The following is a 121,896-nucleotide window of genomic DNA, read 5'->3' as shown; positions in this document are numbered from 1 at the left end:
GACAAATATAATATTTTTGCGTGAAAACGTTAAGCAACCTCCTGTCTATGCCCAAACATTAATGATTTTTTTTTGCAAAAATTATGTACATAATATGGCAACATTGAGGAGTAATGGTTCTCTCTTTTATAACTTCACAATGTCGTGCATGTTATATTTTTGAGGCCTGTACGGCATTCAGTGGCGGCCCCGCATGAAGCTGAGAGTGGGTTACAAATAGATGCACCTCCCCCCACCCCGGATTGCATCTTCAACCATAACAGGCTATAGTTATAGTGTAACGTTATCCAGGAGTGAATAAAATATATATGGAATTATTATTTTAGTTGTGGCAAGAATATGAAACAGACATATGCTTTACTACTTTGCCACATTAATTTCCAAAAGCATTCACCAAAGATTCTCCTCTGTCATTTCTTTTTCTCAATCCACATTTTCCAACTGTTCTTCCATGTTGTCCCTCTCCTACTAACTGTGTTCCAGTCGTCCATTAGGATTACGCATGCTCCCTTCTCCTTCTCAACTATCTCTTGTCTTGTCTTGTCTTGTCTTAGCTTTCTTCCACTTGCTCGTCTGCTAATCCAGGCACATAAACTTGCACTAGCACTAAATCCATTTCCACGGTCAACTGGTCGTCTACATAACGCACTGATGTCACTTTATCTTTCACACGTGGTCCCAGTAATACACCAACACCATGACTTCCTTTGCACTCACCATTTGAATAAAACAACCTAAATTATTCACTAACCAACTCACCACTATTTTCCGACCTCACTTCTGATATTCCCCATCACATCCACTCTGTTTCTTCTCATTTCTTCCTTCAAGTTTTCCAACTAACAATTAATATATAATTGAGTAGATACAGTTCTAAAAAAATGTGAGAAATATACTCTTAGTATTAAAATATTCCACTTTTATAAACGCTTAAGAAATAAAATTATGAAAGAGTGATGGAACAGAGAAAAATTCTCTCCGGCGCCGGGACTTGAACCCGGGTTTTCAGCTCTACGTGCTGATGCTTTATCCACTAAGCCACACCGGATACCCACCCCGGTGTCGGACAGAATCGTCTCAGAGGGCGGCCACTAGAGGAAACCCAAGAGTTGGAACTTAAACTGAGACGATTCTGTCCGACGCCGGGGTGGGTATCCGGTGTGGCTTAGTGGATAAAGCATCAGCACGTAGAGCTGAAAACCCGGGTTCAAATCCCAGTGCCGGAGAGAATTTTTCTCCGTTCCATTACTCTTTCATCGTATGATGACGCAGAATATCTGCATGGAAATATCATATGTACTTCGGTACATTAAAATATATATATAAGAAATAAAAGACTTGGTCAAATCAAAACCAAGGCATTATCCTTTGCTACATTAGTGGTTGCTACCTATTGTAAATAAAAGTACAAAAAAATTAAATTTGAATTATGTTTTATTTAACGACGCTCGCAACTACATAGGTTATATCAGCATCGCCGGTGTGCTGGAATTTTATCCTGCAGGAGTTCTTTTACATGCCAGTAAAACTACTGACATGAGCCTGTCGCTTTTAAACACACTTAAATGCCATCGACCTGAGCTGGGATCGAAACCGCAACCTCGAGTATAGAAGGCCAGTGCTATACCAAGTACACAAGGCCGACTAAAAGTACAATGTATTTGTTGACTGAAACTAAAATATCTTTATCAGTAAAATTGTGTATTCATTTGTTCGCACCTACGTCATATTAACAGTAAGTGAATGTAAATTACATATTATATAGATAGGATAAAAAGTTAAAACTCAGTCTGTGTGTCGAAACTGGAAATGTACTGTAAAGTGGGGTAAGGCTGACCAGAAAAAAAAAAAACATTATATGTAGCAATTCTATTTGTGACTTGCAATAATAAAAAATACTTATAAATTGGGGGAAAAAATTAACTTTAAAAACATGTTCAGTGTATTGTATATTAAAAGTATTTATTTCAGTCACTGACTCTCCTGCAACTCTTCACATTCACAACATTTCTACCTTAGTTTTATATTTTATTATTTTATTTTTTATTCTTTTACATCAAGTTACTTCATTATTCCATGTGTGAAGACTTGCAAACATATATACTTTGCAACTTACACGTGTATTTTAAATAATTGACAATAAGGGCAGTCATACAAGAATGTCCATGCGTATCATAACCATGTTGGTTTTTAGTATGTTTTATCTTGCATGCCACTAAATATGTTTTGTATTTGTAGAGATTATTGATATTGCTGAAATGTACGTCGTATCTGATGATGTTGGCCCTGACCAACGAAAACGTTTATACATTTTTTTTTTCAGTGACTGAAATAAATACTTTTAATATACAATACAGACTTCTCTGAAAACTAAAAAATGAATTGCAAAGTATGTTCAGTGTATCTGATATCATGGTTAAAGTCTTTTTTTTTTTTTTGGAAAAAAAATAACTTTATCTTTCTTCTTTAAGTAAAGAATGAAAAAGCGAGCTAATGTAACCCCAGTTTATGGTACACACACAGACATACATATGACTAAGTTTGTCTATTCTTCATCTACAGGACAACAAAAATTGAAAGAAGTTAGATAAATAATATTGCATTACAAGATAGCCATTTAAAAAACTGAAATAAAATTAAGCTTTAACAATAATTTTAAACGTCCACCACTTTGGAGTAGTGGTCAGCGTACCTGATTGCGAATCTAGCAGGCCTGGGACAAGTTACCTGGTTGAGGTCTTCTTTCGGGGTAATTTCCGGCGCCAACCCTGGGATTATCACCTTTGTCTTCATCTTACCTACTTTTATACTATGTCATCCTATAATGTGGGGCTAACAGAATCCGACCTAATAGGTGTCCCAACCCCAGAGCAGGATTCATCATGATCGCCAGACAGTACGCACAAGTGCAAATCAATATGCGCTAAAAACTGTGTAAACACAAACTGCTTTGGGTTTGTTGTAAGACCTTTGTACTGATGACTAGATTTACTATCTCTCTTACTAAAAAAAAGACAAAGAACATGCATGTAAATCACCATACCCATAAATATTTCTCACTTACCTAGTCTAATGGGTCTGTGTGAGCTCCATCATTGTCTGTGCAGAGTTAGATACGTCTCCAGGTCCTTTGTGACATTTTACGTAACTGTTGTGGTGTTATGTCTGCAAAGGCAGCTGTCACAGTGTCTTTCAGGTCGTCGTTTGTTTGATATCGTCTAGCAGCCACTTTTTCTTTTATGTACTCCCACAGGCTGTTGTCAAGTCGGGACTTCGTGGAGGCCATGGTAATGGTGCTGGTAATCTTGCAGATCCACGGCCAATCAATCTTCCCAGGAAGTTGTTGTTAAGAAAATTACGAACTTCTATTGCGAAATGAGCTGGAGCAGCCACACTTGATCCGTAACATCTTCCAAATCTTCTTCCAAACTGTGTCACAATTTGTTGCATTGTCTGCCCCGTATGCTGCCTTTCATGGACCCAACCAGCCAAGCAAATAATTACTCGTATCTGCCATCTTGTCCACAATTCCACTATTGTTATTCAACTGTTACTGTCACTGTTGCCAAATGTTTTGGTCATTGCTATCAATTGTCTTTCAGTGTTGCCACTCTTTTGTCACCAGGTTTAGTAATATTAGTAAATCTACAGTACATTGCATTGTATACAGAGCATTCGCCTACGGGTGGGGCCAGGAAAGTGGCATGTGCTGATACGCTGCTTTGTGCGTGCAGTTGTTGAGACACGCTCGACAATCAAGGTCGACAAGTTATCAGTTGTGAGCCAGATGTTGCAGTATTTAACACGTACAGTGCAGTTTCCTGACACAGTTGCTTAAATATTCAGCGTTGTGTAAAATTTCTCTGGTCGGCGGGAAGAGGCACATAAGTAAAAAAAAATAATTTTTCAGCAGAGATTTTCTTTTTAATTTACTCTTAACTGAATCTATATATATAATTTGAACTGGTAATGGAAATTAAGGGAAAACGGCTGAACGGATTTTCATGCCTGGCATCCAAAGTTTTTCAGAAAAGTAGTAGTTTTCACTGAAATGTCAATTTTCCTACATAATTTTCCTATTTTCCAAAATCCATCTGTTGTCAGTTTTGAGAACTAATTTTATTCAATCACGGCCGACTTGATTGAATTTCAGAACAAAACACACACTACAATAAACAATAGGATATTACGCGAAGGCCATGACCTGTAGGATTGCCGACATATTTAGAGCTCAATTCAATTTGTTATTAAAAACTGATTCTGCAGTGTATAATTTTCTGAGTACAGCTGTGTATTGGACATTCAAATCTACGGAACTTGAGATGGTTTGATGACATTATTACCATTAGAAATTAAATATTATTATAGTTAATATCATGATGCATCTATTTTTTCATTAATTGTACATAATATTGATGCTATATTGATGACATGAAAGTGTAATGTTTTGAGGTTATGTAAGTAAATGTAGAGAATATCTTAATTTAGATCTTCATTTCTATAATTTACTGAGTGGCTGCTATATTATAAAACTACAAAACTTAAGTAAGATAATAATATTGTTATTAAAAATCAAATATTTTTATACTTATTAACCCAGTTGGGTTGGGTCTTTTTCATAAACTTAATGGCGGTGTAGTGTAGATATTGATATGTGTCATTGTCTTCAGTATTGGCTCGAGAGAGCGCAAAAATTACAGTTCCTAAGGAAAGATCAAAAGGTATTACTTACTGATCAAATAAGAGGCCTAGAAAATGTTGTAGTCTCCAGATCATTTCAGCAAGATCTCTTAGTAGGATAAAATGATTTTACGATCTACATTTCAAGTTCTACATGCAGCAGCTATACGAAAATGCTATTGTTCGAAAGCTTAGCAAACCTGACATTCTTTTTAACTTTTGCCTACAATCCACAATGACCTGAAATAGCTACTGCTATCGTCCTGACATTGATACTTGCGTTTTCGCGTTGAAACTCAAAAATTGAAGTTGGATAGGTTCAAGAAAAAGTATTTGGCCTAAAAAAATCCATTCAGAGGGAGTATGTTTCATTATTATGGAAGCAAATAACTATCAAAAAGACGAGTATTCTTCACTGAAAATAAATCTGAAAAATTTTTATTTGAACGTCTAACGAACTTAGTTTGCAGCAGCATTTGCTGCACAAGCCACTAGTATTAGTATAATAATGAAATTCATGTATGTTGGTTAAAGTAAGGCCCTTTTCAATTTAGAATAAAATAAATTTTATTATTTCAAAAATTAGAAAAAATACTAGACTTATGTGATTAGGTACAACAGAAAAATCGACTTTTTAATTTATGTGCCTTTTTCCGCCGACCAAAGATTTGTTAACAATGCAAAACGCAAAATTCACGCTTGAACAGAGAGTTTTTATGTATGATGCATATGTGAAAACAGAGTCATGTAGAGAGGTGCGTAGGCAATTTGAAGTGAAATATCCGGGTGCTCCAATTCAGGGTAGAGAAACTGTTAGACGTCTTGTTAACAAATTAAGGACAACAGGGTCGATAAATGCTACAATTCCTAAACGAAAACAAAGAGTATTGACGGAAGAAAAAATTGATGAAATCAGTACATCACTTACACGCTCTCCTAATAAATCTCTAAGACGTGTTTCACAGGAAGTTAGTGTTTCAAAAACATCAGTCTTTACTGCTGCTAAACTTTTAAAATTAAAACCCTACAGAGTATAGTATAGAAAGCGGAAGCTTATGGATAGACGCAAGCGACACCGCAGGCAGGCCGCTTTCCTGGCCCCACCCGTAGGCAAACGCTCTGTATATCTAAGGGTACGATGACTTATGGCCTGCACTGTACAGTAATAATACAGTAGATAAAGAATGCAATTTATAACATTGTGCACTGGTGTGTACTTCTGGGTATACTGGGTGTTCAGTTCAAAATGTGTCATGGCTCGCTGTGCGCCGTCATGTGGCTAGCCGATGAGCCTAGAGAATTCAATCTTCCTACACTTCCGCAGAGGTGTATAACCTAAGAGGCAGAGAAGTTGCCTAGCAAGTACGGCGTTCATTCTGAAGAGTACGTACCGATATGTACGGTATAACGCCGGTAGTAGCAGGATTGTGAACTGTTTGGAAATACGTACTGTCGGGATATGGGGAGAGGGTTAAGACGATTACTTACGTATTTGTTGACATTAACTTCAACAGTCAACATAGACACGGAGCATTTGATTTGTGTTGTGGAATGTTACCGTACGCAACCGATGATAACAAATACCCTGCGTACGACTTGCCGGTGCAAAACACAGTTCGAAAGAGGTTATGGTAGCACACAGACCGTACAGACCGCCATCTGTTGCTACGACGTTCAAGTTATACCGTACATGTTCTCAAGTTCAGATTGAAGAACGCCTTAAATAATAGGCAACTTCTCTAACATATAAGCTGAAACTCGCTTCAAATTGGTGACCCAACAACAGTGACGTCATGACACACTTTGAAATGAACACCCAGTACTTCTGACAAGTGTGTGGGTTGAGCAGAAGTACACATACGAGGCCCAGCATGTGGCTGTGTGACTTCAGCTCCATCACCGGCAACGTTGTGTCTGCGTAGCTGGACAACCAAATTAATGAATAAACCCATGAAGTGCTGCTCGAACAACGTGAATCACATGTTCTCAAATAATAGAAAATTAAATGTTGATCCAAGTAACTTACAAGTGTCATTACTTTTAATTTATTGCATTCCCAATAACTCAATTGTAAGGTTTTTTCACAATTCAAATTAATTATCCACAGAATAGGATTCGCTACAGACATTAAGAGAATAAATTCCTCCACACTTGTAACAATTTAAACACATTTAGAAGCACGCTTTCTACTTGCCAATTTTCATGTAGGCATGAGCAACACTGTGCCATTGGGGTAGGTGGCCTTCTGAGGGTAGGTGGTGTCCAGGGGGTGTATCAGCCCCAACTCGTTCAGAAAGATCCGGATGGTGAACAGAAAATAGACAAGCAGAAGGTGGCAGCCGACAGACGCCCGCGCCTCGTAGTTCAGTGTGGGCAGAATGACGAGTGCGGAGACCAGGCCTGACACCAGGTACAGGATGATGTTGGCGGCCAGCGAGCCCAGCTCCACCTGCGAGACACGCAGAGTCGCACGCTACCACAAAACTGATGACTAGGGCTAGGATTTTTATGCCCTAAAATCGCCAAAATATGCAGTAACCCTATAAAATATGCACTTATGACTAAAAATTCCAGAAATATGTTCTATAATATAAAAAATATGCTATAATAAATTAAATATTTTTATAGATTACTTTAGTCCGTATAGGCCAGTTTCTATCTGATGCTTTTCCAATTCACTGCAGGCTAAATCAGGGAGATGCACTGTCACTTTTACTTTTTAACTTCACTCCAGAATATGCCATTAGGAAAGTTCAGGATAACAGAGAGGGTTTGGAATTGAACGGGTTACATCAGCTTCTTGTCTATGCGGATGACGTGAATATGCTAGGGGAAAATCCACAAACGATTAGGGGAAACGCGGAAATTCTAGTTGAAGCAAGTAAAGCGATAGGGTTGGCAGTAAATCCCGAAAAGACTAAGTATATGATTATGTCTCGTGACCAGAATATAGTACGAAATGGAACTATAAAAATTGGAGATTTATCCTTCGAAGAGGTGGAAAAATTCAAATATCTTGAAGCAACAGTAACAAATATAAATGACACTCAGGAGGAAATTAAACGCAGAATAAATATGGGAAATGCCTGTTATTATTCGGTTGAGAAGCTTTTGTCATCGAGTCTTCTGTCAAAAAATCTGAAACTTAGAATTTATAAAACAGTTATATTACCGGTTGTTCTGTATGGTTGTGAAACTTGGACTCTCAATTTGAGAGAGGAACAGAGATTAAGGGTTTTTGAGAATAAGGTTCTTAGGAAAATATTTGGGACTAAGAGGGATGAAGTTACAGGAGAATGGAGAAAGTTACACAACACAGAACTGCACGCATTGTATACTTCACCTGACATAATTAGGAACATAAAATCCAGACGTTTGAAATGGGCAGGACATGTAGCACGTATGGGCGAATCAAGAAATGCATATTTATAGAGTGTTAGTTGCGAGGCCGGAGGGAAAAAGACCTTTGGGGAGGCCGAGACATAGATGGGAAGATAATATTAAAATGGATTTGAGGGAGGTGGGATATGATGGTAGAGACTGGATTAATCTTGCTCAGGATAGGGACCAATGGCGGGCTTATGTGAGGGCGGCAATGAACCTCCGGGTTCCTTAAAAGCCACTAAGTAAGTAAGTATAGCTTACTTTAGAGACATAAAATATACCTAGAATGGCAACCAGAAGAGAAAAAAAGTGAAATTAAAAGAATTTCTAGGCATTTACATTTTATTCAAAACAGAAAATGTCAACTTATTTTTCATAAACTTTCATTGTATCTACAGTATATTATAAGACCAGAGTTACAATGTACAATGAATACCTTGTATAAATTTTCAAATGAAAATAATTGTCTATTGTCAGCTAACAAAGCTTTGTACATAGAAAAGCTTCATTTCCTGGCTGTGGTAACAAAAGAAAACCACTCTTGTTCCTTTCTCATTGTCTCTTACACACACCGTCCTCTTTAAAAAATTTGGCAAGAAAATGGTTTTCCCTACTTCCACACCCAGTTACTTCAAGTAAGATGACTAGCCAACCCTTTCTCTACCTGAATGAGACAAGAGAGAAATATTTGTTGTGACTCGTGACCATTGAGGGTCAAGTCTATTTTGCACATTCCACACAATAGGAGAGGAAGGAAATATTGAAATTCTACCACAGAAGAATAATTAAAGAACATACTTCTTGGAAACCAATTTTGGATATAGACAAGGGTATAAAAAGCTTCAAAAGGTAAAAATATGCTGAATATGACCAATAGGCAGCTGGCTACGGACTAGAAGGTCCGGGGTTCGATCACAAGTGGTGACGGGATTTTTCTCGTTCCAAACTTCCAGAACGGCCTCGAGGTTCACTCAGCCTCCTATAAAATTGAGTACCGGGTCTTTCCCGGGGGTAAAAGGTAGTCAGAGCATGATGCTGACCACACCACCTCATTCTAGTGCCGAGGTCATGGAAAGCATGGGGCTCTACCTCCATGCCCCCCCCCCCAAGTGCCTTCATGGCATGTTACAGGGATACCTTTACCTTTATATGACCAATAGATCATTAAAATATGCCTTATCAGCATAAAACTGTTAAATATGCACAAATATGCTCTAACAAACCTTAATTTAATTAGCTTTTTCATAAGACAGATTTCTGTACATTTTAGCAATTCACTGACCTTATGAAAAAAATATGCTACACTACATCATGAAAATTCTAGCCCTACTGATGACCTACACTGATGAAACATTTGCCATCCATCAGAGATATTCGTGGATACGGTTCAATGGACTAAGAATAATAGCACCAATCAGAGATACGGTACTCGTGAATTTGGTACAAGAAACAGGGATAAATGACAACTATAATTCACCGGAGATACTGGTGCACTTTATAGAAAGAACTGGGTATAAAATTAACAATTGCCATACATCAGCGTTTCTCAAACTATGGTCCGCGGACCACCTGTGGTCCTCGAGGTCTGCCCTTGTGGTCCTTCAAAAAAGACAGAAGAAAAAATAAAATTCAAACAAACTGCGTATCACACTATAGCTGAAAATCTCAGAGCTTGGAAATGACACATGACAATCGAATTTCACTTTTCCTCCCAGTACTGACATTTTATGAAATTTATTATCCTACCCATCTATTGACTTCCCACTCTACTCTCAGCAACAAAAGAGGGATTTAAAGCACTATGAACGTGGTGTTTCTCGACATCTTTTCCCTGTACATCTGGCGCCGCACCTGTAACCCAGCCAGGGACCACCCGAATTCATAACAGAGGACCAAACTACCGAACCTTAATTCCATTTTAAAATATAGGTATATTGGTATTAAAATATGCTACGAAAATGATGCTTTCGAAGGGAACAAGAGTAAAGTGGTCCGCAGAACTGTTCTGACTTTAAAAAGTGGTCCCCACTTCAAAAAAGTTTGAGAAACGCTGCCATACATCAAAGATACTGACTGGTACTTGTATGCTTGAGTTTTCTTTTTAGACTCTCGAGTCATACGTTGATATCTTCGTGAAGAAGAAGAATGATCAGAGACAGTTTTAAAACAACAGCACTACCGTATCAACACCCTTATATGGCTCAGAGATATGGACATTCATCAACTGAGTTGACAAGAATTGAAGCAGCAAAGATGAGACTACTAAGACCTTTAGCAGAACATTCGCTACTAGATCACATACCAAAGGAAGAAATTCTCCAAAAATTCAACGTAGATAATGTCACCAGCAAAATTCACAAATATAGAACTGGAAGAATCATATAGAGAGAACTCGACCTGGTTGGCGAGTTGGTATAGCGCTGGCCTTCTATGCCCAAGGTTGCGGGTTGGAACCCGGGCCAGGTCGATGGCATTTAAGTGTGCTTAAATGTGACAGGCTCATGTCAGTAGATTTACTGGCATGTAAAAGAACTCCTGCGGGACAAAATTCCGGCACATCTGGCGACGCTGATATAACCTCTGCAGTTGCAAGCGTCGTTAAATAAAAGATAACTTTTAACTTTATAGAGAGAAAGACCCAGACAGAATCCCACATCAACTGCTACATTACACAGCACAGGGCAGAGGAGCAGGACGCCCTGAGAAACTTGGAATGATCAATTTTAACCTTGAGAATGGAACAAGCCGAGAGATCTGATCCATGAAGTTATTAATGATGGTAATTGTTCATTAACTTATTCAATAACAATATGGTGACTCAGGAGAAAGCGAGTGCGAGTTGAGAAGAAAAGGTGATTAATTGAACATTACCTATTAACCACCCTTTCTCCCCACTCTGGGCTCGTCATCTCCTGAGTCACTGACTATAGTTATTTATTTCCGATACTAGACTTCCAAATTTTCAACTTATGATGGGTTTATTGAAACATAACTTGATTGTAAGTCAAGTAATATCTGAACATTATTCACTCTGAATAATTTCAAGGAAAAATTGTTCCGGGGCCAGATATCGATCCCGGGATTCTTCGCTTAGCATGTGAACGCTCTTCCAACTGACCTACCCCAGGAACTATACACGACACCGTCACAATTTTTCCTTTGTATCCACACAACTCAAATGAGCTGACAAGACGCCAGAACTCAACTATGAGTGCACACAAATACTGTGTGACTTAAATTGTGGCTTTCTGTTAACGTACCTCCAGTAACGAATGTATCATACCCGGCCCCGGAACAATTTTTCCTTGAAATTATTCAAACCTGCTTTACAGGGAGCTGCTACTTGAAAGCCAGATTTGCATTATTCACTCTGGTTCGAAAGATGTTGTATGAGTGATGATTTCCTACGTAAATATAAAAAGTCAAATCAGAAAATTGTAAAGATTTTTGCTGTTACAGAACTAATAACACTATCTACCTTCCTACTTTCATATTTTTAAGTGCTTAGAGGTGTTTAGGCAGTTAAATCTAATTCTTTAGTGCTTAAACATCGGAAGTCTATGGGTGCTATTCATAGACATTTCGCAGCACGCACTACGAGCGTACTAAGCTAGCCCCGGCTATCCACTGGTTACTAGTACAGAATTCAAATCATATCCTATCGCTAACACTGGTTTATGAATACGAAAAACGCTGATAATCCACCGGAAACCCGCGCTAAAATGTCTATGAATATGGCCCTCTAAGTCTAACAAAAACAAAGAATGTGCAATTTACATTGAGATGTTTCCTTGGTGCTGGCTGCCTTACCTTCACGTGGTAGCCGTTGCCCACGATGCCATTCTGGACGATCTTCATGGTCAGTGCCAGGCCGAGTCCAAGCAGGAGGTCTGATCACATCATCAGGAAAATAAACGCACTACCAGAGTGACAAAGCACTGACAGCTACTTCAGCTCCTGGGAGATGTGCTTGACAGTCACATCTTAGCTGGCTAACTGAACCATTCTTGGAATTTTCTTTCTGATGGAGACACCAAAGGATGACGATTGGCAGAATTTCGAAATGACCCATAGTATAGCAGTCCCTGTGATTACTTCTTATGGGGTCTACTGAAGGTTACCGTATGCAGGGATAATGTATACAGTTGTGAAGAACTGAGGACTGCAATTTCGACAGCAGAGATTCGTACCAGAAGTGAAACTCTTGTTCAAGCTGCAGAGGGCTTTAGAAATTGATTGCAGATGACCTTGGACACCAATGGCGCACATGTGTGTTGAAAACGTTTTCACATAAATACAATTTTCCCAAGTTTATTATCACACATGATACAAACATAAAAATGTCAAACTAATCATGCAGATTTGCAATAAAATTCAATGAAAACTGAAGCGTCCTTTTTAAAGATTCTGTGTAAGTGTTTACAATACAGGAAGAACTCCATCATAAGAATTTGTGTAAGATTATGTGACAGCATACATCTGTTTGACACAATTTATAAATGAATTCAGATATCTTATTTATTTGGAATCATAAAAAGTACCTCTATGCAGTGATGAATTCATTAGTGACCTGGAATTTCCCCTGCAGATTCTAGGATGTCCAAAGAGGTTGGGTGCATTTAGAATCAAATGGGAGCATGAAAGATTGATCCCAAAGGTGGAACTAATGTTTTGTCGCAATTATGCTGTGGACAGGAGTCAGTTTGATTCCAATAGTCACTTTTAACGCAAGATTTTAGTGGTTTAGAGGGCGTTATGAAGTCAAATCATGACAGCTGTATGTAGAGTTATAATTGAAGAATGCATGGACACAGGAAGCTGATTTTCGTTATCACCTGGACAAGAGACGTCTTGAAAATGAGCTTCTCAATTATTGTTTCTTTTGCTAGTGAGTATAGATGCCCCTCCCCCAGAAGAAAAAGTCTGCTTTTATGTGCAATGTAAGAAGGAACGTTTACCTTCTTTTTTGAGTGCGCAATGCATAATTATGTAGCACAATAAAATAAATGGCAATATCAGTGCAAACATCACAAAGAACTGAACTGATACTAGTGTGTGTCATATTCCTGACACCGATTATTACTACATGTAACAGGAAAGGATACTGAACAGGGGTCCACCATAGCAACCGGCAAAGCCCATCCTGGGGTACCCTGCAGATGCCAGAGATAGTGTCGTGATGAAGTCTGCAAACAAAGACCAAACAAGTTCTGTACTTGAACGTGATTTATCCTAGTCCAGTGCTGCCACTCATCTGGTACAGAATTACATCGAAGTGGCAGTGTGGCTTTGCTTTAATGTCATGTTATGCGTGACCCTGAAGTGGATACGCACTTCGCGTCATGCAGCACACTTCATGCTTGGGCAGGTTTTGTCATTAGTTTTAAAGTTTACTGAGTACACATAGAAATATTAGGTTTTGAAAGGAATTGCTTGTGACATTCCAAGCTTCCTTGTTATTCCCCACTGATTATTTTTCTTCTATATCTATTACCATCTACATTCTAATGTTTTAACTATCAGCATTTTTTCACAATCACTGAGGTGCAATATATACATAACCAATCGAAATAGGTAGTGTAAATACTTAAGACATTATTAACATGTTAATGTTGTTAATAATGCTGGGTTCTTGGCAGCAAAGCCATCAACTCTCTTGCTCTCCAATATTTCTCACACACAGTGGGTTTAGAGGAAAGGCTGGACATCACTGAAGATGAGTCTGATCCATTTCTTCCTGAAGACTGCACAGTGGACAAAGTGGTGAAGAAATAATTCCAATTTCTTTCAACTCTTTTGACAAACAGTCATGCCTGTGAGTAATCAAAAGGATGCAACTGCACTTTTCCTTGGCTACTCAGGAATTATATTCTGTTTATAAATAATTGATTAAATGGCGATCTTACTCGTGTTAATTGTGTAAGCATGTGCGGCTTACAGCTGTTTCGGTGCTTCTTCACACCATCCTCAGAGCCTACTAGATCTCGGCGTCATCTCGAACTTCGCTGCCTATTGTGTGGGTGCGTTTGATTGTTGAAAAGTGTTGAAATGTGGTGTCAAATAGTGTGTGTGTACTGAAATTGATCTGTGTGTTGAGAATTTGATCAGGGTGTGTTTTATTGTGTTTGTATATTTCATATTGTTCAAGTGTGTTGAGTTTTTGGTTCTTGGGTTGTATGTGTAGGATTTCCATGTCTGTATTTATGTTATTGTATGTGTGGTTAGCATTAGTTATGTGTTCGGCATATGTAGATGTATTGTGTCCTCTGGTTATTGCTTTAATGTGTTCTTTGTATCGAGTTTGGAATGATCTGCCTGTCTGGCCAATGTAGAAACTGTTGCAAATATTGCATGTGAGTTTCTATACGCCTGTGTGGTTGCATTTTTTATTTCTTTGTGTTGTTTGTATGTTGAGATGTCTTTGTAGTGTGTTTTCTGTTCTGTATGCTATGTTGTATTTCTGTTTTCTGAATGAGGATGCGATCTTGTGTGGTGTTTTTGTTTTCGTATGTTAGTGTGATGTATTTCTTGTGTTCTTGTGTTTGTGTTGTGTTTTGTGTGTTTTTGTGTTTGTCGATACAAAGAACACATTAAAGCAATAACCGGAGGACACAATACATCTACATATACCGATCACATAACTAATGCTAACCATACATACAATAACATAAATACAGACATGGAAAGCCTACACATACAACCCAAAAACCAAAAACTCAACACTCTAGAACAATATGAAATATACAGACACACTAAAACACACACTAATCAAATTCTCAACACACAGATCAATTTCAGAACACACACACTATTTCACACAACTCTTCATCACACGAACGCACCCACACAACAGACAGCGAAGTTGAGATAGCGCTGAGATCTAGTAGGCTCTGAGGATGGTGTGAAGAAGCACCGAAACAGCTGTAAGCCGCACATGTTTACATAATTAACACGAGTAAAATTGCCATTTAATCAATTATTTATTACCACAAAGGCGCAAACTGTTGTGTTCCAGAGGTTGAACCACGTGATCCTGAAAGTGGCTCAGGGTCATCTTACTTTCTGAATACTGAGACTCGAATTCTGACCTACAATTATCAGGATTTTCTTGGTTCCCTGTCTTGGTTCTCAACTCCTGCAGCATTTCTACAACACACTTATCAAGTGATCTAATTTCTCCTTCGCGTTTGGTATCAGGAATTTTATCTAAGACCACTTATGGATTAAACGGAACAAACCTAGAAACACTGTCACTGAAGTTTCTCTGATGTATGCCAGTGTTATCCCTGCTTGCCGAAGTTTCTCCATTTTACGATATGCTACTGTGGACAATTGGGTTTCTCTGGGTTTAATATTTCTCGTGTTACAATCAACAATTTCATTGAGTACAAACATAAATGAAGTAGTAAAATATTAGTCAAACGCTTTTTTTTTTTTTGTATAATGAAAGAGACTTCAGAGGCAATTGAAGAAAAAGGCCAGGATTCCTCTAAAATCACTAAACGATTAGTTTTTTTCACAGAAAAAAGTATAGATTCATAATCTAATGGACGAAGTTTAATGCACTGCCAATGTTTTATGTTTCATCATGCCACATCCCGATATTTTTGCTTCAATATTATGATAAAAATCATCTAGTTCCTTCAGTTGGACACACTCTAGGCATTTTGTGGCCATGCACTGGCACTCACCTCCGACACTGTTCCCCCACGCCAGCACCGTGATGCCCAGAGTGGTGTCGCTGATGGAGAGCAGGACTCCAATGGTGTTCAACGCGCTGACCACTTCAGAAGCAACAAGGTACACGGTCACCACCGAGCTGAAGAACCCGATGAAAGCAAAGACCTGCGATGTCAACAAAACAATACACATCTTTACAAAAAATAATTAATTAAGTAAGTGCTCAGAACTTTCAATTTCTCCATTCGCTTTCTAATATGTCAGTGGACGTCTGTGATGTTATTAACCCTTGACACCTACCTGGGGTCTTTTCTGACCCCACACCATATTTTATTGTTAATATCTACATCCATATAATCCGAAATGTTCCAGTAACCTAGACATGCTATTTTTGGTTATTTTAGTTTTCTTTACAATTAAAATTATTATTTCATAATTATATATTGATTTTTTCATGTCTATTACTTGGCTTCGTGGATGGCCTCAGCTATAGAACACATCTTTATTCCTAGTTACAATTATTTTGCAGTGATAATGTTTTGTTGTACCTAAACGAAGTGAATATGTACTGTGAAAAGTGAATAAATGAAAAAAATACAGCATAAATCTAAACTGCCATGTAGGCTATGAGTAAAATGTTGCAGGTTCAAGAGTAATTATTTGTACTTGTAAAATTAGCTTCTTGTTCTTTCTACTGCAGCAGATGATGAGGCTAAATTAATGAATTATTATCTAAACATAATAATTAACACTTGATGCAGTAGCGATTTATTGTTTGTGCTTTATTTCAAGGAAAGTGAAAGTGTTCTCTGATAATTGAAAAAATAAAAACACAGGTAGAGAATAAATAGTCTGCCACTAAACTAATTTAATTAATCAATTCAATGTTTAAACACAGTCAGTAAATCTAGGTGCAATAAAAACTTTCAATTTGCTTCTACTGTATATAAAAATGGATTAAGCTATAAATTATCCTAACTATTAATAACAAATACTTTTGGGATCAAGAAAGACTCCAGATAAGTAGCGTGAAATTCTAAGTTGCGGGGGTTAACAGTTTTATCTGAAATGTGGATAGCTTTGCAGTTCAGTATCTGGTACAAGATACAAGCTCATAGTCGAATCTTCTTCTCTGCAGAGATCACATTTTGGTGATGTATAAATTCCAATTCTGAAGGGATGCGCTGCCAAACAGTCGTGTCCAGTTACTAGTCTGAAGGTTGCCAGTGCTGTTCTTCTTGGACAATTAGGAATCAAATTTTTATTTTTTAATATTTTGCAACAAGATCACTAATATTTTTACTATTGTTATTAATATCATTATAGCCACCACGGTAGTCTAGTGGCTAGGGTGCTAGGCGTATGATCCTGTGGACCCAGGTTCGATCCCCGGCATTCTCTCAATTTACAACTTGTGTTGGGCGGTCCAGGTAACAGGTTTTCTCTGGGAGCTCCACTTCCCTGCAGCATATCCCAACAAATCCTCATAATCATCTCATTGTGTGTGTAGTGTAGACAAGCCTCCTTTGGTGCACCCTAGGTAATAATTGGCTTCATATGGGTGAATGACGAAGTACTCGCCATTAGTAAAAAACAATTGTAACTTTGCTAAATGCTTGTTGTTTTCTAATGCCAGGCATTTGACAATAAAGTCTTTTGACCTTTTGCACTCCAATATTTTTCAAAGATATTATCATGGTCAGCCACTGAAGCACAGATTTTGAGGTGTTCCGAATCCATTTCTTGGTTTGAGTTGCACAATGGGCAGTTAGGGGACTGATATATTCCAATTCTATGCAGGTGTTTGGCCAAACAGTCATGGCCTGTTGCCAATCTAAATGCAGCTACAGACGATTTTCGTGGTAAATTGGGAATTAACTGTGGATTTTGATGCAGAGAGTTCCATTTTTTCCCTTGGGATTGTGTTATCAAATTTTGTTTGTTGAAGTCTAAGTATGTAGATTTAATAAATCTTTTCACAGAGTGATACGTAGATTTAGTAACAGGTCTGTAAGTAGCAGTGCTGCCCTTCTTTGCTAAAGCATCCGCATTCTCGTTTCCCAGGATTCCACAATGGGATGGTATCCATTGGAATACAATTCTTTTATTGAGTGATATTAACTGAGAGAGCATTTTAGTTATTTCTGCTGTTTGAGAGGAAGGTGTGTGTTTAGAGACGATTGATAGAATAGCTGCTTTGGAGTCTGACAATATACTTTGCTAAATGTAAAAGTAAATGTCTAAACTGCTGACAGAGAAATACAGATTCTGCGAAAGCATTAAATCAATGTATATTCTTACAGGGTGGTACACTGGAGGACGGCTCTTCTTGGAGGTCATCATAACCAGCACACCGAGACTCGAGCCAAACATGAAGGCCGGGATGACTAGTGGCACACCTGGTATGATCTCGATCATGGCAGCTGTCAACAAGATCATGAAAGTTAAGGCTGAAGCCTGGTTTGGTATGGAAAAACAAGACAGTACTGAAGTGTGCACAAAAACATCAATAAAATATTGGACTGTCTTTATTAATGTCTTATTAATGTGCATATAGCATATAGAGATTAGCACTAGAGAAGTAACATGAAGTACTGCATAACAACCACCAAGATGTTTTCTATATTAAGGTAAGCATTCACTACATCGTATCGCACTCATCAGACGATATTAGAACCTGTCAGATGGTATCGTCTTTCAAAATTAAAATGCACAATTATAGGTTTTCGTTATCTCATGAAACCAAATGCATGTGTGTGCCATAACATACAGTAAGAACCTTATGTTGGTTGTAAGTGAGCTCGCTTGCTACAAGTAGGAGCGTAGCAGAGGAGGGAAGCTTCTCAGTCCACTTTCTTCTTCCTCTGACACTCAGGTGGGCTTCAAGAGATACCGAATGGCCTGTACCTAATTCATCAGGCATAGTAAATTACATTCGCTCTTTTGTTTTGAGACTAGTTTACTGAATTATATTCTCTTAATATATTTTGAATAGAGATTATATTTAAATATCTAAATAACTGTATCTTATTTTATAAATAATGATAGTTCTAAGTAATTATCCTTACATTTCTAGTTTATTCAGGTTAGCTGATAACTAAGATAAGTTTCAATAACAGTATTTCACAACCTATTACTATTATTATTATTACTATTACTATTATTATTATTATTATTATTATTATTATTATTATTATTATTATATTACGAGAAGGAAAATAAAATTCAAGCATGTTCCCCATTAAATAGAACAGTAGAACCTCTATTATCCGTGGTAATGAAGGGGATGGAGTGAACGGTTGATCGAAAAATCGGATAATCCGTACCATGAAAGATTTTGTAATTTCCTCCGTGGTCTTGTATTTAACTCGCTAGGTAGTGAATCACAAGTTCATTAATTTAAGTCTGGTTGTCAACGATGGGTTTTTAAGGTGCAAGGAAGCCCTTTGTAATGACTGCCTCAGGAAAGATAGGAGTAAGGAGGTATAGTATTATAGATTTACATACTTCTTTACACTTTATCCTCTTTTTTTTTTTATTAAATCGCGCAGTTGTAACTCCAATCTCGTATCCAAAATGAGCCACAGTTTCTCTTTCTCAAACCATTCAATTATTTCCATTTTTTTCGATACTTAGCACAATACATTTTCTGTTAACACCCGTGGAAGACATTTTATATACAAGTTATATTATAGAACGGCAATTCGAACAGCAGACAATGCTGTGTAACGATAGAGGCTTGTAATGACATGTAGAACCTACTAATGAGATGTACAAAACAAATCTTCATATAAGTTATTTATTTCTGAAGGAAAAAAGAGCGAGGAATAGACAGTCGGATAATCTGCGAATCGGTTAATAGGGTGACGGATAATCGGGGTTCTACTGTACTGGAATCATCTTCAATTTGAAAGCGAAAGGAACTATTTTGCTAGCAGCCACAAGCTTGCCTGTACTTTCTGCAGTCAGCCTGGGCACAGCAGCGTTACTCAATACATTTTGATCAAATGAAAAATCGTTTGGTGCTTTTCTGTGTGCTCAGAAGTAAATCGTGTGGGACCACAGTGCTAGTGCACCGGGTGATGTCTCTGTATCTGCCCCCGGTACTCACTCCTGGTGGCAGCGACAGTGTACAGCGGCCAGATGACGCAGTTCAAGGTGTTGAGCAGCTTGCTCCACCCGTTCTTGACTAGCGTGTGGTTCACCACGGGGATCACCAGCTTCAGCACAACGATGAACGGGGCCTGCACAGTTCAGTCATCTACTGTTAGCTCACACAGCGTTTCTGGTTTAATGTCAACGAGTGAAAGGACATAACGAAGTCGACACTATCGCCAGCAGACGCTCAAGTGCTGATAGGGTTAGCAGATGAAAAAATGAAAAGCAAAACATGACAACGCGACTTTATTGCACAACTGTTAATAAAATAAACTATTGACTATACATCTTGATTACACAACTTTTAACACTTCGGAATATGTATGAAGAATACAACACAAATATGAAGAATACAACACAAACACAAAAAAAAAATACATCACACTAACATACGAAAACAAAAACACACACAAAATTGCAACCTCATTCAAGAAATTGAACTACAACATCGCATACAGAACAAATAACACTCTACAAAAACATCTCAACACACAAACAAACAAACAAACAAATACAAGCACATAGGCGAATACAAACTCAAATGTAACACCTGCAACAACTACATAGGACAGACAGGCAGATCATTTCAAACACGTTACAAAGAACACATCACAGCCATAACAAAATTATAAAACACCTCCACATATGCAGAACACATCACAAATGCCAACCACACCTACAGAGACATCAACACAGACATGGAAATACTGCACATCCAACCAAAAAGCCAGAAACTAAACACACTAGAACAATATGAAATATACAGACACACGAAAACACACTCCAACGATATTCTCAACACACAACTCAACTTCAAAACACATACACTCTTTGACTCTACACTACGAACGCACCCACACAGGAAACAAGAGGCGCCAAGACCAACAACGACCAGTTCCGAAGATGACCGAAAATAGGTCGAAACATGTTAACAAGGTACGTTAATAATATTTAACACAAGAAAGTTATTATCATACATATTCCGAAGTAAACTATTGAACTGTACAGATTATAAATAACTTAATGCCATGTTCAGTTTCCACTGACCATCACCATCATCATTAATGTGCAAAATACACTAATCCTATTTTACAAAATTATGAATACTGTAAGTTCAAACTCAAATGGACTCAAACAGTAGGCCAAATTGACACAGAAACTCACATTGAAATAGTAACAGGAAATCAAGCTCAAACTGTAACAGAAGTTAACCTGAAACAGAAACTCATACCAAAACTAAGACAGAAAGCCAAATTCAAACAGAAAATTAAACTCAGAAACAAACTGAAACAAAAAGTCAAGCTCAAACAGAAATCCAACCTCAAAAAAAAAAAAAACACAAAATCAAACACAACAGAAACCGAAACAGAAACAGATTCAAACTACAAATTAATGATACAGGTACAGAAAATATAACTTAAAAATTTTTTTTTTAATCTACCAATATGCTTTTATTTAACAACACTCGCAAGTGCCGAGGTTATATCAGCGTCGCTGGTGTGCCGGAATTTTGTCCTGCAGGAGTTCTTTTACATGCCAGTAAACCTCCTGACATCAGCTTGTTCCATTTAAGCACACTTAAATGCCATCGACCTGGGCCTGGATCGAACCCGTAACCTCAGGCACAGACGCCCAGCACTGTACCGACTGCGCTATCCAGGCCGACAATAATAAAACTGTAACTAAATGTAAATCATATTGAAGCGAAACTCAGCTAAACAGACGTTGCTGCAGATATGGCCCAGAGTGTTTAGTCATCGGTACCGGTACAGCTACAAATACTTCCAACAATTGTCTAGCAGACTACGAATTCTGAATGCTAGTGTGAGGCACTGATGGCCACAGGACTGGAAGCAGCTGTGAAAAGCAGAACAGTTCGGATTTGAAAGTAATGAAGACAGGAACCATGTATAGATTTACAACATAGTGAAAGTCTCAGAAATCTTCTATGCCACATCAATAAATTTAAGAATGCAGTTATATTGTCAGACTCCAAAGCAGCTATTCTATCAATCGTCTCTAAACACACACCTTCATCTCAAACAGCAGAAATAACTAAAATGCTCTCTCAATTAATATCACTCAATAAAAGAATTGTATTCCAATGGATACCATCCCATTGTGGAATCCTGGAAACGAGAATGCGGATGCTTTAGCAAAGAAGGGCAGCACTGCTACTTACAGACCTGTTACTAAATCTACGTATTACTCTGTGAAAAGATTTATTAAATCTACATACTTAGACTTCAACAAACAAAATTTGATAACACAATCTCAAGGGAAAAAATGGAACTCTCTGCATCATAATCCACAGTTAATTCCGGATTTACCACGCAAATCATCTGTAGCTGCATTTAGATTGGCAACAGGCCATGATTGTTTGGCCAAACACCTGCATAGAATTGGAATATATCAGTCCTCTAACTGCCCATTGTGCAACTCAAACCAAGAAATGGATTCGGAACACCTCAAAATCTGTGCTTCAGTGGCTGGCCATGATAATATCTTTGAAAAATATTGGAGTGCAAGAGGTCAAATGACTTTATTGTCAAACGCCTGGCATTACAAAACACAACAACAACATAGAATTACAACGATTGAAAGAGTCCGCTACGAGAATGACTAACCTTCAAGCAACTGGCAACCTTCTCGGCCAAGTTCATGCTGCTCCATTCCTCTATGTCAACAGGGATCATATCATAGAGGAACTCCTTCACTAGGCTTTTCTCCTCTGCTCCTTCTGCACAAACATTTATGGAGGGTCAAAATTATCAATTTTCCACTTCCATTCTTAAAAATACTATAAAATCTTTTCTTTCATAAAATATGATCAATTTTCGTCTGCGGCCATTTTTAAGGCCCATACAGGATACCATATTCTAAGATCAGTACATGGTGTTATGTTTGCAAGATATTTCTTTGCTTTCCTTTTGTTTTAAATCTTTCACGTATAAAATTATCCTTGCGTCACAAATTTCGCCACCACCTTGAAACTTTCAGGATTTGTTCATCCATATATGAATACTTTAATTTTGCTCTGGGTTTTGAAAGTGAATTTTATATGGTTAATTTTTCACATGTTAAAATTACAAAAATACAGTAAATAGAATGGCGAAATAAAAAATTCAAAAGTTTAAAAAAGATTTTACTATAAACATTAATCACACAATAAAATTGTCCAAGTTTGTAGTACCTACTGACCAAATTTCAGTTTAAAAAATATTGTAATGCAAGGAGCATTATGTATGTGACAATACAAAAAATGATAAAGTGATTAATAAATAAAAACCTGTTTGATCTATGAAGTTTAAATTTGGTATGATAGCATATGTTAAATGTGTGATAAAAATTTGAAAAAGATTGCTTAAAAAATATAGAAGTTGAAAATGTCAACCCTAACCCCCCATTTTAACTTATAATCATTGTCACATCTATACTATCGACAAAATAAATAAATAAAATAATACGAATTAAGAATCAAGCAAATAACTACTTACAAAGCACGAACAAACAGATATGCAAATATATAAGAAGACAAATACAATAAATATACAGGGTGTAACAAAAGGAGCTTTCATCATCATCTGTGGTCATACAGCCCTTTTAGTTTAGCCTTGACCTCCTTAAGAATTGCCGCCCAATCTTCCCTCTCTAGGGTTCTCCGTCTCCATCTCTTAATTCCTGCTTTAACTAGATCATCCTGAACATCATCCAACCATCGTAGTTTAGGTCTTCCTGCTCTTCTTTTACCACTTAGCGTGGCATCTAGTAATCTTTTAGGAATATTATTATTGTCCATTCTGATAATGTGGCCCAGCCACTCCAGCCGTCTAATTTTTATATCAGTGACAATACTTGGATCTTTATATAGTTTTTGTAGTTCAGAATTGGTCCTAATTCTCCACTCTCCCTTATCATAAATAGGGCCATAAATTTTTCTTAAAATTTTCCTTTCCCACGTATTTAAGATGGTTATTGCTCGTTCAGGTAGAGTCCAGGTTTCGCTTCCAAAAGTCACTGTAGGTTTAATAATTGTTTTATAAATCCTCACCTTCATTTTTTTTTTTAGATATATCTGGTTCTTATAATTTTATCTAATGCTCTGAGGCGTCGATTGCCAATGGCTATTTTATCCTTGATCTCAGTTAATATGTTGTTATCCTCGGTGACTATCGAGCCGAAATATCGGAACCTTGACACTTTCTCAAAAGTAGCCTCATTTAAGACAACAGTTTTTACAGTATTGTCTCTCGTGGTTATGTTATTCATATACTTTGTCTTTGTTCTGTTAATATTTAAATTTGAAGCATTTGTCTCATTATGTATCTGTTTCAGGATATCATCTAAGGATGACACATTCCGTGCAAATACAGCTACATCATCAGCAAAAGCAAAGTATTGAAACATTCTATTAAATATGGTTCCCCCTGGATTAATGGCAATCTTTCTAATGCAAAAGGAGCTTTACTATATTTATTTAGTGATAAAATTTACATAATATTCCAAGTCAAGAATAGTTAACCAAACACTTCCAAGTTTTTCCTCATACTGTTATATTGCAGGCCTATATCATTAATAATAAATGAAGATGTATTTAATCGTTTATTGTAAGTTACCATGAAATATATAACATATGGCATTTTCATTGTTAATCTGTTTAAAATAAGTAAAAATTAATATAGCATGTCATTTAAAAAAGTGCTTGTATCACAGCCTGTACACCTGGATAATTTGTTCTACACTCGCATAACATTACCTGACTGATTTGTATTTATGGTAAAAGTAAAACATTATGAAGTTACGAGTAATGCTGCATACCTTTTTTTACACACTGTATATGCACAACTAAGAAATTAATTGAAGGCACTTCAAGATCATTACCGTTTTCATTACGATTTTTTCTAATTACAGGGATCTTTCTAATGATACAGAAATTATTATAAGAATGGAAACATTTTTGCTGACCTGTTGTTTAACTGCTGATTATTGATAACAATGAGTCTGCGCATTATCACATTGCTGTCATACAACTGGTATCCTGATATAAAAATAAACATGGCAATAAACTCAGAATCATGAAGACCACCCCAGCAAAACTGACCTTCTGGTATCCATTCTTCTTCCATCTCTTCTCCCAGCATATCAAGCTGAGACATCAATGACTGTCGCTCAAGGTGAATTGCCAGATCTGGAGAAAAAAGCAAATTGTCAGTGGTTACTAGCAGGATGCAATGATTTAAATCACAGTGTTGTCATTTTTATCAGTTGATTTTTATAATCTAAATCACTGATTTAAATCAAATTATTTTTATGAAAAAACTCACAGGGCCCCTGGGTCACTGTCTGTCTTTCTTCCTGAATCTAATATTCACGTTCATTACAAAGCAACCGTTTTCTGTTTTATTCCTGGACTTCCTAGCATCTGTACTCACGCACCTCTGAGCGAAGTTCTGCTTGAAAGCCTGGATCTGCGGGGAACTGGTGGGGCCACTTCATCCACAGCCTTCCTCAAGGAACTGGGTCCTTCTGTTAAGCAGATTAACTAACTATAATGTACATACACACAGCAAGTCTGAAATTTCTTACAAATGTAAAGTTTAATGCAATAATTTAGTATACTATGTATAATGAAGAATGGAAAATTGCTTTAACAACTTAATGACAATCCCCTGATTGAGGTTCTAGCTGATATGTACATCTATTATTAGGCAGTACATCTCACTTGACGATATGTGTCAGAGGAAGAACAATTGTTTGTATACATCTGAAGTCTGATTAATGTAAATTGTAGCTAGTCAGCGATGTATGCAATGGAAGGGAAAAAGAAATGGCCACCATACTCTATTATCTCCTGGCTTAGTTGCCTTATAAGTGATGCCTTCTTGGTATCGCTTGTGAGGTTCAGACCTGTCTTCGGACAGATGATAAACAACAACAATCATGACTAGAACTCGGATTTTAGGTTTTATGCCTATTTTTTTGACAATAATAAAATTTTACTTTGTGGCCAGTAAATAGATTTACTATAGTTAATTAACTTTATTTCTTTTATTAATTTCATATTTTTACATCCATTTAGCTGTTAATGATAGTGATATTATGTGGTATTACAAATTTTTAAAAGCCTAAAATAGTATTCTTACAACTTATTTTACAGTTTTCAAAGTTTATTTTAGATGCCTAAATCTATATTTTTAGAGCCTAAAAATCCGAGGTCTAATCATGACAGTTCTAGTATCATTATATACTAGAGGCATGAAAATATCACAATTGCGATAAATGCTGTAAAAATATGTAACATGCTTTTCGTTCCTTCTTTTTCACTTATCTTCATATTTCATCATAATTACAACCCTTCGAAGCCAGTTTAATTAATGCTATAAATAGATATTAACGCGATAAATTGTATTTTCGGTAAAATACGAACGATTTCGAAGAATGTGTAACCTTTTTTAAATTTTTATTTGAGTAAGTTTCTTTTCATAATATAGCAAAAGATGTTTCAACTAATAAATGCTTTTAAACAACTTACAACTTTAAGTGTTAAAATTGTTAAAAAGATAATGTACCTCGTATGACAGACAGCACCATTTCAACACTGGTAACATGTTTTCATCAGCATCTATTGAAATACTTTTAACACTTGTAACACTTTTAAAGTTTTAAGTTTTTCAAAAAGTTGTATATTTATATATAGTTTGATAAAGTGAACACCAAGAGAAATAATAAATGCTGTTTCTTCAAGTGATTAATGCTATAAAATGCTATTTTTAATGGATAAATGAACGAGGAGGAGGAGAAACATTAAAAGGTACGGGAAAACACGTCCTTGTGAAGGGAGTTCGGCGTTGAAAAGAACTGAATATGTGAGCTCCAAGCCTGTTGGCCACTTGTCTGACTGTTCCCAAAATAATCTCTTTGAAGGGGAAGCCGAAAATGGACGTAACCTAATAGATACCACATAAAGCTATTGTTTTTAACGTTTTTTCTAGATGTGCAAAAATTAATGCTATAATGTCACACCTCTAATTATTACTATTTCGAATTCTATGAATAATGTACAGTTCATATTGATTGTGTTGTTGCCAAAGGCGCTCTGAAATTGAATTTGTAATTTAATAATGCACATAAAATGAACATCACAGTGATCTCTCTACGTTATTTCTAGAATTATCAGGTCTTCGTAACCCAGCAACAACACATAATTACCGTAATACAGATTACATAACAAGACTGACTTAGTGAAGACATCTTTACGATATATTTACTATTCGCTTACCTTCTGGATCCACATCATCTGACGCTCTTCCTCTGAAATGAACTTCTCGGGTTTTGTCTGAAAAATAACCACTTTGATTGTAACAACAGTAACCACTCAAGAGATGTGATGTAGTAGGCCTACAGTAAACTTGAATCAATGTCCACTATGTACGGTATGCTGGTCTCATTTTTATTAAGACAGTCATGTGTCAATAACAGACACTTGGAATAATATTCTGGAGAAATTCTACAGATAGTAACTGTCTCCGTATTCCTACTACAAAAAATAGTAATTAGAATAATAGTAGGTGTCAGATCTGGGAATCGTGTAGGACCATTTTCAAAAAACTACAAATTATGTCAGTATATTTTTTCATTAATAAACTTCCTCGTATGTAATCGTGAAAACTTCGTAACTAATGCAACAATTCATAGCATAAATATTAGTCAAAAAAATTACTTTCATACTCCATCGGCAAGTCTATTGTGCTATCAAAAAGGAGTGCGTTATATGGCAGTAAAAAGTTTTCAATAGCCTCCCTATGGATATAAAAATGAAACTCAAAACATAAGATTATTTAGGGCCAAATTAAAGAAGTACCTAATTTCTCACGCCTTCTATTCTGTAGGTGAATTCATGACATTCAATAACACTTCATGAATATTTCTGTCTTGTATTAAGTATCAATACTAACCCCTTGTGTTGCACTAGTATATTGTAAAACTCTTCTGTGTATATTTCTACTAGACTGTGACTATTAAGACTTTACAGTATGATTAAGATTTTTTTTTCTCCTTTGACATGTTCTATATTCTAGCTGTGAAGCGATGTATGAATACCATGGAATATAAATAAATACAACACAATACACATGAAATACAGAGTGATTTATATAGAACTGACATATTTCTTTCTTTCTTTATTTCAAAACGAATGATGCTAGCCACAATTTGTTATATCTCAAATGTAGAGTGTCTTTGGGAGATTACTAACCTCTATAGCAAATGTTGAAAATTCGTTATTTATTCGGCTGGAAATTCACTTAATTACCAGTTTTTAACGTTAAATTAAGCAGGAGTTTTGATTCCCTGTCACGAGATGCGCAGATGTTTATTATTTATTCTGTATATTTATTATCATCAAAATTATTATTATTTTAGAGTTCAAGTTGTTTTCAATTTGTTTACCAGTCCCAGTATTGTGTTTCTTTTGAGAGGATTACAAACACCAAATTCTCTCTGGTATGCTCTTTGAGTAACTGTAATTGAATTCGTAATCCAGTATTGCTTCACAAGAAAGAGCATTTAATGCGTACTGCATTTTCAGTGACTGAAACAAAATGTCGAAAACAGCTGCCAACAATAAGGAATCAAGAATAAACATCTGCGCATCTCGTGACAGGGAATCAAAACTCCTGCTTAATTTGACGTTAAAAACTGGTCATTAAGTGAATTTCCTGCCGAATAAATAAAGAATTTTCAACATTTGCTATAGAGGTTAGTAATCTCCCAAAGATACTCTACATTTGAGGTATAACAAATTGTGGCTAGCGTCATTCATTTTGAAATAAATAAAGAAAGAAATGTGTTAGTTCTATATAAATCACTCTGTAGTTGCCAATCACTTACCACTGACACTGAAATGTTGATGTTTTCACAAGAAGTTTAGGAGTCATTCTACATTGTACAACATGCACTGCTTGTAGAGCTCTTTAAAGTAACAAATATCATGAGTGAGGTGTGACTAGATTGAAAGCAGTTTTATGTTCATGTTCAGATTTTATATCTGCCTACAAAAAATCTGATAAAAGTAGAGTGTAAGGGTCAAGCAGTTGAATATGATTTGTTTTGTATCTTCCTTACATTTGTCTGATGTGAATTAAGACCTCACCTGTCAGTTCCTGTGGTTCAGAAGCCTTCTCTTTCATCTGAATTTCCAGAACCTTCTCTGCAACAAATTTTCAATTAAATGTACAAAAATCTTATACTTAAGTAAGATGATTTATGATTAATTATGAATTTATTTTTATACCTGTATTGCACATTTAGTTCTGGTTATGTTTCACAGATTTGTGTTACTGTGTTGAAGCTCTTTTGTGCACATTCCTACTGCAGAAGTATTTTAAGGATTTATTTTTATATTTTGTAATGTTAATGGATGTTTGTAATTTTTGTTATCATGCCTAAGCAGTCTTAATTCATTCTATTGGGTTACAGTTTAAATGACTGTTATAGGTATTTCAAGATGACAGCGATTTATTATTTACAAATTGTACAGAGGCTTTCTCGTGATACCCAGGTTAATTTTTTTTAGTTGATTATTTAACGATGCTGTATCAGCTACTAGATCATTTAGCATCGATGGGATTGGTGATAGCGAGATGGTATTAGGCCGAGGATTCGTCATAGATTACCTGACGTTCGCCTTACGGTTGGAGAAAATCTCGGAAAAAACCCAACCAGGTAATCTGCCCAAGCAGGAATCAAACCCGCGCCCAAGTGCAACTCCAGATCGGCAGGCAAGTGCCTTAGCTGACTGAGCTACACTAGTGGCTCCTAGCTTATTGTATCTTTTAATCACAAAATAAGAATTTTGATTTATCAGTTCATGTCTACAAAAACGATGACACATACTTTCCAATTCAAGAATGATACAGTAGGTCTACATGTATTGACGACGACGACGACGATGATGATGATGATGATGATGATGATGATGATGATGATGATAAAATAATGTCTAGTGCAAAGCAATACCTAACATAGAAATAATTTCTTATGGCTTATGTTATTACATATATCAGTGTCCTGCTGTTTCAATTTTCCTCTTGAGTAGCTATAGTTTGGGCCATCATAGTACATGAGTCGTCTAGCATCAAAGTCAGCTATATCTATATTTTGTAAAATTTTACAGGACAAACAAAAAACTATTTTTAACAACGGCTTTTCTATAAACAGTTTCGTTACTTTGACAGCATAAAGTTACGACATAGACAAACATATACTGGAAATTTGAATTTGCAAGCTTTCTGATTTTCGGCGGGAAACATATTTTTTATTTGGCTGTAGCTGGCTTTGAACCCACCATTGTGGATTTACCTGTTTTTGCAATGATACAATGTAATTATGCACAAAATGTCAAACTATTATCCTTTACTAACTGCTCAATTATTTCAAATGAAACAACATATGGATAATAAAAAGTTGTTCAATACAAGTAATTACATTTAAGAAAAGAAATTAATAATTTACTTCTTTAAAACTCACACACAAACGAAATTGAATTATTCACAATATTTTTCATAGCACTGGAATTAATCTGTTACCGGTAATTTGTTAACTTCAGAGAATGAAAAGCTACAATAATGGTTGCTAGTTAAAAAGAGCGAAGAGTTCAAATGGACAACAATGCAGGGCGAAAATCTGCATACATGGATGTATCTGACTGTACCTAACCGGGAACTTCAACCTTCAATTTAAATGGAATTATACCCATTTTGCAACTTAACTCTTCACAGATCTACAGAAAAACTTACAGAGATCGCAAATACAGCATGAACTCAATTTGAAAAAAAAAAAAAAAATGTGGATGTAGGTGACTTTGATACTAGACGACGCAATAATGGGTGACCCAACTGTCATTAGTTGAAATTTATTAACAAAACGTGTAAGTTACGACCAGTGGCGGCTCGTGGGTATTGAATTAAGGGGGGCTGCATACAAAAATAAACCAAGGAACTTACTTTTTTAAAGATCAGTTCCATGCACCTTATCTTGTAAGTTGTGTTTAAATGAGACAGGCTCATGTCAGTAGATTTACTGGCATTTAAAAGAATCCTGCTGACAAAATTCCGGCACACCGGCGACGCTGATATAACCCCTGCTGTTGCAAGTATCGTTAAATAAGCCATAATTTAATTTTTTTTATATGCAGATTTGAACCTTAGAAATATCTAACTGACGATGTTGTAGTTGGTTGTATAATATATCTACATGATACATCAATAAATGAAAAAAAAAAAACTGAGCCAGAAATTGAATTCAGGATCTTCAAGAGTACGCTCCAGGGTGCTTGCCTCATTTTTTGTGATGTTGTTAGATGTTTCAGATTCCATTATGGTTTGAAAACATTCTAGCAATGGCTCCTTCTTCCCATGAACAACATTTACTGTTCTTATTTTAAATCCATCTTGTTGCCCCAGCTGATGGAATTGTCTTTGAAACACATTAATCTAATACAGACTATGTGGAGATCGAGAGAAGAAAGCAGGGATTCTGGATAAATCAGCAAAAAATATGCGACCCTTTGTATTTTGTTTAGCGGCTCTTTCCATTATGAGGTTCAACTGATGGGCACTTAATTTCACATTTCTCCTGAATTGTTAAGATACTGAACTGAATAGACTGTAAATATTGTACAGAATTAAACATTTTTGCACTTGTTATACTCACAACATTAAAGAAAATGTATTTAAAACTGCGCGCTACTGACAAACTGCTGCAAATTTTGCAGCGCCTGGAAACTCTGGATTCATGGCAAGGGGAAGGAGGGAGGAGGGGTAAAACTAACGCGCAAAGCATCCGAGACGAGACTGGCAGCTCCAGAGGAGGAAGTGGCTTCACCCTGTAGTCCTTGTGTCTGGGAGGAAGTGACTTCACTAACGATTGTGTGCTTGTCATTGATAGCGAATTTTTTTTTTTTTTAATTCGAGCCGCTAAATAGAGACTGTATAATAAATGTTTTTCACAACATAAAACGAGACAAGAACCACAAATGTCTGGGGGTGCTGCAGCTCCGCAGCCCCTCTTCGAAAGCCGCCCCTGGTTACGACCAGCATGACATTCACCAATTTAATAAACTCGTGTTTTAATGCAATGTAAATTTCCATAAGCCAGCATTTCACATACAATCCACCAATACAGAAGTGTTGCTCTATTTTCTAAATCGAACGCAATGAAAGTTTCAGGAATGGTTGACAGATGCAATTACATACTGAGAGTCTTCTTCTTGTCCTCACGCTGCTTGCTGACGATGACGACGAGGTACACACAGTACAGCAGCAGGAACACTGCAACAAGACATTGCGAAGTTCCAACAAGTCCGTTCTGTTTGTGTGGCAGCAGTGCAGGATTGTTTCCCTTCTGCTACAAAGTTTTGCACAATTCATGTGCAATTTTTATAATTTACTTTTCACTGGCTCAGCCGGGGTATTTAACCCAACAGAGTGGCGCCCCAGCTGGCCATATTGGGTTTATACATTTTCATAATTTTCAAAAAAGGATTTGAAAGATATCACTATCCATATTAATACAAAAATTAGTAAATGGAATTAAACTATACGTTTTTGATTTGTCTTTTTTTTTTAAGTGGTTTATTTTACGATGCTTTTTCAACTGCTATGGTTATCTAGCGTCTGAATGAGATGAAGGTGATAATGTCAGTGAAATGAGTCCAGGTCCAGCGCCGAAAGTTACCCAGAATTTGCTCTTAACCTTTGAGAGCTCGCGCACGGTCTTTTCGACCGGGTGTGATAAACGTTTAGCTTCTGCTTCAAGGTCACTTGAGTTCTGCCGCTCACCCCTTTAGTACCTTTCATTCGACTCTTCCAGAATAAGATGTGATTGTTGTCATGCACTTTGCTATTGGTCAATTTGATTTGAAACTGTTGTTATACAGACCTGGTCGTTTCAACCGTGTGCGAGTCATTACGCAACTTCGTATTGTTTCACTTGGTGTATAAGTATAATGTAGTTTTTTCTTGTATTTATAACTTTTCACATATACGTACGTTTTTGTCAGTGTAATACTTTATTTTCACTACTGATCCCCGTACAATGCCGTGTAGAAATATGGATGAAGAGGGAGAAAGGATAAGGAACCTTATTGATAGTGTAGAAAAGGAAATGGCCCGGGAAGAAGAAACAAGAAGGGAAGCTGGTGCAGTCAGAAGACAATTGTTCCGTGAAGAAGAAATTATCAGACCAATTGATAGCATTGAATCGGACGTTGAAGAAGAAGATATGATTGAAGAAATCGATCATAACACAGACTCTGCTCAATCAGCACATGAGGAAGTAGACCTTGTTCCAGGTCCAATTTATACAGAGAAAGATGGAGTAACAACATGGGAAATGCACTGTCCACCACGTAACAAACGTGTTGGCGAAAGTAATATAGTAAGGTTTATACCTGCTGTAAAACAGGTAGCAAGGACTCCATTCCAGTGTTGGAAGTTATTTTTTACTGACACTATCATTGATGAAATTGTTAGACATACAAATGAAAAAAATTGAAAAAGTGCGTCCAAATTACAGCCGCCCAAGAGATGCACACAATACAACGAGAACTGAAATGGAAGCTTTTATCAAGCCCCTACAGCCTCGGCTGCGCGAAACGAGGAAACCGGGGCAAATTGAACGCTGCGCTTGCCGCCATATTGTTGGAGAGCAGACAAATAATAGCAGTGAGTAAATCACGCAATTTAACGCTGTGATGATCTAAAATTGACATATTATGGCCATTTTCGACGTTTAACGTAAAATTAGGACGAAATAAACATATTCAAAGTTTCATTGATATGTGTTAGAACATTAAAGAAAAGAAAATACGTATGCAGCAATTTATAGAAAACATTCTCATACATCCATAAATAGGCCTACACAATACACATTATAGATTGTATAATTTTACGATAATCAGCAAATTGTTAGGTTTCAGAGAATCTAAAATTATATTAACATATTAACTCTTAGATCACAAGACATAAATATATGCACCTTGATTAAACAAGTTCTTGTTATAATCAAATTCATAAGTGAAATAAATATGCAATAATCAGTATAGACTTGTTAAGTTTTAGAGAATCAAAAATAAATTACATTACTGGTACTTTTAGACCACATGACATAGGTAATCTGGCAAAATATAATATGCGAAGGTAGCCAAATTACATTGAATTCATTCTTCAATTAATAAAGGGAATGCTATCAATTATAAAAAGTATCGGTACCTAATACATTGCAAACAATAGGTAACGTGAAGACCTAAAAACTAAACAATCACTTTATGCAAGATAAAAAAAAAACCACATACTTTTTATGTGTGGATTTTTTATATATTGTATTTTTATTTTAAATAAATAAAATAGATATATTATCATTGCTTGCGAAGTGATGGTACATAATTTTTATGTACATATGCAATATCAATAAGATGCCATTCCTTGCTTTTGTTAATAAAATATATCCGGCAAAATGTAAAAGAGTTATTTATAGGTGAACTCTGAATCATAAATTCACAAAGGAGGCTTAGCTATTATAGCTATTTATTTATTTATTATCTGTATATTTATTTATCCATATATGGATCTTGAATGAAAGTTTATTATCTTGCAGATAAATTCATTTACATAATAAAAACAAAAGGTTATCTTTCCACTAATGTTTTAACATCTGATGTGTAAGTCTAAATAATTCACTCAGCGGGATTTCTCTACAGTCTGATATACCTGTACTAACAATTAAGTATTCTTTATTGTCGTAAACTACTGATTGATTTTAATGATATTGATATTGTAACAACAGAGATAATATTATGTCGTACCTTTTGCAAATAGCTTGGAAAATTAAACAGGGATGGTATTATCGCCGCGCTCTCATGGTTAACATTCGGCAGGTCTTTGAGCGGCCTCATGCGTTCGGCAGGACTTTGAAATTTAATTGTATTATTGTTTTCAATTTCTTGTGTCGCCGCTCCAATCACTCGCCTCAATTTCAATAATGCAACCAATAAGCTGCTTCAATTATTATTAAATGACACTTGTCTAATCCACGTAGACTAAACCCGAGGTTGCAATGTCTTGTGCTGAGGCCGAACATTAAGGTATGTGATTAAAAATTATTATTAAAGAGTTATTATTAAGAGTTAAGAAAGTCAACGTACTCGTATATGAAATAATAATAATAATAATAATAATAATAATAATAATAATAATAATAATAATAATAATAGCCATTTAACAATCTAACAAATTAGTGCTTATTCTTATCGAGAAAGTAGACGTGACAACGTGACGCTTAGAGTGAAACCTACAGAGCAACAATCGGTCGGCAAAATTATTTTTTTAAACCACACCGCATGTTATTGTATGATGCCGACATGTTAAGCATGAGTCCGCGGCGATAATATATCATCTTTCAAAATTATATTGCCATTACTTTCACACTATTCACTAAAAACACCCGAGACAAAACAAAGGACAAGTATGACAATCGTGTTTACCGCTCTATTTCTACCAGCAGCATGGCGGCGTAAACATGCGCAGACTGGTTTCAATTTTGGACAGCACACCAGCGCTCTGTGCGAATCTAGTATACTATTATAACGTCTTTGGCTTTTATAGGACTTCTTTATATGGCTGGAGTTTTGAGAGCATCTCATCTGAACCTGTTCGACCTTTGGTCTGCTGATGGGACAGGTGTTCCTTATTTCAGAACTTGTATGAACCGGATACGATTCAAGTTCCTGGTGACAGTTTTAAGATTTGATGATTCAAATACTCGACAAGAGCGCAGAAGTGTTGATAAGCTTGCTCCTATTCGATCTCTCTTTGAGCAAATTGTTCAAAAATGCTCCGAGAATTTTACTGTTAGCGAATACGACGAGATGTTGGAATCTTTTAGGGGAAGGTGCAGTTTCAAACAATTCATAAAAACAAAACCGGCAAGATATGGAATAAAGGTATTCTCTCTAGCATGTGCAAAAACCTTTTATACACTGAATATGGAAGTCTACACTGGTAAGCAGCCTGAAGGGCCCTACCAAGCTGATAACTCTGCTAAATGTGTTGTGAACAGGATGGTGCAGCCAACCAGTGGATCCAGGAGAAACGTCACCACTGACAACTGGTTCACTTCAGTGCCGCTTGCTGATGAACTTCTAACAACTCACAAGTTAACATTAGTTGGAACGCTGAGAAAAAATAAGAGGGAGGTGCCCCCTTTATTTTTGCAAAAGTCGTTCAATGGAAAATAACAGTGTTTTCGGGTTCACTAAGGACAAGACCCTTCTGTCCTACTGTCCGAAAAAGAAGAAGGTGGTGTTGCTGTTATCCACCATGCATCATACCGATGAAATTGATCCAGATTCTGAAGAATCTAGAAAACCTTACATGTTGACGTTTTATAATTCAACGAAAGAAGGAGTGGACATGGTGGACGAGTACAAGGCTAGGTATTCAGTTGCAAGAACCAGTAACCGCTGGCTCTAACTCTGTTCTTTACACTACTGAACATAGCAGGCATCAATAGTTTCATTATACTGAAACACAATATTCGCCAATTTGGCATGTTTCGAAGAAAATTCCTACAATCACTCAGCAAGGAATTATCTAGAAATTATCTACTTGAAAGACTGCAACTAGAAAATCTAGCCGCGTCAACTGAAGAATAAACATCAGAGAAATTACTGGAACTGCCAAAGAAAGAAATCCACCTCCATCTGGAGAAGATGAGGGTCCAGGAAGGTGCCATCTCTGCGATTGGAAGAAAAATCGTAAGTCTAAGACGAGGTGTAATGTATGCCGCCACTTCATCTGCAAAGAACATACACAGTCAACTTGCACTTTTTGTGCTAATCCTGAAGAAAGTGCCGATGGTGATAGTGATGAAGATATGTAATACGTGTGAGGTCATGTGACTAAGTGAGTTCATCTTCTAATATTATTTTCTTCCGTGTTTGTTGAATTTAGGCCTGTTTCACACCGATAATGACTATAATGAATAGGACAAGTGGAAATACCGTCATATTTTCGTGTTACTCCTATACCAGGCCATGACGTTGATGAAAATATTTAACATATATTGTGATTTATATATTTTTCACAGTATAAAGAACACTCAAGGTTATTTGGATATTGACATGTTCATCTTCTTTTTAATACATAATAACAGTGATGTTAATGAATAAAATACAGATAAATAATGTTTTTGTAATAATAATATTGATGTTAATGAATAAACTGCAGTTAAATAATGTTTCTGTAAATTTTGTGCTAACAGATATTAGCAAAAAATATAGATTCCACTTCATTTCCACGCACGGTCGAATTGACCGAGCGAGCCATGACGTAAAGTTTACAGGCGCAAGCTCTCAAGGGTTAATAGGTTGAGTTAAAACCCCAGAAAAAACCTCAACCAGGTAACTTGTCCCAACCAGAATTTGAATCTGGACCCTCTCGTTTCATGGTCAGACATAGTAACCATTACTCCACAGTAGTGGACTTCTTATTTTATTTTGTCAGATTGAATCTTGGCTATTGTGCAGAATTTGTTTTTGGGGTCAGGAACCATGCTGAATGATATTGTTATTGTTCAGAAGTGTGTTGTCAGACCCATTGTGGGTGTCGACGCTTGTAATCATGTAAAATTATTTTTTGTAGCTTAATATATTAACTGTTTATGGGTTATGTATATACTAAAAAAAATGTTGTTGCTGCTGCTGCTGTTGTTGTTGTTGTTGTTGTTGTTGTTATTTAGTTCTTAACTGTGAAAACTTTACTTTTGATTTTTTTAATGAACTGAATTAACCATGGTATATTCAGTGACTTTTTATATCACCGGTAGTTCTGTATGGTTGTGAAACTTGGACTCTCACTTTGAGAGAGGAACAGAGATTAAGGGTGTTTGAGAATAAGGTTCTTAGGAAAATATTTGGGGCTAAGAGGGATGAAGTTACAGGAGAATGGAGAAAGTTACACAACGCAGAACTGCACGCATTGTATTCTTCACCTGACATAATTAGGAACATTAAATCCAGACGTTTGAGATGGGCATGGCATGTAGCACGTATGGGCGAATCCAGAAATGCATATAGAGTGTTAGTTAGGAGGCCAGAGAGAAAAAGACCTTTGGGGAGGCCGAGACGTAGATGGGAGGATAATATTAAAATGAATTTGAGGGAGGTGGGATATGATGGTAGAGAATGGATTAATCTTGCTCAGGATAGGGACCAATGGTGGGCTTATGTGAGGGCGGCAATGAACCTCCGGGTTCCTTAAAAGCCAGTAAGTATATTCAGTGACTTCAATACGGACGAAGCAGTACTTCCAGTCATGTTTATTGACAACCACTCGACATCAACTTCAAGCAGAAATTGAAATTGAAATATAAATTAAATCAATTTACTCAGAAAAGGTGGAGAAGGTAGGAGAAACTTTCAGAAATGTTTGTGTATTTTCAGCAGCGGTAAGTTACAAAAAAATCCCTTTACTTTCTGATTTATGGAGGCAATGAAGGATGAAGTTTCACCACTGCGGAAATAATTACAAGGCAATAGCGGTGCAACATGTAAGAATAGAGTTCACACATTTAAAATGCGTAGGCTATGTATATGTAATGTTTAGGTGAGGGGTTTGGACTTCTTCCATTGCTGGTTGTCACAATCAAAAATTAAGACAAAACGTTTCGAAGGGTGGTTCTCCCTTCGTCTTCAGGTGGAAGGAAGGAGAGAAGAGAAAGAACCTATGTGTAAGTTTAAAGATTACAATATTTAGTACATTGCACAATGAGTTTACGCAGTGTGTTTCTCTGGATATGGAACATTACCACAAGAAACGTATGTGTAAAAACAATGAAGAAAGAACTTTATTAGTTGGCCAGGTTTACAAATTTGCACTCGCTTACCGGAATGGATTCGTTCAGTGTGTTTGCACTTTTATTCTTTGCATTATTTTAAATGGAGAATCGCCCACTTGGCCGTATTGCCTCTATCTGCATGACCAGATTCCGTCCAGAATTCTGGCCAGAGAATTCTAAATGGATTTCCATATGGGTGAAGATTGAAATAAAGAATGTCATGAAAATTATATCGATTGCAAGGCCTCCAATCGTGGTAATATTGAAGTATATAATTGATTAAAGGGCGATCTTACTCGTGTTAATTGTGTAAGCATGTGCGGCTAATAGCTGTTTCGGTGCTTCTTCACACCATCCTCAGAGCCTACTAGCTAGCTAGTAAGCCGCACATGCTTACACAATTAACACGACTAAGATCGCCATTTAATCAATTATTTATATTCAAGTGTTAAAAGTAGTGTACGAAAGATTCAACATGGATAATATTGAAGGTATAAATTAAATGGATGATGTAAGCTTATTTTGTTAGTCCAACAGTCTGAAGAGCTTTACGATTTATCATATTAGAATTATAGCGATATCTATATTTACATACTAGGTTCAAAAAGTTCCCGGAATTTGCTAGCATCATAGAAACAACGTACCTTAAACACTATTCTACAGCATTCCCTTCAAAATAGTTGCCTTCCGCAACAACACACTTTTGCCAACGCGTGTAGAGTTCCTGGAAGCAGGCCTGGAAGCCATTTTGTGAAACCCGTCTTAGTGCTCTCGTCGCGTTTGCGATAACCTCTTCAGCATTGAATCTCCGTCCTTTCAGATGACTTTTCAGACGGGGAAACAGAAAGTAATCAGGTGGTGAGAGATCAGGAGAGTATGATGGGTGATCCAAAGCAGTTATGTTGTGCCTGGCAAGAAAATTCTTTACAATAATTGCGCGATGAGCAGGTGCATTGTCATACATAAGGAACCAGTTGTTTTCTACCCACTTTTCTGGACGTTTCCTTCTCACTGCGTCCCAGAGGCGACGGAGGGTTTCTACGTACAATTCTTTCGTTACAGTACGACCTTCTGGAATGAACTCATGGTGCATGAGACCCTGAGAGTCGAAGAAAACTTCCAACATAACTTTGCTTTAAGTGTGCTTAAATGCGACAGGCTCATGTCAGTAGATTTACTGGCATGTGAAAGAACTCCTACGGGACAAAATTCCAGCACATCCGGCGATGCTGATATAACCTCTGCAGTTGCGAGCGTCGTTAAATAAAACATAACATTTAAAATAACTTTGCCTTTGGAAGTGTCCCTAGGAAATTTTTGCTTCCGAGGAGATGTTTTCGATTTCCACTCAGATGACTGTCGTTTAGGGACTGGGTCGTACAAGTAGCACCAGTTTCATTTTGTTTAAGAAATCACCATCTTCATCAGCCATACTGATCATGTCCCCAGCAAAACACAGAACTTGATGTTTGTACTTTGCTCTGTGAACATAATTACAAAATGCGACGAACAAACAAAACACTATGATAAACAATTGCCTACAACTCAAAACCAATAATTGCCATTATCAGCAAACTTTAAGGAAATGACATCATGAATGTTACCAACAAAACAAATGTATAATATCCCTTGTTATATATTAATACGAAAAATGGTAGTAAAATTCCGGGAACTTTTTGAACCTAGTAGTATAATTTGAACTGGTAATGAAAAACATGGGAAAACGGCTGAACGGATTTTAATAAATGACCCCTCATTTTGAAGCTTGGAACCCAAAGTTTTTTTCAGAAAAATAGTAGTTTTCAGTGAAATGTCAATTTTAGTATATCATTTTTCTATTTTACAAAATCCATCTTTCGTCAGTTTTGAGAACTAATTAATTGCATTTCAGAATAAAACAAAACACATACTACAATAAACAATAGACTATTACACGAAGGCCATGGCCTACAGGATTGCTGACATACTTAGAGTTCAGATGGGTCAGATTCTTTCACATCATAATGCCAATATGTCGATCTTCATTTGTGTAATTTTTTGATAACGTATAAAAATAATTTACAAGTCTGATTCTCTGGTCTGTAATTTTCCGAGTACAGCTGTGTATTCGATATTAAGAACTACAAAACTTAAGAATGCTTGTTGACATTATTACCATTAAAAATGAAATATTATTATAGTTAATGCAACACATAATGGTATACTGATGATCTGAAAGTGAAACCTTTTGGGGCCTTAAGTAAGTAGACGCAGAGAAAGAAGATTTTATATTAGATCTTTATTTCTGTAATATATTGAGTAACAGCTATATATATATATATAACTGAAAACTATAAAACTTACGTAACAGCGTGGTCGATCGACGGATGATGCCTCAACATTTGTTGACACTATAAATTAGGAATGCCTATAACATCGACATCAACGTGAAGTTTCGATTTTATGCACGAGAACGTATAATCTCATAAACTTCTTTCCATCTGACTGTAGATAATTATTTTAAGAGAAGTAATATAATGATAACGAGATACTAAGGTTATTGTTATGAACTTAACACTACTTGTATTAAACTTGTAGGATATGTGGAAATCAAACCACAGTATAGAGAACATATCTCTATACTGTGATCAAACAGTGGTTTTCTTCCTGCTCGCAAGGAAGTAATGCCATTGTTTAAAACTTCTGTCGTACGTAATTTTGACGTATAATGGATAAACAATTGATCGTCACTACTTTTCCCGCCAAGAGAGCACCTCCTTCTTCTAGCTATGCCTCTGTCTTTCTGTTGCTGACTATAGTAGTCGTGACAGCAGGTTGCAACTTACACGCTTGGCTAACTTATTATGAGATATAATTATTTGGAAGTGTACGTCAGATTTACATATCAATAGTATTAATAGAAAATTTTCTGTTAGTGCAGTTTATTTATTCCCTTAAGTGTGTTTTATCTAACAAAGTAACACTGGATGAAAACTTACGTGGTGATCGACACTATGCAGATCATAGATGAAAGTTCAGATGATGATGCTGATGATGATGCTGAAGGCAATGTAGAGATTGAATATGAAACTTGTAACAATGACAAGGATCTAAGATACAGTAGGAGAGATTGAGAATCACGTAGAAAGCAAGCGAATGTAGAAAGGCAAAAAACAAGAAAACAGTAAAAAAAAGAAAAGGAGAAGAAAAGAGAAGAGAAGAGGGGAGAGAGCAGAGGGCACAAGGGCATGAGGGCACGAGGGCTCGAGGGCATGATGGCACAGGGGCATGTGGGCACGGGGGCATGAGGGCACAAGGGCACGAGGGTTCGAAGGCATGAGGGCACGAGGGCATGAGGGCACGGGGGCATGAGGGCACAAGGGCATGAGGGCACGAGGGTTCGAAGGCATGAGGGCACGAGGGCATGAGAGCACGGGGGGATGAGGGCACAAGGGCATGAGGGCACGAGGACTCAAAGGCATGAGGGCACGAGGGCATGCGGGCACAAGGGCTCGAAGGCATGAGGGCACGGGGGCATGAGGGCACGAGGGCTCGAAGGCATGAGGGCACGGGGGCATGAGGGCACAAGGGCATGAGGGCACGAGGGTTCGAGGGCACGGGGGCACGGGGGCATGAGGGCACAAGGGCATGAGGGCACGGGGCATGAGGGCACGGGGGCATGAGGGCACGGGGGCATGAGGGCACAAGAGCATGAGGGCTCGAAGGAATGGGGGCATGAGGGCACGGGGGTATGAGGGCAGAAGGGCACGAGGGCTCGAAGGCATGAGGGCATGAGGGCACGGGGGCATGAGGGCACAAGGGCATGAGGGCACGAGGGCTCGATGGCATGGGGGCATGAGGGCACGGGGTCATGGGGGCGCAAGGGCTTGAGGGCACGAGGGCTCGAAGGCATTAGGGCACGAGGGCATGAGGGCACGGGGGCATGAGGGCACGAGGGCTCGAAGGCATGAGGGCACAAGGGCATGAGGGCACGAGGGCTCGAAGGCATGAGGGCACGGGGGCATGAGGGCACAAGGGCATGAGGGCACAAGGGCATGAGGGCACGAGGGCAAAAGGGAACGAGGGCACGAGGGCAAGTGGCCATGAGGGCACGAGAGCTCGAGGACATGAGGGCATGAGGGCAGAGGGGAGAGAGGAGATAGGATATTTTCATAACTCTAACCTACAATCCACAATAATCTGAAATAGCTACTGCTTCACTCCCAGATGTAAAACCGACTGATCGTTCTGACAGTGTTACTTGCGTTTTCGCATCGGAACTCAAGAACTGAAGATGTATAGGTTAAATAAAAAGTATTTAGCATGAAGAAAACCATTCAGAGGTGTATGTTTCATTATTATGGAAGCAAATAACTTCCAGAATGTCTGGTATTCTTCATTGGAAATAAATTTGTAAAAATTTAATTTGAACTTCTAATGAACTTAGTTAGCAGCATTTGCTGCACAAGCCACTAGTATTATACAAAGAGAACGTATGGCGTGAGATTGGGGAAATACTGAATCAACTAGGTATGTTCTTCATAGTTTATGTAAGTTATAGAGCTTTCATTATATTTCCATGTTCATTTCAAAACACTACAATGAAATAACGTGCTCTAGCAATAAATTACAACATTATTTGATGATTAATTCGAAAATGCGAGCAACTGAGGGATACTACAATAAAAATCCGAACATGACCATAAACGATGTTCTCTTGTCTTACAAATTGCCGAAACCTGCTAATTTCTATGCATAGCTTATGATTAAGTTATTTCTTCACTGCTTTTATATATTAGTTTCTTATAACAATGTTAAATCTGTATGTCCTGTCCTAGAAAAACAGATGGCATGTCAACTCCCTTCTTGCTCTATGCCGCTGCTTGCACAACAATGATGTTGCAGCTCATGTAACACTAACAGCAGCTTGTTCACGAAAGGAAAAGAGAAGCAGGAATAAAATAATACTAGTGGCTTGTGCAGCAAATGCAGCAAACTAAGTTCATTAGACGTTCAAATAAACATTTTTCAGATTTATTTTCAATGAAGAATACCAGACATTCTGAAAGTTATTTGCTTCCATAATAATGAAAGATACTCTCTCTCGAGCCAATACTGAAGAGAACCACGCATATAAATATCTACACCACACCGCCATTAAATATATGAAGAAGACCCAACCCCACTTGATTAATAACTATAAAAATATTTGATTTTTACTAATATTATTATCTTACTTAAGTTTTATAGCCTTCAGTAACATATACTACTCGTATATATACTATACAGCCGCCACTCAGTAAAATATAGAAATCAAAATCTAATTTAAGTTATTCTCTACATCTACTTATATAACCCCAAAACGTTTCACTTTCATATCATCAATAGCATTAATATGTATAATTAATGAAAAATAGTCACATCATGGCATTAACTACAATAATATTTCATTTCTAATGGTAATAATGTCATCAAACCACCTCAAGTTTTGTAGTTTTTAATATCCAATACACAGCTGTACCCAGAAAATTACACACCACAGAATCGAACCTGTAAATTATTTTTAGTAAGTTAGGTTTTTAATAACCAATTTAATTTGAGCTCTAAATATGTCAGCATTCTTGCAGATCATGGCCTTCGTGTAATATTGTTTACTGTAGTGTGTGTTTTGTTTTATTCTGAAATGCAATTAGCTAGTTCTCAAAACTGACGACAGATGGATTTTGGAAAATAGGAAAATTATGTTGAAAAATTGACATTTCACTGAAAACTACTATTTTTCTGAAAAACTTTGAGTTCCAAGCTTCAAAATGAGGGGTTATTTATTAAAATCCATTCAGCCGTTTTCCCGTAATTTCCATTACCAGTTCAAATTATATAAGCAAATGTTAAAGACAAGCCAGTCATGCTTTAAACAAATGTTCTGTTTCAGAATCAGATGCTGTGCAGGCCTATAACTTACTGAGGGACTGCCATAAGCTGACGGTGTCTTGCTTCAAGCACCAGAAGCTCCACCCCACAGCAATGATGTAGAAGGAGCAGTCCCTGAGGAACAATCTGCCCTCCAGCCTGAAGGGCGTCTTCACGCACAGCATGCCCACAACGAACAGCGTCACAAACAGACCGCCCCCTGTAAGCAATCTTCGTAACTGTATTCAGTCGTCAACATGCAATAGACTTTGTCAAATACAGTTTAATATACATTTTGTACAACACAAGTTACAATAAACAAGTGTACCGGTAATGTAATGACACTTACATAATAAATAATAAAATTAAGGTCTAAAAACCTTTGTGAGATTTATTATAATCTAGAAATTCTTCACAGTAAAATGACTTTTTCTTTAAACACTTTTTAATGATTATTTTAATCTTTATTTGCTGCAAGAGGTAGTGCATTAAAGAACTTAATACGTAGGTTTTTATAACTGGTGGCTGTTTTAGGAAGTCTAATACATTAGAATCTCCATTATCCAGACTATACAAGCCAAGAGCAATCTGGATAAGGGTGAATATTCTGAAATGGGCAAATATGAATAACAAAACTGGAAAAAATATATTATATTAAATTGTGTACTTTTTTCTCACACTGGTTACATTTGCTCCTTTTATTGAAGATTCTGGTATCAGTTGAGCTTAAAAAAAATTTTTATGTGAGACTTTCTAATTTAAAAAAAAAAGCCAAGGGATTGTTGTTATCTTTCCCTTACAGCCCATTGTTTAAGGTATCTTCTAAACTTCTGTACTTCAGATTTCACTTGTCTTCGAACATTTCTTTTTTCACGATCGGTCATATCTGCTATTTTCTTTCTTTTTTTTTTTATATTCTTTGCCATAGTCCCTTTTTTTCTGCAACTCCTCTTGAGTCATATTTGCCCTCTGCCTACGTATCTTCTCCCTTTCATATTTCCTACTTTCATCATCAGACTTTTTTCTTTCCTATAAACAATCACATGAAATAATATTCGAAGTTACTTTATACACCAGTACTTAATAATTTTATGTTAAATGAAACTTCATCCCACAATAAAGGGACCGATGTTGTTACAGGGACCATTGTTACAAATTAGTATAATTTCCGCAATAGTTCTGACAAAATAAATCGTTAAAAATATCATGGAGGTTAGATTTTTTAGTCGACAAACATTGTAATGTTTTGCATATACTACGAAAGTTTAGTATATACAAACTATATTTAATGCCACCTGGGACCAGTGTTACCAATAGAAAACATAACATTCAGTCATCATTGATGATTTTTGTATTTTCCAATAAAATAAATTAACGATAATGGACGAAAAGTTTTTCAACTGGCGCCATGTTGACCTCTCATCACTACCAACCGTTAAAATTTACCACATGAAGCAAAATTGTCTTTTGTATAGCTCTTTTATTTCGAGGGACCAGCGTTACGACATTTTTGGGGACAAACTTTACGTTAAAGTTGTGTCCTTTCATAATTAAACAAACAAGAATTCCTGTCTTTCATAAGTATTTTAACTATTTATTTTTATAATCTTGGCCGAGGAAATAAAATCAAATCGAAACATTCCGAGAAAAACTTTGTAAAACAGAGTAAAATGTAGTTGGGGACATAGGGATCGTAGTTACATTTTGACGTTTGGACGTTATTTTTTAATTATAAATTTTAAAATTAATCCTTTTATACTTTGTTTCCAACCAAAACATGTGCGAGTTAGTTAATTAAACGCAAACGTAATCAGTTAACATTTTCAAGAAACTCCTTAAATCAGCCGGGACATACATTTACTCATTTCAGAATATTCACCCATAAGCAAAAATCTGGATAATACAGAGGGTGAGAGCGCTATGTGGTTTTTGATCCTGCAGTCTTAAAGGGACAAAGGCCAGATCCAGTAATGTAGGAAGATGTTACTCGCATGTACATAATAAACGAGTTTTCATTCATAATACAGTACAGTATGTAATTGACTTCAAAAAACTTTGTTACTGTTCACAGTACTAATATGTACACTAGTGTAATTAAAAGAAAACGATCCTGATAATCGGAACTGTACTGTATTTAGAACTTCTATGTTAACTTGTTTCTTGTTTCATAGTCGTGTATTGTGACCTAAAACTATGGTTACCAAGATGTTATTTCACTAACATGAAATTGGAGTATACATGAAGGGTGAAGGGAGAAAACAGAACTGTCCATTTCTAGCGACTTTATGATGTACAGCTCATTCTATTGATGGCAACTGGAACTACACAACCGAACAATCACAAAGGGTTTAATCTGTATAAGGCAATATTAAACATTAGGTGCATTGGCTAAAAACCATGAATGTTACAGTTGTTTTTACTTGATTATTTAACGACGCTGTATCGACTATCGGGTCATTTAGCATTGGTGAAATTGGTGATAGCGAGATGATATTTGGTGAGATGAGTCCGAGGATTCGCCATAGATTACCCGACATTCGCCTTACGGTTGGGGAAAACCTCGGAAAAAACCAAAACAGGTAATCAGCCCAAGTGGAAATCGAACACACACCCGGGTGCAATTCCGGATCAGCAGGCAAACACACTACTGCCTGAGCTACACCAGTGGCTGTACAGGTATTAAAACATGATTTTCTCAATAGTACTGTTCTGTGATATTTCCTGTCTTTCTCCTTGCCCTTCATATAAACTTGGCAAGGTCATAATTTGTAATCTCGTGTAAACAGGTTTAGAAGATTCTCAGGGCTCCCACATCTCGAGAAGAAAAAGTGTGACAAATTTTGAAGGAAAAAGTACTATGGGCAGTATTTCATTATAATATTTATTTAAAGCCTCATGGGGACCCCCACATACCGCATACACGCGATTCAAGAAGCTACTTCAGAGTGAGTCTAATGCCATTAGAAGAAATGTTATTAGTAAGCAAGTAACAATACTGAATTAATTTCGTTCAGTTTAATAGAATTCTAAAAAATTTCAATTCCTAAATATTTACCTTAACATTTTTACAATTTCAAGAACTAAATCAACCTCACAAATTACAAGAAAAATATAACTTAAAATACATATAATGCACATCTATAGTAAAAACAAACAAGACGTACAAAAATAAATTTTTTTAGCATTGATATAAAGTTCAGCTGAAATTAGATTTTCAAATAATTTTATTTTTTCTCTTTTTTCTCCAAAACTACATTAATTTTCTGCAGCTTTTAGCAGATGTGTCTATCATTTCTGAAGCTAGTAAAACTTTAGCAAAATCTTTCCTCTTTAATGGCATCTGTAGCTTTTCCTTCCCTTCTTCCAGATGGTTCTCAGCAGTTTTCTTCTCTGGTTTTGCTTATTTTTCATTATTATTCTTGATAGCTACTGTGACGTTTTAGTTTCGGCACTCTCTGTTTCTTTCTTTCTTTTCTTTTTTATTCCTTATTTATGTCATTTTTCTGTGGTTAGTTACCCTTACTTCTCATAGATGGCATCCTATCCGCCATTTTAGGTCTCATTCTTCCTTTTCATAGATGGCTGTTCTTCTTTCCGCCATTCATGGTCTCTTACTTCTCACATATAAGGAGCGAATTTAAATTATCACGTGACATGGGTTTTAGATTTTCATTGGCCCTATTCACATTAATTATTAATTAGCGTCGGTTATCCTGAGAGGGATGCTTGACGCGGTGCAGTTTGGGGGAGACTGCTTGAAGAGCCATGGAGAGCTGAGGGGTTTTGTTTAGCGACTATTTGTGATGGGATCACGGATAACCCAGTCTGGGCAGGGATGTGTACTGCTGTAGTCAGGGCTCGATTGGGCATTGTGTCTTACTACAGGCAGAAACGTGGCCGAGCTGTGGTGTGGTGTGCTGTGTGATAACGGAGGCATGAGAGTTGAAGAGAGACCATTGTTGTTTGGTTTCGAGACTGGCCTACCAGGGATCATAACAGGTTTTTATACGTCAGTAATTGTAAGTTTATTGTGATTAGTAGAAGTATATTTGATTTCATACCGAGTATTAGGTAATTCAAGAATAAGCTGGCATTCGTCAAGTGTATATTACATTGGTTGTGTTTGGTTTCGTATTAGTGCTTTCTGCCACATCCGACAAGTTTGGACTTGTCTAGCAAGTTACTTATATTTACAATGTGTGGATATAGATGGGGTTACTAGTGTGTGTAATGGTGAATGCCAGTTCAGTGACCTTTAGTGGCAAGCCAGTTTCGATGCATTGGTGAAGTATCGGTGACTGTATTTCTACTGCAGACTTTTTGTTCATTTTCCAATTTCCAGAAGTGTTAATTAATAAATGTAAGCAGATAGTTGATTATTTATGTGGAGTGTTTTGTTTTGTACCACCTCACCCAAGAGACAATCGACCCTATCATACTTTCGACAGCAGGGTAAAACTTAATTGTTTAAGCATTGTTTACTTACTATTTATACCAACTATTCAAAGTAAACAGAAGCCCACCATTGCACTACTTCTTCATATTTTGCCTTTTTCACTTCCTTATTTCTGTTCTTTTGTTCTCTTTGTTTTTCCAGGGTTGCTTTATATTTTGTATGAGATCTCTTGCAGCATCTAACATTTTTCTTTGCGATTTTGATGTCTTCAATTTTACCTAACACTCTCACATAATCTTTCATACTTTAATAGAATATGAAAACTTAGTAAAAAGTAGGGAGCCCTGGATTCTGTATTTGCCATGCACATCATAATTCTAATTTATGGTTAAGATTGCAACAAACCATAGATACCGAGGGGATCACTTGAAGTGTGTCATATTCAAAAAATAATAACATGCTAATAAATTGCATTGTTCAAGCTATATCCTGCGATATTTTGATATTTCTAAACTTTAGAACAGCATGCTGAAACTTTAGAACCAACTGCCTACATTTTGCAGTTTCCTAAACTAGAAAATCATTTCCGAATGCCGGCAACACAAAGCACTCACCCATGATCTCATTGTAGACAAGCTCAGTGTTGCCAATATCCACACCTCGTATCGTTGTGAAGATGTCAGGGGCGCCATTGCCAAATGCCAGAACTGTCACACCGGCCATGTTCTCAGACAACTTGAGTGCTGCCGCCAGCACAGCCAGAGATGGGCAGAAGCTGGCAAACATACGACGAGGCATTACAAATGATAACCTCAGTTTTTTCAACGTCATCTCATGCTATTCGCAGTTTATACCGTACCACGAGCTGTCAGTTTTATTGTGGGAGGGAAGTAAGTGATGACTGTGCCCTAAACAACTGGTAGCAGAAAAGGGTAACAGCATCACAATCTATACTAATAATAAATCTGTAGCCGAAATTTTTCTGGTAATTTTCGATTTTCCAAAAATAATTGGTCCTAACATATATAATTAACCACCCTGAAACCGAAAATCGCATTTTTGAAATTTTTGTTTGTATGTCTGTCTGTATGTTTGTTACCTTTTCACGCGATAATGGATGAACGGATTTCTATGAAAATTGGAATATAAATTAAGCTCGTTGTAACTTAGATTTTAGGCTATATGGCATTCAAAATACATTATTTAAAAGGGGGATTATAAGGGGGCCTGAATTAAATAAATCGAAATATCTCGCTTATTATTGATTTTTGTGAAAAATGTTACATAACAAAAGTTTCTTTAAAAATAATTTGCGATAAGTTTTATTCCTTGAAAAATTTTGATAGGAGTGATATTTAATGAGATAAATGAGTTTTAAAATTAAAATAAATGCCATCTAAGGCCGTGTAATGAATTAAAAAACAAATGACTTCGTCTATAAGGGGCCTTGGACAGCAACAATCGAATGCTATGAAAGATAGCCTACAGAAAATGTTTCTGTGTTTGTATGAAGTAATATCGGAAGCTAAATTAACCAATTTGTATAATTAATTATTATTTCACCATTGGAAAGTGTAGTTTCTCTAGATGGACATAATGCTATAATGTTATTACAGTAACTTCTGATATGATATGATATGATATGATATGATATGACATGACATGATATGATATGATATGATATGATATGATATGATATGATATGATATGATATGATATAATATGATATGATATAATATAATATAATATGTAATATTATATAATATAATTTAAGTTATTTGAAGGGTTCAGAACCATAGTGGGCCAAGCGCCATTTACTGAATACGTAGAAAACAAGGGTTAAAATTAAGTTATTACCATAATTCAATGGAAACATATAACAAGTAAAATAAAATATACACATTAAATCTAAATGATGTCAATCTTCATTAAACTATGGTTGCATGTAATAAAAATTAAGAAACAGGTTAAAGGAATTGTCATTGCACCAAATGAGTGTCTCTGGACCAAAATGATGGAATTTTAATTATTTAAATACAATTTCAATTAAGTAACATATTAAACGATTTATCCTTCTATCAAACACGAATGTTCCCTGGATCAAACGTCCTATTTTAATTATGTAATTACTTTATATTTATTTCTAACGGGTGCAGCGGAGCGCACAGGTACGGCTAGTCAGGAATATTACTTTAAGCAAATGACATTTGACACAATCGATATCTTATTCGGCAATCCTCCATCTGCCACTACTGCAATGGACATTTTTTACTTGTCCTACATCTCAAAGGTAGAATACTGATGCAAGATCTATAGAATGCAATATAGTACATTATGCAACGTGCCTATAATGGTAGTAATTAAGACGCGAGTATGTTTATTAAACGAGCGCAAGCAAGTTTCATAATTTTCATATGAGCGTCTTGATTACCATTATAGCTAAGTTTCATACGACTTTTTATGCTCGACCATATTTCTAACTTCAAATTATTCATAAGTATTCATGTTATTCTTATCTAACTGGAGAGCGGAACTGACCATGTGCAATATCTCGTAAATTGTGAGATGTGCACAGACGCGAAAGTATTGATTTTTTCCTAGAAACAAATGTCATTGACCTTGATATAATCGAGAGAGTAAAATAAAGATTAATTTTGATATAACCATGAAATTGATTTAGACATTGAAAAACGAGATGGCAAATTGAATTTATTTGAATATTATTTACAATTAACGCTAATTATTATAGTAACAGAACATAACCTTCAGCGACAGTATTCGATTTCCAGCCTCTGTGACGTTTCACTAGTTGTCTTTCGATTGCATATCCAAGAATAATCGATACTTGCGCTTTCATATTGCTACAATGGTGATTTCTGATTGGTGGAACACCTGAATTTTAATGAATAGGTGTACTTTAATGAGGTCCATTAAAGGGCTGCTACCGGGTGTAGAATTACTACATTTCAGCATGGTCGAGCATAAAATTAAAAATGAAACTCCTGCAAAGGACAATATTTACATATCTGCATCTATTTTATGAATTTTTTCACTACAATAGTGCCATCAACAGATGGGTAAGTACTGGTATGGTATTCTAGTAAAAATTTTTGTAAATTCCCGCTTTGATCAATAGTAATCTTTATGCGGTTATCATTTTTGCATCTTCAATTTTAGCATTACTTTTCACTTCTGATTCTGTGTTAAATTATTTTGTTATTCTGTGTTAAATTATTTCTTTTTATATTTACAGCCATGATAGTACAAATAAAAATATGCAACAATTTACGGAAAACATACACTCTCCAAAAGAGTTCCAGCAAAACAAGACATGACAACAAACATTTATTCTAATAGCTTACAAGAATAGAAAATTTCGTACAGAAGTGACAGAGTTGTCACCTTTCATTTTTTAGAAGTAGAGACAAAATTTGGTGATTCTTTACTCGTAAGTTCCAATTTTTTTAAACCTTTAATAGTTACCTACTGTTTTACACGAAACATAAAATACTAATCTTGTCTCGGTATCGTAAAACTTAGTACAATAATGTACACAGACGAACTAACTTTATCAACTTAGTAACATATATGAAGGAATGAAATAAAATTCCTACAGCACATCACGAAGTAAGTCGGAAGACAGCAAGTATTGCAAAAAACTTCATGAGACACATTAATAGTTCATTAGTATAAATATAATGTTTCTTGGTTCTGTTACGCCACTGTATAGTCTACATACAGAGCATCCAAACTGACACTGACTCCCCGTGCAGTAGATGATTCTTGAATGTTTTTGAAAGAAATTAGATCGTTTCATCTTAATGACAATGATGCAAGTTTCCGTAGAGTGTTGTTTTCAGAGAAATCGAAGTTCTTGTAAAGACAGAAAATAGCATTTTCATATTTTCGTAAAAAAAAAAAACTTTCTAATGATTTTACAACATTGCAGCCAGTTTTGCATCTGCCATAAAGAGTAATATTTAAACATGTTGTTGTTATACAATGCTGGGCTTTGGCAGTGAAGCCATTAGCGCTATATTTAAACATAAAAACAAATCACATAGATAAAATGGGGAAAATTACTTTAATGACTAAATTATGAAAGTAGCAAAAATAGGACAATTAGCATCCCAACTGACATCATGGTGGGATGCAGGACAACAAAGTCGAAATCAGGAGAGGTGGCAAGCCTGAAAAGTGATAACCTTTTCCATTTCTCTATAATTTTAAGAAGATGTTTATATATCTAGCTGTTCAACTTGCAATAAGTAAATTATCACCATGCCCTGTGTGTTATTGTATACAAAATAATAACCAATATTATCATGTATATACTCATAAAAGATTAAACAACTGGTAAAATAAAAGAAAAGCAGTAACAATACTATAGTCCCGACGCTGTTATTTCCGGCGTGACTCCACCTCTTTGCTTACGTCTTAGAAAGTGAAGGCTCTATAAAGTCTAGGTAGGTAGTATCGTTCGCCATTTTTGTTCTTCCGTTGACGAGCTACCATACCAGGAATCTATTTGTCACACCGTTAAACATTATCATGTCGTAGCTCCTATGATAATAAATCAAAGCAATGTAATTCAGCAAATAATTGAGCGGCAAATAACGTCTTCGTGTGCTTTCTGCGAATGCCAACGAAAGAGCTAAAATGGCGGGCGATTATATTAAGTATTTATCGAGCCTTAAGAAATGAATCAGCGAATCACAAGACGCACACGTTTAAATGTAGCCGACCTGCAACGCGATTGGCTGTCGGAAATTAGAGTGACGGGACTATAGAGCAGAAATTTAAATTTCGTAAGAGATGGCGTACTTACAACGTGTCTGCTGTTACTCCAAGCACGAGGAACAAACACAGCAGCCACACAAACTGGAAACAGAAACAACGAACAGTCCTGCACTGCAAGGATTATGTCTAATTGCGTGCAAGCATTGTCCACTGAACAGCAATAGCATTCTTCAAATACAGAATAAGACTTTGGCCAGTATCCAACCAATGAGAAACAGCAACCTTATCATGGGGCACAAATAGCTGAATTACTCCGAGTCTAGTGGGTTACAGGCAGACTTAATCCTACCAAAAAATGAAAAATAGGCATTTTAGGCACCAGTGAAACAACTTCCCCCGACGTTCATATTTCATGGAAAACGTGAAGATATTTAACTCTTTTAGTCTATCCCTCTAGAAAACAAAAATAGACATTTACCCTAAAATCCAAGGTCTACTGATGACTCATTCATCCATCCATCCATCCATCCATCCATCCAGTTCACCCACCCATCCATCAATCCAGTTCACCTACCTATCCATCCATCCAGTTCAACCACCCATTTATCCATCCAGTTCACCCACCCATTTATCCATCCAGTTCACCCACCCATCCATCCATCCAGTTCACCCACCCATCCACCCATCCACCCATCCAGTTCACCCACCCACCCATCCATCTAGTTCACCCACCCATCCATCCAGTTCACCCACCCACCCATCCATCTAGTTCACCCACCCGCCCATCCATCTAGTTCACCCACCCATCCATCCATTCATCTAGTTCACCCACCCATCCATCCATCTAGTTCACCCACCCATCCATCCAGTTCACCCACCCACCTATCTAGTTCACCCACCCATCCATCTAGTTCACCCACCCATCCATCCAGTTCACCCACCCACCCATCCATCCAGTTCACCCACCCACCGATCCATCCAGTTCACCCACCCACCCATCCATCTAGTTCACACACCCATCCATCCAGTTCACCCACCCACCCATCTAGTTCACCTACCCATCCATCCAGTTCACCCACCGATCCATCCAGTTCACCCACCCACCCATCCATCCAGTTCACCCACCCATCCATCTAGTTCACCCACCCAACCATCCAGTTCACCCACCCACCCATCCATCCAGTTCACCCACCCACCCATCTAGTTCACCCACCCACCCATCCATCCAGTTCACCCACCCACCCATCTAGTTCACCCACCCATCCATCCAGTTCACCCACCCACTCATCCATCTAGTTCACCCACCCACCCATCTAGTTCACCCACCCATCCATCCAGTTCACCCACCCACCCATCCATCTAGTTCACCCACCCACCCATCTAGTTCACCCACCCATCCATCCAGTTCACCCACCCATTTAGTTCACCCACCCACCCACCCATCCATCCAGTTCACCCACCCATCTAGTTCACCCACCCATCCAGTTCACCCACCCACCCATCTAGTTCACCCAACCATCTATCCAGTTCACCCACCCACCCATCCATCCAATTCACGCACCCATCCATCCAGTTCACCCATCCACCCATCCATCCAGTTCACCCACCCATCCATCCAGTTCACCCACCGATCCATCCAGTTCACCCACCCACCCATCCATCCAGTTCACCCACCCACCCACCCATCCAGTTCACCCACCCACCCATCCATCCAGTTCACCCATCCATCCAGTTCACCCACCCATCTAGTTCACCCACCCATCCATCCAGTTCACCCACCCATCCATCCATCTAGTTCACCCACCCATCCATCCAGTTCACCCCCACCCATCCATCCATCTAGTTCACCCACCCACCCATCTAGTTCACCCACCCATCCATCCAATTCACCCACCCATCCATCCAGTTCACCCACCCATCCATCCAGTTGACCCACCCATCCATCCAGTTCACCCACCCACCCATCCATCCATCCATCCAGTTCACTCACCCATCTATCCAGTTCACCCACCCATCCATCCAGTTCTCCCACCCATCCATCCATTCAATCCACCCATCCATCCAGTTCACCCACCCATCCATCCAGTTCACCCACCCACCCATCTAGTTCACCCACCTTTCCATCCAGTTCACCCACCCACCCATCCATCCATTCAATCCACCCATCCATCCATTCAATCCACTCACCCATGCATCCATCCATTCAATCCACTCACCCATGCATCCATCCATTCATTGAATCCACCCACCCACCCATCCAATCCATTCATTCAATCCATCTATCCATCCATTCAATTCATCCAATCCATCTATCCATTTCATTCATCCACCCATCCATCTGAGCATTTATAGTCTGAACAGCAGCTCTGAAACTGCGACAGGAATGTGGCGTGGAACTGATAGGGGAGTGATGACTAAGACTGTACTACACTAAGCTAAAAATGTATGCCACAGCAGGAACGTGGCATGAAACCGATAAACGGCTAATGTTTGTACTACAGAGGGAATACCCACACACACTCCCTTGTTGGTCATGCTGCACCCCACTTCCTCATACCACAAGCTTTCAGAGCTGTGCTCAGACTGTACTCATTTATTTACTTACTTGCTTACTTATTCACTTAGTTACTTAATCACCCATTTATTTATTCACTCATTTATTTATTTATTTATAACAAGAAAAAGCTCGAATTACAATAGGCCTATTGTTCTTCATACCAAACAGTACAAGTGACTGCAAGGTTCCTGAGACACAGTATATTAAGTTAATTGGAAATTATTTCCCAAATACAAGAAAAAAAAAAGCATTACAAAAAAGTTAATTCCAGCATTTACAATTCTTTTAATACACAAAAGGGTTAAGACCAATTACTAATTTACTATTTTTGGCAGATGCTAACAATGAGGAGCCTAGGAAAAAAGAATGGATGAGGAAAACTCTGTAAGAAGAGGTGCATGACGGGAAGAAGGGGAGTGGAATCAATGAGACATAGTATGCCCCAAGTTTGAAATAACGAAGTCTGCCAGCACAATATACTTGATACGTGACAGCGTCATGAAGTGAGGAAAATATGTTCATCTTGCATTATTAACGACCTTTACTAAAATTACACACACACACACGGTTATAGCATCACCAATATTGCTATACGGAAGTGAAAACAGGACGTAAACAGCAACCCAACTAAAACATAATACAAAATCAACTGAAATGATATTCCATTATGCAGCAGGTTTCTTACTGTAATAATGCATGCTATGTCTGTAACTATGAAGTTGTTATTTCTTATACATCTTGATTACACAACTTTTAACACTGTATCACTTCGGAATATGTATGATAAGACTTTCCTGTGTTAAACTTCAACGTACCTCGTTTACATGTTTCGACCTATTTACGGGTCATCTTCAGAACTGGTCGTTGTTGGTCTTGGCACCTCTTGTTTTGTTTTCTGTGAGGGTGTGTTCGTGTGGTGTAAAGTGGAGTCAAAGAGTGTATGTGTTCTGAAATTGAGTTGTGTGTTGAGAATTTCATTGGGGTTTGTTTTTGTGCGTCTGTATATTTCATATTGTTCTAGTGTGTTTAGTTTCTGGCTTTTTGGTTGGATGTGCAGTATTTCCATGTCTGTGTTGATGTCTCTTTAGGTGTAGTTAGCATTTGTGATGTGTTCTGCATATGTGAAGGTGTTTTGTAATTTTGTTATGGCTGTGATGTGTTCTTTGTAACGTGTTTGAAACGATCTGCCTTCTGTCCTATGTAGAAGTTGTTGCAGGTGTTACATTTGAGTCTGTATACGCCTGTGTGGTTGTATTTGTTTGTTTGTGTGTTGAGATGTTTTTGTAGAGTGTTATTTGTTCTGTATGCGATGTTGTAGTTTAATTTCTTGAATGAGGTTGCAATTTTGTGTGTGTTTTTGTTTTCATATGTTAGTGTGATGTATTTTTTGTGTACTTGTGTTTGTGTTGTATTCTTATGTTTTGTCTTACGTATTATGTTGTCTATTATGTTGGGGTTGTATCCGTTTTCTTGTGCTATGTATTTGATTGTGTTTAGCTCTTTGTTGTAATCCTGTTGGTTCATTGGTATGTTGAGTAGTCTGTGTACCATTGTTCGGAATGCAGCTTGTTTGAGTTGCCCTCACAGGAAACAGAAGAAGTGGCGCCAAAACCAACAACGATCAGTTCTGAAGATGACCCATAAATAGGTCCAAACATGTAAACGAGGTACGTTGAAGTTTAACACAGGAAAGTCTTACCATACATATTCCGATGTTATTTCTTATTGTAAAAATACACAAATCGTGCTCATAATGTATCCGAATATTCTTCGTTATTTCACTACAACATTTTTATAATACAGTTTGAATTGAATGTCCAGAGAGAGAACAAAGGAAAGAGGATAAAAAGAAGAAAGGAAAATAAACAGAAAGTTGTAAAGTGGAAAGAAGTAACAGAAAGTAAGTACTAGACAGGAAAAGATAAATTAAAAGAGAAAGGGGAGGTAAAAGGAACACGAGGAGCTGTAGTAGATGTATCTGATCTCACCAGGATGAAGGCGCCCAAGTACAACAGCAGCTCGGTCCTGAAGTAGCAGAATAGGATGCGTGTGTACAGGATGAAGGAGTCATCAGTGTCGATGCAGTCCTGCGTGTCCGTCACGAACTGGCAGCGTTGCTCGAAGTCCACATGGTGAATATAGTAGCACGAGTCCTGCACATGGTGCGAACTTGAGTTGGACCGAAATTACCGTCCTTGAAAACTTTCCACCCACCACCGAACTATGATTATAGTTTCATCAGTTTTTTAATAAAAATTCAGCAAAAATATAATTATACTTCCAACAAGCAGCAATATTCTATGAAAATGAATAATAATAATAATAATAATAATAATAATACTCTGTAGGCTCTGAGGATGGTGTGAAGAAGCACTGAAACAGCTGTAAGCCGCACATGCTTACATAATTAACACGAGTAAGATCGCCATTTAATCAATTATTTATATTCAAGTGTTAAAAGTAGTGTACGAAAGATTCAACATGGACTTATATTATTGTGTTCCAAACTCTAACAAGATCTTCATCGACCAATACTGAAGGTTTTAATAACCTCACATAAAAAGCTTTTCATAGTTTAGGCCTATCTGCTATCTAAAGTCTGCAATTTCACGCAGAATGAGACTGATGGTGTTACCCACAATGCACCATAAATATGTTACCTTCTCCAAAATGCCGTGGGGAGCCAGCTCATATGTTATGTTTCCTTCATCACAGTTTGCTGCAGGAATAACGCAGATGGCAAATAAAAGAACAGACAACTTACAGAGCCACATCCTAGCCATTCTTCACTTCCATGGATACAAATAACAATGCAAACAGTCACTCGTGACATTCTATTGTTTTTCTTCGAAATTACTGATGTATACACGAGGCTTCTAAACTTGAGTGTATAGAAGCCTTGATGTATACACTGTAACTTCAGTATGAAAACTACTTCAGCACCAGATAATACATTATTGCTTCTATTAGTTTGTTGTACTCGCATTGTAGCCTACTTTCTATTTTGTACGCCAGAGGCCTCCACATTCTCATAAATGTCCATGGATATCCAGAATACCACAATCCTTTGCGCCAGAAATGCCGACAAATCAGTCATTGTTATTCCAGAGCGCGCTATTTGCCATATACACATATTTATTTTAATTTGTGGAAGAATTGTTACAGCTTTTATTGGTAAATTGCTTTATATTTCATCTGGCCGGGAATATGTACTATTATCTTATGCATAATCTTTTTGCGCGTCGACTGTATTGGAATTGACACTGCATTCAAAGTCGTCCTGGGATCTGCAGGGTGGTCAGCTCATAGAGAGTGTGTCTTGCTTGGTCAGGGGGTAGAGAGGTGAAGGGAAGCAGAGGGAAACTGCCGCTGTTTAAAACCCATATCTTGCTGCAGTGGCTCGCAGAGCCAGGCCACAAGGGATCTTTCCTCTCCTCCCACACTGCTATTGTAATGCTGCGTCAAATGGATTCTCTATTCCCTTGAAACTTAATGACAAAATTTTTATTGTCTTTTCACATACTTAATGTTGTAGAATCTTATCGAGTTAATATAACGAAATTAATATAATTAATTGATGAACTAGTGGACTTACTCGTGTTAAATATGAAATATCTGTCCGGCTTACAGCTGTTTCAGTGCTTCACGCACCATCATCAGAGCCTACTAGATCGCGGCGTCATCTCGAACTTCTCTGCCTGTTAGGAGGGTGTGTTTTATTGTTGGAAGGTGTTGAATTGTGGAGTCGAATAGTGTGTGTGTACTGAAATTGATCTGTGTGTTGAGGATTTGATCGGGATGTGTTTTAGTGTGTCTGTATATTTCATATTGTTCCAGTGTGTTGAGTTTTTGGTTCTTGGGTTGTGTGTGTAGGATTTCTATGTCCGTATTTATGTTATTGTATGTATGGTTAGTATTGGTTATGTGATCGGCGTATGTAGATGTATTGTGTCCTCTGGTTATAGCTTTAATGTGTTCTTTGTAGCATGTTTGGAATGATCTGCCTGTCTGTCCTATGTAGAACTTGTCGAACTATTACATTTGATTTTGTATACACCTGTGTGGTCGTATTTATTTGTTTGTGTTGTTTGTGTGTTGAGATGTCTTTGTAATGTTTTTTCTGTTCTGTATGTTATGTTGTATTTCTGTTTCCTGAATGAAGATGCGATCTTATGTGTGTTTTTGTTTTCATATGTTAGTGTGATGTATTTCTTGTGTTCTTGTGTTTGTGTTGTGTTTTGTGTATTTTTGTTTTTGTTAAGTTTTTGTTTTGTCTTCCTTATGATATTGTCTATTATATTTGGATTGTATCCATTTTCTTGTGCTATGTATTTGATTGTGTTCACTTCTTCATTGTAGTGTTGTTGGCTCATGGGTATGTTGAGTAATCTGTGTACCATTGTCCTAAATGCAGCAGGTTTGTGTTGTATGGGGTGGTTAGATGTGTTGTGTATACAAACTCAAATGTAATAGTTGCGACAAGTTCTAGATAGGACAGACAGGCAGATCATTCCAAACATGCTACAAAGAACACATTAAAGCTATAACCAGAGGACACAATACATCTACATACGCCGATCACATAACCAATACTAACCACACATACAATAACATAAATACGGACATGGAAATCCTACACACACAACCCAAGAACCAAAAACTCAACACACTGGAACAATATGAAATATACAAACACAGTAAAACACACCCCGATCAAATCCTCAACACACAGATCAATTTCATTACACACACACTATTCGACTCCACAATTCAATGCCTTCCAACAATAAAACACACCCTCCTAACAGGCAGAGAAGTTCGAGATGACGCCGCGATCTAGTAGGCTCTGATGATGGTGCGTGAAGCACTGAAACAGCTGTAAGCCGGACAGATATTTCATATTTAACACGAGTAAGTCCACTAGTTCATCAATTAATTATATTCAAGTGTTAAAAGTGGTGTACGCAAGATTCAAAATGAAATTAATATTCTCTTTTGCCTTATTATTACGTATATATCCAGCCTCCAGCAGAACCTAATATTTGCCTTAACTCACAATGATTGCACGAGTAGAATCCTTTTGATATAGCACGTAAAATACGAAAGAGACTTCTTTTCCAGTTTTAGAAAATTGTTGACCATCAGTATATCTGAGTGTTGCTTTGGTGTGACGTCTTAATACCGTAACTTAACCAGTGCAAATGTGCAAGCATGAGTGTGTGTGAATTACAGAATATTAATTTTATTTTTCTCAACTTTCCCTTGCGGAGAATATTGATGTAATGAAGTGAAATTAAAGGGTCGTCCGTTACCCGACTTAAATCTTACTTAAGCTTCATCCAGCTGAAATAGTGGATATATGTAAGGAAGTATAACAATGAAATTTACGCTAAGCATTTGTGGTTACGTGGATGTGAACAAAAAAAATCTGTATTTTGTTTTCCTTGCCTCCTCTTCGGTGGTGATGCTGCATGGACTAGGAGTGGTGTGACATATTTAGTACATTTGCCCCTAAAAAGCAAAATGCACGATCTTCGCAGTCTCACCTAAAAAATGTTGTTTCATTGGCTATGTTACGCAACTCATACTGCTGTGCAATTAAGTGAAACGAACAGAACAAACATTCTCAAACATAATCAAGAAGTGAGAAAAAATCGTGAAATTATTTAAAAAAAATACTGATTGTATCAAATTTTGTGGCCAATATGAACTTCCCCTTAGGGGACATGATGAAAAAACGATTCGAAGAACCCTGATGTGTTTCGTGGGTTGCTACAGTTCGTGAGTAATCTAAACGAGCCTCTCAAAAATCATTTGGAACATGCCACTGTTTAAGGTTATTCTAAGACAATTCAGAATGAACTTGTAGATTGTAAGTTGAGTGTCTGCCGATCTGAAATTCAGACTGAAATCGATGGTATTAGTTTTTCTTAGGGATTAGCAAATGGTCCCAGAGACATCTCCCAACTAAGTCAGGAAGTTTTGGTTTTTCGATATGTAGTGCATTTATTTTTGTCCTATACTTATTAGTAATGGTATCAAGAAGTGAAATTTGTATGTACCGAAATCTACTGCAGCTCTCCCAATCCACAAGTTCACGAGCCGCCACTGCATATACAGTTGTATAGGGAATGAATGTATCCTAAATCAGAATCAAATATTTTTAATTTCAAGAGCCACGGACACTGGCCTAAATTGAGTTTTACTTTAAATGTTCCTATCCCAAGAGTGTTGAACTGGAATAACAATGGCGGCCTACTGCGTTACTCTGGGTATCCAAGGACTCTGATAAATGTTTACTTGGAGAGATATCTGCAATTTCAGTCTAGATGTCTGAAACATAACATGTATATTATACCTGCAAGCAGGCAATTTGGTAGGCCAAGAAACAAATGATCAGTAGCAATTTTGTCCACAGCTGTTTCATTCCCACCCCCACCCCCACATCCGAAAACTAAATATACATAACTTTGTCATCTTAGATGTTGTCCATAATGCATAAGTTCTGTGTCATACAAGAATGATATGGTGATCGTAAAATTTGTCTTTAAAGAAGATTCTTATAATTCTGTGGCCGGGAGGAAAAAGATCGTAAGTAAAAATTTTATACTTTTCAGGAGAGCACTAGAAAGATTGAAATTGGTGTCAATTATAGAGTTCTTTTAATTAAGAGGTTTTTCCTGGATATTATTTGTTTATATTTCTTCTAAAATAGGTAATGTTGCTCATTTAACAATTTTCTTGAGTATTTCCAAAAATAGCCGCACTTAAGCCCTTTTAAGACTAGAACCCAAACTATGTAGAAGGGACTATTAAACATAAGACCTTTTTCATGTCAAAATAAATGAGAAATGTAAATTATTAGAAATGCAAAATGGGTCTTAAACAATATAGGACTGTTTACCTGGTGCTCAAAGTTTTAAAAGGAAGAGGCATCAGTATGTGATAAAATAGCTAAAATATAAGTTAGACCTTTTTAATAGGGAAGCATGGAAAGTAAACATGTGATGGTTTGTAAGGTATAAAGTATTAAATATTCTTAAGTCCTTTATTCTGTGTGTGCTCGATTCAAAAAGTACTTAGGGCATTTGGTAACGCTCTATAAATCCAGTCAGGAGTCTTATTTGACTTTAACCATTTTACCAGATTGTAGAGAATTGGTATGGGCGAATCCAGAAATGCATATAGAGTGTTAGTTGGGAGGCCGGAGGGAAAAAGACCTTTGGGGAGGCCGAGACGTAGATGGGAGGATAATATTAAAATGGATTTGAGGGAGGAGGGATATGATGATAGAGACTGGATTAATCTTGCACAGGATAGGGACCGATGGCGGGCTTATGTGAGGGCGGCAATGAACCTTCGGGTTCCTTAAAAGCCATTTGTAAGTAAGTAAGTATGTAGAGAATTGTTTCCGCTTTCAGAATATATAAAAATCTCATTTTCACAAAAAATTTACTTAAGACCTTTTTCCTCCCAGCCACAGAATTTATATTTTAAAGGGGATCACAACACAAAAATCAAGTTACCTTTGTTTTAAAGTGCAGGACGATAGAAGACTATGAATATAATTGTTTTTATTTTTCTACATCACGTTGAGAAGTTATGCAAGGATTTAGCTGAAAGTGTGACGTCATGTTACTCCCGCATGCTATTCCCTCTCCCAGCCAGCCATGATAATTACATGCAGTCAGCATTGCTGTGTGGAGCTGTGCAGATGCTTGATCTCGCCATATTCTATGTTAATTTAATAAGAGTTTTATAATTAAAATACCTTATTGCCATGCTTACGGTTGTACTGTAAAGTAAAAAGAAGGAACAAACAAGAAGCATGTATACCTTTCCACAAATTTCCTGATAGATCGACATCGCCTAAAGGGTTTAAAAATCTGGATAGAGCTCTGCAAGAGAAAACAGTTTATACCCTCATCTAGTGCTGTGTTATGTTCGTCACATTTTAGTGAAAAAGATTTTGAAGTGTCTCAACTTAAAAAAAAAAAAAAAATTAATGAAAGATGAAAAGTTCAAGGGCCCCAGGCTAAAATCAGGGGCAATTCCTACTGAAAAATTAGGAGTAACTGCTGGTCCATCTTCAAAACAGTCGCATATTGAAGAAAATGAAAGAGCTGGTTCGAGACATATTGGCAGCACATGAAACAAGTAGTAATATTCTGGAAGAAAATATAATAAGTAATTGATTAACTAGCGGACTTACTCGTGTTAATTATATAAGTTTGTGCGGCTTACAGCTGTTTCGGTGCTTTATCACACCATCCTCAGAGCCTACTAGATCTCGGCGTCATCTCGAACTTCTCTGCCTGTTATGTGGGTGCATTTGATTGTTGAAAGGTGTTGAAAAGTGGAGTCAAATAGTTTGTGTGTACTGAAATTGATCTGTGTGTTGAGAATTTGATCAGGGTGTGTTTTAGTATGTTTGTACATAATTAACACGAGTAAGTCCGCTAGTTAATCAATTACTTATATTCAAGTGTTAAAAGTAGTGTACGCAAGATTCAAAATGGATTATCAAAATATAATAGAAATGACACATGAACACAACACACAATAATGTAGTATAGAAATACAGTGTGAAATTGGTACTGAGATGTTCAGAAATTGCTCCCATTCCACGTCCAACTGAGGCAGTTTTGCAGCAGAAACATTTCTCTCGCTTCTAGCAACAACACATGTAAGGTAACACATTAATACTCTACTGTATTTCACTTAATATTATGCATGTGTGTTATGTAAATTAGAGTCTTTTGAAACCAACATAATTTCCACTAGTTTCTGAAAAAACACGTCTTACAGACGTTCGAAATAACATAAGTATTTTAAAAATTTCGATAGGTACATTTAATGTGAAAGTCAGTACAACTCATAACACAGTCACAATGTAACATTCAATGACGTCACACGAACAATGCACTTGAGAATTTTTCTGATTCTGTTCCACAAGCAGCAGTAGAATTTCAGATTATACAAATGTTTTTTCAAGTTTTTGTGAAGCTAGTGCAATCTCTTCCTCCACAGGCTCTTTTGGCTCAATGGGTTTATTTGCAATCTGAAAAGTAAAGATAAGACATCATCCAGGCGTTTACCAACTTTGACAGAGGTAATTATATTTTCAACAAATCTTACAAATTGGCATTCATACAGTCCTCTCTGTAGATTGAAAACTCAAAAAAGTTTCATATCCATGGTTCAAGAATTAAAGCAGAAAATCAATATCCCGCATCTAAAAGAAAACTTACAAATTAAACCAAACCCTTAACTCTATTAAATATAGAATATAATATAAATTTAACAAAAGAAATACTGAAATCAGAAGTAAACACTGAAATACTGAAACAATTGTCTTTAGAGACAATTAATATTAGGTACCCTTCACAAAACTGGCTTCATTTATACACCGACGGATCCTTGATCTCCAGAGAACAAGGTGCTGGTGCAGGTGTTACGTGCTGTCTCTTCTCACTTTATAGATCTCTTGGATTTGGAACAACAAGTTTTGATGGAGAAATCATTGCAATAAGTGAAAGTCTCAGGAATCTTCTATGCCACATCAATAAATTTAAGAATGCAGTTATATTGTCAGACTCCAAAGCAGCTATTCTATCAATAGTCTCTAAACACACACCTTCATCTCAAACAGCAGAAATAACTAAAATGCTCTCTCAATTAATATCACTCAATAAAAGAATTGTTTTCCAATGGATACCATCCCATTATGGAATCCTGGGAAACGGGAATGCGGATGCTTTAGCAAAGAAGGGCAGCACTGCTACTTACAGACCTGTTACTAAATCTATGTATTACTCTGTGAAGAGATTTATTAAATCTTCATACTTAGACTTCAACAAACAAAATTTGATAACACAATCCCAAGGGAAAAAATGGAACTCTCTGCATCATAATCCACAGTTAATTCCCGATTTACCACGAAAATCGTCTGTAGCTGCATTTAGATTGGCAACAGGCCATGACTGTTTGGCCAAGCACCTGCATAGAATTGGAATATATCAGTCCCCTAACTGCCCATTGTGCAACTCAAATCAAGAAATGGATTTGGAACACCTCAAAATCTGTGCTTCAGTGGCTGGTCATGATAATATCTTTGAAAAATATTGGAGTGCAAGAGGTCAAATGACTTTATTGTCAAACACCTGGCATTAGAAAACAGCAACAACATATTTTCAACAAGCTGCTGCATTCTAATACAACTGTTACTGCTATAGCAACTAATCTGTCACCTAAAAAAAAAAATTATTGCTGGATAATTACACACATCTAATAAGGCTTAACAAAAGGTTAGTTTTTCATTGAGTACTGGCATCAGTGTATTATCTGATAATGTAGCTCCAGACCTTTTTGATAAGAAGAGAAGAAAAATCTTACAAAACTCCAGGTCATCTTTATCATTTTCAACAGTTAAATGATTGATCAACTAAAAATATCAAGATATAACATCATATCATTTCGACGAAATTTAAAAAAATAATAAAAGATGGGAGTGTCTTAATGTACAACAAAATATACATTGACTGGTAAAAAAAAAAACAATCACTTGAAAAAAATACTAAAAGTCAAATTTAAATGTAAATTATGAAGTAATCCCAGAAATATTATAAATGTAATCACATTCAATTTAAAGATTACACTTTTATGAACTTGTGACACATCTTTCACACCAATTTTGAGTCAATGACCGTCATAAGTTAATAAATCTACACTTTTGTCGAAATTTTGTAAAGTTTTTCATTTAACTTTCAGCTAAATATTTGTAATTGATTAACTAGCGGACTTACTCGTGTTAATTATGTATGCCTGTGCGGCTCACAGCTGTTTCGGTGCTTCATCACCATCCTCAGAGCCTACAAGATCTCGGCGTCATCTCGAACTTCTCTGCCTGTTATGTGGGTGCGTTTGATTGTTGAAAGGTGTTGAAGAGTGGAGTCAAATAGTGTGTGTGTACTGAAATTGATCTGTGCGTTGAGAATTTGATTGGGGTGTGTTTTAGTGTGTCTGTATATTTCGTATTGTTCTAGTGTGTTGAGTTTTTGGTTCTTGGTTTGTATGTGTAGGATTTCCATGTCCGCATTTATGTTATTGTATGTATGGTACATCTACATACGCCGATCACATAACCAATGCTAACCACACATACAATAACATAAATGCGGACATGGAAAGCCTACACATACAACCCAAGAACCAAAAACTCAACACACTAGAACAATATGAAATATACACACTAAAACACACCCCGATCAAATTCTCAACACACAGATCAATTTCAGTACACACACAATATTTGACTCCACTTTTCAACAATCAAACGCACCCACACAACAGGCAGAGAAGTTCGAGATGACGCCGAGATCTAGTAGGCTCTGAGGATGGTGTGATGAAGCACCGAAACAGTTGTAAGCCGCACAGACTTACATAATTAACACGAGTAAGTCCGCTAGTTAATCAATTACTTATATTCAAGTGTTAAAAGTAGTGTACGCAAGATTCAAAATGGATAATTATTTGTCCACTAAACTTCACTGAAAATGATGTTAATACACACAACTCAAATTCACACTATCAATAACTGAAACAAACACTCGGTATCTGGTGTGTCATTCTCTCAGGCATGGTTTCGATTAAGGTTATGATGTTTTTCTGGTCGACATTGTCCCATTCCTCTTGGACGTTGATGTAGCGGTGGGCATTGAGGCGACCATTATCGACGATCACCAATTCCGTTCGGGCCTCCATGGAGATGCTGCCCCACACCATCACCGAGTGGCGTCCTTGCAGACAATGTGCACTCTCCAGACTCTTTCCCTATCACCTGAAGACTTCAGGGGGAACCTGGACAGCACACTGCTCCACGGTCCATTGGCTGAAAACAGTCGGCTCTGTGCTGTCTGGTCAGATCTGGTGGTTGTGATTGTTCTCCAAGGCGTCGTCAAACAATCCTCTCGCTCACATTATGACCCCGCACATGTTGTAGTTGATTCCCAGCTCCAACTGCTGTAGTATGGCAATTTCTTGGAACCTGGCTGACGAGAAATTGGTCATCTCAGGCTGAAGTCTTTCTTTTTCTGCCAGATTGTCTTCTGGAGTAACTCTGTGTTTCTCGGAACTGTTTCACAGCCCCTGCATGGTGGTGTATGGTGTGCCTATGGTAGCAGTGACGTAATTGAGGCTGCGTCCATCATCAATGAGAGCGACAACGTCTTGGGGTGACAGAGGCAATGTCTGAACTAAATTTACCGACGAAATGGCAAATAAACCATTTTCGACAGTTGTTATTCATTTTTAAAATGAAGGGAACCAATAAAACCTCTTCAATTGTTTATGACGGCCTACCCCACATGTTCAGCACAGAAACACACTCCTTCATTGTTAGGCAATAAACCAAAGTTTAATTGATGTGAAAGGCGTGAATTTACGTGCAAGTTCATAAAAGTGTAATCTTCAAATTGAGTACGATTACAATTATGTTATTTCTGGGATAATCTATATATATAGGAATTTACACACTACTTACAAACGAGCTATTCATTGTGTTAACACATCCACAGAAATATATATACATAGTCTACATATTATAGGTAAATAACATTATGTTTTAAAAAACAAATATCTAAACATAGAAAGTATAATATAATACTTGTACATTTGACACAAAAATAAGATAGAAAGACATCTAAATATATTTTTTTTTTGTATAAAATATTATCTAGTAATGAAAAAAAAAATACTTCTAAAAATATCTATCTAATCTATACTAAATAAATTTTACAAGCAAAATAGTTCGTCCAAAGGGCTGGACTCTGGAAGAGTACCCAAAACGCTCATTGCATTTCCGCGTTGAATAGCAATACTTAAGCGTTGACGCAAATAAGTAGTGCAACGGCGATCACCAGTAATGGAGATCAAAATTTTGCCGATTTGAGAAAACAAAACTTTAGCGTCATGACTCCAAGGACCGAAGGTCTCCACAGCGAAGGGGAAAAAGATATAATTGTCTAAAAGATGAGCATATTTATTGACCTTCTTCTTCACGGCTAATTCAGCAGCAGATGCTACGCGTTTGGAGGTATTCGGCAAGTGAGATGGAGCTAGAGTGTCAACGCAAGTGGAGTCCCAAATTAAAGATTTTCCTCTAGACCATATATATATAATTTGAACTGGTAATGAAAATTACGGGAAAATGGCTGAACGGATTTTAATAAATGACCCCTCATTTTGAAGCTTGGAACCCAAAGTTTTTCAGAAAAATAGTAGTTTTCAGTGAAATGTCAATTTTCCTACATCTTTTTCCTATTTTCCAAAATCCCTCTTTCATCAGTTTTGAGAACTAATTAATTGCATTTCAGAATAAAACAAAACACACACTACAATAAACAATAGACTATTACACGAAGGCCATGACCTACAGGATTGCTGACATACTTAGAGCTCAGATGGGTCAGATTCTTTCACATCATAATGCTAATATGTCGATCTTCATTTGTGTAATTTTTTGATAACATATAAAAATAATTTACAAGTCTGATTCTCTGGTCTGTAGTTTTCCGAGTACAGCTGTGTATTCGATATTAAGAACTACAAAACTTAGGAATGTTTGGTGACATTCATTTCTATAATATACTGAGTATATATATATATATATATATATATATATATATATATATATATATATATACACAGTATATTACTGAAAACTATAAAACTTACGTAACAGCGTGGTCGATCGACGGATGATGCCTCAACATTTGTTGAGACTATAAATTAGGAATGCCTATAACATCGACATCAACGTGAAGTTTCGATTTATGCACGAGTACGTATAATCCCATAAACTTCTTTCCATCTGACTGTAGATAATTATTTGAAGAGAAGTAATATAATGATAACGAGATACTAAGGTTATTGTTATGAACTTAACACTACTTGTATTAAACTTGTAGGATATGTGGAAATCAAACCACAGTATAGAGAACATATCTCTACACTGTGATCAAACAGTTGTTTTCTTCGTGCTCACAAGGAAGTAATGTCATTGTTTAAAACTTCTGTCCTACGTAAATTTGACGTATAATGGATAAGCAATTGATCCTCACAACATTTCCCGCCAAGAGAGCACCTTCTTCTAGCTATGCCTCCGTCTTTCAGTTGCTGACTATAGTAGTCGTGACAGCAGGTTGCAACTTATTATGAGATATAACTATTTGGAAGTGTACGTCAGATTTACGTATCAATAGTATTAATAGAAAATTTTCTGTTAGTGCAGTTTATTTATTCCCTTAAGTGCGTTTTATCTAACAAAGTAACACTGGATGATCGACACTACTCTGCAGATCATAGATGAAAGTTCAGATGATGATGCTGATGATGACGCTGAAGGCAATGTAGAGATTGAATATGAAACGTGTAACAATGACAAGGCTCTAAGATACAGGAGGAGAGATTGAGAATCACGTAGAAAGCAAGCGAATGGAGAAAGGCAAAAAAAAACAAGAAAAGAGGAGGGCAGAGGGAAGAGAGGAGAGGGCAGAGGGGAGAGAGCAGAGGGCATGAGGGCACGAGGGCTCGAGGGCATGAGGGCACGGGGGCATGAGGGCTCGAGGGCATGAGGGCACGGGAGCATGAGGGCTCGAGGGCATGAGGGCACGGGGCATGAGGGCTCGAGGGCATGAGGACTCGAGGGTATGAGGACACGGGGGCATGAGGGCTTGAGGGCTCGAGAGCATGAGGGCACGGGGGCATGAGAGCACGTGGGCTCGAAGGCATGAGGGCACGAGGGTATGATGGCACGAGGGCACAAGAGTAGGAGGGCATGAGGGTACGAGGGCATGAGGGAACGAGGGCACGGGGACATAAGGGCTCGAGAGCATGAGGGCACGGGGGCATGAGGGCACGTGGGCTCGAGGGCACGGGGGCATGAGGGCACGGGGCATGAGGGCTCGAGGGCATGAGGGAACGAGGGCTCGAGGGGATGAGGGCACGGGGGCATGAGGGCATGAGGGAACGAGGGCACGGGGGCATGAGGGCACGAGGACATGAGGGCTCGAGGGCATGAGGACTCGAGGGTATGAGGGCACGGGGGCATGAGGGCTCGAGAGCATGAGGGCACGGGGGCATGAGGGCTCGAGGGCATGAGGGCACGGGGGCATGAGGGCTCGAGGGCATGAGGGCTCAAGGGCACGGGGGCATGAGGGCTCGAGGGCACGGGGCATGAGGGCTCGAGGGCATGAGGGAACGAGGGCTCGAGGGGATGAGGGCACGGGGGCATGAGGGCTCGAGGGCATGAGGGAACGAGGGCACGGGGGCATGAGGGCTCGAGGGCATGAGGGCACGGGGGCATGAGGGCACGTGGGCTCGAGGGCACGAGGGTATGAGGGCACGAGGGCACAAGAGTACGAGGGCATGAGGGTACGAGGGCACGAGGACAGAGGGGAGAGGGGAGAGATGAGAGGAGAGGATATTTTCATAACTCTAACCTACAATACACAATAACCTGAAATAGCTATTGCTTCACTCCCACATGGAAAACCGACTGATCGTTCTGACATTGTTACTTGCATTTTCGCATCGGAACTCAAGATCTGAAGATGTATAGGTTAAATAAAAAGTATTTAGCATGAAGAAAACCATCCAGAGGGGTATGTTTCATTATTATGGAAGCAAATAACTTCCAAAATGTCTGGTATTCGTCATTGGAAATAAATTTGAAAAAAATTTAATTTGAACTTCTAATGAACTTAGTTAGCAGCATTTGCTGCACAAGCTACTAGTTTACATTTAAATCTGACCTTTAGTATTTTTTTCAAGTGATCGGTTTTTTTCCCAGTCAATGTAATTCCTGAGTATGCAAGGAAAAGTGCAATTGCATCTTTCGACTATTCACAGGTCATGACTGTTTGTCAAAACATTTGAACAAAATTGTAATTATTTCTTCACCACTGTGTTCATTCCACAGTCTTCAGAAGAAATGGATCAGAATCATCTTCAGCAATGTTCCACTATGGGTGAGAAATATTGGAAAGCAAGACAGTTAATGGATTTGTAGCCAAGAATTAAACAACAGTTAACGAGATGTTTATTTCTCTATATCTGTGTTCCGTGTAAGGTACATGAATTGCAGGAGGATATCATCAAATTGGTATCTAATCTAAGAACGACAATATAATTATCTTGGTGAGAGATTTTTTAGTATTTGCATGTGTCATAGATTACATAAAAAAACAGCAAATTGGACATTCTTAAATCAGGAATGTATCTTCTGAGTTCTGAACAGTAATCTGTAAGGTTTCAATATCATGAAAAAAATGCCACAAAAATTCTAAAATAATGACTATGTTGAGACAACATCCTATACAAAACAAGATTGTAATATTGAAAATACAATTTTGTAATATGTATTCAATTAACTAGGATACGGGACATCATGTCATCCTCTTTCACAATAGCCCTGCCAAGACTCTGGAATTCGTTACCTGCTAGCATCAGGGACTGTCGAAATAAAATTCAATTCAAACGCAAACTTACTAGGCACTTGGTCAGTAATTGAGACTCGTTCAGACATGGTTTCTTGTAAATAGTTCTTTTAATCTACCACAAAATATCTCAATATCCGGTAATTTCATCACTATAGAATTTTGTTATTGTAGGTTTAATTTGTAATTTTGTAAATACAAAAATATTCTTTGTTCTTAACTTCTATGATAAAATGTCTAGCTTTCATTAATCAGGTATTCTTGTCGTACTTTAATTTTTATTGTAATTGTAATTGTAATTGTAAATTTAATATTAATTGTAATCTTATTGTTCATGTTATAGTTGTAATCCCCTGGTAGAGGGGCAGAGAAGGCCTGACGGCCTTATCTCTACCAGGTTAAATAAATAAATCTAATCTAATCTAATCTAATCTAATCTAATCATGTCAAGGAAACCATAAATTTTTACACACACAATTATAGCAGTACGGTATGTTAAAAAATGCTAGGAATGTTAAATAACAAACAACCAAGCTGAAAAGGAATTAAATTTTAAATAATTCAGAATGTGCTATAGACGAACTAAAAAATAATGCAGCTTCAAATTTCATGTGAAAAACAAAGATAATGGTTTTCAGAGGCTCAAACTAATTAAGAACAATAATTTTGTGCAGTACACCAAAGACAACTTTTAAAAATCGTGACAAAAGAACGTTACTAAACTCTTATAGTCCACACCTGTGGAGTAACGGTCAGCGTGTCTGGCTGCGAAACCAGGTAGCCCGGGTTCGAATCCCGGTCGGGGCAAGTTACCTGGTTGAGGTTTTTTCCGGGGTTTTCCCTCAACCCAATATGAGCAAATGCTGGGTAACTTTCGGTGCTGGACTCCAGACTCATTTCACTGGCATTATCATCTTCATTTCATTCAGACACTAAATAACCTAGATGTTGATACAGCGACGTAAAATAACCCAATAAAAAAAAACTCTTATAAAGTAATGGCAATCCTGATACTGCTTTATGGAAGTGAGAGTTGCATTCTGACAGAGTCAGGAAAAGAAATAGCATAGAAGTTTCTGAAATGAACTTTTACGGCATGTGAGAAAATCGATCATCCAGTTCAAAAATACGACAACTCAAAAATTGCCATTTTTTTAGTTATTATACTACTGAAAGCCCCTTTCGGAGCTCTTTCCAATTCAGTATTGAGGTAAGTCATATTTACAACCAAAAAGAAAAAAACTAAATAAACTGCTTTAGTTAGAAGTAATTATAACTATGGACTTTACTAATTCACTATTAGTACATTTCGAAATGTATTAATAATGAACTGGAAGATTGTGATAAACTCGTCCTGAATACTGACTCATTTCTAATTGTCGTGGTTATGAACCAGAACTCTGTTCCTTTCTAAGTGATTTATTTGAAACTTTTAACTGAAGATATCTTAAAACTTGTTTTTTTGAGTTGTCGCACTTTTGAACTAGACAATCCAGATACAGACTGATGGTTAAAAAATAAATTAAAATATAAGGCAATATCTGGCAATTCGCAATCTAAATGAAATGGTACTAACAAGGGAAGGGCTTCGGCTCGAACAGGAATTTTTGATTAAAAATTTGTACAGAGGCTTACCTTACAAAGGTGATGAAGTCCGTAAAAGCATTCATTTGTGTAACTTTCCATTTGGTTGGTATTGGTCAATACACGTCTTTAAAAATGTACATGAGGATTCTCTATAAAATGCATGAAACAGCATGGAGCAGAGCAATAAGCACAACACGCAGAAGCAACACCTGAACAATCTTCTGAACCACACTCCAGTGCTGAACAATCAAATGCCACCTGAATTACATTTTTGAAGTCCGACACTTGTTCAGGATTCACGTAACCAGCTGACTGCCAGGAATACTGAAGCATAGGGCGGTACACTGGAGCAGACAACTGGTTATGAATAACAGAGTGCATTTTCATTACAAACACTCGATTTCCCAAGTTAAGTTTTGGATTCTCAGCAAGACTCCTTATGCAATCTGTTATCCTCCGAGCATATATTTTGTATTGTCTAAGGAAATAGATATCCAGAGGCTGGAAATATTTAGTTTTTTTAGGTGGAATGATCATACATTCCATGTCTTAGCCTTGGAATGATTCATTTATTAAGGTTGTGTCCTTGTGCACATTCAATGACTCACACAACAGTGAACATTTTTTATTAGTTGCAATATTTTCAGACAGAAAGTTGGAGAAAAATGTTCTTAAATGGGCTTTAGACATTTTACCACTCGCACTAGCTTCTAGGCTGGGCTAGGCTTACGGGTAAGGTGTCCCATCCCCTTAACTTGTGCAGTGCTCTCCCCACCCTTCAACTTGTACAGTGCTCTAACAGACAAACCACACATTACACAAACGAATGCTTTTGGGAGCTGTACAGAGATGTAAAGATGGACCTGGATACAAATTTTGGATACGAAATTCCTGTTCGAGCCGAAATCCTTCCCTTGTAAGACAAAGACAAGAACAGAAGGACCAAATAGAATGGACGAAAATCGTGCAACGAACATATTATAAACTATAGACCTACCCTGCACACACATCAAATGGCTCAGATCAGCACAAGGCTTAACAAACCAAATACATATCCAACACGTGGCTCTCCTTCTGTGAATTTTAGTTTGGACAACGCCCATCTTGTGTGGCTGATGAGTCACTAACTCTTACCTGCATTATGTATGCTTCCAGTCTCCCAAATCGCGATAACAGATTCTGCAGCTGACTGCTTGTTGTCTGCATCTAGAACAGACGGCACTCAATGCTAGCAGATTCAATATAAAAAGTAATGCCTTTCCATGAAACATTTAAAATACTCTCAACTGCAAAGTAACACTTCGACTATAGCAGCATCATCTTTTGAACGTAGAAAAAAATTAACAACAGTTTCTTGAGATGATGTCCAAAAATTTACCATACACAGTATTTCCTCACATAAACAGACTTCTTATTACTACCAGTCAGTGGCGGTGCGTCAATAAGAGCACAAGAGCACGTGAACACCTTGTTTCCATTAATGCACGACTAGTTTTATTATTTAATACCGTATTGGTGTAGTGGGGATGTACAATATCAGGATCGAGTATTTCAAACTTCCCGCATCTTGCATAAAATTCTTATATAAACTTGGCAACATCCGTTCACATACAAGCCATGCTCTTTTCAAGAAGGTTACAGAAATTTCACGCATGCGCGGGAGAAAATTGTCTTTCGCTGGCCGCTTATGACTCATCAAGAGCACAAAACGTTAAGTGAACAGTGAATCTATCCTACAGATGTCAGGTGCATCAATGCTATCGTTTACGTGCTATATCTCGAGGAGGAAATTTAATTAGTCTGTATTTTAGCCTGCAGGTGTCAGCATCTCACTGTCGGAACATTTACTTTATGTGGATGTGTGTGCAGTGCTGCTACGAGAGTGTAGTTTGTGAATTACTATACTTCAGTGTCGGCATATAGCATAGTTTGGCTTTCAAAGACATGCTGGCTGAATGTGATGGTGGTATGAATTTAAATATTATCGTGGTGTATATTATTTAAGAATAATATTTACTGGCATGTATTTATAATAATCAATCTATGCGAATGGGATTACAGTACTGGTATAGGCTATAGTGTATCAGTGTGTTGTGAATCAAAATACAGTATATTACTGAACACACGCTTTTGTAAATTGTGTTATGTATTAATTTTTAACAAACGTAAACAATGAACTCTGTTCAAGTAATTTTGAAGAGTAAAGAACTGGGTAAACTGGCTTACCAGGAAAAATTGGAAATAAAAAGACTAGGTTTCATTATTATTATTATTATTATTATTATTATTATTATTATTATTATTACTATATGTTGTTTTGAATTTATATACGTTTTTTTCGTCAGTGAAACATTGGAATCATGACATTTCATATTAGGCTAAAAACGTACGATTTCAAATTCTCTTCGATTTTGGAACACAAAACTGTGAACACACATAATATTTTATCACGAGCCGCCACTGTTACCAGTACTAAACACATTGGATATTCTAGTAACCAGCTTCCTTAGCTTAATGTAATCTGGTAGTATGAGATGAAGTGGTGTCTGATATGTGTTATTCATAACATAATGTCATTTAAACTAGGTATGTCAAATGTGAATAAAGTACCTCCACTAATTTTCGAATGACCAACGAATGAACAAAATTCGGTCAATGTATTACGAGAAAAATTATACACAGACAGTCAAAGTAAGGGCTGGATGGGTGGTTTGTTCCTTGAATGGGCAGTTGGACGGTTGTTTGGGTGGATGGATAGTGACAGAACAGTCATAATTAGTTTCTGGAAGATTCTTTTCTAAGAATCCACAGTATTTCCTCACCTCTTTGCACAAGTCAATATTCCTCGACACTTCCGTGGTTTCTATCTGGAATAAATGTCAATGATTAAGATTTTAGTATATAAGTCATACAAAGATAACGTCAAACATATTTCGTAGGAATGAAATCATCTTTTACATTGCATTAACCACTGAGATTAAGCAGTACTACATGAATTACAGGTAAATACTATTCTGCACTTGATACAAATGTTTTGCAAGTAATAAACATAATTGAGGACCGTTTTTGCAAAACTTGCTAACTGCAAAATTTGCAAAATTGAGATTTTGATGGATTCGTTAACATAAGGCAGGCCTCTACATGATGTTCAAAGCATCTTAGTAAAATTGGGTTATTTCTCTTCATTGTAGTGTGTCAAAGTGTGATCGTTTTTTCAAAACTTGCTTTCTGCTATAACTGAGACATACAGCAAAACTTGCTTACTATAGTGTTTTGTCTCTCCTGTAAAATTTTGTTTTTTCAGTTAGCAAGTTTTGCAAAAACGGTCCTCAATTATTCTTCTCGCTGTGTCAAAAAAAAAAAAAGTCTAATTTTGGTAATGCTGGAGTGTGAAGAAAAATTTAACACGTAGTAAAGACTCAGTTTAAACGCCATTAAAGTTTTTCTTCGCTATCTACTTCATGATTTACCTCATTTGTGTTTTCTTGCGCTCTGTTACGTATGGCCTGCATTAAGAATCTGTCCTTCGACACCTGGAAGAAGATGGCTTCTGTGAGTTTGAAGTATGCTTTTCATTTCAGAAACTTTCAGCTGCTCAAGAGTGTCCACATGTAAGATTAGCATATTTACAACGATTTTTTAAAAACTACATATGCGCACAAAAGAAGTGAAATGTTATGAAACAAGACAATGGCAGTTCATGAACAAAATCAAGTACCAGTATGTGTTACATGTGTTACTTCTAGCATGCAGTCCACCAATTCGTTCTGAATTATTATAGAGATCCTTTTAAAACAACTAACTATATACTGTACTGCATATTTTTGTATTGCACTGTCCGTACTAGAAACATATTCCACAAGCCCTAAGAAGACACCGAGATTTTAAGAAGTTATGCTTACATCACATTCCTTCAAAGAATGTTTAGAGTTTCCAGCAATACAAATAAAAGTTTCGTTCCAACAAGCGGTTCATGGATCAGTTCATGTACGGTTCCTGTACCATCTTATGCGCATACGCCAGTTGAGCATCTGCTACGGGATTGAAACTGGACTGGACGCTGTTGGAACGCTTTCGTGGATCGTTATGTACTAAATCCAGAGATGCTATAATTGTGATCATCTTTGCTAAGAACGGGATGCTTATTATTATCATTTCGCAGCTAATTCTAATTGCAGAAAATAGAATTTCGATCATTTTCTATTAAAAGATGACAAAAAGTATGGAAGGCAAGAATTCCGCTAATTCAATGTCATGTACTGGGGGACTCTCATCTAAAAATAGTTCTTTTTTAATTATTAATTTATGTACGTTATTTATTATACTTTTAATCAAATCTGCATGTTGAAATTGTAATTAACTATTTCAATACCCAAATAATTTCCATTCCCTTTCTTTTTCGTGAAGATTTAAATTAAATCTCTAGTTTTATTATTCGTCTGCACTGTCACTTTTCATCTTAACCTCATTGATGTGAACAGTCGACCATGTCTTTCTTCAGTATCCAGGAGACGCTGGTGAGCTTACGCGCATGCGCGTCTCGTGTACTCTTCCGTACATGCCTCAATCCGCGGACTATTTCTGACCGTTCCGAACCTGTGTCAAAAGCAGTGTTGCCAGGTCTCCGGAAATTTCCGGAAATCTTCGGAATTTTTTAACTTCCCGGAAAAACAGGAAATAAAGTTGTAATCTCCGGATTTTTTAATGTAGGAAATTATTTATTTTTTTAGAAAAACCAATCTCTGGCATACATTAAAACTGGTAGATGAACATTATATAGTTAAAGTTTTGTTAATATTTTATAACTTGACTAATAATGCTTCCCTAAATATAAAATATGTAACGCATAAAAACGAACACATTTGGTCTGGAGAAACATCTATGAGAGGAAGGTGGTGACTACTAAATCAAATTGGTGAGTAGAAAAATTAAAGTAGAAATCTTTTTATTATAGGTTCATGTATTGTAATAGTTAGAAGGTTATAATAATATTTTATGTGATTTTCAAAAGTGCCTCCGGAAATTGTGGACAAATCTCCGGATTTTTTTCATTACGACCTCCGGAAATATTTTTTCAAGATCTGGCAACACTGGTCAAAAGCTTGTTGGAACGCCCGACTGCAGTACATGTTTCCGGTTCAGGACTGGTTCGGATTGTGTTGGAATGCTTTTTCTGTACTGCGCATGCTCACGATAGTTACAGACGGTTCTTGACTGTTGTTGGAACGAACCTAAAAGCTATACATTAACTACAAAGTGGCGTAGTATTTAGGCTTTACTTAGGTGTAAATTTGTTTAGTCACAGCAGTAGAGATAATGTTTCATGCTCATGTGGACTAAAGAGGGAAATTGCGCTCTTTGAATGAGGAAGGAAACCAACTTACTGAACAAAATAATAATGAGTGTGCTACGCTTCGTCTCTATACCTAGGGTTGTTTTACCTATATTCAATTGCTAGAATGATATGTGGACTGGCACATTTTGACTCACTTGGATCCTCAACATCTCAGCTTCCAGCATCACCTGCTTGTATCGTGACACTGCCTTCCAGAACTGTAACAAACATCAACCTCGTAATTATCCAAGTATCACACCATTATGCACATCACATTCACAAGTATGGTTTCTTTCCTTGAAGGTAAATGAACTCTCTTCTAGTATTTCATAACACACGCCACCAAAATGTGTTCTGTGCAGGGAAGATGACTCAGCTGTAAACTTGCAGCACATACTAAACTGCAGACATTAATAACATCACAGATGTTTACTGACACATGGAAAAAATCCAATGTCCTCAACATTTTGATTCATTAATTCCTCGATCTGGTTCTAATGCTGTCAGAGCTCTACAACTTACCGAGAAAACAAAACTGATTTCAGTTACGTATTTAAATTTATTTTCCAGGACAACATGACGCTCCCTTCTGTCTGAAAAGAAAGCTTTGCTGGTAGACCAAGCAGGTCGATTTTCTCTCACAGATGCAGGTCAGACCAATAGTTGTATCTTATCTTTCAATCTAATTACAATGAAATTAGTATTAATATGTTAAGCTTATTTAGAATTAAGTTACGAAGTATATGAGGAAGTTCAATGTCTTTCTACGGAAGAATATATACGGCGTGCTGACATAATAATAATTGACCGAGATAAAAAAACAGGTCTCATTCTTGACCTCACTGTAAGGTTCGAAATTAATGAAGATCAACCAAAGCAGGTACATGAAGAGAAACGCGCTATTTACCTTCCATGCTGTGATGATCTCAGTCATAAATATAATATTCAACATTGGAATGTCATTGGACTTATGTTTGGTGCGCAAGGAACAATTCCAAAATTTACATTGGAGATCCTCAGAAAATTAAAGGTTCCTGATAAGACTCTTCAGACAATTGCATCCACCATTTTAAAATCTTCATTGAAGATCATCAATCAATCACCATCTCTATTCATCTTTATAACATTTAATGTATATTATTTATTTTCAATAAATTTGTATCGTTTTGATAGCTACCAAATCTTGTCACAGAATATTCTTTTTTAAAATTTCATTATGTATTTTTATAACATTAATTTACATTTTCTTTTTTGTTAATTTGAATTGATTAGGATACCGATATATTAAATCCAAGGTTTGGACGGCTATCATTTTGATGATGCATGTTATGTTATTTTTCTTGTGAACTGATGACGCCATGATTGCTTGTAATTCTATCGGCTAATAAAAATCTAATCTAATCTAATAACCTGCAAAATTCAATGCAGCATATCATAACAACACAACAATCTAAAATTTCCGATAACTATGGAAACCAAAATACTTTCTTCTTTGTGTTTATAAATGCCACAGGAATAATAAATATTATTCATGGTACTTCTACTAAATAATAATAATAATAATAATAATAATAATAATAATAATAATAATAATAATAATAAAACCAGTAATAAAGATGAAGTGTGCTTAGTAACGAATCTTGTCAGATGTTCGGGATTTAAGAGACAATCCTTTATTTGTGAGAAAGGTAGCATTGACATTCATATTTTGAAACTCAGGATTCAATATAATTATTTAAACTAAATGTGTGGCAATTCTCAATGATATGAGTAATAGTCAAATTAATAAGCGCTTAAGTATTGCATCTGGTTCAGACGCGCCAGATAACCTAACAAGCGTTCCCCTGATTCAATAACGCAGGATTGTTGAATTAGATCGATTTTTTCTACTATAACTTGCATTTTTTATTACGTTAAATTCAAATAATAAGAACTTAACTTGAGAAGGTACCAGAAAGTGACAAATACAAATTTTAATCTTTAAATTTGATCCTGCATATGTAAGTGTAAAATGCAAATGAATGCATTAATAACTGAACAAACTGTGGGTATAATTATTATAATCGATACTGAGTACAAATAACACCAATTTTCCACTTAATGGCTTCTCTGTCCCCTTATCCTGAACTGAAATTGAAATACAGGTACAAAGGTGTGATCCCCAACTGCAATGCATGTTAAGTTCACATCCTTAACCAACTCAAAACATAAAATTATTTAGGGCCAAATTAAAGAAGTACCTAATTTCTCACGCCTTCTATTCTGTAGGTGAATTCATAACATTCAATAACGCTTCATGAAATTGATACTAAAACTTTATGTTGTACTAGTAGACTATATTGTAAATCTCGTCTATATATATTTCATCTAGACTGTGACTATAAATTAAGACTTTATAATAGTATTAAGTTTTTTGACTTGTTCCATATTCTAGCTGTAAGCATGTATGAATACCATGGAATGTTAATAAATACAATACAATACAATACAATACAATACAATACAAGTCACTTTCACTCTTACACAATGTCCTTCTGACTACAATGCTCACCCACATGATAGCCAACACGCTCTGCAGAAACGTGAAGATGAAGCACCAGTTAAACTCTGTGCCACCCACAATGAACATCGTTAATTTCGTATGGGAATCTAGTTCGTAGGAGGTTTTCTATTCAGGAATTTTGTTGTCTGGTTCAGCCACCAATGTCATGGTAATACCCCCATTGTCTGGCGATTCTTACCTCTCAGAGCTGGAACATTGTTACATTACTGCAGACATGGCAGTGTTTCCTGCATGGCCTTCTAGACATTACATGCGGCCAAGTAACAACCACTAATATCAATTTATTTCAAGGCACTTTCAATAGCAGGGATTTTCAACACTGGTGGTACAACCTTACTGACTGGTGAAGGAAGTGGTCGAAAGTGTCTATGTATAGCTTTGAGCATTGAAAAATTATTGACCACATGAAATATTTTCTTCTCAGTGTACAAAGCTGATACACAATTGCAAATTAATACCCTATGATTCTTCAATTCCGGTACATGTAAATAATTTGTAATTTTCTAACATGAATTTGAATGCATACTGGTGATATAATTATTCAAAATTGCAGCTACTCACTTTGTCAGAAGCCAGAGTTAAATCAACCAATTTTTAACATTTTCGTATTATGTTATTTTAGGGTTCCCATTTTATTTTATTTGAAAACTGGGACATTTGAAAAACATATCACTAAAAACAAGGGACATATTGTAAAAATGCAGGACACACAAAAAAAAAGGGGGAAAAAATCTCATTCAAACATGCAAATGACAAAAATATCAATTTTTCCGCTTATTAACATACTGCAAAACAATCCAGGGGCACAATCCTCCTGATTGCGATATAACTATTGATAATGTATAAATTCTTAATAAAGAAAACTATCCAAAATAAACTTACAATGAACAGAAACAAAATAATAAATTGGGTTGTAGTCAGTTACGGCAGTGAGACTAATAACCAATCTCATCATCACTGCAAAGACCAACAATACGTGAACAAAGCAGTAAAAGGAAAAGGTAGTGCATAAGGGCCCTAGTTTTCAATCATCTTGGGTTAAGATATTTCCATGAGTATTACATAAAAAATGAGACGATTTTCTGCAAAATATGCAAGGACTTTTTTTTTTAAACAGCAAGCCTTATTGAAGTTTTCTCGAAGTTTTGTGCAGACTCCTGCCACCCAATATTTTAAAGCACGCGGCATCTACAACATGGACTGCTCTTCGCATTACGCTGTGAATGTGCGCCATTACATTTCTTCTGCAGTTATTGTTGGTTCATGGCATCACCAGATTCTGCTGCTCTAACGTCCGAACAGAATCTGATTCTGCGAAATGGGGAAGATGGAGTTTTTATTACCTTCATTATATGAGGGTGGACGCAGACCCTTCAGCCAACACCTGTAGCATCCCTCATTGATTTTTTCATCTCTCTCCTCCTATCACTGCTCCCGTTTTCTTACCATCTGCTTTTGTGGAACCTACAACACAATAACTTCATCAGAACTATTGCAATCAAGCTAGAGTGAGGACTGCTTCCATTTCAGGGAAACAGTAACGAAAGATCAGCTGTGAATCATTTTGAGGTCAGAAGAACAGGAAGTAAGTTGCCTTCGAGTTTAACTTATATGTGGCCGGAAAATAACAGGAATTTCGCCAATGAAGAGAATAAGTTTTAGAATTTTCTAAGAATTGCCACCAGATTCGTCCCAATCAATAAGAGTGTCCAAGAAGTGTCCGCGCTAATGCACTTATGTGTCCACCATCTGCACTGTTAGCATAATGCCTCCACAGGCTACCACAGTCAGATGTTTTCAGGAATCATTACTGTACTCGATGTAAAAATTTTAATAGTGGCATCTCAAATTTTTAAGTCCACAGATGCCAAGGTTCAGCCAAACTTATGAAAAGTGTAACTAAATAATTAAACCAGTGAAATTGATGGCATATGTTAAAATTTCCAGTTGACAGCGAAGGCGCTAAAAATCATAACTAATTTACTTGCTTATAAATGGCTTTTAGACAACCCGGAGGTTCACTGTTGCCCTCACAATATAAGTCAAGCATTGGTCCCTATCCTCAGCAAGATTAATCCAATCTCTACCATCATATTCCACCTCACTCAAATCCATTTTTATATTATCCTTCCATCTATGTCTCGGCATTCCCAAAGTTTTTTTTCTTCCAGCCTCCCAATTAACACTTTATATGCATTTCTGAATTCGCTCATACATGCTACATGCCCTGCCCATCTCAAACATCTGGATTTAATGTTGTTAATTATGTCAGGTGCAGAATACAATGCGTGCAGTTCTGTGTTGTGTAACTTTCTTCTTTCTCCTGTAACTTCATCCCTCTTAGCCCAAATATTTTCCTAAGCACCTTATTCTCAAACACAATCATAACTAACAAAACCTTAAGCTTAAAATATTGTTCATTCTTGAATACACTTATGTAATGACTGATGAACTATTAAGTTGACTTAGATAAAAAACATAACGATTTCACTGTGTTAAAATTTTAAATCATGGATATTTAATCTGATTGACTAGTTTCGATATTATTTCCATCATCGTCTGAATCCTTGTGATTTCCAGGGCTAAATTCTGGTTTCTTCTTATGGGGGTGTGTTCATGATTGTATCGAAAAGAGTGTGTGTTCTGAAATTCAACTGACACACAAAAACACATCCCTATCACATCCTCAACACTCAATTGGCATTTCAGAACACACATCCTTTTCGATACCGTAGAAGAGGGTAAAGTCGATCAAAATTTTGCAATTTTTTATATTAGGTTATGCAATGGAGCGAAGTTTCTCAGAAAATAGCATTTTGTCGTCATATCCTTCACTTATGAAGGCACGTTACAAGAACAATTACAATCTATCGAAAACTGATTTTTTTTATTTGACTTGTGATCGAAGTTACCTGCTTAAATAGGGTAAAGTCGATCACCATTGAATTTTTAGTTTAAGGTCGATTTTGAAATATTGCGGAGTAAAGTCGATCATTGTTTATGTTTTTAAAAACAAATTAAGTGTATTACATATATTTTATTTGTTATAAGGAGTGTAAAAACAATAATAATCTAGAATATATGCCTATATATAGTGTATCTTTTGTTACTGTGACCATGCTATTCGATACAATTAGGCCTATAGGTCTCCACTGTACAATCGTGACTATGATTGCCAACTTATAAAACATAAAAACACATCTTAATACTTCACATACCAACAAACAAAGATTTAAAAATTCAAAATTTGCATTGAAATACCACACTTCAATTATAATCTAAAATGCTATTCAACATTGCTTAGGTCTATGTCAGATGTTATTTGAAATCTTCCCCTCCTCATGTCACTTTAGAAACTAGGTTGTTCCCATAGTCAGGTACAGAGGGGTGTACAAAATATGTTCCTTTGGCAGTGCTTCTCTTACGCAAAAAATTCACCATAATTTCGTCTTCCTCTTTCCCCACTATCCCATCAATATAAGCTATACTATGACACTTTTCTGTTTATAAGTGTTAGTTGGAGGCATTTCGGTGAACAATTTATTCTTCCTGCTGGTCCTATCTGTTTCGAGTAGGTCGATGGCATGATCGACTTAACCCTACAAAGGTACAAGTTTTCTTAAAATAATAAGTTTCAATACTAACATTTACGAACTGCAAACCTTTTATTTCAGGATACAATCTCAACGACAAGTACTTACGTATATTTCCTGTCTCCTTTCACTGCTGACTATAATTTAGAGTTTGTAAGACTTTGTTTTCATTTAAGAGAAAAAGTTGAGAATAACAATTTTCACTTCAACGGTAATTACACAGTGTTCCCATTGTTGGCATTCGCAGGCTTTTTGTTGTCCCTCTCGCTTACATTTGCAATGTAAGGCAATGAAGTCAGCATAACAAAATTTTAACAAGTAACTGAGAAAATATATAATTTTCAATAAAGATTGCAAATGATCGATTTTTACACCCACTGATTGACTTTACCCACTTCTACGGTACAATCATGAACACATCCCACCATAAGAGGAAACCAGCACATAGCACTGAATTCACAAGGATTGAGATGATGGTGCACATAATATCGAAACTAGTTACTAAGATAAAGTACCATATTAAATCTAATAAATTAGCACAGTGAAGTATAAAAGCTGTTAATTCAACAAGTTTCAATTCGAGAGATTTCTCACCTCCCTGTACTTTGGACTAGCTCACTCTCTCACTTAGTTCTAATGATTTCATCCACTCTCAAAACAAACCAACTTCCAGTTACCCTCAACCAAATTGGACGGGGTTTCTCCTACATGAACACAGCTGCAGTGCTTTGTGTGTTATCTGCTCCACCCACACACCTGAAACTTTGCTCACCTCGTCAAATTCTCAGGTTGAAGCAAGTATCAGGCGATGAGGGGAGTTCTCGGGCTGTGTCACGGACTAACCTAACCTCCACCAAACCAAGTAAACATCCCGTCAACAACAGTAAAGAAGAGATCAAGGTTAGGCAGGCTAGAGTAGGATTGGGTAGCGAGAGTGAGGTAAGGAAAGTTGGTAGGAAGTGACAGAGAGTGAGATGAGAAAGAAGGTAGAAAGGGTCGAGGAAATAGGATTGGATTGGGTTGAAATGGGTCAGCAATGGATGTCCTCATTTTCGGCAGCGAATCATAGAACAGCAAATTGTCGTCACTTTACATAATTAACATAAACTGTCAATAATGTCATGCTCGTAGCAAATGACCCCTGGTGAATTTTTAGTTTGGTATTGCCAGTATAGCGAATTAAAAACAAACACTGAAAATACCTTAGTTTTGTAGTGTGGAGTAGTAGAAACTGGATGTGATCACTGGGAGAGCTGTGGTCCCACCCAACCCGCCCTAAATAGGTTCCTTACTTGTATAGGAAAATCGTCGTACTTGAAGGAAGGAGGCGGCCATATTCCGTCGTTGTGACGTTATTTGAGGTGGAGTGGGAGAATGATTGCAGTGTCGCCAACTGTGGTAACCATTCATATTATCTTACACACCTAACCTAACGTGCTACACACCTACTGTAACATTCCTAACGTTGAGCACACCTGCTGTAACATTCCTTACAGTTTCATTTCGTTTGCCGATATTGACATCCCTGCTACACTTGTACCATATCGTCTGCTGGAATTCTGAGTCATCTAGTGGAAGTGAAGTGAAACTGCGACTCTGTTAATTACGTTTCCGAAGTTGTTTCTGTGTTATTGTGTCATTGTGATAATTGCATTTATATTGTACAATAAAAATTGAAATGTGTCGTGGCTGAGATAAAAGTGTTCTAAATTGATTTCCAGCGCCACAATCCCAGTGATAAACGTGTGAATATTCGTTAGAAGTCCGTTGGAAGTGGCTGTAGGAAACTAAAACTTGACCAACGATTTTTTCTATCTCAAAATCTCAAGTTACACGTCCTACGCAATTGTCAGCACTTTCGGCCAATGTTGCCAGGTTGCTGTAACCAAAAATCCCTACTTCCCTTATAAAAAACGCAAAAAATCCCTACAAAATTATTTTATATAACATAATATTATAAACTGTTTTTCAACTAAATAAATTTAATAATAATAGAATATGTTTTGCCTTCTATATTCAAGATGCCCTCAGACCCAACTAGATCTCTTTAACAAGGTGTTTTAAGTGTTAGATTTTTCACAAAATTTTCCTATGTGGAAGAGCAAACTTATTGATTTGTACATACAGTAACAGATATTTGACCTCCAATTTTTTGATCGTGTAAGCGAACTTTCTAACTACGGGAAAATCAGGACCAAAAATATAAAAAATTGACAAACTTTGAAATAGTTCCGCTAGTTCTCAATATGTGACCCTATTACTGGGACGGACAGAAATGTATTTGGGAGAATGTTGATTTAGATTAAGTAAATAAATTTTTATCGTTTTGATAGCTACCACTTCTTGTCGCAGAATATTATTATTTTTTTTTAAATTTCATTATGTATTTTTTAACATTAATTTACATTTTCTTTTTTGTTCATTTGAATTGATTAGGATGCCGATATTTAAAATCCAAGATTTGGACGGCTGTCATTTCAATATATATATCATTCTCGTAACTGACATTTTCCCGCTAAATGTAATGTATTTTCACAATCATTAGAAGGGAATAAAATTTGTAATTTTATAATGCGGGTATTTTTTTGTACTATTGGCAAGACTGACTGTTACCTTCGCCATCTATTCATAGAAGTAATAACTAAAGAAGCTACACTTACACAAACAAGTTATCGAACACTATCGATTAGTGGGGTCGTATCTTTGAACGTCAGTGTACAAAGTGGTCCATTGAATTAGAACTACGATTATGCTCAACCACATCAAAAACATGTCTAAGTTCTTATTTTTTAACCTGTTAATCATGCTCAGGTACATTCGAAAATAGTGTACTGGTACTACTTATGCTTCAGACATTTTAAATTCGTGCTGCATTCTTTTTGTGAACGTTTGATAAACCGTGTCTTGGGAGTTAACTTCTTTCGACCACAAATTCATTTTCACATGCATTACATTTAGTCTTACTAATGTTTTCAGTTGTGCACAACTACAGTAACTTTTAAATTCCGGTTCCGTTAACTAGGAATCTAGAAATGTCTAGCCAGCCACGATTTTTCACTTTTAGCTAATTCACCATGAAATTTCGTTCCTTTTTGGGAGCAGATGGACCTGATTGGTCACCAGAGAAATTCATATTACAAAACAGTAAATTTACCACGATTATAGAACTTTATACTTTAATCCCATGCAATTTACAAACGGTCTTACTAATAAAAACTCTATATACAGACGTTTAACTCTCTTATATTTATACAATGAGTAGCTCGTTTTTACGTCATGTGTAAATTACTTACTAATACGTCGTGTATAACAGTATAACTGTTACACAACTACGTCTTAGTTTCGTCATTACTTCGTTACGAAAGGTAATAGAATATCTGAGGTTCTCTATTGCATCCGGTAGAGCGCTCTAGTGTGGCGTGTTAAGTATCGATAGTACAACTGGCTCTAATCGATTACCACACTACATTTTGGTCAAAGAGTACAAATTACAGCAATATTATTCTAATTATTCTGTGCTCTTTGGTTTGTTTTTCTGTGGTTACAAGGCAACCATCATCATAAAATGACAGTCGATACGAACAGCTGTTAGAAAGGCGGCCATTTTTTCTCTATATACAACGCTTAAACAAGGGGTTTTGTGTATATAACTACTGCAAAGCAATTCCCATTGTATAGTTACAGCCTGTTTATACATCCATCGCTTATGCATGATTTATTAGTAAAGTTTTCTGTCTCAACTCTGCATAAGTCTCGTATAAAAACTATACACGGTTTATTAGTAAGACTGAAAGAGTTTGTAATGTTAAATATTACGAACTCTTTGGCACTTCACAAGAAAAGTTGAAATTACATAAACGACCCCATGACACATGTACTGCACTGAAGCTATGACAGAAACTTCAGTGAAAAAAATTATATATATAATCAGGAATTATGCAGTCCCTAATAGGAAACAAAGGAGATGTTCCCTTCAGACGCCTATAAGAAAGCAAATATTGATATGTGACGTAATTAATGCTTTGTGTACGTATAGATTTTTTAAATTTTTTATTTATTTAATAATCGACGTGAATTTCAGATTCCTAGATCTATTAATTACATGCCGATTTTTATAAACATTAACAGAAGGATGAGGAAACCCTACAATTCGGCAAATTTTGCACAAAAATCCCTCATCCTTACTTGGATTAAAATGTTCCTACAAGAGGGATTTTACCCTACAAACCACAGTATAAATACTGTGAACAAATTACAACACACACTGACGATTCTTGCATAGAAGTCAACAGGGCGTCGCATAGCCAGGCTGTCCGACCATCCTAGGCCTCCCCGTACATGAAGTTTGGTCTGGTGACTAATCCGCCACTGCTACTGTTTCCTCCCCCCCCCCCTCGCGACAGCGGTTGTACGTAAGCGAACGCATAATGCAAACGAAACGTAATAAGTGCAACAGGTCGCATGTGCTGCCAAGTTGTAGCGGCATGTTTAAAACTGTTTAACTGTTATTTGTTGCAGCAGGCAAGGTATACGTACAGATAGTAGATTTTTAGCACTTTCAATGGTAGAATTCAGTATTTTGTAGCGTTTTGGGATTGAGCAATTTTTATGAAAATTTTGATGTTAGTTAATAGATGAATTTTATACAATTTCGAGTTCAAATTCTTGAAAATTATAAGTAAGGGAAGGAACAAAGAATTACAGTGAAATTTTGAATATTAAGACCTTATTTTCATATCATTTGATATGTAGGCCTATCATTTCAAAACATGTTTTCTCTGTTCTTAAAAAAAACTGAAAATGTGGTATCTTTTTCTATATTATATGAACGCAGAATTCAAATTTGCAACGATGAAGAAATAAAACGAGTTTTCTCTCATCTTAATATGATGTTAAAAAAAGGAAGTGTTGGTCGGAGAGAACCGGGTTTTTTCACTTCACAAAAAAGATTTATGGAGAAAACTCATTTTGAAACGATGCTCCTCATTTACAAACCTGAGTTAACATGTACACAGGCGTTCAAAGATCCTGACCTCCAATTTTATGAACGTGTAAGCGAACTTTCTAACCACGGGATACAGTGGGTGATCAAATTATTAGGGACACTTGGTAAAAGTAGGAATTTCATCTTCAAATTCACATAAAACACAAGTAATTTGGATTTTCTCAACTGGAAAAGCTTTATTACTCTAAATTGTGTTTTATAAACAATATTAATGCATATTTAATTAAGTAATAATGAATATGGAATTAAATAAACAAGAAAACTAATATTTTGTCACACATCCCTTTGCAGCAATTATAGTTTTGGCATACTAGAAATGCATTGAAGACAATTCTTTTTAATTTCTTGGCTGTGATACCACATATTGATCAGTTTTTCTATTAAAGATTGTTTATTTGTAATAATTTCTGAATGAACTTGCCTCTTCATTAGCTCCCAAATACTTTCAATCGGATTAAGGTCCGGAGAGTTACCAGGCCAATCCAGAACCTTAATTTTGTTATCAGACAGGAATTTTGTCACCTTATTTGCCTTGTGACAGGGCGCAGAGGCGTGCATGAACACAAAATAACCATCTGGATACCATTCACGGACTTGTGGAAGAAGCCGTTCCTTCAGAACCTTTAGGTATTGATATTCTCATCATTTCTTGAACAAAATACAGGCGACCAGTTCCATGACCACTAATCACAGACCACACTGGTAACTCTCCGGACCTTAATCCGATTGAAAGTATTTGGGAGCTAATGAAGAGGCAAGTTCATTCAGAAATTATTACAAATAAACAATCTTTAATAGAAAAACTCATCAATATGTGGCATTACGGCCAAGGAATTAAAAAGAATTCTATCCAATGCATTTCTAGTATGCCAAATAGAGTTAATGCTGTAATTTCTGCAAAGGGATATGTGACAAAATATTAGTTTTCTTGTTTATTTCATTCCATATTCATTATTACACAATTAAATATGTAATAATATTGTTTATAAAACACTATTTAGAGTAATAAAGCTTTTCCAGTTGAGAAAATCCAAATTACTTGTGTTTTACATGAATTTGAAGATGGCATTCCTACTTTTACCAAGTGTCCCTAATAATTTGATCACTCACTGTACGTCAGAACCAAATATATAAACAATTGACAAGCTTTGAAACAGCTCCAATAGTTGTCAATGGGTGGCACCATTATTGGGGCGGTTAAAAAGTCTCAGTGAAAATGATGATGTGGATTAAGTATAAATTATTATCATAATTGACAATATCAGCGGTTTCCATCTAAACCCAGTGTTGTTTTACAATCAGCAGAGGTGGTTAAAATATTGCATTCTATAATGCGGGTATATTTATGTATATTGGCAAAACTGACTATTATCGTCACCGTGTATTCATAGACGTAATAACTAAAGCCACAACAAATTATCGATTAGTAGGGCCAGGTAACTTCGAACGCTGTACGAAAGTCGCGCCTCCTTTTTTTCTTTCAAACCTGGCCATCCATAAAGTTGTCAGTTTTATTTAAATAGACCACAAGATGTCTCTAGTTTCACCATACAGAACGACATTGCGATACGTCACATGAAAGCGAAACAATAACTGTTCAAAACGGTGGATGTTTCCGATGTCTGTATAAAACAAAGGGATGTGATTGAATCCCTCACTGAGGAGAAAATTAGTCCAACTGAGATCCATACTCGTCTAAGAAATGTGTATCGTGAAAGTACTGTAGATATCAGTACAGTTAGATGCTAGGTGAGACGCTTCAAGAGTGGAGAAACGAACATCGTTGACAAGTCTCGAAGCGGCCGCTAGCAACGGCAGTGACAGAATGCAACAAGGGTCGAATCGACGCACTCATCAAAGAAGATCATCGTATCACAACACGTGAATACAGAGGCATCGGAAAACTAGCTTTGACAACAATGACAGCCATAATTTAAGGAGCATCGCTACGGAAAGGTTTACTCCAGGTTGGGTACCGAAAATTTCGACAGATGAACAAAAACATTCCCGGAAAGACATTTGTTCGGAGCTTCTGGAGCATTATGCAAAAGAGAGGGATATTTTCCTGTCACGTATCATTTATACTGTAGAAGACGAAACCTGGGTCCACCATTATGAGCTGAAACAAACTGTTCGTGCTGATCTCCGGAATAGCAATAAGGATTTTTTACCGGGTTGTAATGCAGCGTATCGTTCACAGATGGCGCAGGTGCGTAAAAATGATGGCGACATCGTAGAAAAATAACAGGATGCTTATGAAAAATGTATGAATATTTCACTTAAATGTCATAAGACTAGCAATTAAACTTTCTGAGAAAAAATTGAGGCAAAACTTTCGTATCAATGTAACAATTACTTCCGTAGTAAGAATATGTTTGACGCGTCATGACTCGTAAATCAGTTCAGTTCCTTGAACGGAACGGACATGAACGTTAAGTTGCATAACCAAATATAATACTGGTGACAGACTACAGTCACTAAGCGGGATTATCGACCTAATTGCGATCGGGTTTGTAGTGTGTCACCGTTCTGATCGTGATCAGGAGCTAAATCCTGTTCCCAGAACAAGATAATAGCGCCGAGGCACGGCCCAGTAGACGAAAGTAACATTTTAGTAATCTTTGGTTTCGAATCACCTCGATTTATATTATTTAGGAAGTCGTGATAGCTTCTGCTGTGGAATTTTGTTACCCCTTCCATTGTATTATACGAAATAGAAACGAAAATGAATGGCTAGAAAATGAATTTAGCTACTATTAGACGTAGTGGAGAAATTTAATGCAGATGTGAGAAAAGTAAAAATAAATATATTAACAAATGACAGACGAATTATTTATATTTCATTTATATAGAGAGCAATAGAAGGATGCTGAAAGATGTTTTATTTCAATAGGTAATGGATTACAAACTGGAACTCGCTTCTTTTTCAGATTTTCAATTTCAGTCTCCATTATGACGCTATCGTTGAGGTTAGGGTTGATTTTTTAAAATATGTTTTATTACGAAATAATATAAAATTTTGGCATGATGATATAAATTTTATAGGTTATAAAATCTCTTTTCAAAATAATATAAATAGTAATCATATAAATTGCATCACTTTACACTGTAAAGAATATAACAATTTTAACAAATAAATTCCCATAACAAGCTGCAAAAAACAACAAAAAAGGAAAAAAAAAAACAATGAACAAACATCAAAACAAAGTATGAACTTTAGATGTTGTCCAGGAGGGAAACAAACAGATACGTATGTACATAGAGAAAATTGTTTCCTCTATGGTAATTCAGCTGTTGACCAGACGTGACCTAGTGTGTCACCACATTTTCGGTAATCGCGATCGGAGCTAATCGCGATAAAGCTAATATAACGTCTTTGGTCACCAGTGTAAGGATATCTAACAAATGAAGTGGCCTTATGCGACCCTAGTAACGCCATGTGGAACTAAACAGAATCTCTTGAAGCAACCCAATTTCTTGCTTTGTATAATAACGAAGACTGTGCTTGATACATGTTACCTGTGACGGCTAGTTCACGGCCTCCTGACGGGCAGCGTCCAGCATGGCATACCGAATGAAGGGTCATCTCCGTGGTGTGACGTCAGTCACTGACACACCTGAAACTTTGCTCACCTTCCCCAATTCATAGGCTGAGCAAGGATTCAGGCCCATCAGGGACAGACTTGGTCGGCCGCGCAGGTACTGCAAGGACAGAACAGAAACGAACACGTCAATGTGAAATATAGGTACGTTAGAATGACAAACGCTCTCAGTACAACTACTGAAGTAACACCTAATTAATAATGGAACTACAGGCATACGCGAAATGTGTTAAAAACTTAATTTTGTGCATGAAAAATGTAAATTCCTTAATGACAATCCTAAATTAAGTAAAATACATCACGAATTTTCACGAAGTTGATAGAAATCCAGGAAGTTACTTCATAATCACGATATTTTCGACAGAAAGAAGGTTTCATTTTATTATTATTATTATTATTATTATTATTATTATTATTATTATATTACTAGCCGTACCCGTGCGCTCCGCTGCACCCGTTAGAAATAAATATAAAGTAATTACATAATTAAAATAGGACATTTGATCCAGGGAACATTCGTGTTTGATATAAGGATAAATCGTTTAATATGTTACTTAATTTAAATTGTATTTGCATAATTAAAATGCGATCATTTTGATCCAGAGACCACTCATTTGGTCATAACAATTATTTTAGGAAATACAGGAAACGAATGTACAGAATAGCCTATCAAGTTTTCTGTGCATAAGAAGCTATTTTAATCTTACCTGTCCTCGATTCACTCAGAAGTTACTGTAATAACATTATAGCATTATGTCCATCTAGAGCAACTACACTTTCCAATGGTGAATTAATAATTAATTATACAAATCGGTTAATTTAGCTTCTGATATTACTTCATACAAACACAGAAACATCTGTAGGCTATCTTTCATACCTTTCGATTGTTGCTGTCCAAGGCCCCTTATAGACGAAGTCATTTGTTTTTTAATTCAATACAAGGCCTTAGATGGCAGTTATTTTAATTTTAAAACTCATTTATCTCATTAAATATCAGTGCTATCAAAATTTTTCAAGGAATAAAACTTATCGGAAATTATTTTTGAAGGAACTTTTGTTATGTAACATTTTTCACAAAAATCAATAATAAGCGAGATATTTCGATTTATTTAATTCAGGCCCCCTTATAACCCCCCTTTTAAATAATGTATTTTGAATGCCATATAGCCTAAAATCTAAGTTACAACGAACTTAATTTATATTCCAATTTTCATCGAAATCCGTTCAGCCATTATCGCGTGAAAAGGTAACAAACATACAGACAGACAGACAGACAGACAGACATACAAACAAAAATTTCAAAGAAGCGATTTTCGGTTTCAGGGTGGTTAATTATATATGTTAGGACCAATTATTTTTGGAAAATCGAAAATTACCAGAAAAATTTCGGCTACAGATTTATTATTAGTATAGATTATATGGGCGGCCGGGTAGCTCAGTTGGTAGAGCAGCTGGCTACGGACTGGAAGGTCCGGGGTTCGATCCCAGGTGGTGACAGGATTTTTTCTCGTTACCAAACTTTCAGAACGGCCCCGAGGTTCACTCAGCCTCCTATAAAATTGAGTACCGGGTCTTTCCCGGGGGTAAAAGGCGGTCAGAGCGTGGTGCCGACCACACCACCTCATTCTAGTGCCGAGGTCATGGAAAGCATGGGGCTCTACCTCCATGCCCCCCAAGTGCCTTCATGGCATGTTACGGGGATACCTTTACCTTTTTACCTTTTTATAGATTATTATTATTATTATTATTATTATTATTATTATTATTACTAGCAGTTAACGCTACGAGAGCAATAACACCGCAATAAAAATGGGCAAAACAAAAGAACCGGGGCGGACGATAACAATGTATTTTGTGGTCTTACACAATTATGACGTCACAATGTAAGGTAGTAGTCATAGAATACAGAGATGAGGAGAATTCAAAGTATGTTGCAACGACAATGATACGATTAAAAAAAAAAAGATCTGAAAACTTACGCATAAAATAATATGGTACTGTAAACTTATTATGAAAGTAAACAACATATAGACTAATTTCATCCCTTCGATTTTCGAGGTAGCCTAGAGGGCGACTCAGTAATGTAGACTAAATTGCGATAGATCGCCAAATCTGGCAACTCTGCTTCGGAATACAGCGTAATTAGCCTACTTTAGGCTATATCATTTTAAACCGTTTTATTGTTATGGTTACTATGAAAATTGTTTTATTTACTCGTCATGTATTACTGATACGAATAGTTGACTATCGCGCTTGTAATAATGAACAACGACGTCTATTATGTAAACACTCCATTTCTTCCTTTTCAACTTCGAGAATAATTTAGAGATTTTAACAGTATTCGTGAGGTGAAAATGGTTTTATTATTTCATTTCCGTAAACGTAAGACGTACAACATGATTGCCTTGAGTGGCAGTTTGGCTCAGTTGGTTGAGGCGCTATGTAGAAAATTTTGATGGTTTTGCTTCTGTCGTTAATGAACTGAACAAAAATTATGCCGCTTCAATTGAAATTCTTCAGGAAAAGTTAAGTGACACAGTGTTAAAAATGACTTGGCATATATATCTACTAACTTGTGTTTTGTTTGCAATAGAATTGACAAACTTGGAGCGGAAGGGATCCTTCTGTCAGGAACAGTTCAGCATGTTCGCAATGTCGAGAAAAAACTTAACAGTGTTAATGGATCTACAGCACACGTGTTACAAGAAAATTACAGAAATGTGTTTGAAAAAAATAGTGGCTTTCACACTATGTGTAACATTTTGTGTGTGTTGGACGGCGAGCAAGAAAAGAATATCGATGTGTGAGTGACATGCCAGGCTGACTTCTTATAACGTAGAGCGCTCTTTTTGTCAGTACAAGGCAGTGTTTCGCGATGTCAGTCATTTGATTTGTGATGGACAACTTGAGGATGAATCTCATTGTGTATCGGTACTGTAATTGTTCAACAGTTGACGAGACAACATAATTTATAATGGCGAGTGCTGCATACCGTTTATATTCAAATACGAGTATAATTTGTGAAATGCGTCATAGTGCCACTACAGTGAGTGAAATGAGAGTAAAGTGAAAGACTATTGAAACTTATGTAGGGCCTATACATAATTATGTAGGTTGTATTGTAAAATTAGGTATTTTATTTATGTTTTATTATTATTGTGTTAAATTGTATTGTGTATTCTTATTGTATTGTGTATAAAATTGTATATGTATTGTAAAATTGTATTGTGTACTGTAAATTTTATTGTGTATTGCTTATCATTTTATTGTGTATTGTTTATATTGTCTATACCACTGCCACCGGGTGCTTGCCCACTTGCAGTGTAAATAAATAAATACATACATACATACATACATTACATACATACATACATACATACATACAATTAAATATGTTCCCTTTTTTGTCAGATATTCTCCCGATTCTTAGCACATAATAATTACTTCTGAAAATATTCTAAATACAGTAACATTCTTTACTTCAAACAGCGTTATTTTCATCACCTAGCACTTCACAAATACTTTCTGAATCACCCGGTATATGCTTCAAACTCAGGAAGCTGCGCTCATCTGTCTTGAAAACAGAGACGATCACACGAGTAATTTTTAATCACTATGGTGACAAGCACAGCCTCATGCTCTTGTTTTGACGGTGTAAGACCGAACTCTGTTGAAAGCAATTTGATGAAAGGGTCGGACAATGATATGTATTCCTCTACGCTTTGCATCTGCAGGAAATCAAATATTAACACATCCGCGCGGTTTACAAAGGCACGGTGCTGGGCAAACAGCGCAGCGGCCGGACTGGTAGAAATTTGTTTTGAGGTAAAACAATCGCACAGAACTGCAAGAGTTCCAGTCAACACGGCACGATGCAGGACAGTTCCTACCGACCGAAAGGTAAACGCTTCAAGCCCAGTGTCGCTGCTTCAGGGCGGGGAAGAATTTCAACCCGTGGTCAACTTGCCGTTTTCTCTAAAAATAATTATTTTATAAAAATGCTCGTCAAGATGTGAAATATACTTCCCTATTCACTTAGCATGTTTGTTTCACTGCACCATGTACTATATAGCAATCTGTTCGTAGTTAATATGTACCCTATAGGCTACAGGATGAATCTAAATTCAACCGACAAACTCCCAGGAGATGTACAGGACATTCAATTAAACACCTATAGACAGAAAACTAAAGGTCATAATTTACAGAGTGTTAAGTATTTTTATTTGAAAACTATTTATGCTTTATCACAATCTCTAATAAACAGGAGTCGTAAAATTAAATTTTGTATGCAACAAGGGCTTTTAAATCGGTACCGTAACAATGTCATATTTTCAGATGTGAGTTCTTTGCTCGTTCCTTATTAGATATGCAGTATCATATCGAAAAAATCAGTAACAAGTTGAGCAACCATTTTGTGTCTGCAGTAAACAGTTTTATAATATAATCCGCGGCGCTACAGCCCGTGAAGGGCCCAGACCGACCAGCCGGCTGCTGGCCTCACGCCCACATGCCGAAGCAGAGGTGGATGATCATCCAACCAGAATGGAGGTATCGTGTGGTTAGCACGATGATCCCCCAGCCGTTATAGCTGGCATTCGCAACCGGATTTCGCTACCTATCGTAGCATCACGATGCTGGGTGGGCACCGGTCCCATACACTGGCCGAAATTTCATGAGAAAATTTCTTCCTCCATGAGGACTCGAACCAGCGCGCATTCCGTAACGGAGTCCTAGGCAGGATGCCTTAGACCACGACGCCACGGCGCGGGACAGTAAACAGTTTACCCAATAAAAAACAAGCAAAGAGCTCACATAAGAAGATATCCTGTTCTTTCAAAACCAATTCCAAAGCCCTTGATTCATAAAAAATTTAATTTCAGATCTAATTTAAGGACCTTGTATAATTATTATGTTTTTTTTTATTTTGATGAATACTACCATCTCTCAAGATATGGAATTATTTTTTTTAATGGAAATCACACTGAGCATCCCCTATGATGTCGGTGAACGAGTATTGTTACTATAGGAAAAAAACTAATTTAGGATCCATGTTTATTAGATTTGTCTTCTTTGGTGAATAAAATGTCTGCTTGTTTTAACATTCTGTATTTACTACAACGTCGGACTCATTTATTAGTAACAAGACTAACAAACTCAGAGCTGATATCCTGGACGTAAATGTAGTAGTAGTAGTAGTAGCAGTAGTAATAGTAGTAGCGGCAGTAATAGTAGTAGCAGTAGTAGTAGTAGTAGTAGTAGAAGTAGTAGTTTTATTTTTATTTCAATGGGTTATTTTACGACGCAGTATCAACATCTAGGTTATTTAGCGTATGAATGAAATGAAGGTGATAATGCCGGTATCCAGCACCGATAGTTACCCAGCATTTGCTCGTATTGGGTTGAGGGAAAACCCCGGAAAAACCTCAACCAGGTAACTTGCCCCGACCGGAATTCGAACCCGGGCCACCTGGTTTCGCGGCCAGAAGCGCTGACCGTTACTCCACAGGTGTGGACAGTAGTAGTAGTAGTAGTAGTAGTAGTAGTAGTAGTAGTAGTAGTAGTAGTAGTAGTAGTAGTAGTAGTAATATCAATATAATGACGCTTTCAATTCCAGAGATTGTTCAGTCTCGAAATTGAACGCTACCAAGAAGTGGCCGACAAATTTTGTCTCAGAGAAGTCATGCTGAGTGTTTTATTGGTCTCCACAGGGTCTGAACCCTAAAAGCCTGGTTGCAAACGGCTAGCCCGTCGACGAAACGTGAAACAAACTTTTCTGGTAGAGAGCATTACAGCTAATGATTTATTAAAATAAACATCGTAACAGAGGAGCAATAAAATATAACACGATAACCGACAATGCAAGACTGGGACGCGAGAAAACTGGAAGACTTCAAGCATACCTGCTCCATACTTGATCTGGGCATTACAAAGAATGTCAAGGGAAGCTGTCAGCTGAGCACGTAATGCATGCTAATACTAGAAGGGGAGATATGAAGGCACTTTGAAGGGAACTGTGTGACCAACCTGATGCTGAGAATTCCTTCCTGAGATGAAACATGGTTGTCATCTGTACAAGACGACAAGAACTCATATTACCACTGCCGGGACTCGAAGATGTTTCTGTTGGCTGCAATAAGCTTCACGTCAGAATTGTTCCTCTTCCGTCGGCACGTTGGACAGACTGGAGCAGTTCTCTGCATCCGCCTGCAATCACAATGAGAAGATACTTTGTATTACAAACTGCAGCTACATGCTAGATATTAAGTAATTGATTAACTAGCGGACTTACTCGTGGTTAGTCTGTGCGGCTTACAGCTGTTTCGGTGCTTCATCACACCATCCTCAGAGCCTACTAGATCTCGGCGTTATCTCGAACTTCTCTGCTTGTTGTGTGGGTGCGTTCGTGTGATGAAGAGTTGTGTCAAATAGTGTGTGTGTTCTGAAATTGATCTGTGTGTTGAGAATTTGATTAGGGTGTGTTTTAGTGTGTTTGTATATTTCATACTGTTCTAGTGTGTTGAGTTTTTGGTTTTTGGGTTGTATGTGTAGGATTTCCATGTCTGTATTTATGTTATTGTATCTGTGGTTAGCATTAGTTATGTGTTCGGCAAATGTAGATGTATTGTGTCCTCTGATTATTGCTTTAATGTGTTCTTTGTAGCGTGTGTGGAACCAGAGGACACAATACATCTACATACGCCGATCACATAACCAATGCTAACCACACATACAATAACATAAATACAGACATGGAAATCCTACACATACAACCCAAGAACCGAAAGCTCAACACACTAGAACAATACGAATACAAACACACTAAAACACACCCTGATCAAATTCTCAACACACAGATCAATTTCAGTACACACACACACTATTTGACTCCACTTTTCAACAATCAAACGCACCCACACAACAGGCAGAGAAGTATGAGATGACACCGAGATCTAGTAGGCTTTGAGGATGGTGTGATGAAGCACCGAAACAGCTGTAAGCCGCACAGACTAACATAATTATCACGAGTAAGTCCGCTAGTTAATCAATTACTTATATTCAAGTGTTAAAAGTAGTGTACGCAAGATTGAAAATGGCTAGATATTATATTATTGGTTTTTAATGTTGGAACTAGAAATGAAATGACACACAGCCCTACAGATATAGCATATTCAAAATTTTGCTAAGGGTATGTATTTTTTTCTCTCTTCTGGTTGTCATTCTAGTTACACATTACGACATCGATAAGATAGCAAATTAGCGTCGTGTAATGTTAGAACATGAGAGGGGAATTGAAGATTATTTACACGATTCGCCTTACTCCATAGGCATCCAAGAATGCGTGGAAGTGAAGCAGGTAAACTAAAACACCCGAATTCGTTGAAAACCAGTAAGAGGCCTTATGTTCGATTCATATTTGTAGAGTCCCTGTAAACGCGAAACTCGCTTTGCGGAAGCAAGTCTGTCATGACTAGGGCTACATTTTCATGATTTAGCATATTTTTTTCTTAATCAGTTCAATGAGTTGCTAAAATACACAGAAATCCATCTTGTAAAAAAATCTAATGAAATTCAGGTAGCTTGTTAGAGCATATTTGAGAGTCTTATTCCGATAGGAAATATTTTAATTATTTATTAGTCATATTCAGCATATTTTTACCTTTTGAAGGTTTATACCCTTGGATACATATAAGGCTGATTTCCTTTGTTCTTTGAATTTCTTAGAAGTATGTTCTTTAATTTTCCTGTGGTAAAATTTTAATATTTTCTTCCTCCCCTATTCTGTGTAATGTGCAAAATAGACTTGGCCCTAAATGGTCACGAGTCAGGACAAATATTTGTCTATTGTTTTCATGCAGGTAGAGAAAGAAGTGGCTAGGCTGCCAAATTTTAGGAATAGGAGTGTGTGTGTGTGTGTGTGTGTGTGTGTGAGAGAGAGAGAGAGAGAGAGCAAAAGAGGTACAAAAGTAGTTTTGTTTTGTTACCACAGCTTGGACAATGAAGCTTTTCTATGCACAAAGCTTTGTTAGCTGACAATAGACAATTATTTTCATTTGAAAATGTTCACAAAGTATTCACTGTACATTGTAACTCTGGTCTCATAATATACTGTAGATACAATGAAAGTTTATGAAAATAAGTTAGCTTTTTCTGTTTTGAATAAAATTTATATGCCTAGAAGGTTTTTTTTTTTTAAATTTCACTTTTTTCTCTTGTGGTTGTCATTCTAGTTATAGTCTACACCTCAGAAGTAAAATATAAAAATATTTGAATTTGTTATGGCATATTTTTTATATTATAGATTATATTTATGGAATTTTTAGGTCATAAGTGCATATTTTATACTGCAAATTTGGCCATTTTTAGGGCATAAAAATCCTAGCCCTACACTTATCCTAGACTCATGTTTGTTCAACCTTTCCCCTTATGTTCGGTGCCTTTCTCCTAGTTCCTCCTCTGCTACCCCTCAGTGCTTAGCTGCATAAGGATGTCAGGCACATATCTTGCGAAATTATCTACAGCAGTGGCGGTTCCTCGGAGGAGGGAAGGGAGGAAGGTCCTCCTCACAATTTTTTCTTTTGAAAGTAAATACCAAATAAAATATGTGCCTTGAAATTCGAGGAAGATTCGATAATTTTTAAGTTCACAGCTATAAGAAAACCTCGGTTGAACGAGTTTTAAACGACGCGCGCTCACGTGCTGTTAGAAAACTGTGAGAAAGATGCGAGATTGTTTGTGTGGAGGAAAGTCAATCAATTCCTCCTTTACTGCAGTTAACACACATAGACAACAGCGCACTAGTGGCCAGAGAAAGAAGCAGAGTTTTAAAGCGAGTAAATGAACGGAGAGGGAGGAGATCCTCCTCTGAATCAGTCATGGGCGGGAAATAGAAACCGACTGGTCGTGCAGCAAGCCCGCTACCGCTGCCACCTAACGATGCTGCATTCAACCAGACTATAACACATCTAGGAGGAGGCACAATAAAAACAGTTTTAACGCAAAGCTATGAAAGATACCATATAAACTTTTTTTAAAATTATAAATCAAAAATATTATTCATTGCACTTTATATAGGCTATTATTCATAGTTTGAAACTTTCAAGGATATTTGAAAGTTAAAGTTGGGTTTATATAAAACAAAGAGGAAGTAGTTAGTTCTACGTTAGTATCGCAGGTCTTTTGGCCCCTGAAATTCACTTCCATTCATTGTCTACTAGACAGGGCAACAGCCACAAGACCTGACAATATTCAAAAGCATGTGATGCTGAACTTGTAAAATGTACATGTGGCAACACAGACCACGTGGGTGGGTGGGTGCAGTGTTCTCGCTTTCCTCAGATTATTTCCCATTCCCATTTCCGTAAAACGGTTCCGATTACGTGTTAGTAACTTCCAACACGTGTGATGCTGTAGTGTGCGCGAGAAATGCTGCAGGTTGTGAATTTCCTTGTAATTGTTAATTTGTGCAATTATTCAACAATGAATGGAAGTGGAAACATAATATATTTTGTAAAATTTAGGAAACTCAGTTTACAAGAACAGATTATTGCTATACAAAAGGGAAGGCCAACCCCAACACTACCTGGTCTTAAATGTATGCATGTAGGCTAATTTGTAGCATGTTCCATTCAAGAAGGTATCATTTCGTACTGTTAACTTCTTTCCTCCTCTTAAGAAATACGCAGGAGCCGCCACTGATCTACAGTAATGAATAGGCCTACAGGTAATTTTTGTTGTTTTATTGGGTTATTTTACGACGCTGTATCAACATCTAGGTTATTTAGCGTCTGAATGATATGAAGGTGATAATGCCGGTGAAATGAGTCCAGGGCCCAGCACCGAAAGTTACCCAGCATTTGCTCGTATTGGGTTGAGGGAAAACCCCGGAAAAAACCTCAACCAGGTAACTTGCCCCGACCGGAATTCGAACCCGGGCCACCTGGTTTCGCAGCCAGACGCGCTGACCGTTACTCCACAGGTGTGGACATTTTTGTTGTTATTTATGACTGAACATTCACTACAATATACGCACAAGTAAATAAAAAAATCTTTGTTGAAATGCACATGTTTAGTATCGAGCAATGTACAAACATGACAGAGGAAATCAAGACATCACAAATTTCGTCTTATTCCATATTAAAAAATTGTGCTAAAATCCATAAACAGTACAACATGAAGGAATGGCAGGGAAGGCAGAGAATATTTTCACAACAAGGTCGAACAGACACGACAGGCCTCCTCCTGCAGAGCGAACTTGGTCATAGTAGAGTCGACGGCAATTCGGAAGGCGGTAGTCTGCTAGCGTTTGCGTCGAGAGAGACAGATAGAGAGAGCAAGGCAGCGTACAACATTGCCACATCGTACTTCAAGCGCACGTGCAATACAAATAGCGCAGGAGAGAATTTAAGCTATCAAAAGACAATAATGACCTGAGCCATTGATTACTGTAAGCATGACACCAAACAAACCCTCTTTCCTTCACTAACAATATTCTTTGCACGGTTCTCAATCCCACAACACATGCTTCTGCAGTCGTTTCTTTCTTGGCAACGTTGCAGCCAGCATCAAGATGGCCGGCAGCGTTCTGCTCGTTAACGTTTTTAAAATAATTATACACCTTAAACACTATTTTCCGCGCCAGCTTGTGTAATACTTTTCTTTTCACAGTCTCTTCTTCCATTTATTTATCTTATACATACACAGTAAATGTCAGTTTTACTTATTCAATGTATTGAAACACTCACGCGTGAACAAACGAACTCTAGAAGTACTTGTTAGACTATAGACTGATTCTTATTGGTTCTACTGTAAAAGTTTGTGACGTCACATACCAGAAATGCTACGGCGCATGTAGCAGCTGACCGCCTTCCGAAATGCCGTGTAGTATAGTGTAGCAGGAAAATGAATATTTTATTTCTATACATGTTGTATATTGGTATTGGTTTTTTTGTAGGTTATTTTACGACGCTTTATCAACATCTTAGGTTATTTAGCGTCTGAATGAGATGAAGGTGATAATGCCGGTGAAATGAGTCCTGGGTCCAGCACCGAAAGTTACCCAGCATTTGCTCATATTGGGTTGAGGGAAAACCCCGGAAAAAACTCAACCAGGTAACTTGCCCCGAACGGGAATGGAACCCGGGCCACCTGGTTTCGCGGCCAGACGCGCTGACCGTTACTCCACAGGTGTGGACTTGGTATTGGTGGGTAGTACGACAAAGAAATAGTTTATTTTTATGGACTTCATTTCTTTTACATTATGTGTTCTTGTTATAATACTTTCATCACCCGTATAGTCACACATATATTGTTACCGAGCAACTGTGATTTATTTGAATATTAGATTGTAAATTATACTTTCTGCCGGTTGTCGGTATACTAAACAGAGATGCGATTAATATTTAATCATATTTTTGTAACAAAAAATTATCTGCACTTAGAACTTTAATTATGAAAGTTGACAAGATTTGTTCTAAAATCCTAACGCAACTAAAACATAAGGGAAGGGAAGGGAAGGGAAGGGAAGGGAAGGGAAGGGAAGGGAAGGGAAAGGGAAGGGAAGGGAAGGGAAGGGAGATAAGAGCAACGAACTTCAAAGGGCAAGTTCAGACGGACGAACATAACCCGTTTCTCCACAGCGAAATTCGGTGTTGTCATGGATGACAGACTTGAACCGAACACAGCATCTGTAATGCACGAGCTAGTACCAATAAATATCTGGAAGTGTGAAGTACTGTCCATTCCACCATATAAAACATTTTATTGTTTATTAACTGAATCCAGTTCACCGTCCCGCAATTTTATTTGTCTACACCCCCTAGGGGCATAATATGAAACATCACCGATCACTTCACACGAGTTTTATTAATTTAATACCCGCAATAGAACTGCACGCGAACAACGAACGCAGCCTGCAAAAACATTCCAGAGACCTCAATGCACACACCGCCCTGTAATTGTACTGGTTGGCGCTGTGTGCAGTCCTGGACAAAAAAACAATGCTGCCACTCTCGGAGTGTAAATTCTTAAATTCTGCTGACAATAGACGTCACAGTGCCACACTTTCTGCTCACGATTACCACTTCTCCGTGGTTAAGTACCTAAAACAATTTTAAATTTCGTATCGAAGGTTCACGTGTTTCTCTCTAGATCAATTATTCTTAAAACAAAATTAATTCTGTGAATTTTATTATAAGTGAATTATATTAAACAGCGTAGGGTAGATATGAATCTATATTTTTCCATCGTCACAAAATATACAGGGTGTCCACATGAAACTTTTACAACTTCAGATGTAAATAATAAATTATTGAGACATATCTGGATGCGGTTTTCAGCATGTTAATCAGAAACTGTCAAAGTTTTCATGGGAATTTTATTATACTAATAATAATAATAATAATAATAATAATAATAATCCGTGGCGCTACAGCTGGCTGCTGGCCTCACGCCCACATGCCGAAGCAGAGGTGGACGATCATCCAACCAGAATGGAGGTATCGTGTGGTTAGCACGATGATCCCCTCAGCCGTTATAGCTGGTATTCGCAACCGGATTTCGCTACCTATCGTAGCTCCCCAAGTTCATCACGATGCTGGGTGGGCACCGGTCCCATACACTGGCCGAAATTTCATGAGAAAATTTCTTCCCCCATGAGGAATCGAACCAGCGCGCATTCCGTAACGCGAGTCCTAGACAGGATGCCTTAGACCACGACGCCACGGCGCGGGACGGGAATTTTGTTGTCTTGTTGAAAGCATTTTTTGGTTGCAGGTGTGAATTTTGGTGAAATCTAAAATAATAATAATAATAATAATAATAATAATAATAACAATAATAATTCTTTATTTATACTGGCAGAGTTAAGGCCATAGGGCGTTCTCTTACACTCAACCAGGTCACAAAGTATACAAGCAGTTAAAATTTAACAAAAAGTAAAAGAACAGAATACTAACATATTACAAAAAATTAATAATAATAGCATAATAAAATCGACACTAAAGAACATGAAAATAATAAGATAATAGAAAAAAGAAAGTAAAATACATTGGAATATAGTAAAAGCAACTCATTTAGTACAAATGGTTAATATGGAAAACGTAAGGAAGAATATATCAAAATGGAATGTAATAAAATGATAATAAAAAAGAAAAGAAATATGAAAATTAAATAAAATTCACAATAAAAAGGCTATGATAATAAATTCATCGGCTGATAAAGAGAACAAAAAGGGGAAAGGAAGGAAAGAAATATATAGCCTATATTTTTACAAAACTATCGCAGAGAAAAGGGCTTATAACTGAAAGGAATCTGAATTGAAAAAGTGCAATTTTAATTTATTTTTGAAACTAGACAATGTCCGACAGTCTCTGACATGTTGTGGTAGAGAGTTCCAGAGATGAGCTGCAGAGACGGTGAAAGATGAAGAGTAGAATCTTGACAGTGAAGGAGATGGCACAACTTGCACGTGTTTCCGTTTCGCGCCCTTTAAATTCCGCCCTTTTCTCCCAAACCTCTACTGAACTGATTTGGTGACAAAGCCCAGTTACCGCACACGATATTGTACCGCGGGCCACTGTTTGAAAATCATGTGGTTTTAAAAATGGCCGGCGGAACTGGTACACATCGGGCATTGTTCAGTTTGTAGAGTTACTTGCTCCAAAATGGGGCAAAAACATGGAAAGTGGCGGAAGGGAGGGGGGAGTGTAGTTTTGAAAATCCAATTTACAAGCGACCTGCCTTCAAGTCGCAGCCCGCAAGTCCCGGGAGCCGAGGTAGGCAACCCGGCGTAAGCGGATTGCATCCGATTAAATTCAAAATCCCTCTTGCTGGCCTGCACGAGCAGCCCGGTTGACATTTTGTCTACTTTAACATTAGTAGCTCAGACGGTAAAGCTCTAGACCGCAGCCTACAGGCGGCTTAGAGCAGTGTTTGTCAACCTGTGTGCCGCGAAACTGCAGATGACTGTCATTTATATTGCTTAACGTTACACAGAGTTCTTAGACTTAAAACCAGATAAGCCTGGTTCAATTTCCGACATGGGTGTGAGCAATAATTCTCCTGAGTGTGAGTGAGTGGGTTGGTGGTGTTCATTTTTATTGTCCACGCCCTCTTACTTTATACCGTTACCATTTTCTCCTCTATTATTACATACGCTACTGGATTTTCTAGTTGTCAGGTTGCATTTTATTTTGCCAACTATGTTTCAAATTTCGGTACTGACATCTTTGAGGACAGAAAGCCAACAGGGGGCATAAGCTTGAAACGATGGAATCAAAAAGGTGTACTATAGTCGCGACGCTGTTATTCCCGGCGTGACTCCTCCTCTTTGCTTACGTCTCAGGAAGTCAAGGCTGTATAAAGTCTAGGTAGGTAGTATCGTTCGCCATTTTTGTTCTTTCGTTGCCGAGCTACCAGACGAGGAATCGATTTGCAGCACCGTTAAACATTATCATGTCGTAGCTCCTATAATAATAAATCGAACGCACTGTAATTCAGCAAATAATTGAGTGGCAAATAACGTCCTCGTGTGTTTTCTGCGAACGCCAACGAAAGAGCCAAAATGGCGGACGATTGTATTAAGTATTTAACGAGCCTTAGGAAATGCATAACGTCTTCATCAGCGAATCACAAGACGTACACGTTTAAATGTAGCCGACCTGCAACGTGATTGGCTGCCGGAAATTAGAGCGACGGAACTATAGTATGGGAGTCAAATTACCCATAGTTCATCTCTTTTTCCAGTGTGTTTATCAGCTGTTTTGTTTGTATTATTACGATTACGAATTGCTTCGTGTTGTGAACATTTCAAAAGTATAGTCAAGTCCAGCAGGTGTTATTTTTTTTTTATAAATAAGCTAATATTCTGTTCGGCTCAACTGTAGAATATGTCCGTTGATATGTCCCCCTATGCTTTAACATGTGAAGGAGTGCCAACATTCTTCTTGATAAAAGATAAAATGTGAAGATGAAGTGTTCAGTCCATGTCACTACCAAAACACTTTTAATAAATATACAGTGAAATGTATATTGATATAATAATCTGCCAATACTCCTGTTACCTCCACGTCCATTTTAAACCCTTTACGTATGACCGAAACCGATAGTAGCAATTGTATATTTGGCGGTATTTCGCGGAGGATTATGGGGCATAGAAGGTGTAGTTTGACGTCATATCCGTCGCAATGATTTCAAACATTCTTCCTAGAATTGCTCCCTCCTGTCTTTCTATCCCCTCAGTGACAAATACTAAACAGACAGTTACTTTCAAACTGTGATGTTGGCAGCATCGTTTGCCTATGAAGGAGCTACCAACGTTCATCAAACCAAAGTTACTAACGAGTTGTTGAGTCAACTGTCCGAAGTCAGATTTGTACCTCATTAGCGACACTAGGAAAGCGTCACCATAAAGCAACTAAGCCAGGAGATAATGGAATATGTCAGTTCCTTTCCCCCTTCAATGCATACACGCTGAATAGCAACAGTTATTTGAAATTTTAAATAATTAATGATATTAAAACAATGATTAATAAATATGCAGCACAGATTTTAAAGCGGTATTATTTTTTCGGAAATCGTACTAATCATTATATGTCGCAAAACAATATTATATATACAGGGTGATTTACGAGGATTTACCGCCACTTACGGAGCTTATTTCCGAAGACATTCTGAGCAAAAAATTTCATATAAACATGTGTCCTAATCTCAATATTTTCAGAGTCACACTAATTTGAAGTTGTAAGTAAATACCTTTTCCTTTAGTTTTAAAGGTAAACGTGCATTACAAATAGGCAATGAAGTATTCAGAAGTATAATTTCTTTAATTGGCTAGTGTTCTGAAGCTAAAAATATGTTGTTAATTCCTTAGTTGCTTTGTACAGATTTTTTCAATTGTTAACTAAAAATTACATTATTCAAATTCACAAGAGAATTATTCGACATACCGGCTTTGCACACAAAACAGGGAAAATAAGTACCAAACAGAAGTTCGCACATTAAGACGATAGTCTGGCGTGTATCCGGAGCCGCATAGCGGACAGGCTAAATAAAAAAAAATAACAATGGTATTCAAATTTGCTACAACTGAATCATATAAATAATGCAGCCCACAAGACACGTGAAAGTACGGACCATGATTTGAAAAACACGGCAAGAATCCAATTACACGCGATTCCAGACACAAGACTAAAATCACACATAAAGAAGGGCCCTCAACGAATGTTAACTGCACACATTGGGACGCGGACACTTGTAATACCTTCTGCAGAGCACAAAGAGACCGGCTTATTATCTTCATTTACGACGCACGACGCCGCTGCAAGAAGGGCATATGTCGCAGCCAGAGTGACGGATACTTTCCCATTTTCAATAGTCGGATGAGGCAAGGAAAATCTCAATTTTAGGACAAAATATGCTACAAGAGCCTTGTGTACACAACACTGAGGTTTCAAATGAGAAGTTGATATGAGCATCATGCTTTGGCCGTTTGTACCCCCGAGAAGGATGTGGTGTCGGATTTTATTGTAGGTTCAGTAGACTGCAAGGAAGGTGGCACAGTGAGCACCAGACTTCGGCTTTCTTTTATTTTTCTGGAAAAACTAGGTACGATACCCTACTTTACATTAGGCAAGACTGTTCTGAAGTAATGGCAGGATAAAGCCTCGTCTTCGCTGAGGTACGAACCCCAGGTCTACCAGTTCACATCTATTACCCTACCGTTACATGCCACTTCGCCATTACAATATTAACAGAAAGAAATATAACAATTTTTTTTTGGAGGGGAAGGAAGTTTACATATGGATCTTGCGAAGGAAATCTTTCATGTGGAACTTCGTAGACAAAATTCATCACATCGAATTTTAGAAATAAACTCACACTGGATTTCGAAATAAAAATAATTTTATAAAATTAATATTTATTGCATGATTTTGTAACATTTATTATGAGACACATCTGCCACAGAGAATTTAGTAAAGCAAATCTTTCAAAACGAATTTTCTACAGGATATCTTGCAAGCCGAATTTTGTAGAAGAAAAATTCCTGAATCTTACAAAGAAATCATTAATGATGTGTAAGCCTATATTTGTTAAATAAACAACTTTTTAATTCACTGGTTATTATTGAAACTACGTTGATTTTTTATTGGGTTATTTTACGACGCTGTATCAACATCTAGGTTATTTAGCGTCTGAATGATATGAAGGTGATAATGCCGGTGAAATGAGTCCGGGGTCCAGCACCGAAAGTTACCCAGCATTCGCTCGTATTGGGTTGAGGGAAAACTCCGGAAAAAACCTCAACCAGTTAACTTGCCCCGACCGGTATTCGAACCCGGGCAACCTGGTTTCGCAGCCAGACGCGCTGACCGTTACTCCACAGGTGTGGACAACTACGTTGATATATATACAGATCGTTAAATATATACAAGTATGTAATCAAGAATTTATATTTGTAAAGGAAATCTTTCAAAACGAATTTTCTACAGGATATCTTGCAAGCCGAATTTTGTAGAAGAAAAATTCCTGAATTTTGTAAAGAAATCATTAATGATGTGTAAGCCTATATTTGTTAAATAAACAACTTTCTAATTCACTGGTTATTATTGAAACTACGCTGATATATATATATATATATATATATATATATATATATATATATATATATATATATATATATATATATATACATATATATATACAGATCGTTAAATATAAACAGGTGTGTAATCAAGAATTGATATTTGTAAAGAAATATTTCATATCAAGTTTCGTAAAGGAAATCCTTTACACCAAATTTAGCAAAACGAAACTCCCATCTCAAAGGGAATTAATTTTTCATACTGATTTGAAAATTTTTCATATCGCATTTTATAAAGGCTTGATCCTCACATTCTCTGTGAAAGACTACAGCACGCAACTTGATTCAAGTAGTCGGTGCATGACAAAGCATCAAGAAAGCTTTGCATCTGTAACAAATGAATTCCGTTACCATAATCCAGTAAGCCGTGCGGTTACACACAGCCATGTTTGATCTGTGGAGCCCTCTGGCGAACTACCAGCGCACTACTTGCGGCGGGGGTTTGCGTCACATGCTTTTGCCACTTGGCTGCGCTTCTGACGTCACAGGAATAAGTGAAGCGCGACAAGCTAATCGATTTCCTGTCCTGTTGGATAGGCTGCACTGCACAACTTCGCTGCCGACATCATACACGGGCTATTGGATACTCTCATCAGACGCCAGCTTTCGTATGAATGTTGGAAATATAACAATCGACGATGAATGTAACGAAATTACAGCATTTGAACCTTGAGCGTGCTCGTCAGGGCCCATAACACGAGACGCACGTGGAATATCAATTAACGACATTACAGACTGCGCTAATGACGCAATGACAGCGTAACACGGCCTGCAGATGGTGCTGACGGGTTTCAGTAAGGTTTAGGAATAACACAGGATATGGCTTGAATATTGCAATTTATTGGCATTTTTTAAAAATGACACATTTGAAGTGATTCCCTCGGTATCTTACGCTCTGTTACAATCTTACCGGAAACTGTCCACGACAATTTGGTTCAGACGAGTTGGCAGAACTGTAAAATGAAATGAAAGCAGCAACAATCAAACATTGTCTAGGCACTGCAGTGAATTTACAATGAGCGAACTTTCCTGTTCTGTTTTTGTGTGTTCATGCACTCCGTCGGCGTTTAATTCCACTTTCAAGTGCTAGAGGTCAATGTAATCGAGCACACGCTACAATTCCTTGATAATAATTGATTATATGAGTTGAGACAGAGGACAAACATCGTCTACCTTAATTTACAATTCATTTTAATATATCAATATGCCTGGTAAATTATTAATAAGTATTTAATGAATTTCAATCTTAAGGCATATAAACTTGCAAATGTTTATTTGCTATTTAATAACAATATATGAACGTTTTCGCCGTTTAGGGCATCTTCAGATATAACAAAACATATTATCTGGACCTATGATAACATATTATGCAAATTACAAGGAAAATAGAGAACAATATATGTGGTACATGAAATTCATGAGCTTTATGTAGATATAACATGAAACAGGATGAATATTGAGATAATCTTTGAATTTGAACTTAGACTGGACGAATATTTTATTTTATACATATAGCTCATGTTACAATTAATATACAATGTTTAAAATTTGTCAATGATATTAATTTTAAAATGATGATAATAAAATATTTAAAGTAATCATGGCTGAAAGTTGTCGTAAGTTACAAGATAGTATGCGTAGTTAATGTTCTTGTGTTTTGTAATTATTTCGCTTAGAAACGCCGTTGGCATTTGAATGAATGTTGTTTGACGCTGATGACTACTTTACAATTGATATACAGTGATTAAATTAGTCAATGTTAAAATTTAATTTTATAATGAAGATAATAAAATATTTAGAGTAATCATGGCTGGGAATTGTCGTAAGTTCAAATTAGTTTTCGTAGTTGATGTTGTGTGTTTTTTGTAATTGTTTCACTTAGAGGTCATTGACTTTGAAATGGCTACTCTGATGTGATGACATCCTATTACGTGTTCTCAGGTTTATTGAAGTATAAATGAAGAAGTTATATAAATTTGTGTGTACTGGTGTTGATGTGTTGGAGGTTTTAAGAGAACTCAGTTCTCAGCGTCAAACAACATCCATTTCAAATGCCAACGGCCTTTCTAAGCGAAATAATTACAAAACACAAGAACATTAACTACGCATACTATCTTGTAACTTACGACAACTTTCAGCCATGATTACTTTAAATATTTTATTATAATCATTTTAAAATTAATATCATTGACAAATTTTAAACATTGTATATTAATTGTAACATGAGCTATATGTATAAAATAAAATATTCGTCCAGTCTAAGTTCAAATTCAAAGATTATCTCAATATTCATCCTGTTTCATGTTATATCTACATAAAGCTCATGAATTTCATGTACCACATATATTGTTCTCTATTTTCCTTGTAATTTGCATAATATGTTATCATAGGTCCAGATAATATGTTTTGTTATATCTGAAGATGCCCTAAACGGCGAAAACGTTCATATATTGTTATTAAATAGCAAATAAATATTTGCAAGTTTATATGCCTTAAGATTGAAATTCATTAAATACTTATTAATCATCTACCTTGTTCCATAATCCAGCAACGCTTTGCTTCCAATGAATTCAAGTTAACAGCTTTTCCTTATTTCTTAGTAATAAACTAACTGTAATAATAATCTTTGTGTTTTATATATTATACAATAATATAATATATTATAAAATTATGTATCAAATTCGTTTAATATTTTTATGCTCGACCATGCCGAAATGTAGTAATTATACACCTGGTAGTAGCCCTTTAATGCACCTCATTAAAGTACACCTATTCATTATAGTTCAGTTGTTCAGCCAATGAGAAATCACCATTGTACCATTATAAAACCGCAAGTATCGATTATTCTCGGATATGCAATCGAAAGACAATTAGCGAAACGTCACGGAGGCTGGAAATGCAATACTATCGCAGAAGGTTATAATATTATTATAATAATTAGCGTTAATTGTAAATAATATTCAAATAAATTCAATTTGTCATCTCGTTTTCCAATTCTAAATCAATTTCCAGGTTATATCAATATTAATGTTCATGTTATTCTCTAGATTATATCAAGGTCAATGACATTCGTCCCTCGGAAAAAATCAATACTTTCGCGTCTGCGCACATCTCACAATTTAGAAGGTCAGTTCCGCTCTTCACTTAACATATATATACATACTCGCGTCTTAATTACTACCATTATAGGCTCGTTGCATAATGTACTAGTGTACAATATATAGGCGATGGTTTTACTTCTCATAGGAGTTTTGTTTTTCCATTTTCAGCGCTATCAAATCATTACATATATTAATTGTTGATGGGGTCAACGTCTCAACTCTCATTATAAAGGAACTCTAGAGTCTAGACATTACAGATAATGACGGATTTATTATTTCATGGGTCCAATTTATTTTGAGTACATAATGTATCTAGACTTAATTATTAATTTTATGTGTTATATTTCCGCTCAGTCGATTGCTAGCTGGTGTGATGTCAGCGACAACTATAGGGGAAAAGCAGAATCTCACGCTCAAGCTGGTTTGAAGTTAATTGAAATCACTCAGGCTACATCAAAGGTACCGACGCAAAGTGTCCATACTTGTAATTCCCTATGCTGCATTGCATGAATGGCAATAAAAAGTGCAAAGGTGACCGTTTGTGTGATGTGCTGTTTCTGCATCATTGGTCTTCATTTGTCCCTAATGTTCTCAAGATGAAAATGAGAGTTATTACAGTGAAAAGTGAAAGGTATCGGCAAATATTACAGACATTATTCACAGACGGACTGCATTTGGTTTCAACGGCCAAACACGCGTATGCGTTCGAAGCGCACTACATTAACAGGCTCGATTCAACTTTTGAGATGAAATTGACGAAGCTTTTGTAGACCTTATTAGTGTTGCGCCAGAAATGGACAGAATTAGCAATTTCTGTAACTATATTGTAGAAAGTATGAGGCCGAAGACCGTACCTTTCCTCCTGCACTGTGGGCTTTTCCTACTTCTGATATTCCACGCTCAACCAACGGAGCAGAGTCTGAAGGGGAGAGGGTGGTATTTTTTTTTAACTTTTTTCTTATTTGGTGTAAAATATTAATTTTTTTGTATGTAGAGAGCTCATAGCTATGGCAACTCAACCAAATAAAAATATTTTGAAAAAAAAAAATTGAGGGCCCGAATTTGAAAAAAATATACCCAATGCAGGATTGTACTAAAACCGATATATCTAAACCGTTTTTAAGGATAAATTCAAACAGTTTTTTGCAATGTATTTGCAAAAGCATGTTCTACAAACTGTCTGTAACAGAATTTTGATATTAGTACCTACGTTTGTAAAATAAACAATTAAAATTTAATAACAATTTTCTGATTTCCTTTCTTGCAAACAAACGGACGTATTTTTAAAATGAAATCAATTAACAAAATTCTGTTACAGAAAAAAGTTTCCTAATAGTCTAAAGAATGTGTGTTCTAAATTTCATGCATGTATCTTTAATAGTTCAGAAATTATATCCATTTTTGTCTGGCAATGTAGCAAAAAAAAAAAAAAATGAAGTTACTGGAAACCGATAAAAGCGGGCGTGTGATTTAAAAATCCATAGCGCAGGAAGTTTAAAAATGACGTCTCAACATCCGATACCCACAACATGTTATGCATTGCAATCCACACATATGAACGGGTATTTTAAAGAAATAATTTTTTTTAAATTTAATTTACCGGAAACAACAATAAAAGTGAGCGAGTGATTTAAAAATCCATAACGCAGGAAGTTTAAAAATGGGGACTCAACATCCGATAAGGGCACAAATACCCACAAAATGTTATGCTATGCATTCCACACATATCACAGAGTACTTTAAAGATTGTTTTTTGAAAATTTACTCATTTTTCACTAAAAAATACTTACCATCCTCTCCCCTTAAGTCACATTCATCAATCCACTTAGCCATGGATGTCTTCATAAAAGCTCGAGCAGAAAAGTATTTGAAGATTCGAGGAGTCAGCAAGATACGGCGCAAAACAAAGCAGGAGAAAGCACAAGCCTACATTAGAAATTGCCAGGAAAAGTATGACAGAAACGAGATTACCGGATTGCAATGTTTAGAGAAGGTCAGTTTACTTAACTCACCAAAATGTTGACGCTTGTATCGCAATTTAAACTCTATCACAAGAGCGTTTACCAATTTTTAACCACACCTATTGCTAACTTAACTATTCGTTTGTACATATGTAAGCAATAGACAGCCGTAAGTTTGTACAAATGGGAAAGGAAATTCGTGTGCGCTTTTAACATAGTCGTGACTTTAAGTTATGTGCGTTTTTAATTAGTAAAAAGGGTACAATATGCGCTTTCAATGAGCTCCGCCAGGGACACACTGCGGTCGTTGTGAATTCTTTTCCCTGAACGCGATATTAACAAGCCGGCTCGATCCCCAGACCTTATCAGCTATTGATTTCTCCTTTTCCGTTGGGACACGTCAAAGAAAGTGTGTTTCAAACCAGATCACACTGTATCCAAGGTCTGAAGACAGCAGTTCCAGGTTTACCGAAGCGTGCCACGGACAGTTTCAGAGTAAGATACCGAGGGGATCGTTTGAAAAGTGTCGTTTTCAGAAAATAACATAACAGGCCTACCAGTCAATTTTCTTGTTCAAGTCATACCCTGCGTTATTTTGATATTTCTAAACCTTGTATTCACTTCAGAACAGCAAGCTGAAATCCGTCAGAACCAACTGCCCCCTCTGTAAGCGTAACTATAATTTTAGCATTATACATTCATGATGGAAGAGTGATGGAGCGGAGAAAAATTCTCTCCGGCGCCGGGATTTGAACCCGGGTTTTCAGCTCTACGTGCTGATGCTTTATCCACTAAGCCACGCCGGATACAATCCCGACGCCGTTTAGAATCGTCTCAGATTAAGCTCCATCTCTGGGGTTCCCTCTGGTGGCCGCCCTCTGCACTACGTCATAGATGTCTATGAACGCAGGACCTAAGTCCATACATGCGTTGAGGTGCACTCAGATGAGTGACTGATTGGCCGGGATCCGACGGTATGGGCGCCGTCTTAAATCACAAAGTGATTTATTACGTATATCATATATATATTGATGTACCGAAGTACATATGATATTTCCATGCAGATATTCTGCATCATCACATGATGGAAGAGTGATGGAGCGGAGAAAAATTCTCACTCATCTGAGTGCACCTCAACACATGTATGGACTTAGGTCCTGCGTTCATAGACATCTATGACGTAGTGCAGAGGGCGGCCACCAGAGGGAACCCCAGAGATGGAGCTTAATCTGAGACGATTCTAAACGGCGTCGGGATTGTATCCGGCGTGGCTTAGTGGATAAAGCATCAGCACGTAGAGCTGAAAACCCGGGTTCAAATCCCGGCGCCGGAGAGAATTTTTCTCCGCTCCATCACTCTTCCATCATGTGATGATGCAGAATATCTGCATGGAAATATCATATGTACTTCGGTACATCAATATATATATATATTATACATTCAAGCATTTCAAATGCTACATCAGAATGAGTAACAGCAAGGGATGCGGTGGTCTATAGTCCCGTCGCTCTTATTTCCGGCAGCCAATCACGTTGCAGGTCGGCTATATTTAAACGTGTGCGTCTTGTGATTCGCTGAGGATGACGTCATTCATTTCCTAAGGCTCGATAAATACTTAATATAATCGCCCGCCATTTTGGCTCTTTCGTTGGTGTTCGCAGAAAGCACACGAGGACGTTATTTGCCGCTCAATTATTTGCTGAATTACAGAGCGTTTGATTTATTATCATAGGAGCTACGACATGATAATGTTTAACGGTGTGGCAAATAGGTTCCTCGTATGGTAGCTCGGCAACGAAATAACAAAAATGGCGAACGTTACTACCTACCTAGACTTTATAGAGCCTTGACTTCCTAAGACGTAAGCAAAGAGGAGGAGTCACGCCGGGAATAACAGCGTCGCAACTATAGTGCCCTCGTTATTTAAATAACGTTCCTTCAGCTTCTTTTGGTGCTGTGCACAAACCGTCAATGTTTATATTTCAGTTTTGTTAAAATGCATTGTCATTGTCTCAATGTAACCCGTGCTGTGCTGATCATACTAATTGTACTGTTTCTTTAGTTGTGAGATTACCTACATTCATATGTATTAATTCTTTTTTTAAGTTAATACTTTTATACTAGAATGTATTTTCCTGTTTGTGATTATGTATTCAATCTCTCTTTTTATTATATTTATTTATTATTATTTTTTTTAAGTTAATACTGATTGTGTGTATGTATTCAATCTCTCTTTTTTATTTTATTTTTTAATTGCTATTATTTAAGTTAATATTTGTATACCGGTATGTATTTTTCTGTACGTGATTTGATTCTGGTTAGGTGGAAGAGAAGGCCTGATGGCAGTACATCTCACTTGATATGTGTGAGAGGAAGAACAATTATTGTTTGTATGCATCTGAAGTCTGACTAGTGTAATATGTAGCTAGTCGGCGATGTAGGCAATGGAGGAGGGAAATGAACTGGCCACTCTACCCCATTATCTCCTGGCCTAGTTGCCTCATAAGTGGTGCCTTCTTGGTATCATTTCTAAGGTTCAGACCTGTCTTCGGACAGTTGACTAAACAACAACAACAATTTCCGAGGGAAGAACATCCTGGAATCCGGCGGGGGGGGGGATTCCCTCCAGGCCAACCCCTGAATTCATCACTGCACTACACCATCCCTTTTCTTGTAGTTTGCAATTGTTATACTCAATAGACCTAAACCATATGCACCAGAACTGAAGTGTACGGAAAGTCGCAAAAGAGTACTGTCGGTTACTCAGGAGAAGACGAGAGCGGACTGAGGAGGAAGGGATGTGAACAAATAACGTACGACAACACGTGCAATATTTGTTCTGCAGTAAGCGGAAACATTAGGTCTCCTTCTGTTCAACTCAGCTTTAATTTCCATACGCATTGTTACTCATGTTTCCTGCACGAGTAATAACCTGGCTACTGGGATGCTTATCTGAGCGATGTTTATAACAATCAACAGCGATAGTCAAGAAGGTCACATTCTTTCCGCTCGTCTTCTCCTGAGTAACGGACAGTAGTTCAAAAGTAGCTCAATTTCTTATTGTCAATAGAGAAAGTTTTTCTGTCTCTAAAGGGTGTTGAAAAAGCCTCATCCAAGTAATAGAAAAGTTAGAAGAAACTGTCGCCGAAGAACAGCTAGAAGTCGCCAGACTTACAGCGTATTCCGAATCTCGCCGGTCCGGTGGCATCAATGACGTCACGTTGCAGCGAAATAAGGAACAAAAAAATGTTATGTTTTATTTAACGACGCTCGCAACTGCAGAGGTTATATCAGCGTCGCCGGATGTGCCGGAATTTTGTCCCGCAGGAGTTCTTTTACATGCCAGTAAATCTACTGACATGAGCCTGTCGCATTTAAGCACACTTAAATGCCATCGACCTGGCCCGGGATCGAACCCGCAACCTTGGGCATAGAAGGCCAGCGCTATACCAACTTGCCAACCAGGTCGACAATATGAGGAACAAAACTGGTGGAAGGATGAATGGCTGTCATGGCGACTGTATAAGTTGTTGTCTGTGCTACTCTAGCAAAATTTTGCGAAATTTCCGTACTGCCATCTCGTTCAAAGAAAAGAGATCACAAACAACTTATTTCTTGAACCGGTAGTAATAACTGGTCCGTTGACATGTTCGCTCATGAGCCATTAACATATTGTTTTTACGTTGTGCTCATTACAAACAATACAGCAGAACACACCGCCATGACACAACAGTGCACGATGTTATTCGTCTGCTAATTCCCGCCCTATACAAGAACCAATCAGATTCACTGTTGGCGGCTGATGGATACTGCCACCATCTCTGCAAGCTGATGGCACCGGTGCGACACCGGTGGAGCATCAATGACGTCATAGGTGGAATTCGGAACACCGTGATGCCATCGGATTGCTCACCGGTGAGATTCGGAATACGCTCTTAGGGACAAAGTCGCTAAACTGGCAACACTGTTGTGCACACACGTATATTGTGAGTGCAGTTGACAAGCGTGATACAACTATATGAGATCTTCTTTTATTTGTAATGTTTTCATTGTTGATGCTACGACTGCTCAACAGCAGACGCAATGCATTGTTGCAACTAACGATACATCACCTTCGCGCGCGCAGCCTGGTCAAGATGGCGCTATAAAATAAAGCAAGTATTCATGTTCTCGTTTTTTCTACCATTCATTTGTTGCCGAAATGAAATGTATCAGTTGTGGAGCCGCCATGTTGTTAATTGCAGGGATAACTCGACAACGTCTGTTCTCTTGTCGGTCCGCTCCGTCTTAAGTTCAGCTTCGTCACGCCAGGCTGCGCTCGGTTAATTCTGACGGGAACTTTTCGTTTTGAAGTCACGTTTCGGTTTTGTCATGTCACGAACTTCTTCTTCTTCTCCTCTCCCTCCCTGCCCCGCTCCCCGTGTTATATTGTTGCATTGCATCTCTCCGTCCACACCCCCTCCACCTCTTTCCGAACTGGAGTCGAGTCAGCTAGATTTAAAGCAGGGTTGTCCAATAAATTGTGCTTCTAAATAATGCGCGTGATGAAGATGGGAACTCCACCCATCTGTAAAGTTTAGTTTGACTAGCAGCCAAAAATGCTTCAGACAACAGGTTGACAATTTCAGCATCTAAAT

The 121,896-nt window shown here is 37.1% G+C and overlaps 2 protein-coding genes across 3 annotated transcripts; both read right to left on the bottom strand.

The window, feature by feature from the left end:
- Positions 1–6,691: 6,691 nt before the first annotated feature.
- On the bottom strand, positions 6,692–58,558 carry LOC138715799 (mitochondrial sodium/calcium exchanger protein-like). Its single transcript, XM_069848884.1, has 16 exons — positions 58,367–58,558; positions 53,910–53,962; positions 49,696–49,856; positions 44,738–44,905; positions 32,157–32,231; positions 29,054–29,110; positions 27,182–27,238; positions 25,339–25,428; positions 25,004–25,090; positions 22,530–22,642; positions 19,856–19,988; positions 18,046–18,167; positions 15,756–15,909; positions 13,170–13,250; positions 11,875–11,954; positions 6,692–7,129 (listed from the first exon to the last, which is right to left on the bottom strand). The coding sequence occupies exons 3-16, from the start codon at positions 49,802–49,804 to the stop codon at positions 6,881–6,883; spliced, it is 1,575 nt and encodes a 524-aa protein (XP_069704985.1). The 5' UTR covers positions 49,805–49,856; positions 53,910–53,962; positions 58,367–58,558; the 3' UTR covers positions 6,692–6,880.
- Positions 58,559–65,232: 6,674 nt separating this feature from the next.
- On the bottom strand, positions 65,233–83,886 carry LOC138715599 (uncharacterized). 2 transcript variants are annotated; one of them, XM_069848674.1, is made up of 6 exons: positions 83,703–83,886; positions 79,952–80,014; positions 77,932–77,994; positions 77,284–77,328; positions 75,596–75,667; positions 65,233–65,439 (listed from the first exon to the last, which is right to left on the bottom strand). In XM_069848674.1, the coding sequence occupies exons 1-6, from the start codon at positions 83,706–83,708 to the stop codon at positions 65,353–65,355; spliced, it is 336 nt and encodes a 111-aa protein (XP_069704775.1). In that variant the 5' UTR covers positions 83,709–83,886; the 3' UTR covers positions 65,233–65,352. The 2 variants fall into 2 exon arrangements, with proteins under 2 accessions (XP_069704775.1, XP_069704774.1); XM_069848673.1 differs by lacking the exon at positions 83,703–83,886 and adding an exon at positions 82,348–82,524.
- Positions 83,887–121,896: the final 38,010 nt, after the last annotated feature.

Source organism: Periplaneta americana, chromosome 15 (assembly GCF_040183065.1).
Source record: "Periplaneta americana isolate PAMFEO1 chromosome 15, P.americana_PAMFEO1_priV1, whole genome shotgun sequence".
In the NCBI taxonomy this organism is placed as follows: Eukaryota; Metazoa; Arthropoda; class Insecta; order Blattodea; family Blattidae; genus Periplaneta; species Periplaneta americana.
Note: the sequence above shows the minus strand (reverse complement) of the source record. Positions and strands in the feature narration are given on the sequence as shown.

What these genes read in the sequence shown, in the direction of transcription:
- LOC138715799 (XM_069848884.1), bottom strand. Translation starts at nt 49,804, where the DNA reads ATGGCCGGTGTGACAGTTCTGGCATTTGGCAATGGCGCCCCTGACATC. An exon ending in AGAAGAATGGATACCAGAAG is followed by an intron (nt 22,643 to 25,003) that starts GTCAGTTTTGCT and finishes ATGTTTGTGCAG; the next exon opens with AAGGAGCAGAGGAGAAAAGC. An exon ending in GTCCTCCAGTGTACCACCCT is followed by an intron (nt 15,910 to 18,045) that starts GTAAGAATATAC and finishes TTGACATCGCAG; the next exon opens with GTCTTTGCTTTCATCGGGTT.
- LOC138715599 (XM_069848673.1), bottom strand. Translation starts at nt 82,425, where the DNA reads ATGTTCATTGTGGGTGGCACAGAGTTTAACTGGTGCTTCATCTTCACG. An exon ending in CGCAAGAAAACACAAATGAG is followed by an intron (nt 77,329 to 77,931) that starts GTAAATCATGAA and finishes CATTTATTCCAG; the next exon opens with ATAGAAACCACGGAAGTGTC. An exon ending in ATATTGACTTGTGCAAAGAG is followed by an intron (nt 75,668 to 77,283) that starts GTGAGGAAATAC and finishes CGTCTGTTCTAG; the next exon opens with ATGCAGACAACAAGCAGTCA.